A 143714-nucleotide genomic window follows, 5' to 3' on the forward strand; every position below is an offset into this window, starting at 1 on the left:
AAAGTGTCAGCTTCTTGCTTCTAACAATGTACTCCGGCTCCTACTTGATGTTTTCTTCGATAGTCTCCAGCTTGCAGCACTTCAGCTTGCAGCACTTCTCTCAAGCTTTTTCTTAAAATATTGAAATAGGTTGGCATTTGAATAGGGGGCTTATGCGGGTGATTAGCGTTTAGTGACCTGTTGTGAAGGAGGATATAGGCGATTGATGGCGGGTTTAGAGGGTGGGTGCGCGCCATTATCGGTGGCACTGAGCAGCATTAAGGGCAGAGGGAATCAGGTTTGTGGGGGATAACAGCGGCAGCATCGGGCCAATGGAGGTTACATCACGAGCGGTGCGACGTGCGGTGGGTGGCGGTGCAGAAGAGATAGCGGCGTGATGCTGAGAGGACGGCACCAGTGTGCGGGAAAAGGAGCGCGGGTGAGTGGCCACTGGCGGTGCGCGCGGCTTTTGTTTGCATGCGGCCTGCTGTGCGCTTTGGTGGTTGCATGGGTGTGGAGTAAATGTAGCTAAATCGGCCGCACCCAAGCAACCGGGAAGTGGAGGCGGCGTGGAAGAGAAACACTGGCGGGTAACGAGGTGGGGAGAGCGTCGGCCATGGTGCGCTCCCTGCGCGAGCTTGAGTGGAGGGAGGAACCAAAAGAAGAAAAAGGAGGGGTCCGGTACGGGGGTGAGGGCGAGAGTCGAGAGCCGATAGGGTGCGGGAAAAAGGAGAGAAAAAGGAACTGTCTGAACGCAGGTGGGTCCCGATATCGACAGCGTCCGTAGGTGTCGATGCGTGCGTAGCGCGGTCAAACCGGACACTGGGATTGGGACATTGCGTCAGTTTAGGCGTTTCGATCAGTCAAAACTACTCGAATAATAACTTTTCCACACTCGCCGTCCTCGTCTCCGTACCGAACCCCCCCTTCTTTCTCCATAGCCAGAGCCTCCACCTTTGGGGACATGGCCGCCCGCACACCTCCCTCGTCGAGCGAACCCTCTCTGCTCTCCTTTATTCCCCACCTCCGCTCGCTTACGCAGGGAGCGCACCATGCAAAGTTAGCACGCAGGTAGAAGCAAAGGCCTCAGCAGCATGCACGCGGTTCGTGCTCGCATGCGTGCCAACTATCACGCTACGAGCTACCGGCCATGCATGCCGAGCATCCACCCCCCCCCCCCCCACTACACGCCACGCCGCCCAGCTACAGCGTTGTCCCATCTCCCTGTGCAGCCATGGCGCCACAAGACACCATTAATGGCGAGAACTTGAGCACCGGTGGCACAGCTCCTCCCCGGCCGCAGGTAGCGAAGTATCAACTTAAAAAGAATGGAGTTGACCAAATTTGAACTAACTTTTTCAACATCTTGGAAGCGTAAACCGTGTCTGTAAGATTTTGTATGGTCCTGACAAAGTAGAAGGGAATTCCTGAGGTTCACATCACGCTATGTCTGGCCGCGTCTTTAAAACCACACCATCTATCTTATTGATTAAATTTAAAATTATCTAACATATTGAAAAGTGAGAATCATATTCATTTTAGGCTGGAGAGAGTACTTAGGTGTTAACACTCAAAATTATCCACGAATAAAGGTTTATAGTCCGTTAAAAGCACGGTAAAGACCCGGCAAAAAAACACGGTAAAGATGAAGCAATAAATGGTGATCCCCGGAGAATTTATACAAGGAGTGCAATAGGCTGAACGTGCAAAGTATATAAAACAACATGGCGAGTGCCTCCCTAAGCTATCCAGAAATTCACTCAGTAAATTTGAAAGCACCGGACATCTTCACCTACGCAGGATGGGTCGAAAGCAGGTGGACACATTTAATGCCTCTCCTCCTTACCATCAGATAAAAACAATTCCCCGACCATGCAGGAACATTTGTACTTACACATGCATCCATGCATCTAAGAGACGGCTTGGGTTGCGTGCACGTTGCTCCCGAGGTGGTCGGTGGTTGGGTTGGTCGACGTTAGTATGGCTCCCTACCCAGTGCAGGTTCAACTTGCCAGTCGTGCAACGTCTCATCATCCCTTAGCACCTCCATGTCCACCTCACCATGGCAAACATCAGGGCGATCGCTGCGGACTACGGCCGAAGATCCGCTGCCTTCCTTGCACCGCTCGTGTTCCCAACACTACCAGCAGCACCATCGGCATAAATGAGGAAATAAAGCTTCAGAACCTATTTCTAAATTAAAACTTAACAACAAATCCTTTTCCAAAAAGTTAGTACACTGCATGTGAAGTTATATAAGTAGCCCTATTACTATGGTTATGTATCCAGGATAGATGGCACTCTGCTGACTTAGGTAGGCTTAATCAAATTCTCTACAGGTATACTAACCCCGAGCATAGTCCGATAGTATCGACTAGCTACATGGAGAGATCGGTATGCCAAAAATCTAAGATCGGTTGCTCTATATGTTGGCAGCAGTAGAGGAATATATAGGACATGCATTCATGCATATACTGTTTATGCATTGTAGTGCCCGTATTGCTTGCAGATATGTCATCCATAGGTGTCACGTGTGTCGTATGGTGCACGACTGACTCATTCCTGTTCTAAAGTTAATGCTAAATTGTGGCTTTGTGCTTCGCGTCGCCTGTGGTTCACGCATGCCGTGACCCGCGTCTCCCCATACTCTTTGTTTGGGCTCTTGTTGGAACCTTGTCTTGCAGCTGTATTAGCCATTAATGGCCTCGAACATCGCTCGCCTCGAAAGCGTGAAAAACGGTCGATTCATTTATAGTGATCTCGTGCTGGAACCTTGGTGTACCATGATAGGACTATTGACCACTCTGCCTTTATAAGGAGGGTTTGGCTTAGCTGTTGGTACCATCACCCGGTGCACTTTAGCTCACCTAGCTTTTCCTTTTGAGCTAGCTTTTCGCTCAGTCCTTCCTTACAACCACCGCCAGCGATGGCAGGAGCCTGGGTTAGTAGTTACTGCCTGAACACTGAGGGTTTTCCCAAGATCCTGTATGCCACCCTGCAAAAGGTCGGAGTCAAAGATCGTCCCGAATATGAGGGTCGTGAGTATGTAAAGTATGGCACTAAGCGGTGTGAAGTTACCGTCTACATTGGGAAGAGTGAAGAGTTGCCCGACATCACTGAAGCCTAGAATATGACCGCAACCGGGTTTAGCTTCATCGACACCTACCAGGTTGTGGCTCGCAAAGCCTTGCGGTACCTTTGTCAGGTCTATGAAGAGCCTGTTGCCCATACCCCCATGAGGTTCTTTCCACCTTTAGAAAAGAATCGACGGGCATGGAGGGCTCGCATGAAGGCTTTGCAAGGGCGGGATGCGCAAGAAGATAGTCCTACCGTGGTGCACTTGACCACGTATCTGCTTGCTCTGGATGAGCAGTATGACCGGGAAGCCTTAGAACTAAGGAAGTGCCTTCGGCAAGCCAAGGAAGCCGATATCTTCTCTAGGATGCTCCAGGTGCAACTTGCCGAAGCGCATGCCAGTGCCGTAGCTGCTGAGAGTCAGGAGACTGCCATGTCGGAAGCTCTGAAGGAGGCTGAAGATCAACATGCATATCAGTTGGGAGAGGTCTACCTTGTCACCAGGGCCAGGCGGAGGACACTGGCTGTTGAACGGCAGGATCCCTTGATCGTGGAGGGGATCCCTATCCACCCACCAGAAAGAAGGAGAACCAGTGTTGCAGTACCGCCAGCACCTCCACCCTCGGAAGTGTCAGAAGTAGAACCCTTGATTCCTCTCACTCAGCCGTTGCCAAGAGAGGAGGCAGATCCATAGCCAGGGCGGTAGAAGAGTCCACCGAGCTCGGGAATGAAGATGCGTGGTCCAAAGTAGATTAGTTGTCTTAGGATGATGTACCCGTACTTAGTAGTGTCTTTCGTCGCTGTCCACCGGTATTGTAATCTTTCCATTGTATTTCGTCCGTAGTTGTTGAGGTAGTCCGATCATAGGAAAGGTGAATGATGTGTTGAGAATGGGAGAGTAAGTGCCTGTATGTTGTACCAGCATAAGGATGTTCGGAATATGCATTTTATTTATTTCGCTGTGTTATTGCGTCCATCTACCTTAAGTCTTGTTAGACGTGCTTAGGGTTTTCGAGGGTGATGTTAAGTGGGTTACAAGAGAAATTGCCATTCAGATGCGAGTAGACCAGCCGGGATTGGATAACATAGGACATTGTATCGACTAATTATGGATGTTCCAGCAGAACACTTGAATCTCTTTAAATCAAATCCGTTGTTGGATTTGAAGTCCTTGTCCCTTGTTGTGAAACCTGGTTGAAATATTTTCTTGAGTTCTAAACATAAAATATATTTTGAAAGCTAATTCAAAAGGAGTTGAAAACAAAAATTTGTTCGGTTCTGATTGAAAGGCTTCCTTTTGAAAAGTAAAACATTTCAAAATGCATAAAAAATGAACCATAGAATTCAAAGTTCTGATTCAAGCTAGGCAAGATCTTTTGGAAGCTTAACATATGGACAATAAGATTCATTAGAATAGATTAAGAGAAGCAACAAGATCTGACTTGGAATAAGATGGAACAAGAATCTAATTTAGAAGGACTTGGAATAAGATGGAACAGATTAAGAGAAGCAACAAGATCAGACTTGGATTAAGAGAAGCAACAGATTAATAGCTTATGGTGCCACGACGAAACTGAGGGCCCCTGTGGAATAGCTACCACATGGTGACGCTGCTCAGCACGCGCTGGTATCGAGATTATTGATCAAGTGCCTTTACCAAGTTACACCGCCATACCACTTTTGATACAAATATTCGGGTGCTTGAATGGGAAATCCACAACGGGTTGATGCAATAGTTTTCTCTCAAAGTAAACAAGAGGAGGTGGTTTCGGAGGAAGCATGTATGTTGCGATCTCACTTCATATAAAGTTTGACGCATATTGTGGACAAGGAAGGGAAGGAAAGAAAAACACCTAGAAAAAGTTAGCCTTGGGTAGTAGGGAGTACTTAGAAAAGCCTGAGTGGATGTCAAGTCCCAAGCACTATGCCTAGCTCGGCCACGCTACGCATGTCGAGTCATTGTCACCACGTGCCCCGCGGACGCCGTCGGTGTCGGGCCCATTAGCACCCTGTCCTCGCAAGTTCGCCACATCGTGCCGCACTCACCGTCCTTGTGCGCTGTGCGCTCCTCCTTTTCCCGGCCTCCGGTCCGCTCTTGATCCTCGCCCTCATCCCCGTACTGAACCCCCTCCCTTCTTTCTTCTTTTGGGGACATGGCCGCCCGCACGCCTCCCTCGTCGAGCGAACCCTATCTCCTCTCCTTTATTCCCCCCTCCGCTCGCTTACGCGGGGAATGCGCCATGGTCAACTTTGTCCCCACAACGTGAACCGGTAGTGTATCCCATCCATGCCGTCTCCACTTCCGGTGCGCTACGCCCCATCTCCATTCGCCACTATAAGATGCCCTTGGTCCTTGCTCTTCTTCTTCATCGTCATCTCTCTCGAATCCGAAGCAGAGCTATGGGATCTAGTCGTCATTGTGGATCTAGGTTCATCTGACAGAGGCGATGGTGTAATCTGAGAAGAAGGGATCTAGTTTTCGAAGAAGTTCAAGTCTACCGTTGGTTAGTTTGGTCCTAGGGTTCATGATGTTTGACTTCTCAGACTCCTGTTTTTGGATCTGTTGGTCATATGCCATGTTTTGGATAATCATTATCTTGTTGTTTCTCCATTGCCCTCGTCTATCCCGACTTCTGGAGTAAGCCTTGGTTGTACTAGGTTGCTCTTAACCATGTAACTTTAAATCTAGGTGTAATTTAGTGTTCGACGTCGTGTAATCTTTCGTGTAATTCCAGATTTACGAAATGTGTTGTCGTATCGCCTAAGGGGAGTGGATCCTAATTCACCCTTTTGTAAACCCTCGCGTTAGGAGACGTACTTGTGTTGTAGTTTTTGCTCTTTCCACCTATAATGTAATACTAGCCAATGTTGTGCTTTAAATCTAAGTGTGTTATTTGCTTGAGCCCAACTCCATCAAATACCTCTTTCCACTAACATGTCATTGATTTGCTTGCCTACAATAGGAACCATGTAATGACAACCAACATCTATGTTCGTTTACAACATTGTAATGAAAAAGAGCCAGGTTACCTTTCCTTCCCATATTTTCCCATTTTTCCCAAGATTTTTCCTATACCAAGCACATGACCCGCAGCGAAGCGCGGGCAGCAATGGCTATTAATGTTATGATGAACGATCCGCTTCTTAACGTGCAACAGCCGTCTTAGATAGATCATAGATGTGCTCGCCTACTCGGTGGGTGGCTCTAGCCAGGGGATAAGCTAGGGTTTGCAAGGAGAGGGTGTTGATTTGGTTACGTGGGCAATGAGTGTGATTTGTGGTGATACTGGTGCCACTTAGCTTGCTGAATAAGCACCATTTTGTTTGTACGGCTGGGCTGCGTGCCCCTGAAACCTTTGGCTACGTACCGAATCAGCACCATTTGTTTTTTGGTGATACTGGAGCCACTTAGATCTACCGAATATAGTTTATCATAGCACCAGCGGATTTGGCAGAGCCTCGCTTAGCCATTGGTACCATCACTCGACTCACTTTAGCTTACTTAGCTTTTCCTTTGAGCACCACTGGCCTTTTGTAATGGTGGAGCGGTTATTGGTCCTAGCGCAGTCCACTATTTAGTCTGGTGCGGAGACCAATAAAAGGAAAGCGGCAAGATATTTACACGCATGAAACGAGCAGTGTTCGAAGCCATTCCCTAAGGTATCCAGAAATTCACTAAGTAAGTTTGAAAGCACTGGACATCTTCACCTACGCAGGGTGGGTCGACAGCAGGTGAACACATTTGATGCCTCTTCTTCATGTTACCATCAGATAAAAACAAATCAGGCAGGTGGACACATTTAATGCCTCTCCTCCTTACCATCAGATAAAAACGATTCACTGACCATGTAGGGCCATTTGTACTTACACATGCATCCATGCATCTAAGACACGGCTTGGGTTGTGTGCACATTACTCCCGAGATGGTCGGTGGTTTGGGTTGGTTGCCATTACTACAACTACCATAATTGCATCTGCATCCATACTTGCAGAGGCACTCGTTCCTTGTGGCTTTGTGCTTTGCGTCGCCTGCGGTTACGCCTACCATGACCCAAGTCTCCCCGCACTCTTTTTTGGGCTCTTGTCGGAACCTTGGCTTGCAGCCGTATTAGTCATTAATGGCCTCGGACATCGCTCACCTCGAACACATAGGATGTGCATTAATGCATAGCCTGTTTGTGCATTATTGTGCCATATTGTTGGCAGATACGCCATCCATAGGTGTCACGCGTGTCGTAGTGTGCATGGCCTACTCGTGCTTGTTACAGAGTTAGGTCTGCACTATGGCTTTGTGCTCCGCGTTCGCCCGTGAGTCACGTCAGTAGTGACCCACGTCTTCTCATACCCCTTTTCTACGCTCTTGTCAGACCCTTGCCCTATAGTCGTACTACTCAATAGTGGCACCGCACGTCACTCATCTCGAACACGCGGAATTTGGTCGATTCATTCATAGTGATCCCGCGCAGGAACCCTGGTGAACCATGTCAGGACCACAGACTGGTCCGCCTTTATAAGCAGAGCCTGACTTAGCCATTGGTAGCTCGCTTAGGTTTTCCCTTTGAACAAGCTTTTTGCTCAGCCCTTCTTTGTAGCCACCGCTAGAAATGGCAGGAGCCTGGGTTAGCAGCTACTGCCTGAACGTTGAGGGTTTTCCTAGAATCCTGCATGCCACCCTGCAAAAGCTTGGAGTCAAAGATCGTCCCGAGTATGAGGGCCGTGAGTATGAGAAGCATGGCACCGATCGGTGTGAGGTTACTGTCTACATTGGGAAGAGTGAAGAGTTCCCCGACATCACCGAAGCCTGGAGTGTGACCGCAAACGGGTTTAGTTTCACCGACACCTACCAGGTTGTGGCCCGCAAAGCCTTGCGGTACCTTTGCCAGCTCTATGAAGAGCCCGTTGCCCGTACCCCCATGAGGTTCTTTCCACCCTTGGATAGGAATCGACGGGCATGGAGGGCTCGCATGGAGGCTTTGCAAGGGCGGGATGCGCAGGAAGACAGTCCTACCGTAGTGCACTTGACCACGTACCTGCTTGTTCTGGATGAGCAGTATGACCGGCAAGCCTTGGAGCTGAGGGCGTGCCTCCGGCGCGCTGAAGAAGCCGAGATCTTCACTCGGATGCTCCAGGTGCAGCTCGCCGAAGCGTATGCCAGTGCTGCAGCTGCTGAGAGCCGGGAGACTGCCATGTCAGAAGCTCTGAAGGAGGCCGAAGATCGGCATGTTCATCAGCTGGGTGAGGCCTATCTGTTCACTAGGGCCAAGCGGAGGACGCTGGTTGATGAAAGGCAGGATGCCCCGATCTTGGAGGGGATCCCTATCCACCCGCATGAAAGGAGAACCGGTGATGTAGAACCGTCAGCACCTCCATCTTCGGAAGTGTTAGAAGCAGAACCCTTGGTTCCTCTCACTCAGCCATTGCCACGAGAAGATGCAGATCCATAGCCAGGGCGGTAGAAGAATCCGTCGAGCACAGGAATAAAGATGTGTGGTTCCAAGGTAGATTAGTTGCCTTGGGATGCTGTACCCGTAGTAGTAGTGCTTTTCGTCACTGTCCTCCTGTAGTGTACTCTTGTCATTGTTGTCATCCGTAGTTGTTGGATGCGTGTTGTAGTTTTGCCTAAGGGGAGTGTATCCTAATTCACTTTTTTGTAAACTCTCGCGTTAGGAGAAGTATTTGTGTTGTAGTTTTTGCTATTTCCACCTATAATGTAATCCTATCCAATGTTGTACTTTAAATCTAAGTGTGTTAGTTGCTTGAGCCCAGCTCCATCAAATACTTCTTTCCACTAACATGTCATTAATTTGCTGGCCTAGAATAGGCACCATCTAATGACAACCAGCCTCTATGTTCATTTACAATACTGAGACCAACCTTCTGTACCAACACGATGAGAAAACATATTAGACATGTGAGCCATATTTCTTCAAATTTTTCCTATACCAAGCACATCACCCGCAGCGAAGCGCGGGCAGTAGTGGCTAGTATAGATGAAACCCTAGCTCGGCAGCAATAATGTAATGCACTCTGGATCCATGGCCGACCCGTAGCCGGATGGAATAGTGGCCGAACTTTAATGCGCACCCTTCTGGATATATGTAACGTGAGTAATACTCTATATATAACCGCAAGCAATGCAAGGCATGTTTGACAGCCGCCGGCCAGCACCTGCGTTGTTATTGAGATTTTACAGTACAACCCAGGCACTCACAATTCATATACATTCGTCCATATGAATACACGTATACAAATCATATCCCTATAAGCATCTAAAAAGACTAGACCAGCAAATCATCGAGATTGACAAAGTCATCACAGACGCATCGCCATCGACGGGAACATCACATACCACTGAAAGCACGGCGCTGTTAAAATATTGTGATATTCGTTCGCTCCTACAGAGAGTTGAACCCTGGACCTGAGGTATACTAAGACTCTTGTAACCACTAATCTACATGACCTCTTTTATAGAACGTGGTGGCTCTTGTTTTTAACATTGTTGTATTAGTATAATAGTTTAGAAAAATAGGAGTAGTTTGAGCTTCAAATTTAATTTCGTGGCATGTGACTAATGTGTATGAGTTTATCATAACATGCCAAAGTTTTAACAGGTTTGATGTTTAATTCTTCTATGAATTGTTTTTGTGAAGTTGTAAACACTAGTGGGTGGGTGGGTGGGGGGGGGGGGGGGGGGGGGGGGTTCTTTATAATACGTACGTCCAGTCGTCCACAGACGTTGAAGTCAGCTGGAATTTCAGCATTTCGTCGTGGATAGATAGGATGGGACGTCGAAATCTGGTGCAGATCAGTCCACGATCGACTACGTCGAAATTAAATCCGGCCTTTCATACGGTGACGGGTGTACGCACAAGTGCACAACTAGTCATCGATCGGCCTCTCGATCTCTTGTCTCTTGATACAGAGAGAAACTGACTGAGCAGCAGCAGGTGCGACGTAATTGTCCCTGCATGCACTGCTTCAATATAACTGTGTCCTGTGCCCTTGTCGAAATTGACGGTACAATCATTAATCTCTATAGCTACCTAATCGCAGAAACCTGTTCGTCCGGTACGTTCTCCGATCGATCGCTAGCTAGCCCTCCATCAAGTTCAAGTGCTCCATGCCATGCATCATCATCCAATAATGAGAGTTGTGTATATTATTTGACCGATGCCATGGATCAACAACCATATGCATGGAGAACAGCTGGGCCATGAATTGAGAGAGTAGGATACTCACTCCGTCTCTAAAAGAATGTAATTCTAGAATAGTGTCATATTTTAGTATATCAAATTTAACCAATTATAGATAAAAAATATAAATATTTATAATATAAAATAAATATCATTAGATTAATTATGAAGTGTATTTTCATAATAAATTGATTTAGAGCTACAAATGTGAATATTATTTTCTAAAAACTTGATCAAATATGAAGTACTTTAACTGACACGTCCTATTAGGGTTAGAGGTAGTACTAGCTATAGACGGCCATTCAACGAATTAATGCGAACTGTTTAACGATACCGACAAGCTAATTAATCACGAGTTTCTCTTGTGCATGCATACGGCTACTGTGTTAGCTAATAATAACCGATCGATCGACAAAAAGATTTTTTACGTACTCGATCGATCAGACATCACATATCAGAGCTAGTAGTCCCGATCGACGACGGATGGTGGATCGACCAGCTAAGTTTGGCAATATGCATGCAATAATGCAGGACGTCGCAAGCTAAGTTTGGCCGCTCATTTCGTGTACCGGAAAGCGCTAGCGCTGCTTTATTACCTCACGATCGAGAAAATTTGATGGCGGATGTGCACTTGCATTGCATGCATTTCATCATCATTATATTCATCACATCCCCAGATCTCCATCCTCTCCTGCCAATAATGCAACGTACAGATCACTGTTTGTTTGGCAACGAGAGGAGAGGGAGATGAACATGCCTACACCACGGCCGGCCGGCAGCTGGTGACTGTTGACTGGTGCTGAGGGAGGAGGTGACCATGCACAGCTAGCTTAGCTAAGGGCGCGTTTAGTTCCGAAATTTTTTGGCTTTTGGCTACTATAGCACTTTCGTTTATATTTGGTAAAAATTGTTCAATTATGGACTATTTAGGCTTAAAAGATTCGTCTCACCAATTACAGGCAAATTGTGCAATTAGTTATTCTTTTTACCTACATTTAATGCTCCATACATGTACCGCAAGATTTGATGTGACGAAAAATCTTGAAAATTTTTGGTTTTTGAATGGGATCTGGACAGGGCCTAAGAGCTAGCGAAACGGACCTGGCGGCGTGGCTCTGGCTACCGGTAGGTATGAACTAACTAACCTAAACACCTCTACCTGTCGCCCTGTCGGCATGCATGCATATTGGCAGCCGGCCGATGGAGATCAACCGGAACTTTGCTTTCTTATATATCAGTCTTGTTTAGCTTCATCTTAACTTTTAAAAAGTTGCTACAGTACCTGTCACATCGAATGTTTTCGGCCCGTGCATGGAGCATTAAATGTAGATGAAAAGAAAAACTAATTGTACAGTTTGGTGGGAAATTGCGAGACGAACATTTTGAGCCTAATTAGTCCATGTTTGAACACTGTTTACTAAATAAAAACGAACGTGCTACAGTAGCCCCAAAATCCAAATTCATGCAACTGTGCCAGACGGCCAATAGTCACCACAAGGGCTCAATCTATCTTTGCATGCCCGCTGTGCCAGGCGGCCAATAGTCACCACTATTTGATTTGACTATTTGTCAACCCATCCATCCATCGAGACGGGACCATTACATTAATTTCATTCACTGTACACGGAGTCACGGATGGACAGATATCCACGCAATGCATGGGCGGCGCCCATTGTATTTGATCCATCGTAAAGCAGGTAGCACGAAGGTTGAGAGGTGCTCTTGTAATCCTAATCCTATATGACAGAGTGATTGTTATGGACGATACTCCTTCCGTAATACAATTTTAGCACAACGTCATGTTTTATTATCTTAAATTTGATTAATTATAGATAAAAAATATCAATATTTATAATATTAAATAAATATCATTAGATTAATTACGAAATGTATTTTCATAATAAATTGATTCGAAACCATAAATATGAATACTATTTACTAGAAATTTGGTCAAACGTGAACTACTTCTACTGGCACGCAACCCATAGTTGCATTCTTTTTTAGATGGAGGGAGTAAGTCCTAAGTCCTTGCGCGCAGTTGATTTGTTCTTGTTTATGACTCACTGGATGTAAAGTAGTGACGGTGCAACATGTATCTTGACTTGTGATGTGCAAGTGTTAAGCATGTCATGGTGGTCAACTATATACGATGGCGAAGGTTGAGCGAGGGGTTCAGGTCAATGAACCATGGGCGGACATGAAAGCTTGGACCAAGGGACCGAAGCCTAGAGAAAGGACCATGGACCACAAGCATTTGGGCACTATGACAAGGAGGAGCACATGATAGAAAGAGAGATGAAGACGGTGTTCACCGCAGTCAAGGCGATAATCGAACCAAGTCAAGGCAGGCGCGTGAGTACTTGATGGTTGAACAGACCGAAGACAAGTGAGACACGTGTTGACATTGTGGAGGTCGCGCGTAGAGGCGGCTACGCGCCCAAATGCTTTGACGGTTTTGGCCTCAATACCGCGGCCACAAAGGGGTTTCTGATTTTGGCCTCAAAACCAAGGGGGGAGGAGGGGGATCAAGGGAGACATGACACAGTCACGGAGCTTATGTGAAGAGACAAACCAAAGATGTTAAGGAGTAGGGTCTGTCCAATAGATGACGAGATATCTTGACCATATTTTGCCCCTCGAGGTATGCATCGTATTAGGTGTTAGGGGTATTTTAGTCTTTCGCCATAGACCTATATGTATTGATGTGGCTTGTTGGGAGAAGCTCGATGGCCAACCCTAATCATTTTTCTCTAGGTTACCCAGGTGCTTAACACTACACCAAAATGAAAATTCCTTGGTGGTCCAGGATTTCCTTGAGAGCCAAAATTCAAGCGCCAAGGAATTTATCATTTCCTTGGGGGTTGTAGTAAACCACCAAGGAAATGTGTATCCTTGGCAGTTCCACTCGGTCTCCAAGGAAATATGCGGCTTTTCTTGAGTGTTGTTATGAACCGCCAAGGAAAACACCATTTCCTTGAGTGCTGTTGCAAACCGCCAAGGAAAATATTTAAAAAAATAAATATTTTTTTATAAATTTTTCAAATGAAATTGGATAGAGAAATGACCTAAACCAAAGTTGTAGTACTCAAAAAGATCTAAAACTATCCCGCTCAAACTTTTTTCATTTGAATTCATTTAGGGTGTCAAATATGTGTTACAAAATTCACCAGACTAAATACAAAAGCAATGCATTGACTATTAGGTCACAAATGATTTCGAGGTGCAATGGTAAGCATGTAACTATGTGAAGCTTGAGGTTGTGAGTTTGAAACTTAGTAGCCGCAGGGTTTTGAGATTTTCAAACTCTTTTTGACATATTTCCTTGGCAGTTGACATATTTTCTTGGCGGTTAGTCACCCCCAAGAAAATAAATTTTCTTGACTGATTTGAGAGTTGGTACCTCTTGCTCTAATTTCTTCACATTTTAGTGGCATGACGAGGGGATGTGGCTAGCCATAGCCTTGTAACCTGATTTGAGCTTTAATCCATGACCTCGTTGTTGTGATTTTGTGCCAAATCTATTACCGTCCCACTTGTTTTTGTGTTTTTATTTTCTAGATTTTTTTGCCTCTGTTTTCAATGATTTTTTGTTCTTCTCGTTTGGCTATGATTTGGGTAGGACTTTTGTAGGCAATACGGTGCTATGACACTACTACAGAATGGACTTGTTGTCCCGAACGGTAACGGCCTTTAGTCCCGGTTACCGCGCCGGGACAACGATCCTGGGACTAAAGGTGCCACCTTTAGTCCCGGGTCATCGAGCCGGGACTAAAGAGGGACCTTTAGTCCCGGTTGGTGTTACCAACCGGGACTAAAGGCCCTCCAGCCGAGCAAACGTGGCCGCACCCTTTAATCCCGATTGGTAACCCCAACCGAGACTAAAGGTTCTTTTTCTTTTTCTTTTTTTTTAATTTGTTTTCAGTTCAGTTACACGTATTTGTTTAATATATAATATGTTTTTATGTACGTATTCTACGCTGCTAATATAAATACACGTACGCATATAATTACATCTAATTCTCATCTCGAGCATTATTATATTCGAATAAAGTATGAACCTATATATATTATAGATATATATATATGTATATATACAACACTTTCATAATCTTGTTCTCGAAAATAACGATATCAATAAACATTTAATTTACATCATTTATTCCTTAGCATCAAAGTAGAACTCGCCGTTGGGATTTAGCACTTTTTCTAGAAGATATCCTGCTATTGACTCTTGAACTACTTTCAGATAGTCTTTTTGCATGACCCTTCGTTTCAACCATTCAGTCCTGCATTTGAAATAAAAGGAAAAGTATTAATACATATATATATATATATATATATTCATTTAAAAATAAATAAAAAATTAATATATACGTACTCTGAGGACATCTTTAGGAGTTCTTCTTATGTGCGTAATGATAAATTCACAAACGTAGTATCCACATAAGTTATTACCTGGTTCCTGCCGCAAACACCACTGTACGAGAAGAAGATTATTCTCATCAACTCACACATAAATTGAAGTACGATATAGTAATTAAACACGTGGAGAAGTATATATAGTACAACTTACTGGTATTTCAACTATATTAGGTGGTGCCTTGCAATCCTTGCGATGTTGCCGAATAAACTCTTTCCAAACCCTGTGCGACCAATAATGTACGATCGTTAATAAATTATGGCAAAGTCTATTCAATAATAGTTGTGCACGAGAGATCAAAATTACCCCTGGATAATGTCTATCATATCTTAGTATAGTGCCTGCTCTTTTCTCAACGAGTCAAAGATTACTAACCGACTTGAGTTTAACTCAATAACAATGAGTATTCAGTGAAACCTGCATTGGTTTATACACACACGTACATGCATATAAGTTGTATTGATATTACATAAAATGTGTAGACTATATTATTATTAACACTTACTCAAAGTTGTACGGGAAAAGTATTGTTGTCTTGTCGTGCTGCTTCACGAAGAACATCATGATATTCTCCTGTGCTTCAGATACCCACCGCTCCTTGACAATAATACTGGTTTTAAATACGATATAAGGATCAATGAAGCCAACACTGATGTCTTGAATTCTTTGGAGCTCTGACATCTAGAATCTGTATATAAATATAAGTTACATATGATGATAATTATATACACGTACACATGAAAGTGAGTTTATTAAATAAAAGTAAGAATCACTTACAAATAAAAGGAGCTAATGATTGATTTGTCCAGAGCGTCCAAGTGGAATAGTTGATGCAATTCTTCGAAACTAATATGTAAGATGTCATCGCCACGGAAGTAATGATGGTCTCTAAATCTGACAAAGATCCACTGCTCACCCTTGCCACACGCCTGCATGTACCACTTGTTGAGCAAGTACATTTGTGTACCCAATTCATTCAGAGCCGCAGGGTTGTACAGACTTTTGCCATATTTATAAGTCTTCTAGGTATCAACTTTCAGGTTCTGGATTGGAGCTTTGCCCGTCAATTGATCCAAGGTTAAACCAGTATCTTTAAAAAAGCATTAAGGGCTTGAACCGACACTTCTCCAGAGTTGTCTGGTCGATAGACTTCTATGTTGGAACTATATTCATTAGCAACAACAAGATTTTACATTGGTTGCTTCTGTTGTCCGAGCTATGGGACATCCTTCCCTGATGCTCTTTTCCTTTTCTTACCTGCATCATATGACTTCACGAGGGAGCGGTCATAGTCTGATAGTGGCGAAGGCTTACAAAGTTCAATCATCTTTTTCTTATGAGCATCGACCTTCTGCCTCAGCACCTCTCGTGGTAGGTAAAAGTACGGCTTCTCCTTAAGCTTCGCTTGACTCTTGTTTTTGGTATCTATAAAAAAATCTTTCACTTTTTTGTCTTCTTCAGCTGCTATTTGCTCATCAGTCTTTTTAGGAAGTATTTCTTGAGAAATAACTTTTTTTCTTGGAGTCTTCTTTGCCGCCGGGACCTTAGACATCTTTGTAGTGCGTCACTGTGGAGGGGGTGGGGGCGGTGTTGGAGACCGGCATGGAGGCGATGTGGCCGGTGTTGGTGGAGATCGGCGTGGAGGCGTTGGAGATCATTGTGGAGGCGGTGGGGCCGGTATAGGAGTTGGAGATCATTGTGGAGGCGATGGGGCCGGTGTAGGAGTTGGCGATCACCGTGGGGATGAAGTCGTCTCGCCCCCCGCGACGCTGTGATGAGATGGGGAATGAATGATTAGGCTAGGCTGGGGGGAGACCCTGCTACAAAAACAAGTTGTGTGTCAATTATTTTTGAAGCCAATAGAAAATTAATGGAAAATAATATTTCATTCACTTTCATTCATACCTAGGGTGAGGTAGGGGAAGCGGTGGCGCCCTAGGAATGATGATAAAGCGTTTGCGCCATTGAATAAATGTCTTCTCTGCTTCTCCTAGTGTCTTCTCCCCATCACCGCCTTCAATGTCAAGAGGAACATTGATGTAACCTTTGAGCACTCTATCGACCGAGACGCTAGCATATCCAGGTTGAATAACTAACCCATGGATTCTTGGTGTCTTCGTTCGGTCTATTGGAGATACAACCCCGACAGCCACCATGATTGATGCATTATTACCATCTGGAATGTGCAGCTCACATGTTGTTAGAGGCTCGGTAATGTCATCAACAGGGAAGCACAACCCAACGTCGTCTTGAATAACTAGCAGCTCTGTAGAAGCACAACTGCTTTTCATCTGACCAACGGGGCTAATGGTGACTCTCGGTGTTGATTATGATTGCATTTGACTCATTGCTAGCTGCACTTGCCTCTTGATCTCCTCCTGCATTCTTGCCTCAAGAGATTTTTCTCGTTCACATGATTCAAGCAATGCTTGTCGTGACTCATCAACAAATTGCTCCAATGCACGAATTCGTTCTGCCTCCTCATCCTTCTTTCTCTGACGGCTTCTGTAGGTATCCTTGTCTGCTGGGAATGCGTATAGCCATGGAACCGCCCCATAGCCTCTTATTCGACCACCGTGTTCGGGATTCTCTAGGGCATATGTCAATTCATCCTTCTCTCTGTTGGGCTTGAAAACACCACTATCAGCTTCTTCCCTAGCACGAGCTAGTATCTGTGTTGCTCTTTCAATTTTTTGGCTGAAAATTAGCTTGCCAGTGTCTGGGTCTAGGCTTCCCCCATGAGTGTAGAACTAATTCTCCGCGCGTTGAGGCCAGTTCTTCTCTATTGTTTCAGGTATGATTCCCTTGGCAGTAATCTCTGCTTCTAGGTTCTGCCACTTGGGAATAGCACTCCTATAACCACCTGATCCCATGCGATGATGGTATTGCTTCTGTCGGGCATTCTGTCGATTCCTCATCACACGTTCCTCACTGTCTTGAGATGTCTTGTATTCTACGAAGGCATCCCAATGGGACTTCAACTTGACAAACGCCTTAGCATTGAAATTCGGCGTTGCATTCTTCAAGATAAACTTTTTATACAATGTCTTCTTCCAACTCTAGAACAATGTTGCCATCTTCTTCATTGTCCAATCCCTCACTAGCTTCTTCAAAGCATCATCTGCTTGTAATGTGAAATGCTGAGTGATATCTCTCCAAGCTAGGTTCTTGTCACGATCAGATACAAAACTAACATTAGGAGAGGATATCTTCTGCTTCCATTCACGAGCACTAATTGGGATCATATCCCTTACAATGAACCCACATTGATTGACATATGTCTGAGCATGTGGTCCCAATGGTTTGCCGGTGTCAGTGTTGAATTCTGATATTATGAAACGGCCCTCTAATGGCTTTTTTGGCCCTCGGACTTTTCTACTTTTATCGGTGGTTGATGTAGATCCAGAGATCGGCTACATGAGTAGAAACACAACGATTAACAACAAATATACGTACGCATGCATCTATAAGAGATGATAGATAATCGAATATACCTCGCCAGTATTTTCTTGCGCGACAATTTGTTGATCTTCAACCACCGGCATATTCAGGATATCCTCATAATCAGCAAAGTACTGACTCGTGTCATCTACATCCACATTGGTGCCGGCGTTGATAATATCCGCCATTATGTCATCACTCAAGTTATCATTCGAAGCAGCCATTTGTATCTTCAAGATAACACATAGATAGAATTACTATGGTACATAACATAAGTACATGTGATAACACATATAGAATTACTAAATCCAATTAAATATAATAACACATAATATTTCATAAGGATAAACAATAATAAGGTATAGGCTTTGGAATCGAATGAAAAACACTTTCGATCCAAAAACATGGAAATAAGTACATGTATATATATACACATATAATGATACAATATATTTTCTCTCTCTCTCAACACATAGAAATAAATGCATATGTCTATATCTCTAGATATGCATGTGATACACATAGAATGTCTCTCTAGATACAATTTTCTCTCTCTCTCAACACATGAAAATAAGTACATGTATATATACATATAGAAATAATTAAGTACATATGTATACATATAGAATCTCTCTCTAGATATAATATATATAGAGAGAGATATATAGAATATATAATTACTCAATCCAATTAAATAAATCTAACATGAAATTAGATAAACTAGTAATAGATAATACATTTTAATCTAACATATATAAAAAACTATAATAAAAAACTATCTAAATAAAATACTAATTAAATTTTAATACATTTAATCTAATATATCAAAAACTACCTAAGAAATAACTAAAAAACTAACAATAATAAACTACTAATTAAAATTTAATATATTTTAATCTAACATACAGCCAAGACTTTGTAAAAAAAATCTAAAAAGTATGGCCGATCGAGAGCATGCAGCAGATCAAGCAGTACACTCGACGGAGGACGTACGGTGGGCGCGCGGGAAGCGTCGGCGACGGAGGGTGTGGTCGGGTGCGGCGGCGGAGATGGGATGCGGCGTTGCGGGCCGGGAGAATGGCGCGGCCGGGCGGGGGTAGACGACGGCGGCGCGGCAGAGACGAGCACGACGACGGCGGATGGCGCGGCCGGGTGGGGCTGAGCGACGGAGACGAGATCGAAGATGAACAGAACAGATGTTCGATATATATAGACCGGGACCCTTTAGTCCCGGCTTGTAACACCAGCCGGGACTAAAGGACATTTAGTCTCGACTGGTAAGACCAATCGGGACTAAAGGGTTGGACCTTTAGTCCCGGTTGATCTTACCAGCCGGGACTAAATGTCCTTTAGCCCCGCCTGGTGTTCCCAGCCGGGACTAAAGGTGTTTTTGGGCGGGCACCGAAATTGCAGCCAACCCTTTAGTCCCGGTTCTTGGTCTGGGCCGGGACTGAAGGCCTGAAAATTTTGGCAACCCGCCAGCTTAATTGGAAAGGCCTAGGATTTTAATTTTGTTTAATACTAGGTTAATCAATTAATTCCATAGCAACTTCAATACTTTGCAATATTTATTTTAAAATATACTATTGATTAATTAATTATTTATTGTAAATAGGAAAATTTTGTAACCTAAAGTTTTTAATTTCTTTTATGAATATAGAATATAAATGTTACTAATATTAAGTATTTTGTTAATGCAAAAATATATTTGTAACTTAACATTAATAAAACTAATATTATTCGATAGGAAATTTATTATCACATTATTGTAACGTCAATGTTTCAATTTTGTCTCGGTTTTGACCAAAATTGATAGGAAATTTTTGTTGAACCTATAAAAATAAAGAAAATATAGTATTTTTATTTTACAACTTTCTCAAATAAAAAAATGACCTATATAAGGATTGTAGATATTGATGAGCTTAACAAACTTGGTATTCAAAACTTTTCAATTTGAGACAATCTAGGGTCCCGAAAACTAGTTTGTAGGTGTTGAAATTTAAAAATCACAAATTTAAACCATCCAAACTTTCTCAAATGGAAAGTTGACCAAAACAATAATTGTAGATATTTTTGATTTTAACAAACTTGGTATTCAAAACTTTTCAATCTGAAGTCATTTAGAGTTTATAATACTAGAGTCAAAGTGTTGTTTTTTCATTTGACCAAATTTGACTTGGTCAAACTTGCTCAAATGAGACACTAAATGACCTTAGATGAAAAAACTCTGAATACCAAGTTTGATCATCTCATCAAGATCTACAATTGTTGTATAGCTCATTTTCCCATTTGAGAAATTTTTACCAAACACTAGTCACAACTTCTTGAATCTCATATAGACTTTCTAAAACTATGTCACACACTTATGAAATTTGAACTACATTTTGTTCAAGCTTTCTCAAATGAAAAAATGGCCTATATAAGGATTGTAGATATTGATGAGCTTAACAAACTTGATATTCAAAACTTTTTAATTTGAGACGATCTAGGGTCCCGAAAACTAGTTTGTAGGCGTTGAAATTTAAAAATCATAAATTTGAACCGTACAAACTTTCTCAAATGGAAAGTTGACAAAAACAACAATTATATATCTTTTTGAGTTTAACAAACTTGGTATTCAAAACTTTTCAATCTGAAGTCATTTAGAGTTCATAATACTAGAGTCAAAGTGTTGTTTTTTCATTTGACCAAATTTGACTTGGTCAAACTTGCTCAAATGAGACACTAAATGACCTCAGATGAAAAAACTCTGAATATCAAGTTTGATCATCTCAGCTTGATCTACAATTGTTACATAGCTCATTTTCCCATTTGAGAAATTTTTATCAAACACTAGTCATAACTTCTTGAATCTCATATAGACTTTCTAAAACTATGTCACACACTTGTAAAAATTGAACTACATTTTGTTCAAACTTTCTCAAATTAAAAATGGTCTATATAAGGATTGTAGATATTGATGAGCTTAACAAACTTGGTATTCAAAACTTTTCAATTTGAGATAATCTAGGGTCCCAAAAACTATTTTGTAGGCGTTGAAATTTAAATATCACAAATTTGAACCATCCAAACTTTCTCAAATGGAAAGTTGACCAAAACAACAATTGTAGATCTTTTTGAGTTTAACAAACTTGGTATTCAAAACTTTTCAATCTGAAGTCATTTAGAGTTCATAATACTAGAGTCAAAGTGTTGTTTTTTCATTTGACCAAATTTGACTTGGTCAAACTTGCTCAAATGAGACACTAAATGACCTCAGATGAGAAAACTCTGAATACCAAGTTTGATCACCTCAGCAAGATCTACAATTGTTACATAGCTCATTTTCCCATTTGAGAAATTTTTATCAAACACTAGTCACAACTTCTTGAATCTCATATAGACTTTCTAAAACTATGTCACACTTGTAAAATTTAAACTACATTTTGTTCAAGCTTTCTCAAATGAAAAATGGCCTATATAAGGATTGTAGATATTGATGAGCTTAACAAACTTGGTATTCAAAACTTTTCAATTTGAGACAATCTAGGGTCCCGAAAACTAGTTTGTAGGTGTTGAAATTTAAAAATCATAAATTTGAACCGTCCAAACTTTCTCAAATGGAAAGTTGACCAAAACAACAATTGTAGATCTTTTTTAGTTTAACAAACTTGGTCAAACTTGCTCAAATGAGACACTAAATGACCTTAGATGAAAAAACAATTGTGAAGTCATAATATATTACATAATATCCGTCTCTAAAACATAATATATTAAACATGCATCGTTGTATCATGCGGGCACAACAGTGAATTTCTTCTTGACGTATGACCCTTAGTTATGATCTTGTCGTAACCATGGAGTGTCTTCATCATTTAACATGATGCTTGGATCTTTCTTCACTATGAAGGGTGGAATTTGGACATTTCTTTCGTAATCTTCTAACATGTCTGACTTGTCTTCAATTCCCACTATATTTATTTTCCTAGAAAGAACTATGTGGCGCTTTGGCTCATTGATCATTGAGTTGATGTCTTTGTTTTTTTCTCTCTTTGATTTTGTAGACATGTCTTTCACATAGAACACCTGACTCACATCGGCAGCAAGGACGAATGGTTCGTCTTTGTACCCAATATTGTTGAGGTCCACTGTTGTCATTCCATACTCTTTGTCGACTGTTACCCCTTCTCCGGTCAGCTTCACCCATTGGCACCAGAACAAAGGGACTTTAAAATTAGGTGCGTAGTCTAGTTCCCATATATCTTCTATGCAGCCATAATATGTTTGTATATTCCCATTTGGATCTATGCCATCTATGCGAACACCACTATTTTGATTGGTGCTCCTTTTATCTTGGACAACTGTGTAAAATGTATTCCCATTTATCTCGTACCCTTAGTACATGAGGATATGCCATGATGGTTGCCCAGCCAATAAATACAGTTGCTCATCAATATTATCATCGCCTTGACATTCTTTTCGCAACCAACCACTGAAACTTTCCATGTGCTGACGCCTAATCCAAGCTTCAGTCTTCCCTAGAAACTTGGATCGTAAGAACTCCTTATGTATCTCGATGTACGGATGCACCAATGATGAGTTCTAAAGAACTGTGTAGTGTGCTTTATTGAAATAATCGTCTTCCATGCCAATATATGTTTTCTTCCCTAAAGTTCCTTTACCACTGAGTCTTCCCTCGTGTCGCGATTCGGGAACGCCAATCAGGGCAAGGTTAGGAATAAAGTCAACACAGAACTCAATGACCTCCTCTGTTCTATAGCCCTAGGCGATGCTTCCTTCAGGCTTAGAACGGACTTTCACATATTTCTTCAAGACTCCCATAAACCTCTCGAAGGGAAACATGTTATGTAAGAACACAGGTCCAAGAATACTAATCTCCTTCACCAAATGAACTAAGAGGTGTGTCATGATATTAAAGAAGGATGGAGGGAACACTAACTCAAAGCTGACAAGACATTGAACCACATCATTCTGTAGAGTAGCTAGTTCCACTGGATTGATTGCCTTTTGAGAAATTACATTGAGAAATACACATAGCTTCACGGTGGCTAGACATACATGTGGAGGTAGAATTTCTCTTAAAGCAACTGGAAGCAATTGCGTCATAAGCACATGGTAGTCGTGGGACTTTAAGTTTAGGAATTTCTTATCTGGCACATTTATTATACCCTTTATATTGGAGGAGAATCCCGATGGGACCTTGATGCTGCTTAGACATTCGAACATGCTGTCCCTCTCTTCTTTGCTAAGCGTGTAGCTAGCAGGACTTAAGTAATGACATCCATCATCTGTCTTCTCTGGATAAAGGTTGTCTCGTTCTTTCATGCCCTGCAAGTCCTGACGTGCTTCAAGTGAATCCTTTGGCTTTCCGTACACACCCATGAATCCTAATAGGTTCACACAAAGATTCTTTGTCAGATGCATCACGTCGATTGCGTTGCGGACCTCTAGGACTTGCCAATAGGGTAGCACCCAAAAGATGGACTTCTTCTTCCATATGGGTACGTGCCCCTTAGCATCTTTGGGAATAGATTCGTTGGCTTGTCCCTTTCCAAATACTACTTTCACATCCTTGACTATTGCGAGTACATCTTCCCCGGTTCGGTTATGAGGCTTCTTCTGGTGGTTTGGCTTACCTTTAAAATGCTTACCTTTCTTTCTTACTTGGTGATTCAAAGGAAGGAATCGACGATGGCCAAGGTACATGACCTTTCGATATCTTTTTAAATATATACTGTCAAGGTCATCAAAACAATGTGTGCATGCATTATATCCTTTGTTTGTCTGACCCGAAAGATTACTTAAAGCAGGCCAATCATTGATTGTTACGAACAACATTGCTCGTAGGTCAAAGTGTTCTTGTTTGTACTCATCCTAGACAGGTACACCTGATTTGTTCTATAAAACTAGAAGTTCCTCAACTAATGGCTTCAGATAGACATCAATGTCGTTGCTAGGTTGCCTCGGACCTTGGATGAGGATCGGCATCATAATGAACTTCCGCTTCATGCATAACCATGGAGGAAGGTTGTAGATACATAGAGTAACTGGCCAAGTGCTATGACTAGTGCTCTGCTCCCCAAAAGGATTCATACCATCTGTACTTAAGGCGAACCTTAAGTTTGTAGCCTCATTTGCAAACTCTGGAAATTCCCTGTCTATCGCTCTCCACTAGGACCCATCAGCTGGGTGTCTCAGCATATTGTCTACCTTATGGTCTTCTTTATGCCACCACAACAACTTTGCGTGGTCTTTATTTCTGAACAAATGTTTTAAGCGTGGTATTATAGGAGCATACCACATAACCTTGGCAGGGATTTTCTTTCTAGGACGTTGTTCACCCTCGACGTCACCAGGATCATCGCACCTGATCTTATACCGCGATGCTTTACATACCGGGCATTCATCCAAATTCTCGTATTAATTGCCATGGTAGAGGATGTAGTCATTAGGACATGCATGTATCTTCTGGATTTTTAATCCCAATGGGCAGACAACCTTTTTTGCTTCGTACGTAGTGGTGGGCAATTCATTTGGCTTCGGAAGCATCTTCTTTATGAGGTTCAATAAATTCCCAAATGCCTTGTCGGATATACCATTCTTTGCCTTCCACTGTAACAATTCCAGTGTTGTACCTAGCTTTTTTGCCCCTCTTCGGCCGTCGGGTATAGCAACTTCCTATGATCCTCAAGCATGCGCTCGAACTTAACTTTCTCTTTTTGACTTTCTAATTCTTGTTGTGCATCACGAATGGCATCGCCAAGAGCATCACCGAGATCATCTTCTACTGCTACCTCTTCTTCATCTCCCTCCATTGTAGTATCATCAAAGGCATCATACTGAGCAATAATGTCATCAATGTCTAAATCTTCTCCTTCACCTTCTTCCATCATTACCCCGCTTTCTCCATGCTTAGTCCAACATATATAGTTTGACATAAAACCTGACTTAAGCAAATGTGAATAAAGACTCATAGAGCTTGAATATTCCTTTAAATTCTTACATAGGGCACATGGACAGCACATGAAACCATCCCGCTTATTTGCCTCGGCCACACCTAAGAAATAGTGCAAGCCCTCAATAAAGTCTTGGGAGCGGCGATCGACATTGTACATCCAATGGCGTGACATAATCTGTATTACACGACAAATTATGAAAACATTGAACATAATTAAGTATTTTATTACACAACATAAATGACACACAAACGGTTGATTAATTAACTAAACCTGGCTACAACGTAAGCAATCCCAACTATCACTAAACAAACTAAAATTACAATGCACTTCAGTAACATAATTATTTCGTGATCGTACGCAACTAAAATAGACAAATCATTCTTCTGTTGAATATCAATAAGCTTCCCCTGCTGGCTCACTGACTCATCAGCAGCAGCCGCTACCTCAAGCGCACCCAAATTCTACACGTATGTAGCATAATCTTCCTCCCAGTACCAACCATCGTATCCATTGCCCTTCCACTGAAATTAAAGCCAAAAAATATTTAGTCAAAAAAATTCTAGAAAAGCAGGTCAATTAGTCATAATTATAAAATGCGTAAGAAACTCACATCACGATCCGGGCACTTGTAGAAAACACGACCCTTGTTGGGTTCCTGTCTCTTGACTCGGTACTCCACAATATTCTGCTTACACTTGCCGCGGATAATGAGAGGGAGTTCTGGCCTCAGTCATTTCGCAACCGAACGAGAGGCTGAGGATCCGGTACCAGTTGTCATCTACTTTCTATACTTATTTTTGCAAACTAGTATAAATTTTATATTTTCTAAAATGATATATTTAAATAAAACTAGTACGGATTTCACATGTTTCAATAAATAACCATTCGTACTAGTTGACCTTGCTTACGTGATCATCTCGGCTAGTATTTCTTCACCGGACGGCACCGTACTTGGCCATGGAAGAGCTCCGATTCTACGAGAAAGGGAACACGGTCTTCCACGATCGTTGCCGCTCTCCCTCGTAGAATCAAAGTTCCTCCTTGACGTCCGTTACCGCTCGGTAGAGAACATATTGGTCGAGCTGAACACGGTCCTGGATTTTCTATAATTTTCTAACTATTTACTAAGTTTTTTATTTCATGGAAAATTTAATTCTAAAAAAAGGCATGATTTCTAAGTAGTTCATTTCATGAAAAAAATAATTCTAAGTGACCTGCTCGATATCGGCGAGCTCACGGACGTTTAGGTTGCCGAGGATAGTAACATTTGTAGATGACATTTATAGGTCTGAAGTTATTAAATATCCATCAAATTATAGCTCAAAAACATGTTTCAATAAATAACCATCCGTACTAGTTGACCTTGCTTATGTGATCAACTCGGTGAGCATTTCTCCACCGGACGGTACCGTACTTGGTCAAGGAAGAGCTCCGATTCTACGAGAAAGGGAACACGGTCTTCCATGACCGTTGCCGCTCTCCCTCGTAGAATCAAAGCTCCTCCTTGACGTCCGTTACCGCTCGGCAGAGAACATGCTTGCCGAGCTGAACACGGTCCGCAAGTTCAACTAGTACGGATTTTCTACAATTTTCTAACAATTTTCTAAGTTTTTTATTTCATGGAAAAATTAATTCTAAGATCACGTAAGCCACCGGGGACGAGGATGGCGCGTGCTCCAGCGAGGACGAGCGAGGCGTGATTTTGATGAACTAATTTAACTTTTGTTTATCCAAACATATATGCAAAACATCATGTGATTTTGAGCTAAAAATGACATATAAAATCATAATAAAGTCCAACATATAAAGTTACACATGCATCTACATCGCAAAATGAGATAAGCTACTGATAAAACATAAGAGGATTAAGTTTGTTACCTCCAAAATCGAAGAGCAACACCAATGGAGGGGGAGAGAGCAAGAACAACAGCAAGCTGAAGAACAGAGGCAGTGAGTTTGAATGGAATGGCTCGGGCTCGGGGAGGAAAATGAGTTGAATTATAGGCCGAGATAATTAGTCCCGGTTAGAGGTCCAAACCGGGACTAAAGATTAATCTTTATTCCCGAGGCATGACCCAAACCGGGACTAAAAGCTTTAGTCCCGGTTGGGTAAACCTTTAGTCCCAGGGACAAAAAATGCCGAGACTAATGCTAAATTGGGACATCGTTCTAAAGTCTGTTCTCTAATAGTGTGACATCGATGAGCCATCCTAGGTTGTTCCCCCACTAAATCCTTAGTTGAGATCCACGAATTTTGAGTTGCCCCAAGTTACTCCTTTTCTTAGGTTACTAAATTCCATGAGATGGATGAAGAATGCTCAATATTTTTATCAAGATCTCTTGGGAACAACTTCTTCAGGGGTTAGGGAAGGTGTGGACAAAATTTCATGATTTTTAGAGCTTGTTTTGATTGAGTTTTGGGTTTTTTTCCTTCTTGTTTTGAAGGTTGTTTTTTGGGCATGTTGGAGAAGATTAGAGAAAACAAGCCATAGCTACACAGTGATGACCATGAGAGAGCCCAAAATCTACTCTATGCTTTAGATTGTAGGGTGTGAGAGGTCAAAGTCGTAGCTATCACCGAGTCCCCCAACTATGAGGCTGTCATTGCCGATGAGTTTTTCAGCAAGCAAAAGTCCACTAAAATTGACAACCGATCTAGAGCCAAACTTGAGGGCCCCTCTGCACATATTATTGCCCTCGTGATGAATCCAAGTGGTTCTTCAGGTAACCCTTCACCTGGATGCTTTGCTTTGTCATCTTTGGTCTCTATCACACAGGAGCATGTGGAGGCGCTTAGTGATGAGGATCTAGCCTTGATCACCAAAGAAGTTCAAGCACTTCTACAACAACAAATTGAACCAGAAATTAGGTAGGAACAACTCTAGTTGTTTTGGGTATAGGGACACGGACCACTTCATCGAGGATTGTCCCAAGAACAAGGAAAAAATCGCTTCTTCAATCACAAGGGGAAATGTGAGTACGACTACACCAAGCGTAAACCCAACCAGAGGAAGTTGAACAAGGAGGTGCTAAAGAAGAGTACTTGAAGAGTGCCAAGGCCTTCCTTGCTTCTCCCGACGACCTAGACCAAATCCTCACTTGAGCTCCACGTATTTTGAGTTTCCTCCAAATTCCTCATTTTCTTAGGTTTCCCTAAAATCCGTAAGATTGAAGAAAGCTCAATATTTTTAACAAGATCTCTTAGAAACAACTTCTTCAGAGGTTAGAAAAGGTGTTTGCAAAATTTCACGATTTTTGGAGCTCAGTTTGATCGAGTTTTGTATTGTTTTCCTTCTTGTTTCAAAGCCTGTTTTCTAGGCAGTTTGGAACTTCTTGACCTAAATTCCCGACCTGAAAAACTTCTGGACATTTTCAAAACAACCCGACCTATTTTCTAGACATTCCAAACTTCCAAACATTCGTTCTGAACTTCTGGAGTTTTGCTTGATATTATACACTGGAGTATATATAGTACTATATATAATGTCTTTGGATGGACTACGGTAGTACACAGTAACGTACGTAGATTTGACTTGATGTTTTTAATTTCCATCCTGAATGAAACCTTATTAATTGACGTTCATTGACTCTCTTGAGCGCCATGAGTTAGTAGCTGGTAGCTGCTGGTCGCCATCATTGATCGAATTGACCTGCCGAGATCACGCACGACTCTCTTATATATTATTAGTCACGACAAATTCTGCATGCATCAATCATTCCTAGCAATTCTGCATGCATCGATCATTCCTAGCCGTACCCGTCACTACATATGTACTCTCAGACTGAGTAGCCAAGAAGTATTTTAGTTAGAGCTATATACGTATATATTTATTTAATTTAGGTGCCTTGTATTGATTATATATCGATCCCTTCTAGATGTGGATGGATATACTCGGAACGATCGCCATTGGCGTGGTGGACCATTATTCTTTATTTATATACTCATCAAAAAGGTTATATACGTACGTCTTCCTCTAAAAGGACACCTTGTTTGTTAGCAATCCAGCAACATATCCATCGATGCCTCTCCTTCAAGCTTTGATTCTTATCTGTCCGAAAGAGAACTGTGTATTTGTTCTTAATTCTTATCTTGCGGAGCAGCTCAGGAGCCTTCTTCGTGAGAATCACTCATGCTTAGCTAAGGGCACGACTCCTCCCCAAATGCTCCTCCCAAGAAATCGAGTTACTTTCTGCAGTTCTGGTTTCTCTACTATTCACCAAAAAACGGTCTTCCTTCTAAAGTGTTTAGTCCGGCTTCTCTACAAAAACTGCTACCAGGGCCGGAGCCGGAGCTGGAGCCGTGCCAAACAAGCCCAAAATAACAAAAATTCCCATGGATTATGGTGGAAATCAGACAAAAATGACCTTTTTCATTTATATAGGGAGCTAGGAGTTAAAGAAAACTTCTCCTCATTCTTGCATATTCAATTCCCACCATAATCACTCTAGAATTGCTTCACTTGCTCCACAAGAATTGTAACTCATCAAAGAATCGAGGAGCTACAACAAAAAGATCAAAGAGTAAAGCTCTATTAAACATACCCTTATATAGCTATGTCGGGGTCAATTGATTTTAGAAGGTAAATCCGGTTTATCTGTCAAAATGTCAACTTAGCGTCATATACGAGAGATATAGAGATTTGTTGAAGTCGACACGCATGCTTAGTCGTCTCGATCGCCTGGGTCATTGTGAATTTACTCGTTTCATTTTCCTTTATCTCCATTGGGGTCGTTGGACCAAGCAATGCGAGTTGCTTGATTAAGCTTCGACACCACGTCGTTCTTGCTCTACTTTGACTTCTTTTCTGCGTGTGAGCGAGCGTGTGACGCGCTCCATGATAAATGCAACTAACAACGATATGATGACACAGCCGCATGTTAGGTGAAGTGAAGCTGGCCTTTTCCTGAACGGTGAATGACGACCAAAACGAGCATGCATGCTTCATAAACTCCATGAAATCATACTACTGTTGGCATCGCCTTCCATACATATATACGTAGCCTCTTTGTTGGGTGCACCGTGCACGCATGTTCTGGGAAACTCATTCGTTCGTCGCGTGAAGTCAGCCAAGGCAGCTGATGATGCCATGGTGGACTGGTGTGGCTTCTGGAGCGCACGCATTTGCCGCAGCAATGCCGTCGGGGATTCGACTCCCTCGTCCTTTTGGTGGCATGGGAGATTTGGAAAGAACGAAACAGGCGCACCTTCCAATCTGAGTCCTTGCCTCCAGCGGCGCTGCTACGGCGGATCATGGACGAAGCGAACGCCTGGATGGGTGCCGAATTTTAGGTTTGGTCAAGTTTCTGAAAATATATCGATATATCAATACTTAAGATACTAAATCAGCATTATTAGTTCTATTGTGTAATAAAGTTTTATAGTATTTCTATTCGGTGAACGTGTTATTGATAAGACTGACTTGCGTTTGGTTTGAGGATAAGGAGGGACGAGACAGACTCATTCTAGTTTTCAGAGATGGGACCATTCAACGCCGCCTCCTCATGCCCTCAGCCTTGGCCCCACCCTCCATGCACGTTGTCCCCATACCAACCATCCTTGCCCTCGGCCCTGTCCACCTTGGCCGCCCCTGCTCTCACCGGCCTGCCATGGCTCCGATCCTGCCCACGTACAGCTAGGCACTAGTAAACCCAGCCTCGGCCCCACCGTCATGCATGACCACTCCTACCCTCGCTTGCCATCACAGCGTCAGCCCGCTCGCCATGGCCGCCCCCGCCCCGCCTGTCATGGCCCGCCGTGAATCAAGGAAGAGCAGCAACAGACAAGCGACTCACGGCCTCGAAGAGGGACAAGGTAGTCCCCTCAAAATTTGGGAACAACATGGATGAGGTGAGATATCCCACCTGGTCCTTGGCCTGCCCTCGTACCAAACACACTGTCTAAAAACAAAACTAAAATCCCATGCTTCTCAGGCAATTGTATCAGAGTACTCTAGCTATGTCTATGTGGTGTGCAGCAACAACACAACTAGTCCAACAACCAGGGTTGAAATCAAGAGACCACATCCTCAAACCTGAACCTGAACATCGATCCACATAGGAAGACCTAGCTAGGTGGCACTGTAGTTCATGGACCACCCTGAAATTTGGTTTAAGGTTAAACTTGAGTAGATGAGCTCTCTAAAATCATGAAAACTACAAATGGACCACCCTATAATTTGATTTTACATATGGACCATAGTTGCTCTAGATCCTAGCTACGCCATTGTCGATCCAATTATTGCGAGTGGTATTATTTATGAAATGAATGTTTTTTTATGGATGGAGTTGATATAAATTCTACCATCAAAATTTATGAGTGTGGTTCACACACCGCCCCGAAAATTGTAATTTTCGTGATAGTGTTCGATAAAATATATACTCATTCATCCCATCCATAAAAAAAATCAGGAGCAGGTTGTACAGCTAGAGCATCGCGCCTGCTGTGCTGCTGGGACTTGGACGCTGGGTGGGCAGTGGGCACATCGACAATGCTGCACGCTGGGCAAGGGCAAGGCATGCAGCTAGCCAGCTAGAGGCGAAGGTCAAATTCAAAACAAGCTAAGCTTAATTTCTTCGATCAGATTGTTCAAACACGGGACCGATTGGACTATCTGTGTCACCCCTTATGCTTAGGGCTTCCCCAACAGGTGCCAAATCGCTAGCACGGAAAGAATTTTATTGGCTGAGTTCGTTCAAAAAAAAATTATTGGCTGAGAAGGATGAAGATGAACGCGCTAGCGAGTGCAATCTACCTAGTCTGGTTGGATCTACTCTGGGCCCAGGCCCAGCAACCATGCAATGTCTGCTGTGGTGTCTCTGGCCCAGCCCGAGCACATACATCAAGCGGCCTACTTCGCGTCCGAACGGAAGCTTGTAGACTGTAGTAAGCCATGTAGTAAGCTTGTAGCCTAGTACTACGACGTTTCCAGAACGACAAAATAACTTTCAGTATACAATGTTTCCAGATTTCAGTCTATGGTCTTTATTCTACGCGCCTAAATGTATGCAGATCATGCATGGAGCATCATGGTGATTCATTCCTTAATCGCCTCCTGTTACACCATGCATGCATCGATCCCAAAGTGAGCATTGCTTGCATGCCAGCAATGCCCCTACTCTAGATTTGGGTGGTGGGGGTCAAAAAAAAACCTAGCTCCAGTAGACCCCCTACTACACCCCCTACTTTTATTGGCCCCCTACTTTCCCCTCAAAACTGCCTACTTCTGTTGCCCCCCTACTCCACTCCCCCTACTTTCTCTCTCTCTCGTGACTGCATCGACGCTCTTCGTCCCCACGACGACCGAGCCCGACGCGGCTTCGCCCTCTATGTCATGGCCTCCGCGGCGTCCTTGCCCCAGCAGCGGTGCCCTCACCGGCGCGTCTTGCCCCGGTGGATCGGCCATCCCCGGGGTGCCCTGCCCCGGTGGATCAGCCCTCCCCAGCGCGGTCTGCCCCGGCAACGGCGCCCTCCTAGGCGTGGGCGCGGGCCGGCCACCTGGCGGCGCTCGCAGCGTGGATCCACGGTGCGGCGGCCCTTCCCCGACGCCGTTGGCTCCCGGCGCTCCCAAGGTGGCTCCCTGGCGCAGCAGTCCTACCCCCGACGACGGTGGCTCCAGCCCTGCTGAAAGGTCTTTTTTGGGTTTGGTAATTGATTGACAACATATAGGTAGACTAATATGTGGTTACGTGAGAATACACAGGAGATTAGTCTATAGGTGAATATGTAATGAAAGAGCACATTGCATATGAGACGTGACATGGAGTCATATGACTAAGGTGGAGAAGATCAAGATGAGGCTTGGCTTGATGGACCGGTTGCAAAAGTGAAGGGCAAGTCGGAGGCTTTGAAGCACTGGACCGTGTGACGGGATGCTTGAGCAAAGACTTGGTGCCATGGACCGATGCAACCGTGAAGAGCAAGTGAGGTCAAGATCGATGAACCAATAAGGTCACATGATGATATGAAGTGGATCATATCATTGTTGATCGTGTTGGTACATGTGTTGCATCGACATTGGAGGAGATGGAATGGAATGCGCAAGGAAAGGTATAACCTATAGGGCATTTTATTTCACCGGTCATAGGTGTGTAGAGAAGTTTATGACCGGGTTTAGGATAGATGGTCGTACTATCAAGAGGGGCAAACTTGTTTGCATATCGGTCATCTAGTGCCACTCGAGTGATCTAACTTTGCATCGTTGCTAGGATCGAGTGGCATGGCAAGTTGAGTGGCTAACTCCTTAAAAATGATTGTGAAAATTCTAACACACACATGCATATGGTGGTGTACACTTGGTGGTGTTGGCACATTTACAAAGAAGAAGAAGTTGGAGTTGAAATGGATCAACTCGGCGAAGAAACGGAGATGAAATAGGTCACTGTGAGTGACCGAACGTTGGCCTCGGGAGGACCTGCGCGTCCAGTCATGTGTTCCAGAGAGGGCGCGGTCTCGGTCAAGTGACTGGACGCTGGTGCGAAGTGATGACCTGACGCACAATGACCGCGTCCGGTCGTGTCTGACGTATGGTGACGTAAGCAGCTGGGAGAGCGAGGTGAAGACCTGACGCAGCGGCGCGTCCGGTCAGGGTTCACCTGACGCATTAGATCGTGGATTTGTGGCTCCGGATGCTCTCTGGATCGGACTTGACGCTGGGTACCATTATGTTCGGCCCGTCCAGTCGTTCCTTGGCGGCGCGCGCGGGGTTGAGTTGACCTGATGCGGTGCGGGTGAGTCAGGTCATCGCGGTTGTGCGTCCGGTCATTCTTTGACCGTCGGCGTGCAGAGCTGACTGTTGAGATCGAGCGGCTCCAGTTGAATGTAGAGCGACACGTGGGCGGTGGACAATGATTGGACGCTGGCTGATTGCGTCAGGTCATTATGACCGGCGCGTCCGGTCACCCCGAGTTTCACCCAGTGAAGGGGCAACAGCTCTTTTGAACCGTGGGGTTATAAATAGAAGTGTTGGTCGGCCTTTTGCTGAGGGATGAGCACCCTTGAGCCTTGGTGGCTTGTGTAGGTGTGTTTGGAGGCCCTCTAACTCACTCTTGCTTGATAGTCTTCATCCAATTGAGTGAGTGAGCGAGTCTAGTGTGATTGCATCGTGAGATTGCATCAAGTTGCACTAGATGATCGAGTTGCAAGCCGGTAGTGTTTGTTACTCTTAGAGGTTGCCACCTCCAATAAATTACAAAATATGAGTAGTATGAAAATTGATAACTAGCTAAACAGAGAAATAGAGGGTGTGTTTTAGATACCATTGCCGGAGATGCTGTAACTACACAAGTGAGCACTTGACGAGTGCACACACAGCTAGGTGCTGTAGCTAGCTCCAAGACATGGAGAAGAACGTACGACGAACCTGTTATTAGCAATGTTTTGACTCAGCTCACATGCATGCATGCTCGACACGTACGCAGACACGCCCTGCCACAACGAGTGAGCAAGCTAGTGATGAGGACGACCACATTTTCAGTCCAGCAAGCTTGATTAGCTTTCAATTAGGATAGACCTCGATAATGGATCGAACACCCAGAACCGGTATAAATACTGTAGTCCTGAAACCCAGCCTCCGAGAAGATCCTCTTGCACACTCCTGCTCGTCTCGCTCGACGCCATTGATGCACATGATCAACAGGTCAAACAAGACCTACACTACCGCATACAGGAGCTTTGCCGAGTGCCAAGGACACTCGGCAAAGCCCAAAAAACACTCGGCAAAGCATTTGCCGAGTGTTACATTCGGCAAACGACACTCGACGTAGGTTTTAACGGCAAAAACTGTTTTGCCGAGTGTCAATCGTCGGGCACTCGGCAAAGACTACGCCGAGTCCCCAAAAAACACTCGGCAAACATTTTTCGAGAAAAAAAAAACAAGTTGCCGGCAGCACCACCACGCCGTTGCCGCCACCACCGCCACCACAGCCGTCGGCCACCACCACCACCACCACCAAAGCCACCGGGGAAGAAGAAGGGGGAGGGGAGGGGCGCCCGCTGGATCCGCCGCCGCCGAGGCCTCGCGCCGCACCTGAGCCACTGGATCCGCCGCCATCGAGGTCGCGCCCGTATGGAGAGCAGAGATGGAGAGGGACCGTCGAGCCCGCCTGCTCCGCTCAGGCCCCACCACCGCCGCCAGCCTTCCCAGACACGCTGTAGCCGAATCCAGCTCCTCCGAGCGCCACCGTCATCGGGGGAGGCCTCCCTGAGCGCCGTTGTAGCCGGATCCAGCTCCTCCGCGCACCCCGCCGCTGGATCCGGCTCCTCCGCTCACCTCGCCACCGGATCCAGCTAGCGTGCCGCTGCATGAGGAAGAGAGGGGCATGCCGCTACATGAGGAAGAGGGGGGTGCCGCCACATGGGGGAGAGGGAGGGGCTGCGCTGGGGCCGCATGGGGGCGCCGGGAGAGAGGGAGGGGCGCCGGCGAGGGGAGGGGGCGCCAGGAGAGGAGGAGAGGGGGCGCCGGCCGGGATTTGAGGGGAGGGGGCGCCGGCGAGGCGAGGGGAGGGGAGGGAGGAGGTGCGCCGGCGAGGGCCGGCCACCGGCGGGGAGGGCAGGGAGAGGGAGCTGGGAGGGGAGGGAGGGAGGGGATGCGCGGTATGTGGGGGGAGGGAGGGGGCGTCGTGCAGGGGGAGGCAGTGTGGGAAAGGAGGAGGGAGGCGGGGTTTTATTTCTAGAAAAAAAAATATTTTTTTGTCGAGTGTTCTAGATCTGAGCACTCGGCAAAGTTTTTTTCGTTTTTTTTCTTCTCCTTCTTTTCCAGAAAAAAAGATTTTATTTCTTTGCCTCACGTCCGACTTCCGACGATGGCTCATCGGCTGATCCGACCACCATGTCTATGATTATTACCTTCCCTCCCGCAGCTCGTGGAGGTATGGCTTGCTTGCGGTTCTTCAATATCTTCACACACTCGTCGTCGCTCCAGTCGTGCCGAATCCACTTGAGGAACACAGCGTCCGCCGATAGAATACTCTAGAACATGTCACCGGCAACGTACTGGACCTTATTATTGGTGCCAGCAGCAGAGGCATCAGCAGCGGCCTTGGCGATGACCTACGGGAGGTCTAGGACGGTGCACTTCAGGTCCGGGAACACCGCCACGATGGTGGCGGCGGCCCCACCAAGGCCGCTGGCGATGTCGACGAGGGAGGTCAGGCCACGGAACGCCTCCTCGCCGCACTCCCTGAGGACGATCGGCATGAGGAAGGCGGTGTCTGAGGCCATGGCGTCGTCAAATGGGAACGCTTCAGCATCACGCTCGGCTCACTCCCAGATCGTCTGCCCGCCGCAGGCCATGGCAAACGGGGACAAACCGGTCGGCCGCTGCTGGTTGTCCTACGGCTGGAACCACGCGCGCATGCCCTGCTAAACACGGATCGTCGACAAGTTTCGAGGAAGAGCTGCACCTGCACGGTCAAAGAAGGCATTGTCGTGGTCGTCGTCGAGCCCTTCTTCTCTCCGACGACGAGGAGTCAGGAGGCTGGCATCAGCTTGTAGACAGGACCTTCTGCTTCTGCGCCACCGTCCGACGCTGTCGCCGATCGCTGGACGGTGAAGACTAAAGATGCCCAAGACAGTGAGCGCACGCATGACGAGGCGCAGGTCACGGAGCTTGTTGATACGTGGATCGATCTCGGCCTCCACTAGTATCTAGGGAATGGTGGCGGCGCCATCGAGGCGGTGGATGGCATCGGCGACGCGGAGGTCCATGGAGACCATGAGCGTGAGGGACTTTAAGAAGCCGAGGGACTGGTGCCATAGGTGGAGCTGACCCATGAGCTTTAGCCTATGAGGCTGTTTGGATTCGGGGGCTAAAGATTAGACATGTACCCTATCATGACCTATTTGCTCATAATTAATACCTATGCACAGTCAAGCATAGAGATGGGTGGGGTAATATGCAGTCTTTTGTCCTACAAAATCACTTTTAGCCGTCTTTAGCCCATCTTGGAGGGGCTAATAGAAAAAGAGTGGGATAAAGTTTAGCCTTTACTTTTAGCCCACCTGTTTGGATCCATAAGGGCTAATGTAACACCCTCGGTGTTACACCCTAAATCATTTACTAAGACACATCATGAATATTATATTTATGTGTTAGTGCATGTGATGGAGTGCATAGATGAAGCATTGCAATTAAAACGATCAATAAAAGTGTTAAACAAAAAGTTACTCCATAATTCATACAGTTAACAAGTAGGATTATAAACTAATTTTTATTGAACAAAAATACTATAGAACACACATGTGACACTTAAATAAAATTTGAAATATGAACTTTATAGATGATAGTGAAATACTTGCTATTGAAAAATAATATTACTAACTAATATTTCTACTAGCCTAGAAATTATAAATTGAAATCAAGTTCAGCTCAAAAACTTAGAATTTTTTTCTAAGTTTATCAACAGCTAGACATTGCTATGTTTAGCAATTTATTTTGAGAGATTGGGTTAAGGGGTGGTGTAGTGTTATAGCTCGATTTGGTAGTCTCATATACCATCTTGAGTGTAGTTAAGACCGTTTAGGTTTTGTAGCAGCGGTTTAGTCGCGGTGGGAGCTTTAAAAACCGTGCACAGCACGTCCTCGGCCTGTTTCCCTGAGTGGGCGCCGTCATCGCGCCTCAGGGGCACGACGTCATCACATCGGTGCGTCTTGAGCGCACTTGCGCGCTGTCCATGCTCAGCTAGCCTTGTCGGCCGTCCGATCCGTCGGGGGCGTTGTGGTGTGGGGCCACCACTGCTGCTCGCGTGGCCGTGCGGCGCTGCCCCTATCCCACGCGCTGCCGCGCTGCCACCCCGAAGTGCGTCGCAACGCAGCCGTTGCCGCTACCGTCGCGTCATCCTTATGCTACGCCTCTGGCCTAGTTGGATGCTGCGCGCATGTGGCCACGCTTGTCGTAGCCATGCCATTGATGGCACTGTAGCGCGCAGGCCACGCCGATCGTGAACACGCGTGCCAGTCTGTTAGCTCCTGGACGTGGGTCTCCACGGTCGCGCCAAGCACATCCAGCCATGGCGCGCACACGCCGAGCCACCGGCCATACCCCACCGCCCTCTCTCTGTTTCTCATCTCTCTATCGCCGTCGAGCCGCGCCCACGTGCGAGCCAGAGAGTGGTCACCTCTACTCAATTCCGCCCATATACACCTTCGCCCTCCCGTCTTCTCACCGCCCGACCTCGCACAGCCATGATGACGCCCCGTCCAAGCGCCAATTTTTCTCCTTTCCACCGACGTGCCGTTAAGGCCGCGCCTCGGCCATGACCGAGGCCAGACCTCCATTCCTCCACCCGAGCCCAATTACTTGTGCCACTACATTTGCCTTGCTCTTCTCATAGCCCTGCGTACCCTAGTCCAGTCGCTACCGCCTCTACTTTGCCACTGACACGACCATGCGACCGCGGTATGCCACCACACGGTTCGGCCGCACGCGGCTGGCCTCCCTCCATCGCTCTGCGCTCCAACCGCCACTATGGCTTGGCTTATGGTAGTCCCTTGATGCTCTCACGGTAGTTGGTTGGGACTGTAGCAGCTCAAGTTCGTCGGGGCGGCTGCGCCACCGTCGTGGCCGGCCACGCTCCATCGTAGCGATCTCCAGCTCGTCCCGCAGCCCCGCATCGCTGCTAGGTGTAGATAGTGGAACCCTAGATGAGTGTCGGCCCGACCAATAGGCAGGAGTGGACCTCTGGTGGCCGGCATAGCTTCTCCGCCGCCGCTCGACGCGCTGCCATGCGCGGGGTCACCGAAGGTGTGCGCGGGAAAATTTCCAGAATTCTAGGGGGTTAAGCGAGAGTAGCTGTGAGTGATAGGAATAGTGATAGGACTCCGGTGCAGTTTGGGAAGAATCCAGGGTGCTGGCCGCAAAAGTGCCTAGACCATGGGCTCTCTCTGTCGCAGGCCGGACTGCGTTGCGTGGGCCGGGTGTGCGCGCGCACTGCACCACGCGTGTGGGCCGCGTGGAGAGATTCATTTTTCGTTTTTATAAAGAATTAGAAATAGTTTTCTAATTTAATTTCTGAGTTGATCTTTGGTAATTAATCTAAAATCATGTAGGTGTCCAAAAATTGTGAAATACATTTTGTTAGGTTCCTAAAATTATGCTCTATCTGTTGGTGTATTTAGTTCATGTTTATATGTGCTCTATCTGCCTAGGACGCAAGCGGGGCATGTGTTTCGGGGTACCCGGCTAGGATACATTGGTTCGTGAATCGCCATTTCCGTGAGACGGTACGACTTGGCTATGGTCTAGCACCGTAGTAAGAACTATAAAATGAAAGATGGTGAAGTGGTTCTGATTATTTAACCCTTGCTTGAAAATAAACATATGCTTGCCTAGAATGGTTAGCTAATAAAGTAATCATGACTGCTAATAAAACTTGACTGTAAGGATGAACTATTAGTAAGGTTTTTCGTAAATAAAAAGAAAACAGCAAACTCATATTGCCTGTCATATCTTTGAGAGTCAGAAAACTATTTCCACTAGTCGGGTAAGTCTTGTGAGTATATTGTGTACTCTGGGTTTATTTTACCCATGTTGTAGGTGCAGCTTGGGGAGTAGCTCTTGTGTGGAGGATTCTTCTGGTAAGCGCGGACGGATCCTTGTATCGTTTTCGCTAGATGTTTATTTTATTCCGTTGTTTAATTATCGCACTCGGAACTCTGGTATTGCAATAAATAATTTCTAAGAACTCTTGTTGTATGAAATGGACTAAGTATTGTAAGCTCGTACTCATTATTGGACCCTGGCGGTAAAACATGGATTGTTCGAGTTCTTCCTTGGGGTGTGCTCGATAGAACTGTCCGATATAGCTCACTTTTGAGGTGTTTAGTGTCTAGTGGAAGACGAGCGTCTCCGAAAGTGTGTTATTTCGAGCGATTCTGCCACAGCTAAAAGGTGACTAAAAGAGGTGGATAAAACTTTAGCTTCATGGATCCAAACAGGACTAGTAACCATACATGCAACAGCGGCTGTGTGGCGGCTTAGCTGTTAAGTTCTGTGCACCATCACTGTACTATTTCGATCCTGAAAAAGATATAATTCTAGTTATGTTTTCTCTTTCCATAATGCTTTCTTGCGTCCAGACGTCGACACCACACTTTAAATCGCTGTTTCTGGCCGCGTTGCTCGCTCCCGCCTGGGACGCCCACCTCACCTACGACACTTGCTCCCTCCCATCGCTCATCCCGCCCGTCGCACGCCTGGCCCGTGGGGATTCGACCCACGCGTCGCGTGGCCCTCCCGCCGTAGCCACCCCTCACCGCGCCCCCATCCTGCGCGTGCTGCTCTGCTCTCCCCATCTCTCGATCTCTATCTCGCATCCGCGGACAGCAGAGCGTCGCCCTAGCCTCTTCCTAAACCCCCAATGCCATCGGGATGCCTAGTAGCAACCTCCCCTGCCAATGGCCACTGGAGGCACGTGCCAAGCCACCTCGAGTTGTCCCCAGCCAAGCCAATGGCACACACAAGCACGGCCGGATGCTAGTGGTGCTCGCGCGCCTCCCTCTCTGTCGGCTCCCACCCTGATGGTCGGTATCGACCGGTCCAGGCCTCCCCTCCCCTATGTTGTAAATATATGTTTCAAGTGTTTCAAACGTTTTATATGGATGTTGCAAAAGTAGATCAAGGATGTTGCACATGTTGCATATATTGCAAGTGTTTGAGAGGCATGTTCCAATCGTTTGCTCAAAATATTTCGTCTGTTCCAGACGTATGTTGCAAGTTTTTTGATCTAGATGTTGTATATGTTTCACACATATGTTTCAACAGTACATTCCAAGTGTTTCATCTATTTCAATCTTATGTTGTAGCAAGTGTTTTTATGTTGCAAGTTGCAAGTGGTTTATCTAGATATTGCATATGTTTCACACATATGTTGCAAGTGTATGTTTCAGATATTTCATCTATTTCAAACGTACGTTACATTCAAGTGTTTAATGTTACACATGTTTTATGTTGTTCGGAGAGTCAAGGGCGCGGACGGCCAGACGGATGGGGGCGGGTCAAATCAAGGCGGATGGGGAGGGCTGCGCGTGCGGGGCGGGGCGAATTAGCAGATGCGGCAAGCTGCACAGGCGTCCAGACGCTAGCCATGCCATTTTTCCTCAACCAAACTAATCTAAATCTGACAAAAAAAAAGTATCTATAATTATATCACCAAATAAATATACTAGTAAAATAGAGTCCATAAAGAATCTCTAAAATATTTTTCTAAGAATAATTTAGGAATTCTCCTTTTTCTGTTACATAGTTTTTTAATAATAATATAAATTTCAATAACTTTCTTTTTCTGGGTTACATAGTGGACACGAGAAACAGAAATACTAAGACAAAAACATCGTCTACCACAGCAAGACAACATCGTTATTTAGAACAAAACTAGAAAATACAAGCACCCACATCAGCATCAAGTAAAGGACTTGTGTCATGTTTGCTTGGTTTATAAGTCGTACTTTTTCAGCTGAACAGTATTTTTCTGTCACAACAAATTAGCCAACAGTACTTTCAGTCATGACTTATCAGCCAAGCAAACAGGGCATTGAACTCTGATGTGCATGTTCCAGGGCATTTCTAGTGCTGGTTTGACCCGAACGATACCTGTGGGTCCTTTTCCTACAGTGTCAAAAATCGATTTAGACGAGAATCCCTTGGCTGCAGAGAGTTCGGTTTGTATGTCCCATTGGGTCTTTTCAGCTGGCTTCTTACCAGCGCTGCAGCTGCTGCTACAGTAGCTTTGTATCTCATCCTGGAAGTAGCAGCAGCCTAATTGGCTGGCTTTTTTTCATGGACTTTTGCTGCATTGCTCTGCATGCATGCTGCCCACGTGATTATTTTATTCGTTTCAATTGCTCAGGAATCGAACCATGTCTGAGATGTGAACCGATTTTCTGTCGGTTGGAAGCCTGCAGCGTGTAAATTGAACTTTACTCTTTTTCTCTCGGTTCGATTTGCTGTTACACTGGAGTTGCTCTAAAGAATCCAATTAGCTAAGCTACGTTTAGTTCACTATTAATAACTCTATAGTTTCTGTTCGCTGATGCTGAAATTTGGCTTATGCTAAAATATTGTGAGAGAAAAACATTGTTTCATGTCTGAAAAGTAGTTCTAAATAAACTCAAACGAACAGGGCCCGCCCACGGTATATGTCAACTCAAACAAACGTAGCCGGTGCCCAATAATGTTAACTTTTTATTGTATATGAAGTGGAATGGATTGTATAACGTCAAATATAAATTGATGATAACCATATGTAGTCAGAATGGAACTCTGTGACCCCTAAGCTTAGTCATCAGAACGAGAGAGACAGAGAGATGGGCTGCGCCGCGGTCTAAATCAAACTTGTTCTTGACCGTGTGATGGCTCAAGTCCTGCATGTCTGCGCCTCCAGTTGTTCTAGCTAGGAGACATAACTTGGATGAGCGGTTGGCTCCCAGCTGTGGGGGCTAGGCGGTGGAACATCGTTCAAACTTCAAACGCTTGCACGATTCATTTGGCCCTGTTCCACTTATCTCATATTCGGCTTGTTCAGCTTCTTTTTTCAGCCGGAACAGTATTTTTCTCTCACAACAATTCAGCCGGAACAATGTTTTCAGTCAGTTTCAGCCAAGTTTCAGACCAGCGAACAGGGCCATTATTTCCATCTCTATATCGCTGCATGCAGTAGCAATCCAGGAGCTTCTTGTTCAGCCACTGAAAAAATAACATCGTTAAATTCTTAAATAAATCCAAAAAATTACAAACATTTAACTTAAGTTGAGTACTTACTCGAGTGAACATATTTCACTACAAGAAATCTAACCAGCTAGCTAATTTTTAACTTTGGCTAACGATTATCCCTAGTCGATCCTTACTCTAAATTAGTTGATAAAATACTACTTTTTAAACAACGTTAAATGATTTTTTCTAGAACTTTTAACATCTACTTAAAAAAGTTTGAAGATTTTTTGAGATCCATAGAACATTATTCTAGATCAGTAAGAGAAAAATAAAATGTACTGATTTACCATTCAATTTTCAATGCATCATCCTTGATTAAAAATAATATATATATACATCATATTAGAATAGCATATCCATGGAATAAGCCTCTTGGGATTTGGATCAGTGGCACTAGGATAAACAAGTCTGCATGCAAATTGATTTGAATGAGCTGTGAAAAGGACAAGTCAGTTTGGAAGATGTCCAGGGGCAGTGGCGGATTCAGGATGGGATCAAGGAGGGGGCTAAGTAATGGACATTTTGATTGATAATGAAGATTTAATGATGATTTATGCTTGATGCTACATTAATTTAACGAGGAATTAAGGCTCACGAGGGGGGCTGCAGCCACCCCAGCCCCCCTGGATCCGCCAATGTCCAGGGGTGAAACCGTGTCGGTGCACCATGAGCCAATAGGCCAATCGGCCTGCCAGATGTGTGAGGTAGGCCACGTATCCCATATCGGATACGTATCCGATACGGATACGCTTGGGATACGTGACACAGATACGTAAGGCAGGCCACGTATCCCATATCGGATATGTATCCGATACGGATACGCTTGGGATACGTGACGGATACGTATCCGTGAAATATCGGAAAAAAATAATTGCAGAAAAAATCTGATACTTCCTCTGATACGTATCCACACGATTTGATGAATGACGATACGTATCCGCCTTCCACCACGGACGTCCGGCTGCACGAGCGCTGCCGCCTGATGTGCCTCTGCCCACTTGCATGCGCGAGGGCTGAGTGGCTGACCGCACCTTCCGCCCGGAAGTGCTACCGCCCGCTCGGATGCACAGCGGCACGAGTGCCACCGCCCGACGCGCGGCTTCCTGCTAGTACGCTCGAGCGCCAATGGCGCAGCCCGCCCGACGCCTCCCTCCTGGCCACCTGCCTGCGTCGGCGGCCGCAACGACCTCTAGCACTTCCTGGTGGCGATTCAGCGGAGACTTCCGGTGATCTTCCCTTCTTAATTTCTTTCTTCCCCTCTTGATCTAGTCACACGTTGCTTCATTTCTTCTTCAATGGCAACCTCTGTTCTGTTCATGTTGCCTGGTTTCTGTCTTCCCCTGTGGAAAGGGGTGAGAACTGGGGAAGCAAAGGATACAGACTGAGCGGTGGTGAGCTGTGCTGATTTTTACTGGTGTCGGTGGAACGAGCGGTGGAGATGGAAAGGTGCGTCAGTGCTTATGTTGTACGAAGCCACTAGTCTAGAAGCAGTTAAATAATTGTAGATGTGGCTTCAGAGAGCGTTCGATTGGCTTCTACTAATTTTAACATGTCTTATTTTTTTTAAACATAAAACGTATCCACGTATCAGTTGTTTAGAAAAATAACGTATCCGCGTATCCGTATCCGTCTGATACCGATACACTTATCCGTATCCTTGCTGCATAGAGTATAACCACTTTGAGCCCTTATGATTTTCTATTTTTCCCTGTTGTACATGTTAGTGTTATACCATAAACACTGCTGCACCCCTAAACAGTGTTCAGACATTATATTTTCGATTAGATAGCAAAGAAAAGGTGAAAAGAAGCTTGAGTGTGCAGCGATTTGATAGGTTAAGAGCCTCATCACGTTTTATTTGTTCTCCATGAGCAGGACAATTTAGGTCTCAAGTTTTCAACAAATATATTGGCGATAGCGATCTCTTTACAGGGAATTATAATAGTTCAGTCTCGGTGTCCATGTATATGTTGTGACGTCAGATCTATCTATTTTTTTCCACACCTACTGCTTTTTGTGCTGCTGCTCTCCTAGACCGAGTAGTCTCTTTTACACCGGCAGAAGAAAATAGTACTATTGTTCGAATCTGCAGCCCCTCTCATCAAGCGCTAGGTTTGTTCAAATTTTCTACTTCACAGATAACTGTGTCCCATCTCGAACCCCCAGCACCCTTTAGGCTTCATTTGCACATATTTTGTTACTTTTTTCTTGGAAGCAAAAGCGTCATTCTCTAATATCTGTATCTGTAGACATTATCACTCTATCACTGTTTCTCAGCTACCTGATGCCCTGCTATAGTGCCTATTCTTTTCAGGTTGTATTCTTATAGAGATGTTGTGCATGTGCACTTCAGCTATAGGTATTCATTGCCAAACTGTCCACATGTTGCTTGTTAGATATTCATTGCAGTACTATATTGCACTGTTCCCTTCTTGTTGGTTGCTTTCTTCAGAAACAAATTAGTACTGGATGGTTTACACTATTCTTTGTACTTACCTAAATCTATTACATGAATATTTTAGGGATGCTTCTACTTAAATTTGGCACACATGTTCATACAAAACTGTGGTAAAAAAAAGGCTTCCAGGTATGTACCATTGATCATGTTTCAGTTTAGAGAAAAAAAAAGTGTTCTACTTGCTATTAGATATTAACCTACATTGCTACCTGCGTCATTTAGCCAATTCAGGTCATCTTCGATGGCGTCAATTCGATATTCCATTGCAATGTGACATAATGAGGTCTGAGTTTCAGCCATGCTCATTTTTTTTTACCTATGGTAACACGTCACATATCCTCCTTCCCTTTAATTTAAATTACTGCTATTGGTTCACAGACCATTAGCTACATGGTATATAGGTGCCCCAAGACCAAAAAAAAAGGTATTTGGTCCTTACTGTTGGTTTTATTTCCATACCTCTGTAGAAAAATGTCTGGTACAATATATTTTTAAATCTTCGTTTATCAAGTTTTTGCTTGGTGTAGACCACAATATATGATTCAGTTTGTCTTCAAAAATGCTGCACACTTTACTTGGCGACTATATCGTTCATGTGCATGTGCGAGCCGAATTGTAGAATGAAAAACTATTTCAGGTATATACTAATTTATATTTTTCTGTAATTCTTAGGCCATTAAAAAATAATCATAATTTGGATATATTTGGATCACAATTTGTGGCCCAGCTAGCTGTTGGGACCAACACCGGTGTGCCATGGGTAATGTGCAAGCACGATGGAGCCCCAGATCCTGTAATATGATCGGTTGTGCGCTACTCCTGCACCTTCAACGGTGGTCTCACTGCCTGGTGTCAAATACCTGAATTTGTTATGTGCGGCTTAATTGTTTTTAGTTCTTACTTTCTGTGAACTGATCATTGCAGATCGACACCTGCAACACCTTCTACTGCGACTACTTCACACCAAACTAGAGGCACAGGTTGACGCGCCGCAATCACAGAAAACCATCAACACACACCGTCACCTGCTTGGCCTCCACGAGCCACAGCCCAGAAAAGGTCAGCTTCACAAATTCTAATGGACCTGATCACCTGTTCCTATAAAGCTACGAAGGATTCCAGTCCGCCCCAACGAAAGGTCCTGTGAAAAAACAGTTGTTCCTAAGCCCGTAGTTTCTATATTAGGCAGCCTATCATAGCTTCAGTTACAATTACTTAACTACGGGTGTGTAATTCAGAAAGAAAAAAAAAAACTTGCCAGTTCGTTTGTGTCGTGTCTGAAAACTGCAAACGAGTTACTGATGTACTATGCAGGAAACTGAATGTGCATCGGTTGGCTTTTCTACCTTATTACACCACGTATTGGCCCCGCTTCGCTGAAAAAAAGATAAAACACTGTTCCGACTGATTTGTTGAGAGAAAAACACTGTTCCGGCTAAAAAAACAAACTAAAAAGTACGGATTATAAGAGAAACGAACGGTGCCAATGGCAATTGCGCACGCCCTCCACTAGTCTATATCTAAAAGCAGTGGGCTCAGATGTTGTGCATTGATCTCACACATATAATACTCTATATCAGTGGGCGGATAAATACAAGCAGCAAGAAAAACAATTATGTATCCATGGAAACAAAGCATTTTTTTTAAAAAAAAAGAAAGAAAGAAAATCCTGTTCATTGTGCATTGCAAACATGCAACCAGAATACGACTGCACGAGAATGCTCACACCATCACCTTGCAATTGGGCCTGTACACAGTACACCTGTATGACATGTCAGCACAATTACACCAGTATGACATGTCAGCACAATTATCCTCTTTTCTGAAAAGACACATCCTTCCTAAGAGACACCATCATTCTTTCTCCATTCGTCGTGAATCAAAATTTGCAATTAGGAGGCACGCATTACAACAGTCCGATTACACCAGTGCATCATTCAAGCCGATCAAACACACTGCAGCAACTAGCAACAAGACGCGACTTCCCAACCAACCGCCAGATGCCAATCGCAGCGAGTTCCAATTAAAAACAGCGAATGTTAAAAGGTTACATATGATAACGGCGTAAACAAAAATAAAACAGGTGGCCACCTTTTCAGCCAATGTTCTATTCTTCTTTCTTGTTTCTGAGCTACACAAACAGCCTATCAGGATAAATACAACCCATCAACAAACTCACTGCTCTTGGACAGCTGAACCGCGACAGGCAACCAGCTAATTACTACTCTTCCTTATTGGCCTGAGTATGAGTACACAGCACAATCGCCCACGACACCCAAGCTCACCCCCATTTTATGCCTCAGCCGGAGAAATATCACTTGCCCGGGAAAAAAAGCTACCTAGATGCATCATAATTGTTGTTATTGTTATTTCCACACCTTGACAGAATTGTCATGGCTCGCAGAAGCTACCATCCCTGTGACTGGTGACTGCGCCAGCGCCGCGATTAGACCTTCATGAGCTTGTACTGTTAGGCTCTGGTTCTTCACCATGTTCCAAACCTCGAGAGACTGCATCATCAGCATTTTAATGAGAAACTTCCACAAAAATTACAGATCCAGTCCCTTGAGAAGGTAAAGTACTATTGCTAACAGAACTTGACACCAAGGGCACACTAATAAGCTCCTAATTGCATCTCTTTCTTTAATAGTTCCCTCTGAATATCTCGTTTCAACTCCATTATTTAGTAAGTGTATCAGGTTCTAAGTTTTCTAGGCAATTTAACCTCATCCGTTCAAGTTTTAGTGTTTTACCCTTCATCAATTCTATCATTAACTAACTTCCTTTAGCATCTCTCATTTCCCAACTGCACTTTATATACAGGATTAAATTAACTTTCTGCAGGATGGACCTTTCACCTATCACCTTAATTCCTGTGCCCCATTCTAAAACACCACACACATTTGTGGTGAGGGAGTAGGAATAAGCTGCTTTCCAATATCAAGTGTATTGGATTATGTATATTCTTGTCAATAAAGTTGAGGCAAAAATGACCAAGACATCTTAGGATAGACAAGTTTTGGTACCAAAATACAGCATCATACACTTCCTCGTAAAAGTTGTTTGATGGAAATACATTCAATAGACAAGCCATAGTTACCTGGTAGCCTCCAATAACCAAGAGATCGGAATAGCTCGGGTGGAACACGCAAGAATGGAACTTGTTTCCATTGGAGCTAAGCTCATGAATGCACTCCCCTGATGATATTGACCAAACCTTAACTAGGTCCTGACTTACAGATGCAATATATTCCCCATTGTTGTCCCAGCACACTGACTGCACATCAGTGTTATGGCCCTGAGATTACAAATCAAGTACTTCAGGTTCACGTCTATTAAAAACACTACTAGTATGTCCAGAAAAAAAGAGCTTCACTACTCCAACACGCCGAAGAAGAAAAAAGTGCATGTCGCGCAGTTATAACTTATAACTGCAGTATGCCGAGGAATTTGAGATGTGCGCATGTGCAGGGTGCAAGTGAAGGAAATGTAGCAAGGGGACTTTTCAAACAAAAATAGAGGATATGCTGGTATTCAAGGACAGAACCTGTAGCGTGTATTTTTTCCCATGCGTCTCAATATCAAATATGGAAACCACGTTTTCAGCAGCTGCGGCTAAAAACTGTCCAACATGAGGTTGAAACCGAACTTGGGCGCTACCACCCTGTACAAAGAAGGCAGAATTGGACAAAAGTACGAGTTACTAAGTCCGTAGACTCTTTTTGCACACACATTCATGAAACTTCAAAGAGTAGAAGGAATATAAGCAACCTTTATGGCACGCAAACATGTAGGTTGGCTCACATTCCAGTACCGGATTTCACCGCTGGTGTCACAAGAGCACAGAAGGTCTGTTTTCTTTGGATGAAAATCTAATGATGTGACCTGGCCGTTGTGCCCAGTGAACGTATGCAGACAGAATCCAGGCTGCAAAACATGTAAGCATAAGAAATGATGTAATACAAGTGCATAGAAAGAAGCTGAGGTTAAGGTTCAAGTTTAGTAACACAGATGGCACAGTTCACCCAATACATTGATGCGTTTAACTAGGATTTTCATAGTATAACACAATTTGCAGATCAAGACACAAAAAGGAAAAAATATACTATTTACATGCCAATTCAATCATGTCATAGTTGGGCCTTGCTACATTTTGAGACATGGTGACAATATGGACAAGTATAACTAGATTTGCAGCCATGAATACTAAAAGGAAACACTCGATATCTTAATAGCGTGCAGGTGCAGTAGTGAAGTTGCAATAGGATAATGGTGACATTACTATAGGAGGGATAATAGCATATATCTACAATCCCTATAATGGACAAGCAAACATAACTTACATCGGCAGCATTCCATAGTTTAATAGTTCTATCAAAGGAAGATGTTGCCAGCTGACTAGAGTTAGGCCTGAAACGAACATCAGTGATAATAAGGCCATGCTCTTCTGGCGTATACTGTGTCTGGAAATTTTCCATGTTCCAAAGTACAGCCTACAACAAATGAACAAAAATATAGTACGTCAGTCTCAGAAATATCAGAGGCTCCATAAAAACGTGCCACTTGGAACAAAAATCATAATGTAAGACAGTTTTTTCATACCTTCTTTTCATGTCCTGCACTAGCCAAAATCTTGCCGTCTGAAGAGAAGTGGCAGCAAACAATTTTGTTGTTGCTTGTGCGCCAACAGTTCACTTCACTGAAAGTAAAACCTAGAAACAAATGGACACGTCATTTGATGTTTGAATTTTGTTAGGAAAGAAACATAAAAAATATTACCTTTCGAAGTGGCTGGGTTAGGCTCTGCAGGACTTCTTTTGAGTGCCGCAAAAATATCCCGGGGATCTCCATCATCATTGGATAAGAAGGATTCAACATTATCATCCAAAGAGCCCACATCACCAAATTGCTCAAGGTCATCCTGTCACATACAACAATTGTATTACCCATCTATGTAGCATATAATAATCACTATATACTTTAAATGGAGAGTAAAAGCTGTAACCATTTGATTTGAAGAGGAGGCAAGTCCAGTTCCATCCGCACCATAGATCATTAAGTTCTTTGGAACGTGGCACATATTACCACCCATTCCAAGTCCATCCCCAGGCGTATGTGTGGATGGTGTAGATGGTGGGGAGTTGGCAGGACCCACAGTGTTTCCTGTACCAGTACTATTTGCTGGTCCTGAAGAAGTAGGCTGCTTTCTTTTTCTATTGTTCTGGAAATAACAAATAATTACAGAACAAGGAGGTATAAGGTCAATGGCAAGCATATCGGTTCTTAAGAACAAATTTGTAGTAACTCATGCAGTGAAATAAAGAAAAGGGTAAATAGCCGACTATTCAGCTTTAGTTGCCAGGGATCATATAGTATGCACCAACCAAACAACAACAACAACAACAACAAAGCCTTTTAGTCCCAAGCAAGTTGGGGTAGGCTAGAGTTGAAACCCAACATGAGCCCCTAGTCACGGTTCAGGCAATGCACCAACCAAAGAAAACAAATTCTTTCTTACAGGTTTACAGTATGCAAATTTACATATCATAATTTCAAATTTGGTCTCCAATGTACGAAAAAGACAAGTTATGTCAACTTATTTGGACAAAAAGACCTCAAATATATGCAAAGGCAGAAAATATTGCAAATAACATGTGGCATATGATGTTCTAACAGTAAGCTAATTTTAACTTTCAAAGCCATGGAGTTCATCGCAGAAGCAGAAACAGGGGGCAGGGCATTCCAAACAACACCCCAGCTGATCGCACCAACTTTTATCATATTGTACTATATTAGAATACGATGAATATATGCATGATAATGTAATCACGGAATTTTTTTATCATTAATTCGCCGAGAGCTTTAACCCCATTGTCACTGATTTATAGTTTCATCACTGGCAGGATTTGCGTAATTGCAATAATTTAGCATCCAAACTTCATATTCCATTGAATCTGATGCCACCAGCACTGTTCTTTACACATCACTGTGTGACATTCCCTTTTGGCATCATTTTTTCAAGAAAACTATTGCTTCCTCCATGAAAGATCTCATGTCATTTCAGCATCTTAATAAGAACCCTTCCTAAGATGTGCACATCACCATCCATCATCTAGTTTTCTTCTAAGGCTTCCTCAGATAAACATATCAGTCCCACTGTGCACTCTATAATTTATATTTAAGTACCTTTAATTTGTTGATAGAAGAGCAACAATAGATGCATAACGACACACTATTGTTGGGCAAATTTAAAGATTCAGATCAACAGGGGAAAGCCCATAGTTCAAGAATAGAACAGGAAGCCATAGGTTTGGCATACTTTCAGGGTGTGTTTGGTTGAGCTGTGGCTGTGGGAAAAAGCTGCTGTGAGCTGTGAGCTGTGGGAAAGCTGTTGTGGGCTGTGAGCTGTAGAAAAGCTGAAAGCTGTTTGGTTAAACAAGTATAAAATATACCTTCTATCTCTATCTCTCTTGAAACAACTATGGAAGAGCTTTTTATTCCACCAATTTCGAAAAGCAAAAAGCCAAAAGCCAAAAGCAGGGTCAAAACAGCTTTCAAAAATGTACTACGGAAAAGTAGCTGCTTCTGAAAAAGCAACCCCTTTGGTTGGGCTTTTGGCTTTTCGGGCCAAAAGCCAAAGCCAAAAGCCCAACCAAACGGACCCTCAGTACCTGCTGCATTTGTTGTTGCTGGCTCTGTTGCTGCTGCTGGTTCTGCTGCTGCTGTTGAAGCTGTTCCTGGGGTTGCTGTGAAGATGTCTGCTGCATCTGAATAGTTTTCAGATATAGTAAGATACTAACAAACTAGAGCCAGAGAATGTACAAACTTAAGAGAAAACTCTAAGCAACGGAAGGACACATCTACAGCAATCCAACCTTCATGAGATACTCTTGATCTGGTCTGACTTTGGGTGAACTGGATTGAATAGGGGAACTAATACACCCATCAGTTCCTGCAGGTTGACCATCTTTACCATTCAACCCACCCCTGGTCAACGCTGTAAGTCTGCGGGGATCAATATCCCCATAATTAGTTGAGTTGCCAAGGTTCCCTTGTGCTTGGGCCTGTGCTAAGTATTGTTGCTGCTGCTGTGGGGACATAAGTTGGAACTGTGACTGTGTTGAAAGAAACGGCTTCTGCATTTGAGCACCCAAATTCGGCCTTAATTGATCAATTCCCTGTAAGATGGTAGCATGGATATTCATAGGTGGTCAGGTTCCAAAACAAAATATGAGCTCACAAGGTAACATTTTTTTCGCAGCTTACAGTTAATGGCCAGCCCTTCAATGGTAAACCGCTCACACCTTGGTTCAGTCCTGTTCAAAATATGAGGTATTAAAAAGAAGGAAACAGAAAGAATGTGATGTTCTTGAAATGAATCAGTCACATCATAAACTGATTAACCAAAAGAAGAACCACTGTAGCGAGCTATCCATTACTTGCCCATATATCCATCTGTTACAACATAGCACTGGTATGGCACAATCTATGCCATCAAAAGTTAATACAACAACAACAACAAAGACTTACTCCCAACTCCCCATTAAGTTGGGGCTAGGGATGAAACCTAACAAAAGACAGAAAAGAGGATAACAACAACAACAACAACAACAACAACAACAACAACAACATAGCCTTTCGGTCCCAAGCAAGTTGGGGTAGCCTAGAGTTGAAACCCACCAAGAGCCCCAAGTCACGGTTCAGGCACTTCAATAGCTGCTTTCCAAGTACTCCTATTCAAACAAAGATCTCTAGGTATATCCCAAGCTTTCAAATCTCTTTTTATTGCCTCCCCCCCATGTCAATTTCGGTCTTCCTCTACCTCTCCTCATATTATTAGCTTGGCTTAGGACTCCACAATACACTGGTGCCTCTGGAGGTCTCCTTTGGACATGGCCAAACCACCTCAACCGATGTTGGACAAGCTTTTCTTCAATTGATGCTACCTCTAGGCGATCACGTATATCATCGTTCCGAACTCGGTCCATTCTTGTGTGACCGCAAATCCATCGCAACATACGCATTTCTGCAACACTCAGTTGTTGAACATGTCGAATCTTTGTAGGCCAACATTCTACTCCATACAACATAGCCGGTCTAATCGCCGTTCTATAGAACTTGCCTTTTAGCTTTTGTGGTACCCTTTTGTCACAGAGAATGCCAGAAGCTTGTCGCCACTTGATCCACCCTGCTTTGATTCTATGGCTAACGTCCGCATCAATATCTCTATCCCTCTGTAGCATCGATCCCAGATACCAAAAGGTATCCTTCGTAGGCACTACTTGACCTTCCAAACTCACATCTCCCTCCTCCTGTACAACTCCGCCAAAGTTGCATCTCATGTATTCGGTTTTAGTTCTGCTCAATCTAAAACCTTTAGACTCAAGGGTCTGCCGCCATAACTCTAGTTTCCTATTTACTCCCGCCTGGCTTTCGTCCACTAACACTACATCATCAGCGATCAACCCAGAAAAGAGGATAAAACGCTAAAAAAACAATGTATCAACAACAGCAAGGATAAGTGTATTCTGCAAAGCCAAGCCACAGAGATATCAGATTATTGTCCTCTGTTGCTGGGGCTTAGAGAAGTGATACAAGGCAAGAGAAAGTTTCACTTCGACAGTTTTTGGTCTAAACTTGATGGGTTTCATGAAACTGTGCAGAACTAACTCGTGGTCAGCACGGGTGCAAGCCACCTGTCCGCTCAAGCGCATATTGGTCAAGCTCAAAAGGCTAGCACGGGCGCTCCAATCTTGGAGCCACAAGCAGGTCGGCCATATCAACTCTCAGCTTGGATTCGCCCGGGAAATTGTACACCTGTTAGAGATCGCACAAGATCATCGCTCCCTTAATCAGGAGGAAGATTGGTTGAGGCGCAAAGCCAAGCGGCATTGCCTAGTCCTTGCTTCGCTTGAGCGAACGGTTGCACGTCTCTGCTCGCGAATCAGGTTCCTTAAAGATGGTGACGCTCACACGGCATATTCCATAAACATGCTGGGTTTCGGAAACACAAGAATTTTATACCAAAACTCATGGATGGTGATCAGGTTGTGACCAGTCAAGAAGGAAAGGAAGAATTACTATTTAATTATTTTGATGGCCTCCTCGGTACAGCCCTGCCGCGTACCACCACTCTTGATCTCTCTTTCTTCCATAGAGAAGGCACTGATCTCTCAGCCTTAGATGTCACTTTCACGGAAGAAGTTTGGGACACCATCAAAGCTTTGCCGGCAGATCATGCACCTGGTCCAGACAGGTTTACAAGAAGATTCTACAAAGCATGCTGGCAGATCATCAAATCAGACTTCATGGCCGCCATCATCACGTTACAGCATGGAGATGACAGAAAATTATGGCTACTGAACTCAGCTTATCTCACCTTAATTGCAAAGGAGGAGGAGGCCCTCACAGCCAAGGACTTCCGACCAATCAGTTTAGTCCATAGCTTTGCTAAGCTAGTGACCAAGATAATGGCTACCGGTTGGCCCCTTTCTTGGTTTCTTTGGTGTCTTCCAATCAGAGCGCGTTTGTCCGTGGTCGCTGCATTCATGACAACTACATTCTAGTACAGCAAAACATCAAGCTGCTCCATAAACAAAAGGTACCAAGTCTATTCTTAAAGCTCGACATATCGAAAGCATTCGACTCGGTATCTTGGGCATTTCTGATGGAGGTTCTTGCACACTTGGGTTTTGGTCCAATATATGGCAAAATCTCATCTCTAATCTGCTGCGCATTGCATACACGTAGATTTTAGTAAATGGCCAACCTGGGGAGGAATTAAGGCACCAACGTGGGCTAAGATAAGGGGATCCCCTTTCTCCCATGCTTTTTATCTTGGTTATGGATGTCTTGAATAGCTTGTTTACCAAGGCAGGAGAAATTGGATTGCTGCAGCCACTTGCTCGACACAACGCGAGCCAAACCATCTCATTGTATGCTGACGATGTGGCGCTTTTTATCAAACCAGCAGAGGTTGAAATGAGTTTGACTATGGAGATACTTAGCAAATTTGGGGAAGCTTCGGGTCTCCAAACTAATCTTCAGAAAAGTTGTGCTATTCCCATTAGATGCGAGCAGCCGGTGGTGGACAACATCAGTACGTATATGCCTTGTACACCAGCTCAGTTCCCTTGTACATACTTGGGTCTGCCAATTTCGGATAGGAAGTTGAGAAAGACCGACTTGCTTCCTTGGATAGAGAAGATTGGGGATAGGTTGCCAGGATGGCAAGCAACACTCATGAACACAGCTGGCAGGATTACTTGGGTTCGTTTTGTGTTGTCTGCAATTCCTATCTATGTGCTCATTGCCATCGAAGTGCCCAAATGGTTTATCAAGGCAGTGGACAAGCTTCGAAGAGCATACTTATGGAAAGGTCGCAAGCAGATCAATGGCGGAAGTTGTCTGGTAGCTTGGGAAAAGGTTCAGCGGCCACTTGACCTTGGGTGTCCTTAATCTTCGAGTACATGAGCTGGGCACTACAAATGTGCTGGCTGTGGTTCACAAAGACAGATCCTGGGCAGGACTTGAAATCCTGGTTCATCCCAATGCGGTGGCACTCTTTTCTATTGCCCTGATCTCTCATGTGGGCAATAGAAACAGTACCTTTTTCTAGACAGACAGGTGGCTTTTTGGATGCTGCATCAGGGACATTGCACCTAGTGTGTTCTCTGCAGTGCCTCGGAAATTTTTGAAACGGTCGGTGACTGAAGCTTTTCAAGAACAACGTTGGACAAGGGATGTAGAAGGAGGTCTGTCGGTGATTGGACTGTTTGAGTATTTTCAGTTGTGGAACATCATACAAGATTTCTTGCTGACCACAACTGAAGACACACACAGTTGGAGATTTGAGAGCTCGGGATTTTTCTCATCCAGATCAGCATATCGGGCTTTCTTTAATGGGTCGATCGCCTTTGAGCCATGGCGACGCATCTGGAAATCTTGAGTCCTGGCCAAGTGTAAAGTTTTTATCTGGTTGGCAGTTCGAAACAGATGTTGGACAGCTGATCGATTGGCCAAACGAAATCTGCCGCATCCGAGTCTTTGCCCATTGTGTGATCAAGCCGAAGAAACCATTCAGCACCTATTAACATCCTGTGTCTTCGCACGCGAGTTCTGGTTCAGAATTCTGTCACCAGTAGGTTTCCATAGGTACGTGCCAGACAACAGGGACCAAGAGTTCACAGGCACGTCGAGAAAAGCAGCTAAGCGAGTATCCAAAGAAAAGAAGAAAGGTTTCAACACTTTGATCATCCTGGGGGCGTAGCTGCTCTGGAAACACAGGAATGCTTGTGTATTCGAAGGAGCCAGCCCGAGCATGAATGGTTTGCTTCGCTCCTTTGATGATGAGCACCATCTATGGCATCTCGCAGGGGCACGGAAACTTGGTGCTTTAGGTCAGGAAGTGGCGACAAGCTAGCTGCTGTCGATAGTTTGTGTGTTGTGGGTCAGGTCCTACCGTGTGTTTGTGTTTTAGTGACCTAGGCCTTGTTGTAACTCAGCACGCCCACAGCTCGGGCCAGAGTGGGGGGAGGCTTTTTGTATGTGTCCGTTTTTTCCTCTCTTAATGCAATGATACGCAGCTCTCCTGCGTATTTGAGAAGGAAAAAAAGCTAGAGGGGCATAGTCCAGGAATGTGGATTGCTGAGTTACAAACACTTGTCAGGATCCTATTACAGTGTAAGAATGACAGGACAACAGGACTGTAGTTCAATGAGAAATGCAACCAACTTTGCAATATAAATTTGCAAAAGAAAAAGAAAAAAAGAAAACTGATATTATTTTAGAACTGTAAAAAAGTTGTGTTTCTTGCATCCAAAGCAATTAAACTTTTACCATCGATACAAAATTTATATATTGAGACTGAACATTTCAAAATGATGAGTGAGATTTATCTCCAACAGCAACTACATAATATTACAGTTTTGTTGTACTTTCTAATTATATTAGGATAGAAACTATCGCTCAAAGCTACACTTGGGGGACCAAGACAATGTTCATAACCAACTTGTTTCATCATTTGCAACTAGAGGGAGTATGTATCCGCAGGCAGCAGCAGTAAAGGACAGGTGTTCTAAAGAAGTGCCTTTATAGTGAGTGCTAGTTTGGCAACACAGGAGGAACTCACAAGAAACAAGGGAAAGGGCGCACCTGCACCACTCAATCCAGGTTTAGGCTGAATTATTCCCTGTCCATACAACGATGATGGATCCATGGGTAAAGATCTCTGGGGTACTCCCATGTTACCTTCACTCTTAATATCCTGTTAGAAGTTAGAACATTCAGGTTATCAGTGCATACATTTAGTGAACTAGTGTAAGAAATTGCAGAGTGGATAGACACATGGTGGAACCAATAACCTACAATCGTTTGCTGATTCCGAGCCTGGATTTGCTGCAGAGTTGTAGACACATTTCCAGGAGTCCCTGGAACTAATTGCCTAATTCCACAAAAACAATAAGTTCAGTGAGTACCGCAAATGTTTCAGTTCTAACCATCTTTCTTTTTCCTTTTATAGAAGTGTTTAAGAGAAAAATGGGGGTTGGTGGAGCACCCTGCATGGTTTGTTGCTGACTTGAGAAGAGCCATTCTACTAGCTTCAATGAGTTGTGATCCCTCTGACTCCATTGAATGTGGGTGCTTCAAGCGCTCTTCATACATCTTGGCAGCTAAGACACTAGCTGTTGGCCCCAAAATGCCATCAGAGTTTAAAGCATTTATTGGACCATTAAGTGAAGGATGATTCGCATTAGTTCGCTGAAGTTGAGCATGTCTTTGCTGCATGAGTTGCAATTGTTGCATCTTCATCTGCTGCTGGTGCTCTCTTGCTTTTATTTGCTGTGCCTATCTCCAACAGAACAGAGATTCACACTCGGTGAGATTAAGAAAAACAAGAGGTGCATTATAAATTAAGAAATCCCAAGCTACCTCTAGGTATGCCACTGCAACTTCAGAATGCTTTTCATTTGTCCTTGCGATGAATATATCCCAAAAGACAGACCACCACTCAAAGAGAAACCCTCCAGGAGCATCAATTGCTGCATCACAATTCACAAGTCAAGCTCATACTTATGATGGATCCCCTGGGCAAACAAACTAATGGAGGGAAATAGTTAAAAAAAATATCACACGGATGCATGTGATCTTGGAATGGGTAGGCATCTGTCACATATATCATCGTTTCATACTCAGTCTTTCACTCCTTACCATAGTTTGAGATCTTTACAAGATAGCATCTTTTAGATACTAGGAATGAAGATTCTAAACTCCTAATGTAACAGCAGTTGTACCAATTACCCTTTTCTAATATCCTGTCTTTCGTAAGCTAGAAGTCTATCTGGGACTTAAGTGGCTATGGTACATTGGTACCTTTTTCTCGAACAGGCAGGAGAGCTATGTATTATTATATTAAGAAAAATGGTACATTGGTACTATTTCGATAAATATTTCATAAGGATATTTACAACAATTTCGAAACTGGACCTACCCTATTTGCTGACATTTTAGTCCTACCACGCATCTGAACAATATGCAAATTATATTGGTACTACTTGTTTGCTCAATGCATGTGGGCCCCTGAACATGAGGTCCGCACTTCCGATGATAACCACACTGAATCAATTATTACTTATCAAATCATAATCCATTACACAGAACAGTGGTTTCTACTGCATACTTGCATAGAAGTTACGGGGATCCAATTTTGCTACACAGCTGCAGTTTTGTTTATCAGCGATGAGTTTCGCAGTTGCGCTACAAGTGTGTCACCCAGTTACATAAAAAGATAAAAAAAATCAAAATCTATGCTTTTATAGATAAATTAGCATGTGGAAGCCTAATATTAATTTCTAATTTTGGCATGTGTGATTGTGTTGTAAAGTAAAATCCCTATATATACGGATGAAAACGGGACGGATATTTCCTGATATCCATCCATCCACAAAAAGGGCGTACTCAGTGCAGAGAGCTCCCGCTCTGTGCGGGGTCTGGGGAAGGGTGTTAGTGGCAAGCCTTACCCTCGCCTGTGCAATGCGAGGAGACCGCGACTCGAACCCAGGACCTTCCGGTCACAGGCAGTTTGACTCTACCGCTTGCACCATGCCCGCCCTTCTGATATCCATCCATCCACAACGGGTTCAAATACTAAATGGATAATCCGTATATGAATCCGGCCATTTAATATCTGTACCGTATCTGAATCTGATACTCAAAGTAAGATTTTGGATGTGGGATGGGTGTCAATATTCGACCAATGTTTTCAAGGCAGTAAGGTGAGGCGTGGCGACCGACTACCGCCTTACGCTTAAGCGACTAAGGCGTGAGGCGAGGTGACACCTTAACATCTTAAGGGAATCTTTAAAAAGCAGCTTAGAGTGGTAGATAATGAAGAAAAACGAAAAGGAAAAAGGAAAAGAAAGGAGAAGGAGCAAGAAGTAGTCAGGCCCAGCCCACCAAGCGGCCCATATACCCCTCACCTTTGACCTTCCTGCTTCATCTCTCGAACTCCCAATCCTCTCTCCAGCGCCGCCGCATCTCCCTCTCTCGTTCTCCACTACCGCTCCGCCTCCGCCCCTCTGTCTTTTGCTTCCCTCTCTCCTCCAGATGTTGCAGGTCAGCGCCGATCAGGGGAACATGGCCGCATCCCACACAGGCGGCCGCACGACTCGGCGGTGGGCGGGCAACAACTTCTCCAGTCAGCACGGGAGAACGCGTCCGCACGGGCGAGCTGCGACTTCTAGTTCCCCTCCCGCTCTCCTGCTAGTGAATCTCCCGCGCACCAACTCTCTCTCTCTCTCCCTCTGGCGCGCTCTGTTTCTCCCGCGCACCCCTTCTCTCTCAGTTTTCCCCGCGTTTCCAATCCTTCTCACGTGTTTTCCCGCCGCCCAGAACAGAGGCCTCCCCGTAAGGCGAGTCGTCTGCTGTGGCGTCCCGCGTGGAGTGCCTTGGCGATTAAGCGACGACAAAGCGACGCCTTGAAAACATTGTATTCGACGCTATCCGTATCCAACTCCAAATCCCAAAAAGAAACTATCTGTATTTGTATCCATATACGTAATAACCATTCGTATCCGGTCCAGTTTCCGCGTGGAGTGCCTTGGCGATTAAGCGACGACAAAGCGACGCCTTGAAAACATTGTATTCGACGCTATCCGTATCCAACTCCAAATCCCAAAAAGAAACTATCTGTATTTGTATCCATATACGTAATAACCATTCGTATCCGGTCCAGTTTCATCCCTAGTACGAAGGCTCCCAGTAGCTTTCCCAAAACCATATCAAGAACAAGCAATGATAGTAGTAATCCAGCTAGTTTCAACATCAGGCAAAGCTTTGACACTTGAGAAAAGCATAACATGTTGAGATAATTCAATTGAATAGCATTAGCAAATAGCAGCAGCATTTAGCTAAATCGCCACTAATAGCTTAGTCGTGAGTAGGGGCCATACAGATGCATCATGTTTGTTATATGAATGCTACTCATGCAGCTTCTGCTATGCACACATCTACAATCCATCAATACGATAACACCACCCACTTCACAAGTACTAACGCGAGCTATTATCTAAATAAATATACCTTAAACAAGCAAGCTAGACAAAGAATAGTAGCATATATAAAGTGCACTATTGCATTTGGAGTTCTAAATTTATTACATTCTCACTGAAGCACCTGTCGACAACACGACAAAAATTTTGTAAGATCACGGGTAGCATCAATTCCCGCTTCCACCAAATTCATGTGCATTAGCATGCATAAACGTAATGGCACACCGTCAATCCTCTAAACAATGGCAGCTAACGACAACCATTATCTGCCTATATAGGGAAGCAAAATCCCGCAGTTTCCCGTGAAAAGTTATGAACCCATCTCAAACTGGCTCCTCTTCAATCCTCACACCCACCATATAACTTCAGAACTTCTCTGTCTAAATTGTCACAAAGCTCTCCATACCCCTTTGAATTGACATTACCTACACACCCGTTTGGCTGAAAACCAAACTGTAGATCAGTTCAGATTCCAATCCTCTGCCCTACTTCAGCCACACATAAAAAAATCAATGGAGTATTCCATACTGAAAATTCATATCAGAGCTGAAAAACACTGCCCACTCTATCTAGTTGAAAATTCGAATTCACACCCGCAACCAATAGCTAAACTCTTGTGCACTGTCACGAACAAAACCTAACCCAGCAACAAATGCAAAAGGGCGAAGCAACAGAAGAGGAGGCAACAATTACCGACTGGATCAGCAGCAACCTTTCCCTCAGCCATGAAAGCCTTGGCCGTCGTCTGCAGGTTCCTCTTCAGCAGGTAGTCATAGATATACACGTCGAGCCTGCGCCACAAGCAACGGAATCAAACCAGAGCGAGCGAAGGAGCCAAAAATTCACACGGGGACAACACATCAAAATCGCTCACATCTTATCCGCTTCCCAGTTGCTCTGCGCCATTCTGCGACCGGCGGCGAAGCGGGACGGGACAAAGAGGCAAAACCAGCAGAAATTAGCGGCGGGGCCAGGCGATTCGGTACCAAACTCGAGCGAAAACAAGGGATCAGAGCCCACATTACCGGCTGGGCGTGATCTCGCGGCCGAGGAAGCGGGGTCACAGACGGCCTCGAGAAAATTTCCCGCGACGAGCCGCCGTGCGGGCGGCGAGCGGCGACGGGGTTCCAATGCCCGATCGGGGGTGGCCGCGTCGGCGTTCGCGGCGAGCTCGGCGGCGGAATTTGGCGGTGGGTGGAGCGCGCGCGCGCGCTACGGTGGTGTGAGCTCGCTTCCGCCCGCGCCGCTTCGGAAGAAGCGAAGAGGAGTTACTACTAGTAGAAGAAGAAGATGAGAGAGAAAGAGAGGGAGGAGAGAGAGAGAGAAAGGAATAGGCATAGACAGAGCGAAGGAGAAGAGGCATGGGTGGGGTGCGGGTGTGAGTGTGTGAGGCTGGCTCGGTAGGGTGAGCCAGGACTCCCGTTCAGGAAGGTTCGGATGACAGGCAGGCGCCAGACAGTTTTGCAGGAGGATCCTCAGTTAAACTACTAATTACTTATTACTGGTACAGTATCTCAAGGGATCTCCTCAACCAATTTTAAATTTGAATCGATTATAGGATGACTCAACGGAGCTCCTTCAATTAATAGTAAACACCTCTCTTCGTCTCAAAATTAATATAAGTCTCAGATTTTAAGAAGTCAACTAATTTTAAATTTAATTAAATATATTAATAATATTTATGATATTAAATAAATATCATTGCTTAAATTTTGAGAAGACAATTTTACAGCAGGATCCTCGGTTAAAGTGTTAAACTATTAATTACTTTGCAGGTGGATTACTCGTGCAGTATCTCAAGGGATCTCCTCCAATTAGTACTCGTATTTTGAGAAGTCAACTAATTTTAAATTTGTAGAGATGTACATAATTTTTATATATTATTTTGAGAAGTCAAACAATTTTAAATTTGATTAAATATATAAAAATAGTTTTTTTTCAAATACGCGTTGTTATATATAATTAAGGCCGTACATGCAATAGAGTTGAGTAGCGACAAACAATTAATCTTACTATCTGTGTTTTAGTGATGAATCTACAACGAATAGTATGTAGCCATGTTCATTACTTATTGTAATTTATAAGAGCCTTTGATCACAAGAGATGAAGTTAATATAAGACATATGTGTGTTTTCTAGTCTAGGTAGAAGTGAAAATCTACATTTAGAAGGTAGTAGAAAAAAAATAACATTATCTAATAAATGTCATTATGTTAACATTATCTTGACTAGAAAAACAGTTAGAATATATACTTTTAAAAAGAGGTCCTTACATGGACAAATTCTTTAGTTCTGGTTACGGCATAATAAAATGTATATATTGAAGATAATGTGCCTTTATCTAATTATATATAATATAATAATTATATTTTTCAGGGAAAGAAGTACTATTTGAAAATAAGGCTTGTTCGCTTGAACTCATCAGTCAGCTTATTAACTAGAATCTACAGTATTTTTCTCTCACAACAAAACAGCTTCAGCCGACTTATCCACCGACTTTAATAGCGATGCTTGTGCTAGCTCGTCGTCATATTTGAAAGGCCGAAGGGGCAAGCTGCGATTTGTCACAGAGAGGTTCGGAGCCAGAGGAGTAGGCTCGGAGGCGTGGGGATTGGAGTGCTTGATTAGGCCCGGAGTACCACGACCCAGCTGGTGCGCAGGGCCAAACACCACGCACGGGGCCTGGCCAACCGCGCGAAGGGAGGCGATGGCGTGGCCGCCAGCGGCTGGAGCCCCTGGGACGCCCGCTGTTCGCCACGGGATTCGTGAAAACACGGAGGTGAGCTGGTGACCTTTCGCAGTGACGATGTCTCGCACGTTTTGTGTTCCTCTGAGGCCACCTCGTCTGTTGCCTTCCCTGCGTGCTGCTTTTCTTTTCTGTTGTTTTTTTTTCTTTCTTTCTATTCTGGTACATCGTCCTTCATGTTATACGCTGATGTAAGCACTTTTAGACTGCTGAGGACAGTAGCTTTGCTTTGCTAAGAAAAGATTGTTTGCGGTAGTTACAGCAAGCACTCAGGAAACGTCTAGAATTGGTAAGCACTACTTCATGCAGTAGCTGCTACAGCCACACCGTCCAAAAAAATCACAGCAAGCGTAACCGAAATCAAACACGTCTAGTATGGTGTAAACTGCTCGTAACAATTGAGGGCCTGATTGGTTCACCGACTATAAGTTAAAAAGTAAAATAAATAACTGATTTTATCAAACATTATCAACTTATAAGTTACTCCTGCTTATAAAAAATAAGCTGGTTCATCCTTGCTTAAAACTTATAAGCCACCTTTTCCACGTGGGGCCCACACCTTTCACTTAGGGCCTGTTTGGTTCCAAATAAGTCACCTACTTATAAGTTAAAAAGTGAAAAAAAAATGACTTATTTTGTCAAACATCACCAACTTATAAGTTATCCCTGCTTATAAGTTTTAAGTTGGTTCATCCCTGCTTAAAACTTATAAGTCACCTTTTTTCGCGTGAGGCCCACACTTTTAATGAGCTTATAAGTCATCTACAACCAAACATGCATGATTTATAAGTCATTGGTTTTCAGTCACCTGACTTAATAAATCACCTGACTTATGGAAATCAAACAGGGCCTTAACAAGTATGAGTTTATAAATCATCTACAACCAAGCAAATATGACTTATAAGTTATTGATTTTCGATCACCTGATTTAATAAGTCACCTGACATGTGGTCTGAACGATCAAATGCATTAATAAGTAGCATATGTTAGATTTTACGCCGACATCAAAACAAAGACAGTAAATGGACATCGAAGAAAGGTTCGTAGACCCGCGTCTATTTATAATAATAAAAGTTCATAAAAGATGTCCTCGCAAACACTCCACTAAAGCCTAGTACTCCGTGTAGCAGGCAGGCAGGATGCCTTGGCCACACAACAGAGACCACAGGCAGCAGCGGGCGCAGAACGGGGGGCAGGATGCGGTGGCCGGACCGGGCGGTGAGGCCACCCAGGCTGCTATGGGGGTCCTGCGTGTTTACACGGTACGGGCAGGCAAGCAGCGAGCGATCCCGCCCGGCCAGGCCAGTGCCCCCGCGGGTCCCGGTAGCCGTCGCCACTCGCCACCTCCGCCGACCGCGCGTGAGGCGCACGAGCGCGGGGTGGGTTGGCTTGGGTGGAAACGGAAGACGGCAACGCGGGGCCCGCTCGCCGTCGCTTTTCAGAGACGGGAAGAGCACGTTCTGACGACGGGACGAGACCGGTGACGCTGTACGTATATTTTTGTGATGATGGCTTTGGCTTCTGTGGGTCTCCTCTCGTGCCGTCGTTCGCTGGCAAAATTTTCGGTGAAATATTACTGTAGCATTTTCGTTGTTATTTAATAATTAGTGTCTAATTATAGTCTAATTAGGCTTAAAAGATTCATCTCATGAATTTCGTTTAAACTATGTAATTAGTTTTATTTTTTATTTATATTTAATGCTTCATGCATGTGTTCAAAAATTCGATGTGACGAAAAATCTTGAAAAATTTGGTATTTTGAAGTGGAACTAAACAAAGCCTTGGTCAAGCGGCTACTTTTTACGGTCTTCTTTGGCACGTCTAGCCTCGCCTCTGTCGCGGTTCATTTGGGCCGGTGGTGTCGGTAGTTTCTATGGTACTACTACTAGTGATTCGTGATGGTAACGGTTTAGCTTTGGTTTGCTTAAATTAGCAGTATATATATATCCGGTCGCTCTCCGTGAATTAATTAAATAAAGGACTCTCCTGTCACTCTTTACAAAGAGGCTTCTTTGGAACGTAGTGGGGGCAGTGAGAAGATATGATATGAGAGTTCATTTGTCACTTTTGCAATCTTATGGGTTGAAAATGTGACGAGTTTTCAAAGAGCCATTCGGATGCACCGTAGGTAAAAGAGAAGTGCATAGTTTTTTTAGAGGTATATTAGTCTATTTGAAGGAACTTTCTGTGAGGGTCGATCTCATGTATTCCACCAAATTTCTTCCTCGTTGGGACTAACATAGGAATGTTCATCGGTTTCGGCACGCTCAACGCTTATGTTTCAACACCTAAAGCAAAAATAATCATTTTAGCTAAAGTAAATATTCATCCAGTCCGATCCTCATGTTGAAAATTACTTCTTTTAGTGCATTTTAGCGCATAGATGTGATTGGCTAAAGAAGACTAAAGTCTTACCGCCAAAATACGACAAACTCTAAAGAATACTAAAGTGCATTATACCGGTTTTGCGGTAGTGGATCTAGATTGGAGTTTCAATAATAGGATTTTGAAAGATTAAGTACTCTAAGGCCCTGTTCGGTTATGCTGGAATGGGGCAGGAACTATTCCGGGTTGATCAAGATTATGTAAATTAATGAACCATTCCAGGTGGGAATGGTTCCAGGGATCCGTTCCCTGACAATCGAACGGAGCCTAAAGAAGAATCGAATATGATAGATTCCTTAAATGTCATTACGACAAACTCTGGTACCTAATCTTCTATTGCTAAAATAAATATTAATTTGATCCCTTAATTTAAAAGTAATCCTCATGTAAAATAATATTCATTCAACCTCCGGAGTTAAAACTAAGACCATGTTTGCAAGGCAAGAGCTGCATGAGAAGTTCGTGAAAATCAGTTTTTTAATGAAAAAATACACTAAACAATTAAACATGGAGAAAGTCCACATTCCAAAGAGGCCCAATCCTTAAAGCGCATCTTTTGTAGCATATATGTGATTTTTTTTGGATTGAATTCTATTATATTCCCTTATATGCAACCGCAATGGAGCCAAAGAGGGTTGAACTCTTAGCTCTATGGCATTGATGAGATATCGGTTTTAAGGGTGGTAGGTCTCACTTGGAGAGGATTTTTAAAAAATTGCCCTAGGTATACATGTCGTCCCTTATAACACATGACATCTATGTTAAACAACTACTTGCATTGATAAGAACCAATCTAGGTTGTGCATTTGGTTGGTGCGATGAATGAGAATGGCATGGAGCTCCTCTGTCTTTAATGCTATTTGATTCAAGGGTGCTTTTTGTTTCAAAAGCAGAAGGATGGAGCGATTCCCTAAGGGCTACTTTGGCAGTATGGGGAAATAAACCCAGGGACTGTAGCCCCTGCGGATAAATTTTTTGGCCCATCCATTCCCCCCCTTACCGCTGGGAAGATATCCACGTACGGGGAAGGTGCCCTGCCGTTGTTTGGCAGACTTTTTCCAGCCATTTTGGACAGCTCCAATAGCAGACATGCATTTGGAGTAGGAAAAGATGCAAACCAAGGAGCAACTGATGTACCAGAAGCTGACAAGCACAGAGTTGGAGGATGCAATACAGATAATTGAGAAACCATGTCTTAAAAAATCAGGAAATATCAGGAAAAAAAAAGAAAAAACAAAAGGAGGTGAAAAATATAAAAAAGTCACTACATATCAATGTCAGAGCACTGCACAATCATACTATGAATAAGGCTACATACAGCAACCCTGATGGCCAACAAGTTAAAAAAAACTGAATCACTATTATGAAAGACTGAATGGAAACTTAAAAAGAAAAAAAAACTGGAATGCCATAGCAGACATGCATTTCGAGTAGGAAAAGATGCAAACCAAGGAGCAACTGATGTACCAGAAGCTGACAAGCACAGAGTTGGAGGATGCAACCAAAGTACCAAACGGAATAACTATCATCTGAAATCTAGTGAAAGCCAAGTCGAATAAGTCTCTATACAAATACATAAATATTTCAAATCTGACATCATGTCTAACTATCATCTAAAATCTAGTGAAAGCCAAGTCACTGCTCTGCTCTACTGCAGCTGCACTGAACCTCGGTACGTCTTAGAAAATTGAAAACAATGTCCCCTGCAGCTGCATTTGCTTCCACACCAAAAACCCTGCAGGTAAACAAGGAAAAACATTAGTAGCTTAGAGACATACCTAAAGTAAACTAATCTAGTGCTACTAGGATACATCAACTTGAACCAAGGGTAAACATGTGGCATGCCATAGCAAATATTGTCATTACTACGCACAATAGTATTCATAGGTAAAATAGCTTGCAGCTACAAGCCTACAGGACTAATTCATAGGTAAGGGCTCACAGTACTAGAGTATCCACCTATCTACGCCATCACAGTACTAGAGTATCCACCTTTCGTCTTCGTCTCTTCCAGTTTAGTAGGCGTCTTCTTCAATGGCAGAATGTTTTGGGGAAGAGATATACAGCAAACATGCTAAAATAATGGCGTGCCAGGTGCCAGCCATGCATGAATGGTTCTGCTAGCCTAAAATAATTCTTTGATCAGACAAACTGTGCACAACTGCACACGAACGTGTAATCTGAACTGCAAGCACCAGCCCTCTGATCGGATTCATGGCACATCCTATGATCCTAATAACTTCTCACAGTGACAAACCATGCATGACAGATCAGGGAAAAGTTCTAAGACTTGCAAAAGAATCTATAAATACTCCTACAACGGAATAGTAAAATCCATCAGTCTGTCTGCAAAGTTTCTTTTAAGACCGGCGCCCGGCAGGGGCCTGGCCGGCTCCGGCTGGCCCAACTCCCCTGCATGAAAGGGACTGAAGCATGGAGTAAAGAGGCAGAAGAAGTTAATCTTCCACGCATATTGTAATGGCATATGCAATCTCCTGGTACTTGGCTACTTGCCTTTTGGTTTGGAGCTCAATGTGGTGCGTGCTAAGATTACCAGCTTTGCCCAAGGTGGTTCTGCTGGCTCTAGCAAAAGACCAAAAGTGCTTGCATGGGTTGTAGTTGCTGGCAACTTGTCATCATTCCCTTAATCAAAGTTGGGTGCGGGTAACAGGAAGGGGAACAGGACGCAGGAAGATGATCCCCAAGCATCCAATCTGTGATCCTCTGCGGCCAATTTGTTTGGCAACATAGTTGTAAGGGCCTGTTTGACATAGACTAAAAAGGTTATGCAAGTGCTAGCTAGATAGGTGTTCAAGCCTGTGAAACTAGTGTTTTAGGGCTTCAAGTTGTCTCATACTATAGTAGCCACAGTAAAAAAAACATGGTGAAGCGGAAGCTGAGTCAAGGTCTATCAAGGAAGTCCTAAGATTGTACCATAAGAAATTTCAATGTAATCCCCTGCATGAATCTGGATTGCACTGGACTAAGTATTGGCTACTTGCTGAACTTTCAAATCTTGATACGGTTTTGTGGCACTTAGTATGGATACAGTGGAAGGAATGCATCTATCCAAGATTATGTGCTCCAATGAAGTACTATCACAGTTAGCAGTACTATCACTCCACACATATAGAAGCACATATAACTAGTTCTATCTACACATATAACTAGTCAGGAACATATAACTAGTTCATTATCCACACATATAACTGGACTAAGTAAAAGCAGTCCTCTATCTCTATCTACACATATAACTAGTTCATTATCCACACATATAGAAGCAGCAGTAGCATACTACGCAGAACAGGTAATTCCTAGGCTAATAAAAAATAAGATCAATCGGCAGTCATAGCTGTTGGCAAGTGCAAGCTGCTGTTCAAATAATATAGAGAGAATTATCTATTTGGCACCGAAACAAATCAGTCTTCCGTATTTGACACTAAAAAATTCGAACTTTCTTATCTGGCACTAAGTTGAAATTTCCTTCCCTCGATGGCACTACCGTCCATTTAGACCAGTAACGGTGTTAAGTGCCTCATAAAATGACATGAATGCCCTTGTTCATGGTAGAAGCAATGATGCCAAATAGGAAAAGAATAAATGGACAAGTTGTCAAATAAGAAAATTATAAATATCACAAATATACTTGGAACTAAAACATATGATTTTGATAATCGAAAACTGCAAATAAATAATCAATAAATTTCAAATATTATGTTATTCACTAATCCACATGTAAATAACCATTTTAGAAAGAGGACCTTATTATTTAAAAAGGTTCTGCATATAAAAAAATTAAGTAAAATACATGTTTCATAGCTACAAAGCGTGGACATGGACATGTCACAATTGATACAATAATTATCTTTACGGAAGAAAAACAAAAATCATAGCTACAATAATTTTGATACAATAGAAACCACCACTGGTCGGTCCTGAATCGAAAAAGAAAATTGATTGTATATTCATTGATTTCGGAAACATTCTAGTCTGAGAATGCAATGTTCATATAAATTAGCATATAAGCTTCCCACAAACATTCGACTGTCCTAACACATACAAGGGCAAACAATAAATAAAAGCAATAGAATTGCTTCCTGTAACCTGAAAAAACAAAATAAAAGGCACTTACATGGGATTCTAATGTAGTCATGGCATCTCAACAGGACACAAAAATGACTTACTGGGCACCTTTTCAGCGAGTTTGTAAGTATAGCTGTTAGAAGCTGGATTGTGTAGTATCTCACATAAAAGTCTTCCTCTGTCTGCAAACCAAACAGGAGCGATAAGCCAGGACTCAGGACACATGAAGCAGGTGATGCAAGTTACATGCTGTTAAGGCAAAAGATGAGTAGTACTCACCAATAAGCTCAAAAGAAGAGAAATATTCTCCGTTTCTCGAGACAGCAGATCTGAGTTCACCGACGCCGGTTGAACCTCAGTCTTTGGCCCTTGTGACGTCTCAATAGGAGTCAAAATATTGAGGAGGATAGGAAAACCTATTTTTGCAAATTAGAAAGGAAACAAATGAGTTCACCGACAGCAGATCCTCGCGGTCTTCTTTCAAAATATTGAGGAGGATAGGAAAACCTATTTTTGCAAATTAGAAAGGAAACAAATGTAAATATGCACCAGTCTCGCCAGAGCAGCTAGAGAACAAATATCAGGACACAGGGAGAAAGGAGATACCCATTGCTCCAAACGACATCTGTGCCGAGCGGCTTTCTGCCACAAGAGACTGCAGCTCGGTCATGGCAGACCTCCGGTCATCAGGTATCGTGCCATTGCTTATCCGGTCAAGATATCTCTCGACGTAGCTGCATCCAAGGGGCACAATGATAGGATTAACTGATATAGGTGATGCACATAAATCAATTGCTACTTTTGCTTGATAAGAGCAGACAGCATTGCAGCGAGCTTGAATTCCACTACGACATAATACCCAGAACTCAAAATTGGTGATGCCCATCATGGTAGCAACTCGCCCCCGCGGCCGCAGCAGCAGGGGGGCGGTCGTCCCTTGGGCGGGGTTCGGATAAGGAGCGCGAGGGAATCGGTAAATACATATGTCACATGCAAATATTAACATCTGCTCTTATGAAATATTAACTGAATTTCTAAATTTGAGTGCACTTGTTCACACCAATTTCAATCAAAATTGACTTTTTCTAAATAATACAATTCCATTTTCATATGACTGGAAGGTGCTACATCTGAACTATAATAATATTTAGAACATCTTGTAATTAGTAGAAAGAAGGCAAACTAACTAATGCAAGCTTTACTAACTATAGATACTATAAAGGTTTATATGCCGGCAAAATTTTTAGTATCATTTACATATGATGCTATGAGACCCTCCATTTTTATTAAGAGAAGCTAATCCTTGGCATGCCAGGATGGCAGGACCCATGGGCCATGTGATCCTCACTATGATCCTGAGTTCCCAACAGCCTTTTTACCTACTACATGCTTCAGTAAGCCAAAAACCTACTAAAAAATATTGCCAAAGCAATTACTTATGTTGTAACACACTGTTACCACATGAATGAACCCAAAATTACAGGCGTCCGTTCAATGGCAGAGAAGTTTAAAATCCCTTTGATCAAATGCAGCAACGGAAAACAGGGCTTAAGCGCCATGATGACACTCGTTTAACTGTGAGGTCTATACATGGAGTCATGGATCCATGTGAAATTTTAGTGAGCACCCCTAGGAAATATTTCCCAGAGAAGCAAAAGGCAAAGAGTAGCAGCACATGTCAGCACACACTTTAGATGATGAATCATTATCAGGCATGGAAGCAATCAAGCAACAAATTACTAATTTACTATAGGTGGCTGATTGGTGACTTCTTCATAGACTCAGTGGCAATTATAAGCAAGGAGGCAACAATTGCAATGGCAAATAGCCAATTATATCGCACTGAACCTAGCCCCAGAACCGTCTAAATTTGTCGAGGAAAATACCCAAAAATATCTCAATTAGCACGCTAGGCACAGCAACTGAAAGCCGCAGCAGTAGCACTGATGAATTCAGGGCTCGACGGGATCGGAGGACGGAAGGAAGGGGAGTGGGCAAGCTCACATGAGGTGCTGCGTCTGCCTGATGGAGGCGACGTCATCGGGGTCGACGAGCGACCTGAACCGCTGCGCCACCTCCTACGTGGCTGCTGAGGGGGCGGGCTCCGATAGCGGCTTCTCCATGGCTTCACCGCCTCAGCCGTCCCTGTTGCTCCCACCGCAGCTGTGGCTTCCCCTCCGTTCCGGGGTCCGGGTCAAAGCGCTGCGACCTGCGAGCAATTGGTCCAAAACAGATCGAAAATTTTCCGGGCGGGGGCGAGGCCGCCCCCCCCCCCCCCGCGTACCACGCGCCGCGAGATGGGGCCAGCGCCAGCTGGCGAGCCCGCCCCGCCGCCGCGTTCCCCGCCGGACCCGCGCCTCGATCTGCGACCATGGGACGAGCTTGGTTGACTGTGGGGCGCCTCGAGCTGGGGGACCCGCCCCGTGAGTTCCTGGGCACCGGTGGCCGGCGCCTCCTTTTCCCCATCCTCATCTCCTCCGGCCTCCATTCTCTCTAGGTTTCGGTTTGAGAGGTTTCGTGTCTCTTGTTTCTCTTTCAGAACAGAGGAGCGACAGGAGAGAGGAGCTCGGGGGAGAAGGGGAGACGGACGGACGCACGAGACCGAGGGCATTTTGGTACTTCTGATGAAAAGCTGACATGGTCTTCCTGGCCAACTAACGGAAGGATGTCTGAAATGGACGGAAGTGCCATATACGGAAGAAATTTTCAAGTTGATGCTAGATAAGGAAGTTCAAAATTTCTAGTGCCAAATACAAAAGAGTGATTTGTTTCAGTGTCAAATAAAGAATTCTCTCAATAATATACCTGCATACAATGACTGCAACTGCATTTTTCTTCTCAATTCAAACATTGCCTCCACCAACATTGCCTCTATAGATAGCACTGCAAGTAAGCACAAGGAAAAGCATTAGCAGCTAAGACATACCAAAGTAAACTAATCCAGTGGCAGCTAAGCATTATTACCTAATCTGCTGTTTGAGCCAAATCAAGCGAACATTTTTGTTTTTCATTTTCATGAATACCTCCCTATCTATCTCAGATTTGAAGATATTCATAGCATACGCCTTCTCCACATCAGTAAGTTCCATTGTATCAACTTCATCGAGACACTTGTCGACTGAAAATGTTTCGTCTTGTTTCTTCTTTTCATTGAGTGCTTTCATTGTTTTACTTGTTTGCATCTTCTTAAACTGCACAAAACCATCAATAGCAGCACCAATGTGACTTTGCTTACGCTTTCTCCCACCACTCGTTCCTTGCACAGAATCTTGATTGGAAGGTGCAGACTGAGCTTCATTGCGTGCACTTGAGACGTCTAGCCCATCAAAAGTAGCACATGGACTTGTGCTATCAGACACTGCAACAGGAGCAACTGGAGCAGCTGGAGCAGCCAGAGCAGCCGGAGCAGCTGGAGCAGCAATAGGAACAAGAGGAGCAGGCTGCAAGTGCTCAGTTGATGTGAAGTTTAGATCTCCTGTAGCAACACTTCCTATGCAAAAAAAATAGAAAGAGTTACTACTTTTACTAGAAACTGATGGGTGGGCAAAAAATAGGAACACTTCCTATGGTTTAAATCAGGACTGATTAAATCACAACTTTGTTTCAGCATGCTTTTTATCTTTTCTTCTCTTCAGTAGGTTAGACCAGAGGGCATAGAAGCGTCATAACTGATACTGCAGGGTTGCTACATCAGTGCAAATTTAATATGCAGGGTTTGCTGGCATTAGCCATGTAATGTCAACAATATTTCTCAGTAATCGTCATGTTTCATGCAATCATGTATTCTTGGTACCAAACGTAATGGAATACACTAGTTGTCTTTATGTGTACTACTGTCTGCTGAAAGTGAAGCGTATTGGTTGATGAACAGGCTTGTGATGAAGACATGCCAACAACAGAAGCTATGTGGCATCCAATGAACAAGTTTTGGTAAACCTTCTATTCTTTTGCAGTTTTTCTATTCTTCAAGGTTTGTCATTCTCACAGAGAAAGACAAAGAACAAGAACAATTGCAGCTCTCCAAGTTGTGCTCACGAAAACAGGGAATAAGAAAAAAATACTTAGATAAAAGTATTGTGCGTCATTGATGTTCTGGGGTTCAGGCATCACATTTAGCCAAATTATAGTTAACCCAACGAGTTGTAATGTTTTAAAATATCATCACAAAACTGAACTGTAGCAGCTATACTGAACTTCGGGTTATGCAAATGATGGTGAGGGAACTATAGAGCGGCCAACCAAGAGACGCTATAGATATACTGGTTATGCAAATGCTGATCTAACACTATAGTGCTCAGTTGATATGAACTATAGATCTCCTTATTTCTTTCTTCCTTTTTTTAACGGTGTGCCTTTGCAGCATATAGGAAAGCAAAGCAAAGGCGAGAAAAAAAAGCTACATAACCTTAGAGAGAAGTTTCAAATAACATACCAGCATACAATGACGTACAGTCTTCATATAAAGGAAACGGCTTCTTCTGGAACCTAGCCATTTTTCCATTATCCTATTTAATACCAAGGCAACAGCATAGTTAGTACTTGCAACCAGAATATGACAACAATTTTTTGGTTTAGTGAAAAAATCTTATATTGATCAGTTTCTTCCATTTTTCTGGTTCCGCAATGACCATGGCCAATGAGTCATTCCAACCAACACCACTATCCTTTAACGCTACATGTATCGCCTTCCAGCTGCCCTTTAGCTCCTTTTCCTTCTCTTGTAGCTGTTGCTTTGTGAAGCATGCTAAAGGATACATTTGGGTAAACTTCTCTGAGATACTTCTCCAACCCTCTCCACTCCATCCATTCTGACCCCTGAACAAGGGGATGTTCACATGGTCCCTCATAATGTCAACAAGCCCTTTCTCATATCTAGAGTTCCATGTAGCCCTTGATTTCGACATTGCTGCAAGAAATAATTACAGAAATACATAGCTCATAAAATATTATAGAATGTATTGGAGAATTTATTACAGAATGTTGGATCACACAGAAAATGCATAACTCATAACATATTATAGAATGTATTGGAGAATTTATTACAGAATGTTGGATCACATAATGTATTACAGAAATACATAACTCATAACTCATAAATTACATTCCAAACACTACTATCCTACACATTGTAGGCAGCCCACATCTGATGGGCTATCTGGTCTCGTAGGGTATTTCCATGGTTTGATTCCATCTCACTTGGGTAGTTAGTGTCTCCCTCTGGCATGTCGACATAATTTGATGGGTTGATATTATCAGGTAGGATGTCTAGCCACTCTTCACTCCCATTCAACCCTTTAATGATGTTGTGAAACACAGCAGCAGCTGCTGGAATCATAACTTGAGATTCAATTGGGTAATGTGTCCCCACTTTCAGAATTGGAAACCGCTTTTTGAGAACCCCAAAGGCCCTCTCAATGTGATTTCGAAGAATCGCATGCCGATGATTAAACAATTCCTTGTAGTTGGCATATGCATTTCCCCTCTGGCCATGTCTCCTGAACTCACTGAGATGATACTTAACTCCTCGGTAGGGAGCAAGGAATGATGGTGTGTTTGCATATCCACCGTCTACAAGATAGAATTTGCCCGCTGGCACAGTAAATCCCTTGCCAAGAGCAGACCGCAACACTCCTGCATCAGATGCAGATCCTTCCCAACCAGATGAGATGAAAGTGAACTTCAAGTCAAAGTCACAGGCAAACATAACATTCTGCGATAGTGTCCCCTTCCTATTTCTATAGGGACTGGCCTTGTCTTGTCCAATTGTGATTGGGACATGCGTACCATCGATAGCGCCGATGCAGTTCTGCAGGTAAGAAAATTTGCTAAAGATTTGGATTGTATTTAGGAATGGTATTAAGGAAAGTGTACTGTATGTATTAACCGACCTGAAAGAATGGCATAAATCTAGGGTCACATGTAATCTTCATGTGTGTGTGGCTTGGATTCGGAAGTCTGATGAATTTTTGGGTTAATGTTGGAATGATATTGAAGACATCATATATTTTCCTATGCACTGTCTCACCACTATGTTGAAACTCCTTCTTTAGCCTCTCTGTGCTTGCATTATGAGAGAGCATGAACATAAAAATACCAAGTTGCTCCTCAATCTTCATACCACGTGTGTCACGCAGCAAGTTCTTGGCCCTGAGAAAGTTTGCTATAGTTCTAAATATTTCAGCCTCCATCCTAAATTCTTCCTTGCACCAATTCTCGTGTCCTTCGAGGATCTCTTTAACCTTTTTAGCACCAGAAAGAGAAGAGGTATGCTCAGGTGTTTTCTCTTCGTCGAGAAAGGGCATTACAGCAGGGAGAAGAACAAAGAATAGCTCCTCATCTTCTTCTTCCTCTTCCAACAAAAAATTCCTAGCAAGCTCTTCCCAAGAAGCCATCTAGTGTTACATATATGAAATTATATTATTACATATATATTACCAATTCAAATCAACTAGAGAAAAGGAGAGCACTCAAAGTAGAGAAAACAAGTATTAGAAGGGCAGATTCAAAGTATTAAAAGTCTAAAAAAGTTAAGAAAACAAGTATTATAAGTAGAGAAAACAAGTATTAAAAGTCTAAAAAAGTCAGAAGTACCTAATCATTTTCTATAACATTCTATACTTGGAGAGGTTTGGTTAGCATTACAGCTGTCTGTGGCTCCGACAGTAGGCTGCAGATAGAATGAAATGAAGTTACCTGCAGAGGCATCTTCAAGAGGGTATTTCTTGAGATATCAGAACGAGCTCACTCCAGAAAAACGACTGAACATGCTCGTGCCAACTGCCAAACGGACGACGCTCATGCCATCTTCCTCCGGGGCACACGGCTTGGGGCGAGCAGGCATGGAGGACGATAAAAGGTGCTTGTTTAGTTTTGGTAATTGAGTGATAAAATAGGTGGATTAATATATGTTTAAGTGAAATACATAGATGATTAGTCCATATAAACACTTGTGTAAGCAAGACATGCCATGGAGGTGAAAATTACTTGAATATGTTGCAAGGCTCGCACATGTGATGAAGGAGCTCATTACATATGAGACATGGCATTGAGTCATATGACTAAGGTGGAGAAGATTAAGATAAGACTTGGTTTGATGGATCAATTGCAAACGTGAAGGGCAAGTTGGAGGCTTTGGAGCAATGGACCGTGTCATGAGTAGAACAAAGGGCCCGTAGCGAGCTGTTTTGACAGAACTCTTCGATCGGACGCTATTGCAACATTCCTTGGATGCTATTGCAACATTGACTGGACGCGTCCGGTGCTACTGGCAGCGAGTCCGGTCAGCGTGCAGTCAGCCTAATGAAAGGGTATAACGGCTCTATTTTATTGGGGGCTATAACACCAAGCATTGCCCGGCCTTGGGTTTTGTGCTAAGCATCCTCACGCCTATGTGGCTGATGTAGGAGTGCTTTGGAGCCCTCTAACTCACTTGTGCTTGCAATAGTGCGATCCGATTGCGAGTGAGTGATTCTAGTGCGATTGCATCATGAGATTGGATCAAGTAGCACTAGGTGTTCGTGTTGCAAACTGGTGGTACTTGTTACTTCTGGAGGTTGCCACCTCCTAGAAGAGATTGTGAGGTCTCCGTCGAAGCACGCAAAGAAGATTGTGAAGTGCTCCGGAGAAGAGATTGTGAGAGGTATTGTGCTCACCCCGCGGAAGCCACGAAAACAACTCTAGTTGAACGTGTCATTGAGCTACCCTCACTTGGTTCATGGGGTTCTTACGGTGCCCAACGTGTGGGCTTGGTGTGGTGCCAATTAGCCACCGAACCACCAAGTGAACAGTCACAATAGGGACTAGCGTGTGGCAAGCACGTGAACCTCGAGATAAAAATCACCGTGTCATTCTTGTCTTCCCGTTGGTTTGCATTCTCCTTTGCACAAGCTTGTATTTACATTTTATACATTGTGCTTGTGTAGTTGCTCTTGTAATTAGTTAGCTTGTGTAACTTGCTAGTCACCTTCTTGCTTGTGTAGCATAAAAGTAGCTCTCTTGCGCAATTAATTTGGCTTGAGTAGCCTTGTTAGTTGTATTGCTTAGTTTGTGTAGCTAAGTAATTTGCGCTCTCTAATTTGGCTTGCGTAGCCTTGTTATTGGGCATTGCTAGTGAGCTTAGGAGCTTTGAGCTTTTCTTATTAGATTGTGTAGGAGCTCATCTGGTTGCTTAAGTATTAGTTGCATATGTTTGTGTGGCCCTGCTACCAGAATTGTTTAGGTGAGCTTGAGCTATCCCGGCACCTTTGTTACCTATTAGGATCTTTATAAGGCGCTTCAGACCATAGATAGAGAAATGTAGTCTTAGCTAGATCGATAGTTTTAATTCCGTATTTGTTTTGGTTAGTTGGAGCCTTTAATTCTAGAAAGGACTGTTTATCCATTCTGGTCCGTCGTCTCGACCCTGAGCGGATCCGGCGACGATGGCGTGTGGCCTGGGATCAGCGAGCACGTAGCCCGAGTGAGCGAATCCGACGGCGAGGGTGCGTGTGGCCTGGGGTCAGCGAGCCTACAACCCATGTGAGCGAATCCGTCGACGGTGGCGCGTGGCCTAAGGGCATGTACAACCGACAGACAACTTGCCGTCTGTATGGTGATGTCACACCACATAAAGACGGCTAAATAGACAACGTGTACAACTCATTGTCTATTTGGTTGTCTATTAATTCTTTAATGCCTGCATGTAGCCAAGATCAATCGTAAATAAGATTCGTGTATACCATTGTGTTGCTTGTTGAAAAAAGAAAGGTCAAGCATAAATAAGATGATCATGGTTACACTATTTTTTGGAAACATAAATATAAATGATATATGAATATATTTATATTAATGTAATAGAACAAAATTTTCATAAATCAAATAAAACATAATATGACTACACAAGGAAGCTTCGCTGTTGTTCACACCCACAAGGAAACAAAAAGATTCACACATGCTTATACTAGAGGCAGTAGGTTGACAGAGTCCATGTGGAAACTTTACAGTAGAATTAGGATCTTACTTTTGGGCAAGAAGGAAACCAAATCAGTTTTCGCATCCAAAACATTAAACAACTTGTATGTTCTGAGGTAGTTGCTGCTCCTGCCGCCGTGCTGCACGCTGTTGTTCTCAGCAAGCCAATGGATCTCCATGGCCACCTTTCGTCGAGCACCTTGTTTACATGAGAAGCGCCGACTAAGCCAGAGGGTAGGAGGCTCTGTCGCCGCGGTCCTCGCGACGGGTCAGGGTCACCGGGAGGAGGTTTCCACGGCGGCGTTTCTTGCACTTGCAGGTCGGGGGCGCCGGCGTGTGAGCGGGGGCTCCGCGACGTCGATTTTTCTCTTGGCGATGACATCATGCGAGGGAGACGGCGACATCATCAACCGCGTCATGGAGGAGGCCGCCGTTGCCGTGACCGACTTCTAGCGGTGATGGGTGATGCCATCGCACCCATGCCGTGAACAATGGGGCGGGCCGCCATTGCTGCTCCAGTTGCCGAGCTGCTTCCGCGACGGGAAGCCATCGCCGCCTCCGTGGGTGGAGAGATGGGATGGATTTTTGGCGCGCAGCAGCCAATCTGGATCCTCGAGCGCGCCCGCAGCAGGATCCGCGTCGTCGACTCGAGAGGACGACCCTGTACAGCGGCCCTCTAGCTGGCGATTTGGTCTTAGAGCATGAGCCCTTGCCGTCGCCTCACGAGACGACGAGGGCACCTGAAAGTGCATCTAGCCCTTTAGTGAGTTTTGGATGATTGAATGACAACACGATTAAAGGTCTAACATGTTTGCTAAGTGTTAGACAGGAAATTGATTATCTCACAGATACTTAATGAAATTGTATAAAGCCAAAAATGATGTATTATTGTATAAACAATCTAGTTCAAGTATAAGACAACAATGCAAATAGAATTCATGCAAAGGCTTATTTATTGTGGGATTTCAATGATCTATGTGAAAGCAAGCACGATAAAAGTTAATTAATGAGACATGAGGGATTGCATATGGAATGGTCTCATATTTGAAGCTTGCTAAATTGAAAAGAAAAAGACAACAATACAAATGAATGGATGATTCAACACAAGATGTGACTTGATGGCTTGAGATGGTGAAGATAGCAAGGAAAGGCTTTGAGGTACTAAGCAAGGGTGAAGGGCAAGCGACGGCTTGGCGGCCGAAGAACCTAGCTAGGGTGAAGAAGGAAGTACTTGCATTTAGTTGAGGTACTAATCAAGCTGCGATAGTCATATTGATGTGGAGGATCAAACCTATATTAGACAAAGCGTTGGAAGTGACTTGATGCATTTGGAGTTATTCATATTTGATGAATGGAATCAAGTCACGTGCTCAAGATGGCTATGCTCAAGTGAAAAGATCAATATCAACATGATTGGCACCCTCACTTGATGAAGATTGGAAAACACGGCTTCGGTTCAAAGAGATCAACTCAAAAGGTTTAATTTCCTTATACTTTTAAATTTGAGTTAATAGGAATGCCGTACTATTAAGAGGGATGCAAGTTTAGGTGGTCTAAGGAAGATAGAGTGCTCAAGCATAATAACTAAATCAATAATGAGACACTCTAGCACTTCACGAGCACATAGAATAATTTTCTGTGACTGTCGGTGTCGGAAGTCCCAACGTAAGCCGGAACTCCCGACAGTCGGAAGTCATGACTCTTGCCGGAAGTGCTGACTCTCAGTCACAGCCTGCGCGGTGACTGTGGACGTCGGAAGTCCCAACGTGTGTCGGAACTCCCGACAGTCGGAAGTCCCGACGTGTGTCGGAAGTCCCGACAGTCAGAAGTCCCGGCCTCAGCGGTGTTGGCTGTTTGATTAACTGTGCCCGTCGGAAGTCCCGACGTACGTCGGAAGTGATGACCGTCGGAAGTCCCGACGTTTGTCAGAAGTTCCGACACTGACTTGCACACACGGACTTCTGACCTGTTGTGAACAGTGTTTTCTTCATACGTCGGAAGTCCTAGGATCTGCGTCGGAACTTCCGACGTAGATCTGAACGGTTCGATTTTCACTTGGGGTATAAATACCCCTCTCCTCACTTCTAACCGTTGCCCACTCATTTCATTGCAATGAACACTCGGCCAAAACAGCCCCCAAGCATTCTAGGCTCGCCACTCTTCTCTCCTTTGCCTCCAACTTCAATTCCTAAAGGGTTTGAGTGATTGGAGAGTGGATTGAGTAAGAAAAACACTTTGAGCAAGCTTGAGCACTTGATTTCTTCGTCAAGCCGGTTTGATTTGCATTTGTTACTTTTGGGGATTTTCCCCTAGCCGGCTAGGCGTCGCCCAAGAGCTTCCATCTTGTGGAAGAGCCTTGGGAAGTTTGTATTACCCTTGTTTTCTAGTGAAGAAACTCAAGTGACCTTTGTGGTATCCTTGAGTGAGGCAAGGAGGTGGAAGAGACTCCGACCAAAGTGGTCACCTCAACAACGAGGACGTAGGAGCTCCTTTGTGGGGCTGCCGAACCTCGGGATAAATTCTTGTCTCCCGCGTGCTTGTTGTTGTTGTGATTTGCTCGAAATTACTTGTATTTGGTTGTCTCCCTCTCTCTAGCTATTTCTTAGGGTTTGGGACTCGATCTACGAAGTGGTGGCTTATCAACGTCAAGAGAGTGACCCAACACCTTACCTTACCACTAGGAAGTGGGTTTGTAAGTTATCGGCATCACAAAGTTCTTTTTAGCACTTGTAGTTCATTTCCCGTAGGGGTCGGAAGTGCTGACAGTTTGCGTTGGAAGTTCTGACCCAAACTGTTGGGACTTCTGACACGTCGGAAGTTCTGACCCAAACGTCGGGACTTCTGACACGTCGAAAGTTCTGACCCAAACTGTCGGGACTTCCGACATTAACTGACTAGTGCATTTTGATTCAACTCTTTGGTTGCTGCTGTTTGGCTCCCTAGGTTTATCTAGTATCTTTTATATACTTTGTGGCTAACTTGTGAGGGGTTGTATTACTCTAATTTGGAGTTTCCATTTTGGAAACTCCTATTACTAATCGTTTCCGCTTTTAAAGGTGTTGATTTTTCAGAAACGCCTATTCACCCCCCTCTAGGTGACATCCTAGGTCCTTTCAATTGGTATCAGAGCGAGGTTCTCACCTAAAGCTTCACCGCCGTGAGAAAAGGATGTCGACGCCTATCGAGTTGGAGCCGATGCTTCTCCAAAATGATGGTTCAAACTTTCTACCTTGGTCAATTCATGTACTCAATGCTTTTAGAGATATTAGTCCTCTTGTTGAGCATATTGTGTTTGCAAGCATACCTCTTCCTATAGTTGATTGGAGCAACTATAAGAATTTATCAAAAGAGGAAGAGATATGCGTGCAACTCAATGCTCATGCTATTAATATCATTTTGAGTACATTGAGTACAGAGGTTCAAGATGAGGCAATATTCAATGGACAACGACCTCCGGAGAGTGCTCATCTCATTTGGACCAAACTCGTTGAGTTATATGGAAAATCCAAATGCGATGATGCACTTGAGGTCGAGTCAATGGAAAATATGTCCATTATGTCTTCATGCAGCGAAGAAGCCTCACAAGACCTCAAGAGCGCCGAGCCGGAGCAAGAGGTGCAAGCCGAGGCAACCGGACAGCAGACAGTCCGTGATGATGAGGCTCAAGCCCGGTGGCGGCCAAGTGATGAGTCAACCTCAGTATCTCATGATACTCATCACTTGTGTCTCATGGCCAAGAAAAGCAGGAAGAAGGCTAGCAAGAAAGATCAAGCCAAGGAGATAGCACGAGTAGATGGTCAAGAAGAGAGTGATGTTGAAATTGAAGATAGCTACACTCTTGATCATCTAAGCAACAAAGACAAGCTCATTCTCATGGAGCTAGTTGAGAAGAATGATGAGCTAGATGAAGAGAATGAGAAACAAGAGCAATCACTTCAAAATCAAGAAAAGTTTCTCATCTCCAAATTGCAAGAGCTAAAGGCCATAAATGAGAGGTATGAAAAATTATCAATTGAGCATGCTTTAGTTACTAACTCCTCTTCTAGTGTTTCACAACTAGAGAAGGAAAACTTTGAGCTCAAGGCAAAATTAGATGAACTCTCAAGCAAATATAATGTGCTACAAGCAAACTATGTTCATCTCAAGTGCTCTCATGAAGAATTAGTAGAATCAAGCATCATGCTTGAGGTGGCTCATGAGGTTGTGATTACAACGGTAAAATCATCTCAACCTCCCACTCACACACTCACTTGTACACAATCTCAATTGAATATTTCTTGTGCTAATGAGTGTGCTTCTCAAGCAAGCCAATCTTCGATTGAGCAAAAATTTATAGAAAACATAGAGCTCAAAGAAGAGGTGAAAAGATTAAAGAAAGATGTGATTTGATTGAAGGGTAAGGAGAAAGCACAACCTTCTCAAGATAACCGTGATAACATGGTGAAGAAGCTTGAGAAGGGTTCAAACCTTGCTTCCTCCAAAACCCAACAAAAGAATCACATTTCAAGCAAGGCCAACACAACCAAGAGCAAGAAATATGAAAAAAGGATGTGCTATGGTTGTGGATTGTATGGACATGAGTGGGCTACGTGTCCACATAAGAATTGGGCCGACAAGGTTGAAGCCGCCACTCAAAAGGCTTCAATCAAGGAGGCCAAGCAAGTGAAGAGTGATGGACAAAGCGCTTGTCTCATGAGCAAGAAATTGGGGCATCCTACCAAGAAATGCCCAATATATCAAGAGTCAAGAAAGGTAGCCCAAGTTGCAACAAGAAGATGCTATGGATGCAATGAGATGGGCCACAAGGTTGATAGATGTCCATACAAGCAAAACAAGCATAAAGCAAACAAAGGTCGCATATGCTATGCTTGTAAAAGAAAGGGGCATCTAAGCTATGATTGCCCAAATGGTAACATCCCTAAGCCGAACACATTTGTTTATGATAATATGCTTAGGAAGACCACAAAAGGAGTTAGCACTAGCAAGGTGATGTGTTCACCACAAACTAGTACTAAGGCCATTTGGGTGCCTAAGCACTTGTTGACTAACCCAAAAGGACCCAACAAGAGTTGGGTACCAAAATGTGCTTAGGTTGATAATGTAGGTACTTGGTGGTGAGATGAAAGCTTCGGGGTGGTTGAGCAAGCAAATTGAAAATATTCACTCAATCTATCAATCAATTCTTATCATAATCTCATATATGGTTGACCCAAAGATAAATCAATGACCATATCGTTTACTTCATCTCTACCATTGGTAACAAGTACCTAAAGACCTTATAGGATAGCCACTTTGTGTTTAGTGCTCAATGGCTCACAAATAAGCATATTTGTGAAATAATTGGAAGTGACTAATTAGTTTTATTTAACCATTATCATATTTGCCATGTGATGCTTTTAATGGCTCTCTAGTAGAGCAATGCATTTGTTCAGATGCATGCATACAAGAAGTACTAGAGCTAAAACGAAGAATCACAAGCAGCGCTTCAATTGTTTTTGTCCTGCGCCTACCAGACATGTCTGGTATGGCCAGGGTAGAAAGGAAAAATGTTTATGTTCTTCACATGCCGGACGTGTCCGGTATGTCTACCGGACGTGTCTGGTATGGTAGGAACCAGAGCACTAATTGGGATGCAATTGAGGTTTGATCCATATGATTTCATATATCCTTAATTTGCTCAGAAGCTTGTGATCTATCAAACCTAAGTGGGTTGTGAGTATGTCTCAACGAAATTTAAATATGGCAAATTACTTTGTGTTGGTCAAAATAGAAAATTGACTCCCAAATTCTTAAAAGAATAAAGTGCCTGTTGAAAATCATTCAAATTACTTGTGGTACTTATTTAGGGGGAGCTCAGTTTCTATTTTGCACCATTGTGGACTAACAAATTTATCTAGTATTATTTGTAGTCCTTTGGATGAAAATTGATTTCATATATGGTATGATTATTTGACAAGTGAGGTCAACATGATGTTGTCATGCCATGTATTATCTCAGTGGTGATATTGTGGGCTCAAGACAAAGGTATGTATTTACATACATGCATTGTAAGTGCATCTAAGGCCCTTTATATGCTAGTGTGTGCATTTGTGTGATATAGGATAGATGTTTTTCAAAAATCCCTAACTAGCATGTGTAGGTGGTGTGGTTTTTGAAAAACATGTGGTTTTTGGGTCTTTGTGACCTAGTCATGTCATATTGTGATTATTGCTACCCTTGGTTGATTATTTGCCTAATCACATGTGACATGGTTCTCTCAAGTCCATAAAAATCCCTATGTCCGTCTAAAATCTCTCTCAAGTTTTTGAAAATCATAATTTTGCCAAATATTCGAAAAAGAGAAAATCAATTCTTGGCTAATTCATGTCCCCTAAGTGAGAATCCTAAGCCTATTTCAATTGATGCAAATATTATGCCTAGGAAGGTTTGTTATTGTACCTTATTGGTTAGTATTGCAAAAATTCCGCTATTCATACTAAGGCTGTGCCTAAGTATGTTGCGTCTAACATGAGAGGACCTAAACTAGTTTGGGTACCATCGAAAAGTGGATGATCATTTGTAGGTACCATGGCATTGGAGACTTGATTCAATGAAATTATTATTGTTCATCTTATGTTGAGTCAAGTATTAAAACCTAGTGCAATTCTATCCTAATGCCAAGTCAAAATTGAGTGAAGTCCATATGCTATCAACATACAAGTGTCATATTCAAGTTGTGGGAATTTATTGATATATTTGAATGCCTGCAAATAAGTGGAGTTGAAGCTTGCAAAGATGATCATAAGCTATCAAGGTATATCTCTTGTTGATCAAAGTTTATTTGGGTGCATATGAGTTAATTGAATTGGATATATATGCATATGTTGCTTGCTATGAGATGTTTGAATGGATTAAATGCTTAAGTAATCAAGTTTGAAGTTGGTTTGATTGGATATGTTCATAAGATTTCTTCTAGTAAGTGGTTTGAATGGACATGTGTCTTGTGAGAGTATTCAAACAAGTTGATTTCAAGTTTGGTTCAATTTGGAGAAAAATAGCTCAATTATTGAAATCTGTCCAATATTGAAAATCTGAGCTAGCAATGGTCATTGACATGTTTGAGCAACCAAATCTATTTGTATTGGCTTGAAATTTGGTCTGCATGCTCTACACTTATGGTATTAGTTGCTGTGCAAATTTTATGAGATTTGGATAAGTGATACTTTGGATTTGGAGTAGATCTTGTCAGCTATAGTGCAGCAGTTTTCAGCATGTAGCAGTGTGGAAAGATATGAAATCTGGTAGCAATATAGAAGTCAAAAGAAGCTAAAATTTTTACAGCTACTAGAAGGCTTAGTGTGTCACATCTTCACCAAATTTTGTGGTTTTTGGATATGTACTTTGGGAGATATGATTTATTCTTTGAAGAGTACAGAATCTGCCAGGAAAGTGACAATTATTGGATTGATCAAAAGTCACTTAGATTCAAAGGTCCTCAAATTAGAATCATATCTATAAGTGATTGAAGTACCTATGTTTTGGTTTTGGTTTGAGATAGAAGCATGACAAATGATGAGTACAAGACAATTTGTTTGAAGAGTGTATCTAGTACACATTTGGTACTCAAGCTAGAGATCAAGACCAAGATCAAGATGAAGATGGAGTTTAAATTCTAGTGATAATTGGAGATCTTTTGATAGAAAGAAAATGACTTAAACAAGTAGAAAGAAAAGGACTTAAAGAATGATTCAAAGTTATTCATCAAATTAAGTCCAAAAATATGGATCAATCAAACAAAATCTTTCAAGTGGATCAAGTGATTTTCTTTCAAGTTATTTCAAGTGAGTATCAAGGATGGTTCTTTGGAGAGAGGTCACTTTGCTCTAGGCTTAGATGGCTAAAATCGAAGTGGTAATCTAAAGGGACATTTGAGGTACTTGGTTCAAGAAAATCAGGAGATTGGTCTAGAAAGCAAGCAACACCCAAAAGAGAACAAGTCATGAATTTTCGAGTGGTATCATAAAATTTCAAGTGGTATTACAAGTGGTGCATCTTTTAGTTCTCTCAAGCAAGCAATGATCAAAGAAGAAGCAAGCCAACCACAACAAGAAGAGTGCACTTGATCATTAGTGATTCTCAATTCATATGGGTGAAGAATAGGAATTCAAAGAATTGGTATCTATTGGTCTTCACCAAGCTTATAATTGGACTTCATGGTGCTATTGGAGAAATGAATTGAAATCTATATGACTATCTTCCTCTCCAATATAGCAAAGGTATCATTGTATTGTGCATGATCATTTTTCATCCCTTACTAATATACGGTTAGTGCATATAGTACATGCTTATAGGATCATGCATTACAAATGAAAATTTTTAGACTCATAGAATACCACTATTGCTTGAATGATTATATAATCTAGTGGTTAGTGTATGAGTTTGTTCATGAGCTAGTAAACCAATGTACTTGATCTATTTTGAATTGCAAACAAGTGACAAGTGACAAGTACAACCTCTTTAAGATGACAAAGGGGGAGTGACAAGTAATATGACCCACGCCATGACAAAGGGGGAGAGTTTAATACAAAGGGGGAGAGATTAGTACTAAGTTTGAACCTTAAGCACCCTTTGTGCTTTGTGTGACCCTTTTTGGCGATAGATGACAAAGGGGGAGAAATATGATTAAAGCTTAAGGAGGAGAGAGATGAAAGCTTAAGGGGGAGAGATATGTTTAGAGCTTCAGGAGTGCAACCTTGTGTCTAGCTATGAAAGGAGGAGAGTAGCTATGACAAGGGAAGAGATATAACTTGAGAAATCTTTGTGATGAGTGCTATGTGTGTGATATATATGATGTATTTACTTTCATAAGGACCATGCATGTTTTAGAGTGACTTTGTATGGTGTGATGCTTTCTGTTTAATCCTGTGTGATATATCATGTCATATGCATCACGGTTTTTCTTTTTATTTTGACACACACTTGCACCCCATGGACGCAATGAGTTAAGGGGGTCTCCTATGTGTTTTAGTATGTGCAAATTGACATTTGAGGTCATTTATGAATTCAATTCATATTGCACACATTAAGGGGGAGCCTCTCATATATCATTGAATCCAAAAGCCTAATTGTTTATATCTTTTTGTAAGCTTTAATCGGGTTGTCATCAATCACCAAAAAGGGGGAGATTGAAAGTGCATCTAGCCCTTTAGTGAGTTTTGGATGATTGAATGACAACACGATTAAAGGTCTAACATGTTTGCTAAGTGTTAGACAGGAAATTGATTATCTCACAGATACTTGATGAAATTGTATAAAGCCAAAAATGATGTATTGTTGTATAAACAATCTAGTTCAAGCATAAGACAACAATGCAAATAGAATTCATGCAAAGGCTTATTTATTGTGGGATTTCAATGATCTATGTGAAAGCAAGCACGATAAAAGTTAATTAATGAGACATGAGGGATTGCATATGGAATGGTCTCATATTTGAAGCTTGCTAAATTGAAAAGAAAAAGACAACAATACAAATGAATGGATGATTCAACACAAGATGTGACTTGATGGCTTGAGATGGTGAAGATAGCAAGGAAAGGCTTTGAGGTACTAAGCAAGGGTGAAGGGCAAGCGACGGCTTGGCGGCCGAAGAACCTAGCTAGGGTGAAGAAGGAAGTACTTGCATTTAGTTGAGGTACTAATCAAGCTGCGATAGTCATATTGATGTGGAGGATCAAACCTATATTAGACAAAGCGTTGGAAGTGACTTGATGCATTTGGAGTTATTCATATTTGATGAATGGAATCAAGTCACGTGCTCAAGATGGCTATGCTCAAGTGAAAAGATCAATATCAACATGATTGGCACCCTCACTTGATGAAGATTGGAAAACACGGCTTCGGTTCAAAGAGATCAACTCAAAAGGTTTAATTTCCTTATACTTTTAAATTTGAGTTAATAGGAATGCCGTACTATTAAGAGGGATGCAAGTTTAGGTGGTCTAAGGAAGATAGAGTGCTCAAGCATAATAACTAAATCAATAATGAGACACTCTAGCACTTCACGAGCACATAGAATAATTTTCTGTGACTGTCGGTGTCGGAAGTCCCAACGTAAGCCGGAACTCCCGACAGTCGGAAGTCATGACTCTTGCCGGAAGTGCTGACTCTCAGTCACAGCCTGCGCGGTGACTGTGGACGTCGGAAGTCCCAACGTGTGTCGGAACTCCCGACAGTCGGAAGTCCCGACGTGTGTCGGAAGTCCCGACAGTCAGAAGTCCCGGCCTCAGCGGTGTTGGCTGTTTGATTAACTGTGCCCGTCGGAAGTCCCGACGTACGTCGGAAGTCCCGATGTTTGTCAGAAGTTCCGACACTGACTTGCACACACGGACTTCTGACCTGTTGTGAACAGTGTTTTCTTCATACGTCGGAAGTCCCGGGATCTGCGTCGGAACTTCCGACGTAGATCTGAACGGTTCGATTTTCACTTGGGGTATAAATACCCCTCTCCTCACTTCTAACCGTTGCCCACTCATTTCATTGCAACGAACACTCGGCCAAAACAGCCCCCAAGCATTCTAGGCTCGCCACTCTTCTCTCCTTTGCCTCCAACTTCAATTCCTAAAGGGTTTGAGTGATTGGAGAGTGGATTGAGTAAGAAAAACACTTTGAGCAAGCTTGAGCACTTGATTTCTTCGTCAAGCCGGTTTGATTTGCATTTGTTACTCTTGGGGATTTTCCCCTAGCCGGCTAGGCATCGCCCAAGAGCTTCCATCTTGTGGAAAAGCCTTGGGAAGTTTGTATTACCCTTGTTTTCTAGTGAAGAAACTCAAGTGACCTTTGTGGTATCCTTGAGTGAGGCAAGGAGGTGGAAGAGACTCCGACCAAAGTGGTCACCTCAACAACGAGGACGTAGGAGCTCCTTTGTGGGGCCGCCGAACCTCGGGATAAATTCTTGTCTCCCGCGTGCTTGTTGTTGTTGTGATTTGCTCGAAATTACTTGTATTTGGTTGTCTCCCTCTCTCTAGCTATTTCTTAGGGTTTGGGACTCGATCTACGAAGTGGTGGCTTATCAACGTCAAGAGAGTGACCCAACACCTTACCTTACCACTAGGAAGTGGGTTTGTAAGTTATCGGCATCACAAAGTTCTTTTTAGCACTTGTAGTTCATTTCCCGTAGGGGTCGGAAGTGCTGACAGTTTGCGTTGGAAGTTCTGACCCAAACTGTTGGGACTTCTGACACGTCGGAAGTTCTGACCCAAACGTCGGGACTTCTGACACGTCGGAAGTTCTGACCCAAACTGTCGGGACTTCCGACATTAACTGACTAGTGCATTTTGATTCAACTCTTTGGTTGCTGCTGTTTGGCTCCCTAGGTTTATCTAGTATCTTTTATATACTTTGTGGCTAACTTGTGAGGGGTTGTATTACTCTAATTTGGAGTTTCCATTTTGAAAACTCCTATTACTAATCGTTTCCGCTTTTAAAGGTGTTGATTTTTCAGAAACGCCTATTCACCCCCCTCTAGGCGACATCCTAGGTCCTTTCAGCACCGTCTCCTCGCCATATGAGGGTGTTTTGTGCAAAAACTACAGGACACAGACAGCACTCGACGACGCGTTATACGTGCCCTAAGGGCTAAGGGCTAAGGCTGAGCCAAGATGGAGACGCCGACATGGCGACGACAGTGGCATGGGGGCGAGCAGAAGAAAGAAGCACATGTTGGTATGGCATGTGGGCTCCACGGTTACCGAGGTTAGCTAATCTGGCACCTTATCCATTCCATTCCTCCAACCAAGTGCAAGAACTTCTAACCACTAGAATAGACTATCATGTCCCTAGATCAGGACTGAAATCATTCCATGCTTACCATGCTCTTCAACCAAACATACCAGTACCCTAAGTTAAACTTTCTTAGTTTGGAGTAGCGCTCATCCCCACCGTCAGTTGCAATATGCGTGCGAGCTTGCAAGAGTAACCGTCATCGTGACACTTCAGAGTGGGCATAATTAACCGAAATCAAGAAACTAAACCGAAAAAACCAAAACAAAAACCAAAAGAACCGAAACCGAAAAAATTGATTCCTTATACGGTTCTAAATTTTGAGGAACCAAAATAACCAAGAAAATTTCGGTTTCTACTCTCGAGTAACCGAATTAACCGAAGAACCGAAATTCATGAATTGTAATTCACTTACTTGTATTTTGTAAGACCATGTTTGATTTTTTGTGTGATGTCTTATACTGAATTGCTATGTATTTGTGTTACTCCCTCCGTCCAAAAAAAGAACGCAATCATGGAAAACGTGCCGATCAAATTAGCTCAAGTTTAACCAAGCTTATAGAAAATAATATGAGCATCTATATCTTCAAATAAATTTATTATAAAAATATATTCTATAACTAATCTAATAATACTTATTTTGTTTCACAAGTGTTATTACTTTTTTTATATAATTTTAGTCAAAGTTTGATTTGTTTGACTCCTCGTGATGAGAGAATTGTATTCTAGGGAATACTATATTGCTACTGTTCCTTTATCAATTATTATTATCTAAATTAGAGGTAGTGTTACCTAAAATTACTTTAAAAGCTACATATTTTTTTGTTGTTGTATTAACCTTTGCTGAAAAACTTCGGTTAGCTCAACTTCGGTTAGCTCGGTTAGAACCAAAACCGAACCAAAATAACCGAGATCCCAAATGTTCAGTTCTTTTTTTTTAACCGATCAATTCCCATTTTATAGAAACCTAATTTCATCGCTAACCGAGGGAATCGATCAGTTCTTATTTTTAAGAACCGAATTTCATCGATAACCGAGGAGGAACGGATCCGAGAACCGACCAAAATTGCGAGCTTGCAGGAGTAACACTCATCGTAACACTAATTTAACAGCATCTGGAACAAGCACCAGAAATTACAGGTATCATGAGTTCTCAAGCGATTGGAAGCGGGATCTTAGCGAACGTAAATTAGCATATATCCTAAATTAATCACCCATACAATACGATGGGCAATAAGTTCGGTCGCAATTAACAACCCAAACAATCGCACGAACATAGCAGTAACTCGTCCAATTTCCATACGGCGATAGCAGAAGCATGCAGATGACAAATTCCCATGGAGCAGGGACCAACGCGCTCACAATGTTCAGTCAGCAGGCGCGGCGCAGTCTGTCGACGACGCGCCGTCTAGCCTTGCTGCATGGTGGCGCCGTCGCCGTGGCGCTGCATGACCCGGCGCATGGCCAGCGCCGCCGCCTCGCTGGCCCGCAGCGTGCCGCTGGCCATGATGGCCGCGAACTCCCGCATCACCTCCTCCTGCACCTTTCCCCTGGCGCTCCCGAGTGGGTCAGCAGCAGGCGCAGGCGCGGGAACGGGCGCGGACGCGGGAGCAGGAGCTTCTTTCGAAGCCTTCTCCGCCGGCGCTTCTCGCTTGGCGGCGGCAGCCACGGTCGGCTTGGAGGCGGGAGCCTCGGTCGGCGCGGAGGCGGAGACGGAGGTGGGCGTGGGCACGAACTGCGTAGCCTGCGGCGCGCTGTTGCTCCGGAGCGTGGACTCGAGGTTCTGGATCATGGGCATGATGAGCGGGCCCATGGGGCTGGACATGACCTCGGCGGGGAGGTTGAGGATGTAGTCGGGCACGCCGGCGCCGGTGCCGACGAGGAATTGCGCCACCTCGTGGCTGAAGTTGTTGCAGTTGTGGGTGAGCAGGCGGTAGGTCTCGGCCGTGTACCGGGGCGCGATGTCGCGGAGGTAGTCCTCGAACACCTCGCGCGGGATGTGCGTGACGCCCAGCTCCACCGTCCGCAGCGGCCGTCCGTACGGCGTCGTCCCCGCCGGCGACGACTGGATCCCGCCGCCGAAGTAGTACTCGTTCCCGTACACCACCACGCCCGTGTGCCTGCCAGGTCCGATTTGGTTTGGTTCGGTTAGGCGCGAGGTGGTTCAGATCCGGGGGAGGGGAAGGGAGGGGAGGGGAGGGGCTCAGGCTCACCAGATGGCCTCGATGGGCTTGCCGAGGAAGGAGGTGGACAGCTGCCGCGCGAGGCCGTTGCTGAGGTCGTACACGTTCAGCGTCACCTTGTACCCCTCCTGCCGTGCGGCATCGCCATTAACGAACGCAGCGTCAGATCTCTCTACTCTTCCTCTTCAATAAATCCATGCACGGTCGAGCAATTGAAAGCGTGGGGGGGCCTTACCTCCGCCATTAGCCGATTCTCCGTGCAGATGGATTGGACGGAGGTCGCGAATTCGCAGGGCGGACGAGGAAGGACAAAAAATTGCCTTGGAGAGTGAGTGGTCAATACACGCAGCTACTCCTCCAAAACGCGCGGATCTGGACGGAGACGAGCGGGGGCTGGGGTTGGCTCGATAAATAAAGCGACGCGGTTAGGTTAGTTTAATGGCGGAAGCTTCTGGAGCCGTCTGGTCCAAATTAGAACGCGCGGGGCCTCCGGGTAGGGGAGAGGAAGGAAAGGGAAGGGGATTCGTTTCGCTTTCGCCGCTTGGGTTTCCGCTTTCCAGGAAGCTCGCGAGGCCGAGGCCGATGCGAGGGAGTTTGGGAGGCCTGCGGACTGCGGGGTTCTGGCGGCCGTCTGATAGGGATCGGGTGGCCGGTTGGGGACGGGCAGGGGCAGCGGGGGAAGGCTGGCGGGTAGCTTTCGCGTTGGATTCCAAGCGTGCGACGACTGAGGGATGAAAACGGATGGAATACTGAGGATGGCTTGCTCGTCAGGTGTGGGTTCGAAACTGGATTCGACACTCGCGTGCCTCACGAGCTTTTTCCCCTGTGTTGTAGCCTCAGGAGGGGGGGGGGGGGGGGGGGGGGGGGGGGGGGGGGGGGGGGGGGGGTACTATGCCACAATAGTTAGGGTGACTTCGGATATCTTTCAGCCACGTGTAGTCTCTTCGTGTAGGTGTAGGTCTAGCGTGCACACTAGGGTGTGTGTGAGTTTGTGTGCGTATGGTGGTGTGAGCTGATGTGTGCGTTCAGATACTACAACTTGTACGTGAAGAGTTGAGGCAAAAAAAAAAACGGATGGAATATTCACCACTACTTTTTTTTTTGCTATGGAATAATATTTTTCTCTCACAATATTTCAGTATAAATATCAGTATAAGCTAAATTTCAGTATAAGCGAACACGTCGATTATATTTGTTTTTATATTTCTGTCTGAATTCGGATTCGAATATGGATAGTGTCAACCATACCGGATAGGATACGATTGGATATCGACATCATAAATATGCGATTTGAATATTCGGATACGGTATCAGATGTTTTCAGCATAAACGAACACGTCGATTATATTTGTTTTTATATTTCTGTCTAGATTCGGATTCAAATACGAATAGTGTCGATCATACCGGATATGATACGATTGAATATCGACATCATAAATATGCAATTTGAATATTCGGATACGGATACGATATCAAATGTTGAATATCCGGACTCGGATATGGACATATCTAAACCCCTCTAAACATATTCGGTCTTGGATACGGTCGGAAAATATCCGTACCATTTTCATTCATAGCAACGAGAGAGCGGGCATCTTCTAGAATGGAGGCCTCCAATCCGACTCTGAAGCATGCTGCTAGATTTTTGCTCGTGTTTCCTCCTTCCCTTGCTCTGTTCGCTTGAACTTGTCAGCATGTCTTATCACTTGTAGAATAGTGTTTTTCTTTCATAATAAATCAGCTTCAGCCGGTTTATTAGCCACAGAAACCATCAGCTGAACAGCTCCATTCACTTTACGAGCGCCATGACGTGACTCAATAGTCTCCTTTAAATGGGATGTTTGATACCAATTAGGAGTATTAAACATTAATTAATTATAAAACTAATTGCATAAATAAAGACTAATTTACGATATAAATTTATTAAGTCTAATTAATCCATGATTTGACAATGTGGTGCTACAGTGAAATTTATTAATGATAGATTAATTAGACTTAATAGATTAATCTCGCAAATTAGTCTAGAGTTTTTGTAATTAGTTTATAATTAACTCATGTCTAGTCCTTTTTATTAGCATCCAAACATTCGATGTAACGAGAGTTAAACTTTGGCTCAAGGATCAAACACCCCCTAAACTAGAATTGTGGTGCACTCGTTAGGTCATAAGAAGAATGGAAATCCTGTTTTCTTATAAGAGTTAAACAATTTTAAATTGAATAAAAATACTAATATGATGCGTAAGAAGTAATCACTAGATTAATTTTCATAATTAAACATATCTGAATCCTCGGGAAATGATATTTCTATTTGTTTTGGACTGATGGATCTCACGTTGCGTCTGTAGATTTTATCCAAACAAATTTGCAATTTGCGGCCTTGTTATTTTTCAGTGAACGAACAATGTTTTTCTCTCACAACGAATCAACATAAGCCAAATTACAACGTAGTTCATGCCATGCGTTCACATAACCATGAGTCCATAGCTTTGCGTTGCACTTGCAAATCAGCAGACCAAAGGTGCCATTTTTTACAAAACCCACAGCAACGTGGAACAAACTTACTACGATCAATTTAAGGACTCCTTTGGAAGGCAAGGCAAGAATGATACATGGATTTTACAAGAACCAGCACAATTTCATATGAAAACTAGGCGATTCATGAAAAAACCCACGTTGCAAAGGGCCCTGAGCCCAGCATTTGAGAGACTCGTACATCTACAAAACTTCGTTACGTACAGTATTCATGCCACCACCTATCCACAAGCAAAGGCAATGCGCTCATTCATTGCGCCAATGAATTGCAACGAATATTGAGCAGAGGGCATTAATTTTTCTTAAGGACAAGTTACGATCAAGGTGGTTAATTGGGAGTCCTAAAGAATTTTAACACTGCCAATCTATAGAGTAGCTTTCTAGTTTCTAGTAAGATAAGTCAATTTGTGACAGCTTGATTTACAAACCCATGCCTATAGTATACATCAGTGTGATCTCATGGCACCTTCAGGACGCCGAAGGTACCAGTGCTACAAATGGCTCCTACATGGCTGAAAACGTGAGCAAAACTATACACTCCTGGGAACTTTGACCTCCATCTTCAACCAAAATTAGTCATGGGAAAGTGTTGTTTCGGCTTTGCATGTCTACTTCAAAGATTTAAGTGTACCAAAATGGTGGCAAGAGTAAGAGTTGACCTGTTTTCACTGGCCTCCAATTGATCCTGTATCTACCTTGCTGACTAATTTCATCAGAAACTCAAAATGGGAAATCAAATGTCATTCCCATACGAGCAACCACAATATTATTCAGCTCACGGCATCTGCAGGATGACAATAGCATGTCAGGTGCAGTTTTCATCAATGAGGGAAAATGGAATAACAGTAATGCAACATACTTCAGAGATCTTCAGAGATACTGTTGAAGAAGGTTGGTGGATGTATTTTTCAGTCTGCAGCTCATTCCAAGATGGACATCGCCAAATATATACCTGGATTTACAATCACTAAATAGGGGCCTTTGTTGCTGAAACTGAAAAAGGAAAGACTGCAACTGGGTGCAGACCTGTATTCACAGTGTTCTGGAAAGCCACATCGAGCCTTTCCATAGTCCCAGTGGCAGTCTTCGTTTCTTAGCGGACCTCGGAAAGCTGTTTATACACTTCTGTTAGTAACTTGAAAAGCCACGAGTCAAACCAGGGAACGACATTGCTCTTTGGGCTGTTCAAATTGAAGCACACTTGAAAAGCCATGAGTCAAACCAGGGAATGGCGTTGCTCTTTGGGCTGTTCAAATTGAAGCACACCTTTCGTCACGAATTTTGATTTTGAATCGGGATGCATGTCGTGCCACATTTCAAGCCATAACTCACGCATTAGTACTGGCGTCCTAACAATATTCCTGTGATTTGCTGTTAAAATAACTTATATATTAGTGCTGTTCAATAGATGTCAAAAGAAAGTTATGCGCCGAATAAAGGTAACACCACACACAAGAACAAGATATGCCTGAGTGCATGTAAAACAGAGATATGCATTATGCGCTAAAAGGCAAAAGCATAAACTGAGGGGCTCCCTTGCAGCCTTGCAATGCAGAATGACAGGTATAAGTAAAAGTGCTACAGCTATATAAAATGATATAAAAGAAAAATCTAGATTCACACCTTTATCAAGCTCCCAAACTGCTGTTCTCCATCCCGGAAGACTTTCAGCATCCTCATAGTAGGTTATGTACTTCACATGCGGAGCCCTTGTCATGTTTGGTAGTATGTCCTGGCCATGATGGTGATCGATATTCATGGCTGTTTGCAGATCAGATCCATCATGTTCTGCCTTCAAGAGTAGAAGAGGATAATTAGGGAGGGTGGCTTAGTGTTGCGATATACAGCAAGAAACAGTCAATAATATTTCAATTAACCAAAACAAATATACTAATATAGCCAGGCCACAAGTTCACCATGGTGAGCCACACCAATGAGCATAAAACAGAATACCTGTGGAGCCCTCGTTATGTTAACTTTTGCTCCAAGCCAGTTCTTGCACCATGAGAGGGAGTTGTAGGATACCTGCCATGAAATAGCTATTCATTTGCTTAAATAAACTGGTTTAGCTTGATACAAACTAGAATTTTATTTGGTTGTAATACATACTGTTCCATCACCACTGGAATTGTTAGGCTTTCCCGAAACAGAATTACCTGATCTGGTAAGAACAAATAATGTTACAAAGGTGCCCTGAGGTAAATAACTAAATATTTATGCAGATCAATATCAATGCCTTGAAGTTGTATAGTACAAAAATAAGAACTGTGGATGCTATCTAGAAAATAAAAGTTCTTGAAAAACGGTATGAAAACTACAACATCCTTCTGTTTCGAAAACAAAGGAACAGAAAACAATAACAACATTCTCACTTTATAATGAGTCAGCCGTTGCCTCTTTCACCCCTGCAACAACAACAACAACAACAACAACAACAACAAAGCCTTTAAGTCCCAAGCAAGTTGGGGTAGGCTAGAGTTGAAACCCAGCAGAAGGCTCTTTCACCCCTGCCTTTGGATAAAATTAAAATGTGGAAATTTCATGGTACCAACTAGTGAGCGAACAAAAACCCATTTTTCAAAGTAGCAATAGTCTGACAAAATGTTCAATTTGCTCTTCAGAACTAGTAAAGGTAAATGTATAGAAGAACTGAGGGAACTAGTAAAGATAAATGTATAGAAGAACTGAGGAACCATTAGGACACTCTACACGAACAGGTTGCACTTACATAATTACTCTCCTCAGCAAATTTGTCACGTTGTGTCAACCATTAACAGAAACAGAATGGGTACGTGACTAAAATGAGGACTAAAGACTTCTCAAATCAAGTTATACGATACCTGCCTTGAAAGTAGGGAACCTTCAAACTCATAAATAATATCAGTTATTATCCAGTTGTCTGGATATGGTTTGCCACTTGGTGCAAAGTAATATCCTACCTGCATGATGAAGAAAGAATCTAATTTGAAACAACATAAAGTGGGACAGTTCACTATGAAATAAACATCACCAACCATACCTCAGTCTTTGAATCAATCCCGTAAATGCAAAATATGTTCTTTATTGGGGGTCTCTCCCAGGGTGTTAGAGGGTTCAGAACTGGATCACCCTGATAATACCTGAGATCAACTCAGATCAAAATACAAGGTCTTAGACTCAGTCACTCTTACTTACCACCTAATGATTAAATTACATGGTCTAGTTAATACATGTCAAATATCATATCATAAGCATACTAAAGCCTTAAACTCTGTATTTTGTTTGAAAGAACAGATGCAGGGAATACGTTGTAGGAGCAAATTGGACGCATGCGCTTTTGATCCCTTGCCTGTAGCAATTTTGTATATATGGTGTTTAGGACTGTTTTCCTTAACCGCCTAGCTATATATGGTTACCTAGGATTTTTTATCAAACACGCAAGAGAGCTGCGGAAGAAAAAGGGTAAGAGCCCATATAACACACCCACACACAAGCCTTTGGATTACATACTCACCTTTAATTTCAACAAGCACAGACCTCGATCCAAAGACCTAAGAAACTCCTGATGTAGTGGCCACGAAGTAAGAAATACCATGGACACTGGCTATACCCCAAAGGTGAATTTCCTCCCTAGTGAGCAGGAGTCCTTCAGCAAGGTTGGGAAGCATTCCATAAAAAACGCAGCAGTTCCTATGTTTCCAAATGGACCAAGCCCCCAAGATGACAAGGGAATTCAGCCCTTTTCTAAACTCTCCATCCACTTTATTGCCTATCCTTGTCCACCAATCATCGAATATGGTTACTCAGGATTACTTCCTAGGTGGCCAAATTCCCTGTGATCTGTTGTGATCATTTGTAATCACTGACTAATCCCTTATGAATTATATAAATAATTAAATATACCATTCTGTGGCCTGTTCAGCCACGTGTGGTATCGCTGCTCCTCCCTGTCAACTCTTGGTGTTGCCTAACCTTGACTAGCAAGACAGGGGGAGGATACATGCTCGGTTCTCTTGCTAAAATTCTCGCTGGACAAGCTGGCCTTGCTTTTGAGGTACAACCAAGTTGGCTCCCCTCCTCAAGCAAAAGACTTTCTTGCAAATTAACAAGGGTAGTAAAAGGAAACAAGCAAGTACAAAAATGTAGACTTACTTCTCAAGCTGATAAACAAGTGCCTTGCTCTGAGGGTCATAATCCTCTATTGTTCTGAACAAAGTACCATCTGACACTTCTCTGGCAGAAAATGACAGGACAGTTGGCTTTCCACACTCCATACTGGATGTTATGTTCTCGGTTATATCCGTGATGGATGGGTATGCCCCCATATCTGTGATGAAAAAGAGGAAATGGAAAAACATTTCTTCTGCTTAGTGGAACAGAAATTCTTAAACGTCACATCAAGAAAGAAAGCGATTTTTGCAAAGAACCTCGAACTGAAGGAACCTCGATATTAACAAGGTCTGTGGGCCATCCGGCATAGTCTGAAATATATTCGGCTTCATCACATTGTTGTCTGTGAGGACAACCTCCCTTTCCCTCAAAAAAATGCTTCCAGTAGATATTATCAGCTTTGCAGTGTTTTGAGAATGGCATAAGCCATAGAGAAGAACCAAATGCATTAAACATCAATCGTGCTGTGCCCTGAAAACATAATTAAAATGTGACCAATAAGATGCATAAATGCAACAAGACTTACGGCAAGCTATTTGGACAGTTGTGACAGTTCAAAGTTTGGACACAATTGGACTTTTCAATGGTAGTAATAAAACATAAAATGACATACTATATTCAGCGAAACATTAAATGGAAGGATGAAACACAATAAATACTACCATAATTCACATGAACATCTAGGAGCATACTTCAAGACTACGAGCCACAGATGCAGTGCAGAAGAACAAGAATAAAATATTACCATGATATTTAGTGCATGGACCAGTAAAAAGAACTATTTAAAGTTGAAAGTTTCATAATTACACAGTTGTGTATACAAAAAGTCAAGAATAAACCTATGGGGCATTAGGCATCAGAATTGTCAAGTGTAAACTATAAAGTCAATACTAACTATGTTGCAGAAAAAAAAACTCTGATAGCAGAACAGGGCATTCAAATATTCAATGATGACGGATTAATAAATTATTACAATAAGATGAAACTAGAATTTATAGAGGATGACTGACCTCACTGACTGGAAGACCAAAAGTTGTTCCAGAAAGAGCACCTCTAACTGCTTCAGTAGATCCAAGAAGAGGAGCGCCTAAAGCGCAGAAAACTCACAAATTTGAGGATAAGTAGATAAAATAAATATGGTAATAATAAAGTAGTATTCATTCTAGTTGATATACCAACTGCAAAGTATGCATGTATATGTTCATCAAGCCACTGGATATAGTGCTTGGGAGCAATTTCCAGTTTCAACCATTCCAAAAAGTAGCGAAACACATTATTTCCCATCGAATGAGCAAATACCAAAGATGGCCCTCTTCGGAGTTTCAAAGCAATTTCAAAAGTTAACCTGCATCAACAAGGATGTATGAGCATCACATACTACATTCTCTCCTCATGCAACAATGAATTGCCCTTACACCATACATCTATGCTCAACATCTCAGCATGATTTGTTTGCCATTGTTTTGGAAAATCATATTTGCTTGAATAAAACTAACCACAAGATACGACAAAATTAAAATTCACAGGCCAAAGCATATCGCTTAGCAATTGGTCATCTACAGGTTGCAAACGCATGAAATGCAACACACCATGTTTTACTTGTACCACTAACAATTATGCCAGAGATTGGATTGCCGACTTTTAAATTGACGAGGCCAGCAACGACAGTATCATATCACATATTCAGTTCAGAAGTTATGCCAATGCTGATATAATAAATGCAAGGTAACTAAAACAATATAAATGACTGTAATCTAGGTATCTACTTTGGAAACACCAAGAGATCTAGACCCTATCAGATGTGTGGAATTTGGCTGCTTCATAACAAGTTGAGGTAAGCGTTACAAACTTTAATTTGTGAAAATACAGATCTCGCTCCTCAAGCATTGATGGGGGCAGTCTCCAATCATACGGAACAGCGATAATTGCATTAGCTTCAATGCCAAACTCTACACACCATTTGACCCATTCCTTCCATACTGAAGAGAGAGGACCTGAAACCTTGCCCAATAAAATGATATCAGTGTAAGGTGTTTTTCCCTTCCCTTTCTCTTCATGAATGAATGAGATGGGTAGCTTTAAAATGCACTAACAAACATGAGTATTGAATGCACCCTGTCTAACAGGACTATTCCTGAAGTGTAAAACACAATGCCAATGTCAAAGCAAATATGGGGAGTTGCCATTTGCAAATTGATGAACATATATTATTTTGAAAGAAAGAAACATGTGAATGAGCTACAGATAACCGTACTTGCACAAATTCCACATTCTTCAGCTCGCACATGAACAAAGAACAAACATGATTCTTTCCTGATAATACTTTGGTGTACCACCTATGGCATTAGTCTGATGATCTCGTGTAAAAAACACATTTTTTGTTATCATTTCAGCCACTTCAGGTCAAAACTTGCAAAAATGTTGTCTAGAATGAACTTCTTTTCACTCAACATTGAGTAACCTGACTTATGATATAAGCTACAAATTATCATGTAACAGATATGTAACTCATGGCTAGAACTTGCGAGGTCAGTGCTAAGAAAAAGAGAGTAAGCCATAAGTTTACCTGTTATATAACCAGGGTCCAACTCTGTAATTGCAGAAAGACCACTATCAGGCCTTGACTTGCATTCCGGATGGTCTGTCTGATTATAGGGTTCAAGCAGCATGCATTTAAGCCAGCAATTTACCGCGGAGAAAAGCTGCAAGAAACTGGACGTATCAAAACCAGTAGATCTGGATACTTAACCATAGAAATGGAGCAAATTTAGCCTCTATAAGCCGCACATGTTTTCCAGTTTGGGACGAACAAGGTAGTGTCATGTGATGGCAAACATATGGCTATTCATGGTGGAATACTGGCATTACAGACAGTCAAGCAGTGAATTGTTCCTAGCAAAAACTGACCAAAGCTGCTCAACTAGTTGGTGGCTTTGCACCTACTGGAGTACCCGACAAACCAAAGGTGTTCCAAAGTCAGTTGTCTGTGTTGGGTATCCCTTTCAGTTTCATGGCACTCACATCCAGAGATAAGATGATCCGGTCCAGTACAAGTTTATCCCAACAAAAACTGCTCCAGCCCCCCAAATCTATTAATAGATGATTTTAACTAAAAAAGGAAAAAGAAGTATGGAGACTAACAATTGTGTAGGCCGCTCACAGCGGATCCCTAAAGCATAGGAGAGCACATATCATCTATCCGAAGCGAACAAACAGATAAACCAAACCGATTAAGAGAGCCAAATGGCACGCTACTAATCCTGGAACGACAGCAGTAACGAGCAGCACTGGCAGAGCAGTAATCAGAAATATCATATCACTAGATGGGCAGGCGAGGTGATGCAGCACAGTCAGTGGTTTGGAACCTTGGCGGTGTCGAGCCAGACGGAGTCGAGGGGGTTGAAGTCGAAGGGCGAGTAGGGGCAATCGAGGACCGACCACGCGCGCAGCTGCGTGGACGCGAACCCCGGGATGATTATCCCCGAGAGCTTCCGGTAATCGAACTCCGCGCCGCCGTCGGCCCCGGCCGCTCCGACGGCCGCCAGCGCCACCGTCGCCAGCAGCGCAGCCGCGACGGCGAGGTCGCCGCGTCGGCGCCGCCGCGACGGCATCACGAGCCGGTCGATTCGTTCGCTGCTCCGGTCCCTCGGGATGGCTCGCGTCCGCGCACGGGGATGTGGAGTGGAAAGGCGAGGCGGGGCGCGCTGGCGGCGATCTGGGCCGTTCGTTTTGTCGGAGACAGACAGTTGGGGATCTCGCATAGTCGCATTCGGCTTCGCTCACGCCGTGGGGCACACTGACCAGCCTGGGATAGGTGGGACGGGGGCTGGGGCCCAACTCTGCGGAGCGTCTCGAATTTGGTCGGAGACGTGCTGGTCATCTGTGCCGTCCGCTCTCGAACGGATGGCCGTGATCGACTACGTCGTCGTCCTCCGAGGAGGGAAGGGACGACGGAGGATGGTCAAAGATACCGGCTCTGAGCGAGACTGGCAGTTCGGGGCCAGTCGGGCGAACCACGTGCGCGGTGTCCGACCTGTCCGTGCGCTCGGACTCGGAGCGAGCGAATCTGGGAGCGCTCCGTTTGGAACCAACGGTTTGATTTCGGGGGTGTTTGCAGGGGCTAAAGTTAATCCGTCTTACCAATTTAGGAAGCCTAATTAAATCGTCATTAGCATATATTACTATAGCACCACATTATCAAATCAAGGACTAATTAGACTTAAAAAAATTCATCTTGCAAATTTGCAAATTAGTCTCTATTTATGTATTTAGTTTTATAATTAGTCTAGAGTTCCGTGCCAAATATCCAATGTAATACTCCCTCCATCCCAAATTGTAAGTCATTCCAAGAATCTTGGAGAGTCAAACTTTTTCAAGTTTGACTAAAATTATAGAGAGAAACACAAAGATTGATGACATCAAATAGGTATAATATGAAAATATAACTAATGAAGAATCTAATGATACTTACTTGGTATGATAAATATTATTATTTTGTTATATAAATTTGGTCAAACTTGAAAAACTTTGACTCTCCAAGATTCTTGGAATGACTTACAATTTGAGATGGAGGGAGTACGAACTAAAGTTTAGGAGCGAAACCCAACACTCCAACGGCAGGTAAGGGTTCAGTGACAAACAGGCCAGTCATTGCCGGGCCTGGCCCAACTAGTTAATTGGGGTACGTAATCACACCCAGGCCTTGTTTAGATTGAGAAAAATTTCAACCCGATGAATAGTAGCACTTTCGTCTTATTTGGTAAATATTGTCCAATCGTGGACCAACTAAGTTCAAAAGATTCATCTCGTGATTTCCAACTAAACTGTGCAATTAGTTTTTTTTTACCTACATTTAATGCTCCATGCAAATGGCTAAAAATTGATGTGATGGAGAGAGAGTGAAAAAACTTGGAATTTTGGGGTAATCTAAACAAGGCCCCATTGTACTGCGGGCCGGCCGTGAACCGAAATTCACCCTAAGCTAGTGACGGTGAAAGAGCCTGGTATGGGCCGTGGCGTCAAAGATGAAATCTTCATTTCAATCGTTTTTTTTTCCTTCTTTCTTGAACGAAAGGAATTTTCAATCGTCTGCCAGGAATATTTTTCATAGGAATAGGAATGTTACGCATTCCAAAAGAAGAAAGCAACACAGAACAAGCATGCAAACATAATATTAGTAGGTTCGCGATGATATATATGTGCATGTGTATATCACTAACGAACACTAAAACATGCAAACATGATATATGGATCGATACAGTAAGAACGCAAAGTACGCTAATCACAGAGATAAGATTGTATCCAGCGGAGGGTCCCACGCCGAGGCCATCGGAGGCTCTATTCGCACTAGTCGACATAGTGCGTTGCTTGAAGTCGTGGACCACAGTCGATGCAGAACGATGTTCGCAGTGCAGTTCCACGAACGGATCACCAGGAAGAAGACGGGTTCCGCGAGGAAGAAGATGTCGAACGAGCAGTCACGGAATTGCTCCCCAAAAACCTAATCGCCGCACACCCCGTGCAAGGTTCGCAGGCGAACGAGGGTTCCAGAGACACCTGCTCTCCCGCTGCTCCATACGCGCAGAGGTACGGAACGGGAAAAACCCAAGGGCGGCTGAGATGTGGTCTCTCGGAAGCGAAGCGGAAGAGGCGAAGACTGACGGAAGATTTCGGATTTATGGCTAGGACGGGGAAGGAGAAAGGCAGCAGAGGATCCCAGAAGACGGAGACTGCGGAGAGACAGTAACTGGCGCAGTCAGTTCACCTCCACCATAAAGGAGAGAAACTCTCGTGATTATGTGGATTAAGTGGCAAAACCTGGCCACGCCCGCCTACTCGCTCGCCGCCCGCCTACCTCGCCACGGCCACGGCCTCGGCCCGACCGGTGGCGGCGCGCGCGCACGTGTGGCACTCCTTTGTCCTTTTCTCAGCTTCTCAATTAAGATGGACAATTTCTAACCAAATAAGATGAGTAAACGTTCAGTCAAAATCTCATACGGTATTAAACCATACAACACTTAATGTTACGTACCATAGAGTTTTATTTGATTTATTAAATATTATATGGGCCAAGCCCATAATATATCCATCAATCTCCACCAAACTTTAGGATTTGTAACAAAGTAGTCTCAGAACCACATTTCTTTTATATACCAGTGTTTCGATGGAGACTGTTAAGTTAAATACCCATCTAGATCAATAGTTTCACTCAGTCACAACTGAACAATGGACTAAGCCTTGAATTGACAGTTTTGTATGAGATGAATGTCACTAACGTCCTTAGCTGATACTTGGCTGCAAAAGACATCCCCTCTATTTGAAGCATATAAGTCATACTCTAGTGCCTTTCATAAGTATTTAGAGATCACCCAAATCTTATAAACTGTGACCAGCAGTCTGACTCATATAGGTGTGTTTCTCAAAAGATGTTCTGTAGGACAACATCTTTGCTTTAGCAAGCCACTTGGAACACATTAAGGTAAAAACCAACCTACCTTACAGAAAATGAAAGATATGCATCAGAAATGAGTCTTACTAAGGATCTTTTCTCACAATTTACTACTAGCTTGTTTCACCATCCTACTTCACAGGATCTCCGATCACATACAACAGGCTACCACTATAGTAAATTTCATGTGGGTCTCAAACACATCTCTCTCGATGCACTTTCTATCACATTGCGTGACAGACCCTTAGTGAACTGATCTGCTAGATTACTAGACGTGTGAACATAGTCCAACGCTATTACTCCGGAGTTTCTCAATTTTTTGATAGATTTTAGTCGTCTCTTAACATGCCTTGTGGACTTCATGTTGTCTTTAAAACTGTTAACCTTCGTAATCACAGTCTGGTTATCGCAGTTCATAGAAATAGCCGGTATGGATTTTTCAACAACCGATAAATCCATAAGAAGATCACGAAGCCACTCGGCCTCAGAGCCAGCGGTGTCTAATGCTGTGAGTTCTGCTTCTATTATAGATTTCATTAAGATAGTCTGCTTGCAAGACTTTCAGGAAACAGCACCACCTCCGAGTGAAAGTATATATCCACTTGCAGCATAAAGCCCATCCGCATCAGAGATCCAGTTGGCATCGCAATAGCCTTTCAGCACCTTTGGGTGTCCGGTATAACGAATATCATAGCTTATAGTGCCTTTTAGATAGCGCATCACTCTCTCAAGAGCACACCAATGATCATCTCCCGGGTTTGACACAAACCGGCTCAGCTTGCACACAGCAAATGAGATGTCATGCCTTATTGTACTAGCAAGATACATGAGCGAACCAATGATCTGGGAATATCTTAACTGGTCCCTTGCTATTCTTTGATTTTTCCTCAATAGCACACTCGGGTCATAAGGTATAAGAGCAGGTGCACAGTCACTAAACCCAAAGCGACTCAGCACCTTTTTCACATAGTGGGATTGTACCAGAGTTATCCCACCATCACCTCCTCTTAGAAGCTTCATATTAAGAATAACATCAGCCTCTCCTAAATCTTTCATCTCAAAATTATTAGATAAAAATTTCTTCACCTCCTCAATCACTTTGAGGCTGGATCCAAAGATTAGTATGTCATTAACATATAGGCACAAAATAACTTCTTCACCTCCACCATACCGATAGTACATATATTTGTCAGCTTCATTCACAACAAAGCCAGCAGATATTAGAGCTTTGTCGAACTTCTCATGCCAATGCTTAGGAGCTCGTTTTAGGTCATATAATGATTTTAATAATTTACACACCTTGCGTTCTTGACTATTTGCTATAAACTCATCTGGCTGATCCATATAGATCTCCTCCTCTAACTCTCCGTTTAGGAAAGCTGTTTTAACGTTCATTTGATGAACGATAAGATCATAGGAGGCTGCCAGGGAAAGCAAAACTCGAATTGTAGTCAATCGGACAACCGGTGAATAAGTATCAAAGAAATCCTCACCTTTCTTTTGAGTATAATCATTGGCCACAAGTCTTGCCTTGTACCTCTTGATAGTACCATCAGGCCTAAGCTTTTTTTCTGAATACCCATTTACACCCTATAGGCTTACACCCATTGGGACGATCAACTATTTTCTAAGTTTCATTAGACATAATAGAATCCATCTCACTTCATACTGCTTTCTTCCATAAGTCAGCATCAGGAGAGGAATATGCATCTTCAATGGTCGTTGATGTGTCATCCACAAGCTAAATAATATAGTCATCACCAAAAGACTTTGCAGTCCTCTGTCTCTTACTTTTTCTAGTGACTATAGTGTCATCATCCTTAGAATTTTGCATATAGGGTTCCTCAATTCTTTTTATTGGAGTAAAATTTTTATGCTCATGGGGAATTATAAAATCATGACCAGTCGTGCTACGTGCATTTTTTATGGAAAATTCATTCTAAAAAAATATAGCATCTCTAGATTCCATGATTGTATCACCAGCCATCTCAGGAACACTAGAATTTATAATTAAAAATCTATAACCCACGCTATGAATAGCATAACCAAGAAAAACACAATCAATAGTTTTGGTCCAAGCTTTTACTTTTTGTTTATTGGCACATTCATCTTTGCCAAATAACCTCATGTTCGTAGGTAAGAGATATTTAATCTCTTCTTCTTCAATTCCTCGAATGGTGTAATTTCTTTGTTCTTTGTGGGCACTCTATTCAGGACATGACACGCTGTCAATATAGCCTTACCCTATCATTCCTTAGATAGTCCCGTAGTCTCAAACATGGTATTAACCAAATCAGTTAGAGTGCGGTTCTTTCTCTCTGAATCCCATTGAACTGTGGTGAGTATAGTGGCGTCCTCTCATGAATAATTCCATGCACCGCGCAAAACTCAGAAAATTCATTTGAAAAATATTCTCCCCCGTGATCGGACCGCAAACGCTTGATTTTCTTTTCAAGTTGATTTTCTACCTCAGCTTTATAGACTTTAAAATAATGCAACGCTTCATCTTAAGTTTTCAATAAATACACGTAGCAAAATCTAGTACAATCATCTATAAATGTCATGAAGTATCGTTTACCGCCTTTAATCAATTCGTCATTCATTTCGCATAAATCAGAATAAACAAATTCTAATGGTGTCAAGTTCCTCGCGCTCAGCAGCCTTGTGAAGCTTGCACGGTTGCTTCTATTGCACACACACCTAGCACCTAGAATCTTTGACTAAGTTAAATTTCAGGGTAGATTCAGATTTGCAAACCACGTGAGACAGCCAAAATTAATGTGACAAAGTCGTGAATGTCATATATTTGACACATCCAAAACATTAACATTGCTCACTACTTTATTACACACACCATCAAACAAAGATAAACGAAAAAGCCTCCGTAATCATAACCTTTTCTAACAAATGTTTCATGTCTCGACACAACATATTTATTGGACTCAAACACAATTTTAAAGCCATCGTGACACATTTGAGAACCACTAACAAGATTCTTCTTAATGAAGGGGACATGCTGCACGTTCTTTAATAGCACCGTCGTTCCCGAAGTAAACTTCCGAATAACCATACCAACACCAAAAATACGCGCATGCGAACCGTTTCTCATCAGCAAGGCTCCAGTCCTGCCGGCCTGATAGGAAGTAAATAAAGAAACATCAGCACACACATGAATATTAGCACCGTTGTCCATCCACCACTCAGGTGAAAGACAAACTGAAAGAACAAATGGTAAATAATTATCATACCCAGATGTTCCTCCTCCAATCTCGCTAATCACCACGTTTGCTGATTTCTTTTCTTGCTTATATTTGCGGTCTGGGCACGCACTTGCCCAATGCTCATCACTCCCGCAAACAAAGCAACATCCACCTTTCTTGTTGTTTTTTTCTTAAACTGTGCAGTTTGCTTAGGCTTTGTATTGTTGTTCTCTTGTATGTTCTTCTTTTTTTTATTACGGGATGCAAATGAGTTTTTCTTCTGCACTATATTGACAGCAGAAGACTCAACTCTTTTTTTCCACGGTTGTCTTTTGCTCTCGCCCTCTCCTCAACATCAAGAGATCCAATAAGTTCAGCCATGCTAAACTCTTGTCTCTTGTATTTTAGAGAAGTAGTAAAATCCCTCCAAGAAGGTGGTAGCCTAGCGATTATACCGCCGGCCATAAATTTATCGGGCAACAGGCATGAAAAATATTCTAGTTCCTTTGCTAGTGCCTGTATCTCATGAGCCTGTTCTACTACAGAACGGTTTTCAACCATTTTGTAGTCATACAGCTGCTCCATGAGGTACAACTCACTACCAGCATCAGAAACTCTAAACTTTACCTCAAGAGCATCCCATAACTCTTTGCCTGATGTGCAAGATATGTAGTTTTTCTCATACTTAGGATGAAGTGCACTAATAATATCGTCTCGAAACAGGTTATCGGCAGCCAAGAACTTTTGCTCCTCCTCAGGAGTAAATTGTTCAGGCTTCTCCTGTGCGGCGTGATAACAGTTCATCGTAGTCAACCACAATACCATCTTGGCACGTCATATCATAAAATTATTGCCATCAAAATTATTTGGCTTCAAATCAGCAGCAAAACCACTGACAGAAAATTGCCTAACATTACGTTTTTGGATTGCTAGATAATTAGACATTTTCATGGTCAATTTAATCCAGAAATATAACATTAGCAGGTTCCTGATGACATATTTGTGCATGTATATATCACTAACGAACGCTACAACATGCAGACATTGCATACGGATCGATATAGTAAGAACGTAAAGTGCGGTAATCACATAGATAAGATTGTATCCAGCGGAGGGTCCCATGTCGAGGGCATCAGAGGCTCCATTTGCACTAGTCGACATAGTGCGTTGCTCAAAGTCGTGGACCACAGTCGATGCAGGACGATGTTCACAGTGCAGTCCCATGAACGGATCACCAGAAAGAAGACAGGTTCCGCGAGCGATCACCAGGAAAAAGACAGGTTCCGCGAGGAAGAAGATGTCGAACTAGCAGTCGCGGAATCGCTCCCGAAAAACCTAATCGCCGCCCCGTGCAAGGTTCGCATGCGGACGAGGGTTCCAGAGGCACCTTCTCATCCGCTGCTCCGTGCTCGCAGAGGTACGGGACGGGGAAAGCCCAAAGACGGCTGAGATGTGGTCTCTCAGAAGCAAAGCGGAAGAGACGAAGACTGACGTAGGATTTATAGCTAGGACGGGAAAGAAAAAAGGCAGCGAAGGATCCCAGAAGACAGACAGAGGAGAGACGGTAACTGGCGCAGTCAGTTCGCTTCCACCATAAAGAAGAGAAACTCCCGTGATTATGTGGATTCAGTGGCAAAACCTAGCCACGCCCACGGCCACAGCCCGACCGGACCGACGACGGCAGCGCGTGACACTCATTTGTCCTTTTCTCAGCTTCTCAATTAAGATGGATAATTTTTCAACCAAATAAGCTAAGTAAAGTATTAAACTATACAACGCTTAATATTTCGTAACATAAAATTTTATTTGATTTATTAAATATTAAAGGCCAAGCCCATACTATATCCACACATCGTGCCACCACTAGATCATCGTCACAGACAAGCCAAGCCATGCACACGATTCGTAGTCCGTCTGTCCAATCTTTTGTCACTTGGCGTCATGGCGGTCGTAGGGGCGGAAGCCGTGTGCGAGCGCGGCGCGCCATGCTTTGTCGACGCCGGTGACCCTGGCGCCGCACTCGTGGTCGTCCCAGCCCTGGAGCGCGTGCACGATGCCCGCCGCGCGCCACGCGCTCATCACCCTCCGCGGCAGCCAGTTCTGCGTACCCATGCGGCCACCAACACATCAGCTGATCAGCATATATACCAACACATCAGACAACTAATACAGAAGAGACCCTTGTGGTTAGCTCACGTACCTCGCAGGCATGGAGGTTCTCGAAGGCGTCCGGAACCACCAGCGCCGGGGTGCTGTGGTAGACGCAGTCGCCGCGGACGCCGTCGGGAGGGAACTGCGAGTATGGCACGAAGTGGACGCCGGCCTGGGCTCTCCTCTGCTCCTCGCCCGTCAGCTTGTCGCCGACGAGCCACACCTTGCTGCTGCAGTGACTCCAGCCTGAAAGGAGAAGATGCTCGTGCGTCTCTGGGCGCAGCTCCTGCTTCAGAGACTCGTACAGGTCCTTGTCGACCGTCTGAACCTGCACTCGTCATTTACACCAATTTAGAGGGTTCTCGTTCATAAACAAATCCGACAACAGGATAATCCAACATCGTAAGTGTAGTGATGCCAACAACAGCAGGTACGTACCTGAATCTCGCGTTCGCTGAGCGCCGAAGCCAGCACGGCCGCCATCTTGCCGCCGGCGTCTCCGAGGAGGAGCACGTCGGCGGTGCCCCGAGGGATCATGTGGAGCACGGCGGCGGCGGCCAGGCTGGTCCCGTCGACGATCTTGGTCCTCAGGTCAGGTTTCCTGATGACGTAGAGCTCGCCGTTCTTGTTCAGCTCGTTTGCCTGCACAAGCCCACAGCGGGGCAAGCTGGCGCTGTCAGAGCCATTATTCACTAATCGTCTTTCTTTTTACGCTAGTTGTCTTTATTTACAGCGCGGTGAAAACTGAACTCAAGCTACGCCAGCAGTGAAAACTTTGAATTCGAATTCAGAAGAGTGGTTGGCGTGGGATCAATGCAGCCTGCCTGCCTGCCTGCCGCTGGGATTAATACACACACGGCCTGTGAGCCTGCTGCGACGTGCAGGCATTACTACTACTGGCAGCACGCACGGTGAATCATGCGTCCAAAAGTCTCCGGTGCACATGCTGACATGCACGGCACGGGAGTGGAGTTGGTCGACTACCAAGAAACAAAAATTGAAGCGGCTGCAGCCTGCAGGACGACAGAACAGTGAAGATAGCGTGGGTGGACCTGGTTCAGTAGACCCAGCGTGAGCACTCTGGCGCCACTTGCCTCGGCGTCTGCCACCGCCTTCTCCACCAGGCGCCCCACTGCGTACAGACCTTGCTTGGACTGATACTGCATGCAGATAAAATGTTGCCTTTTCGAATATTTTAAGAAAAATGAAATCGTTTTTTAATAAAACACACACGCACTACGTGTTACGTGTTACTGTACCACTACTACCTGAGAGGTGTATGTTGGAACGACCCACGTCTCGAGGTTGAGCTTGTGGAGCCTGTTGGCCTCGGACCTGAAGGCGGTGGTCCGGCCGAGGAGCGCGGTCAGCGGGCGCGCCGGCGCCGACAGGAGGCTGGTGCAGCGGGACGCGAGCGGCGCCGGCGCGGCGGCGAGGGACGCGAAGCCGAGGCGGAGGCGGAGGAGGGACGCCGGCGTGGTGAGGTGCGTGAGGTGGACGACGTCGGGCGCCTCCTCCCGGCATTGCAGCGCGCGCTCGTACAGGTCGTCGCTGGACTTGTCGGCCGTGCCGTAGAGGTGGTCGTAGAGCGGCATGAAGAGCGAGTAGTTGGTGCGGAACTGCGTGTGGTGCAGCGAGTGGAACGACGGCGTGTACACCAGGTATTTGAGGGGAGGGAAGCCGTCGAAGAGGAGCTTGGGCACGAGCTCGAAGTTGCAGTGGCCGAGGTAGTTCATGAAGTCGATGTAGATGAGGTAGCCGTTGGCCACGGCCACGGAGGCGGTGCCCGTGCCCACCATGGTGAGCAGCGGGATGGCGAACAGGGTGAAGTACACCACCTCCTCCGCGAACGGATGGATCACCGCTGCGTGCATGCATGCAGAAGCCATGGTTCATGCACGCATGGATATGATGCAGATCGATTATGCAGTGCACCAAGATACTAGAAGATTAAGGTCCTTCTTTGGATGCATATGTATCCAACTCAATCCACATGTGTGGTAGGAGATTGGAATGAAACTTAGTTTAATTCCAGTTGAGATGAATACATGTGTATCCAAACAAGACCTAATAAGCATAGATATGCATACATACATGTGATGGGCTCGGTGACGATGGAGGCGTGGTGGTGCGAGTGGTACCGGGCGTAGAGGAAGTGGTGGTGCAGGGCGCGGTGGAGCCAGTAGTACAAGAACTCCACGGGGCCGGCGTGGAGGAGGGCAGCCATTACCAGCCCCTTGTAGTTCCACCACGACACAGACTGCGCCGCCGGCACCGCCGCGTTCACCACGTAGAAGAGCAGCGCCGTCAGCAGGATCTGGTCGTCCCTGCATTTTAATTTGTTGTTGCACACGCATGGCCAATTAGTTGATTTCACACATGAAATTAATTAAAGCAGGGCGGGCGGATTTCTGTTGGATTTCGTCATAAACGCACGCATCAGACAGCAGTACTGCTGCCTCCGATCCTAGTACGTACCAGTTCCTCTCCCTGTCGACCTGGTCGAAGTCGAGGCTCTTGTCGACGATTCGGTGCCTGCTCCGGGCCGTCTGGTGGCGGGACACGGTGATCCAGAGCTGGCTGTGGAGGAGGCGGAGGAGGAGCACCGGCAGCACGGCGAAGGCGAGCAGGTCACGCTCCCCGCTCCCGCTCGTCACGAACCTGTACGTGCTGCGAACCGCCCATGGAGCCACCAGCGCGTACTGCTCTCAGTTCGTCGTCGTCAGGCAGGGCAGGCAACAAATAAGCAGTGTCGTCAGTCGTTCGCTGCTACAAACATGCAACAAGTTTCCTTGCACATATGATGCATGCATGCATATGTGATGACACGGTTTGGCGGCTGTGCAAAATGCAAACGAGCAGAATGCATGCAACAACAGTCAACAATATTGGCGTGCGTGTGTACCTTGTAGTTTCCAAGATCTTGCCATGGCCAGCGACTGAGAGGTCCAGGCTTTGAGGCCATGCTTGTGCTGGTTTCTCCTCTTGCCTAGCTAGCTACAAGGAGTTGCCCGCCTTGCTTTCACAAAGCTGGCTGTGAGATGTGTAGGATGTGTGTGCGTGTTTAGCTCTTGCAGCTGCAGGGGCATGTCCATTGCCATCTTTATATATAGATAGGACTAGAGGGAAAAGGGAGAGGTGCCAAAGGAATCGATCAGCGTAGCAATGGCGATCAAGGACTTGTTCCACTTCATTTTACCAAATTTTTCAAGATTTCCCGTCACATCGAATCTTTGGGCACATGTATGAAGCATTAAATATAAATAAAAAATAAAACTAATTACACAGTTTAGACGAAATCCACGAGACGAATCTTTTAAGCCTAATTAGACTATGATTGGACACTAATTGTCAATTAACAACGAAAAACGCTACAGTTATATTTTGTAAAAAATTCGGAACTAAACTGGGCCCAAGCGCTTTTATTTTTACTGCTCTAGTCCCAATGCTCGTCGTCGTCCCTAGCTAGCAGTAGTGACTCAATAAATTCACTGCAAACTTTCGATCCACACTAGAGAGTACTTCTCGACGGGAGAAAAGGGTTAGGGCTGGTTTAGTTTCTAAAATTTTTTACCCCAAACTATCATGTTGAATCTTGCGGCAGAGTATTAAATATAGACGAAAAAAATTAATTGTACAGTTCGGTTAGAAATCGCGAGACGAATGTTTTAAGACTAATTAGTCCATGATTAGCCATAAGTGCCACAGTAGCTAACATGCGCTAATGATGGATTAATTAGGCTTAATAAATTCGTCTCGCATTTTTCAGGCGAGCTATGTAATTAGTTTTTTTTATTAATATCCGAAAACCTCTTCCGATATCTCCGAAACATCCGATGTGACATCCAAAAATTTTCATTTCGCGAACTAAACACCCCTTAATAGCAAGATATTCATACTCCTGCTTCCCTCCGCTTCTTGCCACCAGTGATTCTCACCGTACCAACTTTGGCCATATGTTTTTGTCTTCAACAGACTTTTAACTCACCCTTTATTTTTAGAATGGAGGGAGTAGAAAGTTTTCAATCTCGTCGAGACGTACAATTCCACATGATTTTGTCATTATGACTTTATATATAAATTTATTAATTATATGCGTAACCTCTATTACTTTTAAACATGCCTGTCTCTATAAGTGCTCATATTTCTATAGACGAGATTGAGACTAAAAAATTGATTTTGAGAGACATTTCGTGTCCATGTGGCCCCTACCCTAGCATACATAGAGACAAAGTTCCTTACGAACTGTCTAAAGAAACATCCTTTCCAGGACGTCTCCTAAAAATGTTTTAAAGTAGGAATGCAAAATAGTTTTCCTGGTGAAATCAAGAAAGAACCCATTTGATATTATTCCCTTGTTTTCAAGAGATCAGGAAAGAGGCGTCCCCTTCTTTTCAAGACGTAACACACAGTTTAACCCACAACAGTTTTTTTTAGTCCCTCCGTTCCAATTTATAGATCATATTAGCATTTCTAGATGTACAACTATTATTTTATATCTAAACATAGGTGGTATTAGTGAATCCATGACCATAAAAAAATGAAAGCAGCATATATGAATCTAATATATGGATCTTTTTTTTATGACATACAGGTCTCTCTATGTGTGTGCGCCCCGTCATATGTCTATAATATAACACCGCTGGAAGCAGTTGTTAATGTCAAAATCATTCCAATATTGAAACATTAATTAGTAGACGAGGACGTTGTATCGTGCTCCTCCAACGTCCCAAAAACATGTGTTTCGTTCTCGCCAATATTTTTCTCATGATCCGAGTTTGTCTTGTCCTTTGATTTTTTTTGACGAAACTGTTCTTTGATTTAGATCATCTACTACCCCAGCTATAAAATTAAATTCTGTTTTTGCTTTCTCGGCCAGTCGTGTCATGCACTGCTGCCTCGTGTCACTACTAGATTCAGGTTCTTTGTCGAGTGCCTAAGGCACTCGGCAAAGGCTATATTGCACTCGGCAAAGCCTTTGCCGAGTGCGGCACTCGGCAAAGCACACACGGCAAAAAATTGATCGGCAAAGCACTCTTTGCCGAGTGTATTTTATCGGGCACTCGGCAAAGGCTTCGCCGAGTGCTCCGGAAACACTCGGCAAAAAAAAGCGACCGTCACGGCGTCGGTTCCGTTGACGGTCACTTTGCCGAGTGTCAACCCTGCCGGCACTCGGCAAAGAATTTTTTAAATTTTTTTTAAAACTTTCTTTGTCGAGTGCCAACACGTGAGGCACTCGGCAAAGAGTTTTTATTTTTTTTTGAGAATTTTCTTTGCCGAGTGCCAACCCTCCATGTACTCGGCAAAACTTTTTTTTTAAAAAAATTCTTTGCCGAGCGCCAACCCGGAAGGCACTCGGCAAAGAGCTTTTATTTTTTTTTTGAAAATTTTTTTTGCCGAGTGCCAAACCTCCAGGCACTCGGCAAAGATTTTTTATTTTTTTTAAAAAAATTATTTGCCGAGCGTCAACCCGGAAGGCACTCGGCAAAGAGCTTTTATTTTTTTTGAAAATTTTCTTTGCCGAGTGCCACCACTCCAGGCACTCGGCAAAGATTTTTTTTAAACTCTTTGCCGAGTGCCAACGCAGAAGGCACTCGGCAAAGTTTAATTTTTTTTAAAATTTCTTTGCCGAGTGTTATAGTCACAGCACTCGACAAAGCTGGAAAATCTGTTTTCTGGTCGCCCATTTTGCCAGCTTTGCCGAGTGTTGTGACCATTGCGCTCGGCAAAGGGGTCCTTTGCCGAGTGCAACACTCGGCAAAGTGACCCAAAACGGCAAATATTTTTTTTTGCGTTCCATCATGACAAATACATTCATACAAACATATATCACATATATATCTCATCCATCACATATATATCTCATCCATCGCATATATATCTCATCCATCACATATATATCTCATCCATCCACACATCCATCCGCCCATAACACATCCATCACAATATGTAATAATAAGTGCTCAAGTCCATCCAAATAAGTTTACAAGTCCATCAAAGTCCACAAGTGCTTCACAAGTCCATCACCAAGTGAACAACAAATGTAAAAAATACAACATGCACTCATCTCGGCCACTGCGACTGTGGTGAAGGCCTAGGTGCATCATTCGTAGGTGCATGAGGTGGATTATTCGAACCACCGTCAGATGGAGACTGCACAAAGGAGAAAAGATTGCATGTGAGACAAAATTATTTTGATAGCTAATATAGGACGATAGAGGCCATACAAGCAAAGCACAAGTGAAAGTAAAAAACTTTGATACTCACAGGAGTAGCTGCAGCTGCAGGACGCGGAGGCGGAGGTGGAACCAATAGCCTAGGTGGCAGAGACAAGCCCATACGTTGCCCCAAGCCCTTGTAGGAAATCCGTAATGTCCATCAGCCTCTACGCCTAGGCCTGCCGCTCGGCCCGCTCGGCCTCCAACTGGGCCCCCGGCTCCTGACGTTCCTTCATTTCTTGTTCCAGCCGGGCCTGCAATATTTCACTCCAATGTTTGAGTAATGCAAAGCTAATTAAGGTGTGTAAAGATCAATGTATGACGAGTAAAACAGGAATAACCTCGAGTGCGTCGACCCGGTGCTGTGCAGCGGTCGGCCGTGTGCGAATGGCCGGGCTCTCGCTCGTGCTCCGTGCTCGGATCTAGGAGAGAGAGGGAGTAGAGGCCGTGTCGATGACGCCGTCGCCAAGCCAGAACCGTCCATGCTTCTTGCCTTGCCCCGCCCTCATGACGGCCTCTCCATCGAAGTCCTGGGTGCTCGGATCGTGGTCTGCCCCATGGAGCGACCTCGCCACCTCAGTGTACTCACTGATGCGGGAGTGGACGCTCGGGTTCGTGTATGCCTCGGGCGAGTCCTCCAGGTTGAAGGAGACGTCAGACGTCGCCTTACCCTTGTGGGCCATACACCATGCCTGGAAGTCTGAGCAAGCCTGGCCACTATGTGACACCGACTACGAGAAAGACAGCACGATGATTAGAAATCAGACAAAACTGAGTATGACAATAGATAAATCAATTCGCGTACCCATGCTTGTTTGTATCCGGCGAGGTTGCGGCTGCCTTGATGGTGTGCTGGACCTTACATCAGTAAACGACGGTCCCGAGCATCCCTATGCATCTTGAGGTACTCCTCCGTGAACCACCTGTCCACCATCATTGCCCAGCACTCGGGATACGCTTGGCACCACCAGGGAATCACCTACACGTTATCAAGTATTGGACATATAAGAAGATCAAATTAAACCAACTTAATCTCAAATCGAATCAATGTTGATGTTCTTCATTTACCTCAAGGTACTGCTCCCGGGTCAGCTGCATCTCTCTTGCATCTTTCTTGGTTTTCCTCTCTCCAAGCTTCGACCCGTAGTAGGTTACGATGGCCTGGATGCGCGCCTCATGATGCATGTCGGTGACGAGTTTTTTACAGGCTTTGGTAGTCGCCTGCTCCGCCCTGGCCTCAAATCCCTCCTCGCATCTGTAATAAGTCTGCATACAAAAGCGATGTATCGATTCATTATTTCAAGAAAAGTCTAATGAATGCGACGTATTGAGCAATGTTGTGCAAGGGAGACTTACCCAAAACTCTGCCTTCACCCGCGCCGCCTTGTTGGGGTACTCCGCATCGGAGGCGACGATGTAGTGGTCAAACGAGTAGGCCGGCTCCGTCTTCGATGCGTACGTGACAATGCCGGGGAAGTGCTGCCTGCACAGAAGACCCAGGATGCCGTTGACTAGCCGTGCGCTACCACCCGACACAACCACCCAGTTCCTGCACAAGTAATTAAGAAAAATTATTAGTTTTTTTTATCATATCATATGAAGTAGTGCTGATAACATATACAGTTACTTACTTTTGTCCTTCGGGGCGAATCAGTGGGCATTGGTGACGAAGCGGAACCTGTGGGAGGCTCGCGGGACCTCGCAAGTAGACACTCGAAGAGGAGTTGGAGGAAGTGAAACCCGTGCCTGCCGCCTCCCCCCCTCCTCCTCCTCCACCACCTCCTCCTCCTCCTCCTCCTCCTCCTCCTCCTCCGTCTGCCGAATCAACTCCTCGTCTGACTCGTCCACGGGCGCCACCTCCTCCTGCGGCTGGCGGTCCTCCTCACGTGACGTGGGAGGAGATGGCCTCCTCCTGCGGCTAGCGGTCCTCCTCCTCCTGTTCGATCCCTCTGCCGCCCCCTCCGCCCCTCCTACGACCGGCGTTGTCTTTGGTAAATCGAGTTCACAGACCTATGACGGTCGCCCGCCATCTTTGTTCAATCACCTGTAATAAAAAAAGAAAAACAAGACGTAATTAGAAATAGGTGCAAAAATAAACAAAACATAATTACAAAAAATATAGTATTACATGTATTAGAAATATATGCAAAAATGAACAAAACATAATTACAAAAAACATAGTATTACATGTATTAGAAATAATCTTCATGATTGAAATTAGCTGGATCATAGGTCTCGTCATCACTATCAACATTGTCCAACTCATCAACACTATCTGAAGGAGGAATGTTGTCTTCATTGTCATTGCCGAAATGTAATCGCTCAAGCATTTGTATGTCCTTCAGATTTCGCACCTCGTCTCCAGCGTCCTCGTCATCATCCCTTTCATTATCTACTTCCATTCCTATCTCTTCGGTTAAGTCTATGTCAAACCTCCCTTGTAGCCCCTCTTCTTGATAGAACTCTCCATCATATGTGTTTGGGTTGAAGTTATAATCTTCATCGTTTGGGACAGGTAGTTTACCGTGTGGCGATACATTGTGCACAATAGACCAACCCTTAAGATGCTCTGCGTCTTTGCACGCGTATGACGTATAATAAACCTGGACGGCCTGTTGAGCCACAATGTAGACATCTTTTCCTAGATAGATGGAATCCTGTCGAATCTCGACTAGCCCAAGCTTAGGGGTCCGTCTCGTTACACCAGGATGAAACCAGTGGCATTTGAATATGACAGGAGTAAGAGGTTTGGAACCATAAAATGATAGTTCGTAGATTTCTTCAATTCTTCCATAATAGTCGAGTCCATCAGTGCCGGGCGTAACAACTCCGCTGTTTGTGGTTTGTCGATTGGGCCGACTCTGCTCGTAGCTTGCTGTGTGAAAACGATATCCATTCACGTCATAACCGGTAAATGACTTGACCCTAACGACACAGCCATTTGCAGCCTGTCTTAACTCATCACTTATAGGCGCATCAGTTTGGGCTTTCTGTTTGAACCAACAAATGAAATCGGGGCTCCCTAGTCCCGCACCCCGTGAAAGAAGGGTATCATTTTCTTGCGGTGTAGGTTGCCTTGATCCATGCCAGGATTGACGAAGAAATTCCCTGTACCAACAAGAAACAAGGGGGTTGGACGACGAAACAAGGACATACGGCGAAATGAAACAAGTTCGTTTAGAACTTACCGAATGAATGGTTGCACCTCGACAAGGTTGGTCAACACATACAGCATGATACTGCGCCACTCTTCATTTTTCAATTGCTTAATGGTCGATGCACTTGCGCTTCCAAGTTGCCCTTGGAAAAGGCTGAGGTTCGATTCATTTTCGCCAGCATTGTAACGAGGGGGTGGATTATGAATGTTAGGAAGTTTCTCAGTGTAGTATTTCTCTGTGAAGTTCGACACCTCCTCTAGAATATATGCCTCTGCAATGGAAGCCTCAATTCTGGCTGTATTTCTACATTTTTTGCGAAGAGTGTTCAGACATCTCTCGATTGGATAGCACCAACGGTTCTGCACGGGCCCCCCCATCCGTGCCTCATACGGGAGGTGCACAATCAAATGCTGCATCGACAAGAAGCAGGCGGGTGGAAAGATCTTCTCTAACTTACAGAGCAACACGGGTGCCGCTTTTTCCAAGTCATCAATGACGGTCCGAGAGAGCTCCTTGGCACAAAGCTGGCGGAATAAGTAGCTCAACTCTGCCAGCACTTGCCAGACATGCTCCGGGACATAGCCTCGAACCATCGCCGGAAGAAGCCGCTCAATCCATATGTGGTAGTCATGACTCTTCATCCCATTGACTCGCAGAGTGCCTAAGTTAACTCCCCTCTTTAGATTCGCTGCATACCCATCAGGGAACATTAGCTTCTTGATCCATTCAAGTACTTCCCTCCTTTGGTCCTTTTTCAAGACGAAATCAGCCTTAGGCCTTCTCCAGGTCTTGCCACGACTAGGAGGTTGCATCTCTTGATTTGGTCTATCGCACAACATTGCCAGGTCTACTCTAGCCTTTGGGTTGTCCTTAGACTTTTCAGTGTCCATGAGTGTTGCCCAAAGTGCCTCGGCGACATTCTTTTCAGTGTGCATTACATCAATGTTATGTGGTAGAAGAAGGTCATCGAAATAGGGGAGCCTCGTCATGCCCGAGATATGAGTCCACATATGCTGCTCACCATATCCCACAAAACCACCTTCTTCATTAGGCACGAGAGCACCTATCTGAGCATGAACCTCGGCACCATTCATCATCCGCGGTGCAGGGTTTGTCACTTTGACACCTTTCGTAAAGTTCTTGATATCTTGTCTGAATGGATGGTCAAGAGGTAGGAATTGACGATGTCTATCAAACGACGAATACTTGCCACCCTTCTACAACCAAATAAACCTCACACCTTCCTTGCATATTGGGCATGGGAACTTCCCGTGAACACACCAGGCGTAGAATATCCCATACGCCAGGAAGTCATGTAGGGAGTAGTGGTACCAAACGTGCATTTTGAAGGTTGTCTTTGTAGCTCGATCGTATGTCCATACCCCTTCGTCCCAAGCACGGACCAATTCATCAAATACGGGCTCCATGAACACACCCATATTACTCCCTGGGTGTCCAGGAATTATCAACGACAAGAATACGTTATGTCGTTGAAAGGAGACACCGGGGGGGGGGAGATTAAGGGGGATAACAAAGACGGGCCAACATGTGTATGGGGCAGCCATCATTCCATAAGGATTGAACCCATCTGTTGCCAACGCGACATGTACATTACGAGCCTCATCTGCTTTGTCACGATGTTTGTCATTAAAGCGAATCCAAGCTTCACCATCGGATGGATGTACCATCTTGTCAGGATTGTACCGTTTGCCATTTTTGTGCCATGTCATCTGTTTCGTGGATTCCTCGGTCATGTATAGCCGTTGGATCCTCGGTAGAAACGGAAGGTACCGTAGGATTTTCATGGGGATCGTAAGTTGCCTCTTCTGGCCATCATCAGAGTCTACCTCCAGGTACCTGGAGGATTTACACTTTGGACAGAACTTTGCATGCTCGTGTTCTTTCCTAAATAGGAGACACCCTTTCGGACAAGCATGTATCTGCTCATACGGCATCTTAAGTGCTCGAAGGAGTTTCTATGACTCGTACATGCTCTTCGGCAGAATGTGGCCCTCCGGAAGCAAGGTGCCAATCACGGCCAACATCTTATCGAAGCTAGGTCGACTTAAGTTTAACTCGGACTTCAACCCCATTAAGCATCCAATGTGAAAGGTCCTTGTTGGTTTTGGTAATTGAGTGACAACCTAGGTGGACTAATTGTGTTTATGTGAGATACATAGGTGATTAGTCCATAGGTACATGTGTGTGAGCAACATATGCCATGGAGGTGAAAATGGCTTGGAGATGTTGCAAAGCTCACACATGTGATGATGAAGGAGCTTATTGCACATGAGACATGACATTGAGTCATGTGATCAAGGTGGAGAAGATTAAGACAAGACTTGGCTTGATGGACCGGTTGCAAGCGTGAAGGGCAAGTCGAAGGCTTTGGAGTGATGGACCACGTGGCGGTGAAGCTTGAGCAAGACTTGGCGCCGATGGACGATGGCAACGGTGAAGAGCAAGTGAAGTCAAGATCGATGAACCAATATGATCACGTGATGATATGAAGTGGATCATATCATTGTTGATCGTGTTGGTGCATGTGTTGCATCGACATTGAAGGAGATGGAATGGAATGCGCAAGGCAAAGGTATAACCTAGGGCATTTCATTTCACCAGTCATAGGTGTGTAGAGAAGTTTATGACCGGGTTTAGGATAGATGGCCGTACTATCAAGAGGGGCAAACTTGTTTGCACATCGGTCATCTAGTGCCACTCGAGTGATCTAACTTTGCATTGTCGCTAGGATCGAGTGGCGTGGCAAGTTGAGTGGCTAACATCCTTTGGGAAATGATTGTGAAAATGCTAACACACATACACATGATGGTGTACACTTGGTGGTGTTGGCACATTTACAAAGGAGGTGGTGTTTGCAGGGGTGAGATGGGTTTTGGGTACCTCTCTCCCTCCCGCCTCGCAAGCTCGGCGGGATTTGGCGCTTTCGAGAAAATGGAATGCCTATTTTCTATTATGCCGGATGCAAACTCTTGGTGGTTAGCACATTGGACCAAGGGTGAAGAAGATAGAGAAGAAAGGAATTCGGTCTCACTGTTTAACAGTGACCGGACGCTGAGTCCGAAACGACCGGACGCTGAGGTGGTGCGTCCGGTCAGGCTGTCGGTCGGCACAGTGCTTAGGGTTAAGCACCGGATGCTGGGCTGTGTCCGGTCGAGTTGACCGGACGCGTCCGGTCATGCTCGGGAGCTTACTGGAAACGACCGGACGCTGAGGGTCCAGCGTCCGGTCAGTTGAAGTGCTGCGTCCGGTCGGCAGATGACCGTTGGGATCGGAAGATAACCGTTGAACGCAGGGGACACGTGGTGAGTATCGCGTGACCGGACGCTGAGGTCCAGCGTCCGGTCGATCGGACCGGAGCGTCCGGTCGGCCCGAGTTTTGCCCAGTGAAGGGGTAACGACTCTATTTGCCCATGGGGTTATAAATAGAGGCCATGGCCGGCCTTGGGTCGGCAGCTGAGCACACCAGAGCCTTGGTGGCTTGTGTAGTAGTGCTTGGGAGCCCTCCATCTCACACATACATGATAGTGTTCATCCGATAGTGTGAGAGAGCGATTCTAGTGCGATTGCATCGTGAGGTTGCATCGAGTGGCACTAGGTGATCGTGTTGCAAGCCGGTGGTGCTTGTTACTCTTGGAGGTTGCCACCTCCTAGACGGCTTGGTGGTAGTCTCCGTCGAAGCCCGCAAGAAGATTGTGCGGAGCTCCGGAGAAGAGCTTGTGAGGGGTACTTGTGCTCGCCCCGCGGGAGCCGCGAAGAGCAACTCTAGTAAAGCGAGACGCGAAGGGCGACAAGTGGTCCGGCCGGGTCAAGTGCTAGAGCTTGTGGTAAGCACTCCACGTGGGAGAGTGTGACTTGCGAGTCACCACTAGCAAGAGGACCGGCGGCAACCTTGAAGCTTGTCTCAACGGGGACTAGCGTGTTGGCAAACACGTGAACCTCGGGAGAAAAATCATCGTGTCAACTTTGTTCTTCTCGTTGGTTTGCAACCCCCTTACACAAGCTTGTAATTACTTTCACATACATTGTGCTTGTGTAGTTGCTCTTGTAATTAGTTAGCTTGTGTAGCTCACTAGTTACCTTCTAGCTTGTGTAGCATAGAAGTAGCTCCCTTGAGTGGCTAATTTGGTTTTAGTAACCTTGTTAGTCACATTGCTTAGTTTGTGTAGCTAAGTATTTGCGCTCTCTAATTAGGCATTGGTTGCCTTGTTATTGAGCTTTGCTAGTGAGCTTAGTTGGCTTTGTGCTTTTGCTTACTAGCATGTGTAGGAGCTCCCTTGTTGCTTAAAGTACTAGTGGCATAGGTTTGTGTGACCTTGCTCCTAGAATTGTTTAGGAGAGCTCTAGCTAGCCCGGCACCTTAGTTGCATAATTAGTATCTTTGCAAGGTGCTAGTGAACATACATTGAGGGGTATAGTCTTGGCTAGACCGATAGTTTTAATTCTGCAATTATATCGGTTAGCCGACGCGATTAATTTTAGAAAAGACTATTCACCCCTCCTCTAGTCCGCTATCTCGACCCTTCAATTGGTATCGGAGCCCGGTCTCTCATTTGTGGTCTTCACCGACCCAAGAGGATGGCGAACTTTGGGCTAGAGGTTGTTTGTGACACACACATTTTTGATGGCACAAACTATGCACGGTGGAAACGTCATATGCTTGATCATTTCCGTGAATTGGGTCCCAAGGCATGGTGGATCATTGTTGTTGGTTTTTCTCGTGATGCTTTGGATAAGGACAACCTAACCCAAGCACAAGAGGATTGCTTACAACTTGATCATCGTGCTCTTTATTATCTAATATGTGCTTTACATGATGAAGTTTTTAAACGTGTGTGGGATTTGGAGAATGCTCATGATATGTGGATGGCACTCCAAGCCTTCTATGGTGATCTCTCCACAAGTGATGATGGAAAATTCAAGAAGGAGGATGATCCCAAGAAGAAGGCACATGAGTGTGTTGAGCATGACCGCAATTCCGTGATTGTGGAAGATTGCTCCACCTCATGGTCAAGTGATGATGATGATCGATCAACTACAAGTTCACTTGACAAGGTTGATAATGATGCCACAAGTGTTGCACATGAAGATCCTACCCCAAGCACACTTGATGGTGATCGTGATGATAATGGCTCATGCTCAAGCCATGATGATGATGCTACTACAAGCCCATCCACTACACCACTTTGCTTCATGTCACAAGGTGACACCAAGGTTGAGACACCGTTGACCGATCGTGAAGGGGTTTCTGTGCCGAGTCCATCATATCGTAGAACGCCTGTGCGGCTGCTTCCATCTCCTCCTTCTCACGTCCCTCATCGAACTGTCCTTGGTGAAAGTCATCTAACATGTCTGCTACCCCGGCATCAGCATCAAAAGCCTCCACCCATGGTCTCACCACCTCCTCTCTCATACGATGGGCTTCACCATGGTGGACCCACCGGGTGTAGTCCGGCGTAAATCCATTCTTCACAAGATGTTTACCCATTTCTACCTTGTTTACCCTTCTCCTGTTTCCACATTTGCTGCAGGGACACAAAACTAGGCAATGTCCTTTAGCAGCGTTGCCAAATGCACTGTTCAAGAAAGCATCGGTCTTGTTCATCCATTCCGTGGTGTAATCACTCTGACTTCTCCAGCCCGTGTACATCCACTGACGGTCATCCATCCTCTAACATATGTATCGGCGAGTAATGTAACCATTAATTGCATGTACATGGTGTTCCTACTGTATAATAGGTGAGGATAGGTCCTAATCCCACCCGCAGATGTGTAGATGAGGTTAGTTTCCATGCTCTACTCCTATCCGAGACAGAATTTTGGCAGCACCTCCCCGCTGTTCTCCAGATACACGTCCTGCCAAAGAAGAGTGTGTATCCGGAGAACAACAGGGAGGTGATGCCGAAACTCTGTCTCGGACTAGAGCAGAACATGGAAACTAACCCATCTACGCATCCGCGGGCTGTCCAAAAAGCGTGGACAATCCGAAATAGATACAGTCATAGATATGCAAAGATCTGCATACCTCCAACCGTATCTCTTTCGAACGGGAGATGCCTAACTGGGTTACGCGATCTACGACAATGATATGAAAAGAGGGGTTATACCTAGGGTGGCGACGGAGTCAGGCTAGCGGGGCCGTGGCGGGTCGGTGCAGTGGCGAGACGACGCGGTGCAGGCAGACCGACACAGTGGCGAGAACTCCGACTCAACTCTGATGGGCTCTTCTCTACAAAAATGGAACAAAATACTGTTATTTATAAAAAAATTTGGCAGAACCTCCCCTGCACGGTGAGGTTTCCAAAACCTGCAAAAAACAACGGCACGATGGCCGACAAGCACATATGGCTCAACAGAAGCCATGTAGTTTGGATATCAATCCATGCAGAAGAATATATCCAAGTAGTACCACTACTTGTACTACTACTTTCACTATTGCTACTACTACTACCATTGGTTCTTCTACTACTACCACTATTGCTACAACTAATATCATTAGTTGTACTACTACTACCACTACTTCTACTACTACTACCACTAATTCTACTACTAATACTACCACTAGTTGTAGTAATACTACCACTAGTACAACTAATACTACTACAACTACCACTACCTCGACAATAATAAGTGAGAAGGCATACCTGACGGGCGACGGGGTAGGGGTGGGCGGCGTTGGGATCGGGCGGAGTCGGGGACAGGGGTCGAGCACGGAAGGCGTCGGGGCGGGTGGTCACGGACGCTGCCGGGGGCATGGCTAGGCCAGGTAAAAAGGCGCGGCCAGGGGGGGCTCAGGGCCTCCGGTGTCAGGGCGGCGGCGGCGGGAAGCCACCGGGGCACGGCGCGGCCTGGGCGGCGGGCAGAAGGGTGGCGCGGCTGGGGGAAGGGCGGGGGGGGGGCACGGCGCGGCGGGCGGAGGGCGCGAAGGCAGCGGCGGCGCTGGCGCGGGGGCAGGGGCAGGCCGGCACGGGACGCGCGCGGCCGGGCGCGTGGCAGCGAGGGCAAGGCGGCGTGGGGCGAGCGCGCGGCAGTCGGGCGAGAGAGGGCAGGCAGCGCGGGGTCGCGGGCGGGCGGGTGCGGCCGGGCGGCGGTGCGGCCAGGCGGCGGAGGAGAGGACGGTTCTGGCGCAGGGGCGCCTGCGCGGGGCGGGGCAGGCGGACTGCGGGGCTTTCGCAGAAGGTTCCGCGGGGCAACACGGCGAGCGGGCGGCGCGGGCCCGCGAGCGGCCGGTGGCGGCGCGGGCGAACGGGGCGGGCAGGCGTGGGCGGGCAGTGGGCGCGGGATGGCTGGCAGTGACTGCCCGGCCGGTCAAAAACCGCTCCGCGGCTTTGCCGAGTGCCGGATCAGGGAGGCACTAGGCAAAGATTTGTTTTTTTTGTTTTTAAATTCTTTGTCGAGTGCCTCAGATCTGGCACTCGGCAAAGATTTATTTATTTTTTTTAAATTCTTTGCCGCGCGTCTCAGATCTGGCGCTCGGCAAAGAAAATTTTTTTATTTTTAAAATACTTTGCCGAGTGCCCCCGTACGGCACTCGGCAAAGATTTAATTTTTTTTATTATTTCTTTGTCGAGTGCTCCTGTGTATGCACTCGGCAAAGAGGAAATTTAAAAAAAAAATTAAAACATTCTTTGCCGAGTGCCTGATGGCTGGCACTCGGCAAAGACACCCTTTGCCGAGTGCCATGCCCCGGCACTCGGCAAAGTTTTTTTGTTTTTTTTGTTTTTGGCCTCCAATTTTTTTGTGCAGCCTTTTTAAAGCACCAGGAACTCCTAGTTACAATTTGGGGATTTTTTGTGGCTTTTTGTTATATTTAGTTACTTTATTTCGTTTACTTGAATTTTTCCGGAAATTAGAAATTTGAACTGCACGTGGTACGAATAATAGAGTTTAATGATTCGAAAATTGATAGTCATGTTAGTGAGTGTTATGAGAGGCCGTATCCAGGAACGGACCCGAAATTTCGGACATCTCGTTCACGAAACATGTCCACGAAATTGCGTGTGAAGTGTTTATAAATTCTATAAAAAGCAAACGAAGTCCGAAAATCATGAAACTTGTTGAGATGTCGTGATATCATATGTGGAGGCTATGATAAAAATTTCGGAAGATTTCGTACACGTTGTCACGTACGATGCTTACAAACCAGGACATCTCCACATGTGATATCTGATATCACATGTGGAGATGTCCTGGTTTGTATCACATGTGGAGATGTCCTGGTTTGTAAGAATCGTACGTGACAACATGCACGAAATCTTCCGAAATTTTTATCATAGCCTCCACATATGATATCACGACATCTCAACACGTTTCATGATTTTAGGACTTCGTTTGCTTTTTATAGAATTTATAAACACTTCACACGTAATTTCGCGGACATGTTTCGTGAACGAGATGTCCGAAATTTCGGGTCCATTCCTGGATACGGCCTCTCATAACACTCACTAACAAGACTATCAATTTTTGAATCATTAAACTCCATTATTCGTACCACGTGCAGTTCAAATTTCTAATTTCCGAAAAAATTCAAGTAAACGAAATAAAGTAACTAAATATAACAAAAAGCCACAAAAAATCCTCAAATTGTAACTAGAAGTTCCTGGTGCTTTAAAAAGGCTGCACAAAAAAATTGGAGGCCAAAAACAAAAAAAAACTTTGCCGAGTGCCGGGGCATGGCACTCGGCAAAGGGTGTCTTTGCCGAGTGCGGGCCATCAGGCACTCGGCAAAGAATGTTTTAATTTTTTTTTAAAATTTCCTCTTTGCCGAGTGCATACACAGGAGCACTCGGTAAAGAAATAATAAAAAAAAATTAAATCTTTGCCGAGTGCCGTACGGGGGGCACTCGGCAAAGTATTTTAAAAATAAAAAAATTTTCTTTGCCGAGCGCCAGATCTGAGACGCTCGGCAAAGAATTTAAAAAAAAATAAATAAATCTTTGCCGAGTGCCAGATCTGAGGCACTCGGCAAAGAATTTAAAAACAAAAAAAAACAAATATTTGCCGAGTGCCTAACTGCAGGCGCTCGGCAAAGAAGGCCGTGGCAGGGCGCCGTTTCACGGGCAGCCTATGCCGAGTGTAGAGATTTTGCCGAGAGTCTGGCACTCAGCAAAGAAGTCCTTTGCCGAGTGTCTGTGTTTGCCGAGTGCCCGGTACTCGGCAAAGAAATCTTTGCCGAGTGCAATTCTTTGCCGAGTGCAGCACTCGGCAAAGAAGATCTTTGCCGAGTGTCCAATTTTTAACACCCGGCAAAGAAATTTACACTTGGCAAAGTCTCGGTTTCCAGTAGTGTGTGGTTCTGCACGCCAATGGCATTTATCGTGTCACGTTCTTGCTGGTTCACACACAAATCGCATCATTTTCATGCTACCGCTGGTTCGCACCTAATTAACCTATGAACCGAAAGCTCAGGTCGCATGGTTCACACACAATCGCATCCTTTTCATGCTGCCGCTTTACATGCTACTGCACGCACGTTTATTCTTCTTTTTTTATCCAGAACAATGTTTTTCTCTCACAAATTGCTCTAGAATTCCTTTAAATCACCTAAATTCCTCCGCAACCTGTTCGGCTGGTATGGTTGTGGAGGAATTTAGATGGTTTGGAGAAATTTTAGAGGAATTTGTGAGAGAAAAACACTGTTCTGGATGAAAAAAGAAGCGGATTAAGCCGGATTTAAGGGCACGCAAACAGGACAAGAGGAAGAAAATTGGAGGAATTGTTTATTCTATTGTTCAACGACAACAATGATGCATGACGAAATACATACCACTCTAACAAGAATATTATTCTCTCTTTATAAGACTCAATCCATCTCAACTTGGACCAAATTATATAAAAAGTATTAATAGATATGATGTGTAATAAGTATCGTTAGATAGCTGATGAAATATAATTTCATAATAGATCTTTTTGAGATATAAATATTGGTACTATTTTTTATAAACACGATCAAGAGAGGATAAAAGGGCAAGTAGACTGGTGGTACATAGTGCGTGGTTCTTTCATCCGTGCAACATCCATACATGTCCTCTCACATATCTATATTTATGACATGCAAAACCATTCTAATATTTAAGATTAAAGATAAATATAAATTTAAACATTATTTACTCCGTAGTGAGGAGGAACGAAGTTGTATCGTGCACCTCGCTCAACATCCCACAAACAGGTGTTTCTCAATGTGAACAAACCTCATCTGAGCTTGCCTTGTTGTTTGATTACAATCAGCGACCTCTAGCTATAAAACATACCTCTAGTCCATAGTTATTGGGACCGGACCGAAGATCGAACCGGCGAGGCCGTCGATTCATTGGTTTACTGGTCCAACCGTTTCGAACCGATTGAACCGCTGGTTCAATTGTTTTGGACCGGACAAATCGAACCGGTCAAAAATAGTTTGAACCGGTATATATATATAATTATATATGCTATAATTAATAATTGACGGATGCTAAACAACATAAATTTAATTGCACAACTATAAGGTTCATACATATGTATATATAGAATGACATGTTCTCAGTCTTTCATCCAGTGTTCTCTATATAATAGGCTAAAAATTTAGCCAGTCAATTTTTTTTCAAAAAAAAGCCAGTCAGAATGCAGCTTGGCTTCGCTTTTCCATGAAAGAAATGCAGGTTCTATCTTTATGAACTTCCTAACTAGATTGTGGGTCTTTATCCCTGTAAAAAATAGATAATGGATCATCAAGTTAGTACCATTTCATACAGCAGTTCAGACTGCAAGACTGATAGCAATGCACACCAAGCTCAGACTGATAGCAATGTACACCAAGTTCAGAATGATAGCATACCCTGATCAAGGATCCAGTAAACTTCTGCATTACGGACCAGTAAATACTGAAAAAAGACTAAACAACTGCAGTACTGATCAAGGATCCAGTAACTGAAACTCAAATAGCTAACAACATTTTTAGACAAATGATGCATCCAGTAACTAAAACTGAAAACTGAAGAAGGCAAAGGATGACAATGTTCAGAGCTACATGAATCTGAGAAAAAAAAGATCTAGCAGTAGTTCACACTTTCAGAACTACAACAGTTACTGGATGACAGAAAGTGGAGATGACAGGAACTAGAGATTGCATAGTTTCAGCACTACAGGAACAGGAGATTACCAAGTCCCCAGCAACATTGGCACATTTACCAAATCTATAGCAACATGACCTACTTGTCCACTATATAACTGGATGACAGCATGATTAATAGCATGACTGGTAGATGGTACTCAATCAAAATTCAGGGAATCACATTCATCTTCAGGTGCATCATCACTTGGTCCACCAACATCAAGTGCAATACCATCGTAATCAAATAGATCTTCCTCTCTTTCCAGGTTCCGAATGTCCTGAATCTCGTCACTTTCTTCCATGGCATCAGCCTCAACAACATCCAAGTCTATCACCGATTCTGATTTTTTTTATCAATATAGATATGATGTTAAATGAGAAAAAAATATATGTATGTTGAACTGATTTCACAATTGACAAGAGACATTACCATCACTGTATTGTATACTTAGTGCGGACATTTCACTACGAAAGGCGTTCAGCTCTTCCGAGTTAAGGCGAGGTGGATTGTCCTCTAAGATCCAAGCTTCATTTCCCTTTCCAATTTGTTCCAAACTTATTGGGTCATAATTTCTTATACTGAATTTGGACCTAATGTTCAAATAGTTCAAACAAGAAATCAATGAGGACTATTATCCAATTGACATTAATATTTGACAGTAACCAACAATCCTAAAGTGAGGTTGCTACCTACAGCTAATATTATTTTCAAGTTACAGAATAGACTAGCAGCTAGCTGTGCAAGTTTCAGCCCAATAGACAATATCATTTTCAGGTTAAAGAATAGGCTAGCAGATAGCTGTGAATGAATGTAAGGAACTAGAGAAGGGGTACCTTTGACGCAATCTCAGGTTACAATGAACATACACAATATCATTTAGCCTTTGATGCTCTAATCTGTTTCTTTTTTGGAGTGCACATGCTCAAAGTAGCTCCAGCTCCTCTCACATCCAGAAGCACTACAAGTTTGGCTCAACACACGCAGGACAAGCTTCTGTAAATTTGGTGCGCTGCAACCATAAGTTTGCCACCACTCATCTGTGTGACAAAACAGAAGTTAGTGATGCTGAAATAAACTGGAAAAGTAAAAAACAACAATCTAGAAGTAGTAGTGAAGTTACCAGCAAGCATGACCGAGCGATCATTTATAGCAGTTGAACGCCCAAAATCACCTTCTCCATTCCTAAAAATCTTCATTTCTTTTGTCAAAGCACTTCTAAGGGCAACATCTTTGCCGGCATATCTCTCTATGACATCAAGAACTCCAGAAGTAGTAAACTTGTACTTCTCTCTTAGTTCAATATTGTACTGGTTATTAGGATTGAACCAAAAGCCAGCAGCATGGAGATTCTTATCAAAGTGCTTATCCCACCGTGCATCTATGTATTCCAAGAAAGGCTTTGCTAACTCTTTCTTTCGCTGAAATCTCTTCACAATTTCATCTCTTACAGCATGGAATGCTGCAAATAGATAGCCCATTGCAGGTCTCTCATCGCTGTCCGCTATTCTTAGCACCTAAACTAGTGGTTCTGATAATTGGCAAACAATAGCACAATTTTTCCAGAACTTTTGGTCTAGCACAACTTTGGTGAACTTTTTGGCTTTTGGTTCCTTATAATATGCACAGGTTGTCCACTCATTGGAGATAACCATTGCATGCAGTTCAGCTTTGTGCTTATATATGCTTTGCAAAGCAATAAAATTAGTAGCAAAACGAGTTTGGGCTGGGCGGAGAATCTCATGACCTTTATTGAACTTCCTCATTAGATACAATGGGAAGGGGCTGTAGGTGCATTAGCAACAGAGATTTCAACAACGTCATCTTGTTCTCTAGGTTCTGGCCCATATGCATTCCATTCCTCATAGTCCTGTTGTGCCTTCTTTTTCTTTTCTTTCCAATCTTCAATGTTTTGAAACATTGCATGCTCAACCTTAGGATCCACCTTTTTACATGGCGCCACATTACCTGGGTATTTGGCTAAATGCTCCTTGAAACGATGGATCCCTCCTCCTACAAATACATCATTACAGAACATGCATTTGATCTTCTTTTTTCCTCCTTCAGTGAACTGTGTACAATATCCCCATGCTGGATCAGATTTTCTTCTTGTCTTTACTTCTACGGATGCCTCTTGAGTAGAAGGTGTTGAATTCCAGTTACTGTTAACCGGAGTTGGAGTGTCCGAAGAATCCACTGTGTGCAAAAGAAAATACATATCAGTGCATGTATAACCTTACGTTTCTATGAAATTAATCAATAATCAGAGCCATGTTTCTATTCTATCAGTCAATTAACAAAGCAATGTAGGCCATATATCTTACTGAATATATCTAAAAAATCTTACTGAATATATCTAACAAATCTTATTGAAAACGTATAAAAAATCTCACTAGACAAATACCAAATAAATGCAGGCCATATAGTGTCGTGGAGTGGAGGTGCTGTCATCTAATAAATGTAGACAAATACTAGACAAGCTCACCATTAGTAGCCATGTCGTGGAGTGGACGTGCCCGCCGAATCCGCCCACTGCACAGCTGCCCATCGCCTGCTCTGCACCGCGCCTCGACTACCTAACCCTAGATGATCTTTTCGATCTCAACACCTACAACAACACTGCAGAGGAAACGGACTCAGATTAGATGTTGTATGTATATACGACATCTGAGATTGGTAAACAGAACAAGGTACCCTAAGTTACTGATAAATTAAATGACCAGACAACATGAGCAATAATGTACCAAATTTCCAACCAAATTAAAGAGGACATGACCATCGGTAGCTGTAGTTAACAGGAAACTTGGGTTGAAAAGGAATGCCTGATTCAGTAGTAGGTTCTAGTATTGATGATAAATATATCTGAAACAAAGTAGGGAGTTTGCAGGGAAAGTAAACATGACATGAGGCAGCATGGGTCAATTTGCAATTGGTTTGAGGCTGATGAACAGCATGCATACAGTGCAATCAACAATGTACATGCAGCATAACTAATTGATGAATCGAAATAAATATGCCAACAGCGATGTACAAACTAACTGCACTTTTAGAATGAAATGTTGCTGGTTGAATTGATGGTGGCCTAGGTGGGAGGGCGACTAAGGATGGGAGACCGCGCTAGCAAAGTCATTACCAGCCACCGGAATACTGAACAGTCAAATAGTGCGGTGACAGCGGCTGGCTGCCAGAAGCGCACGACGCAGGGCATGGATCCGCATCCTCGGGGAAATTTACAAACAAATGACTAGCATGTAGACGCTGCGCGAGCAACTCTCTTAACAGCAGCAGGGAAGAGCAGCGCAAAGGAGAGAAGGATTCCTCCTCTCTCTTTCTCGGAAGAGAAGCGTACCTGTGCGTCGGTCATCGAAGCAACAGAGATAGGAGGCGACGATGGGGATCTGCTCTGTTGTGTTGCTGTTGGGTGACGAAGAAAACGACGATGGGCGAAAGGGCGCTCTGGCGGCGCAGGTGGGAGCGGAGCTGGCCTGAGTCACGGTGGGCGCTGTGGGTAGGGGAGAGAGGAGAGACCCCGAGTGGTCGAGTGACGGAGCCCCCAGCTACGCGCGTGCTGCTTCTAGGAGGAGCAGAGCCACTGCCACCGCCGCCCAAAATGACTGCGAAAAGGATAAGAGTTATTTTTTCCCTCCCTCATTTTTACCGATGTGCATCAATGCCCCCCTAAGAGATAAGGTTGTCCTGAGTGCACAGAGGGGTTTGGAAAAAATAAAAACCCACCGGTTCGTATGGAACCGCCCGGTTCACCGGTTTGATGAAAAACCGGCCGGTTCAACCGGTTTATAGCGGTCCAATTGCACAGACAGTCTTTGAACTGAACCAGACCGGTGTAGGCTCTGGTTCGGTCTTTTACCGGTCCGACCGCCGGTCCGGTCCGGTCCAAATAACTAGGCTCTAGGCTAGTTATAAAATTAAACTCTATTTTCCCTTTCTCAGTCATTTGTGTTGTTTTATCTAACCTACGAATCAACTACCTTTTCCCTTTCTTGGCGTTTCATGTTGTTTTCCTCTAACCTAACCTATGACTATGAATCAACTACCTGTCGCTGGTTCTAGTTGAGCAGAAACATTTGCCGCTGCAGGTCTCTTCTGTGACGGATACTTTGTCGCCGTTGTTTAGCTTTTGTAGCGAATACTTTGACGTTATGGTTGTGCGTCTCGTCTTCGGTAGATACTGAGCCGTAATTCTTTTCTAGCGGATGCTTTGTCGCTGTTGTTGTGCCGGTTTTCTTGGCGGATGCTTTGCTGCCGAGATCACTTTGGTCTTTTCTATGCTGCTACTGTTGCTGGAAGCTCATCTCGTCTTCTTTGGATGGATGCTTCGCTACCGCAGTTTGACTCTCCATAGGCTACCACCCCATTGATGTGTCTTTTGTCACAGGTTTAGTCTGTTGGGGTGTTGAGGCCGAGGGTCCTTGCCCTATGCTTTCCTCTTGTTGGTTAATGTATTTTTGGGCTATTGTGGTAATCCTACAATTACTCACGAGTCCTTTTATCTTTTCAAACTCTACTTTCTCTTAATGAAAAATGTGCCTCATTGTGTCGTCGCGAAAAAATTAAATCCTAGCTATAATACATACCCTCTAGCTATAAAATTGAATTCTGTTTTCCTTTTTCTCGGATATTCATGTCGTTTTCCCTAACCTATGACCTGAAGGCTCAGTTTGTTAGATTGATCCCACCAGTTTGGCCCAATGGCCAATTGGGCCTTGATCCGCGCCCTAATTGATTGGTGAGCCGCGTCGCACAGCGCTATAAAAATGGAGGTGGGGGCGGGGCACAAGGCACGAGGTTCACCTGAGCTGCCAGACACCCCACCTACAATCCAAACCTTAACTGATCTAGAGAGGGGCGCTGCTAGCGACGGGAAGCAATGCCACCGGCTTCACCCCGCCTCTGCACCGCCGTGACTTTCTTATTTTTAACACTTTTTTGTAAATTAATTTTGAATCTAACACTATTTTCCCCAAAACTAACACTTTTGCCCACGCCTATTTCCCTAGCGCAGCGAAACGCCTGTGCCGTGCCATGCATGGTGGCGCGGCGAGAGGGATGACGTGGCGACGACCGGGGCATTGATCGGTGATGTGGTAGGGTCTGCCGTGCCTGGCCGCCTGCCTATCGTGCCTGCCGTGCCTACCCGCCTACCCATCGCGCCTGCCGCCGGCCGTGGTTGCACGCCGCCACCGGCCGCGCCACGCTCGCCGGCACGCCACTCTCGCCGTGCCCGCACGTCGGCACGCCACCCCCTCCGGCTGCCCACCGTGCCCTCCGGCCACGCACGACGTCTGCCCGCCACGCCACGGACACCCGCCGCGCCCACCAAAGCCCTCACTGCAGCGTCCACAACTGCCGCCACTGCCCTCACTGCTGCGCTGGACACCTAAAAGCTCTAGTTTGGTTTTGGTAAATTGATAAAACCCTAAGTGCTAACCTAGTTTATCAAAAGTGATTATGAGATAGGTAGCACTAGTCAAAGTGGTAGAGCAAATGAAGATCATGACATGATGATGGTGATGCCATGGTAATGATCAAGTGCTTAGACTTGAAAAGAAGAAAGAGAAAAACAAAAGGCTCAAGGCAAAGGTATAAATGGTAGGAGCCATTTTGTTTCGGTGATCAAGACACTTAGTGAGTGCGATCACATTTAGGTTTGATAGCCGTACTATTAAGAGGGGTGAAACTCGTATCGAAATGCGGTTATCAAAGTGCCACTAGATGCTCTATGTAATGTCCCGCCTCTCCGAGGCCAGGCCCGCTTACATCTGGCAGCTTCTCTAGGATATAGACTGCCCTCACAGATCAACATAGGTCTTTTCTGCACACTTTGTCCTCACTCGTGCGCACCCGGGAAGAACTTCCCGGTCGGTCACCCATCGCTCCAGGCAAGCACGCTTAACCTCAGAGTTATTTGCAGATGGGCTTCCGGAAAAGAAGTTATAACTTATTGGTATGAGTATCCTATTAATCCTGTTAAGCTCTGGGCCGAGATGTTACATCCCCACCCCCTTAAGAGATCGACGTCCTCGTCGATCAATCCCAAGCCAGGAGCGTCCTCTCTTGGCCACGTCCGTGTGTCCAGAGCCAGCGCATGTGCCATGCTGTGTGACCACGCCAGATCCACACCAGCCATGCGCACCATGCCTGCGCAACTACGACACACACGCCCATGAAACCGTGAGAGTCGGCTCTGATACCATTCTATAACGTCCCGCCTCTCCGAGGCCAGGCCCGCTTACATCTGGCAGCTTCTCTAGGATATAGACTGCCCTCACAGACCAACACAGGTCTTTTCTGCGCACTTTGTCCTTACTCGTGCGCACCCGGGAAGAACTTCCCGGTCGGTCACCCATCGCTCCAGGCCAAGCACGCTTAACCTCAGAGTTATTTACAGATGGGCTTCCAGAAAAGAAGTTGCAACTTATTGGTATGAGTATCCTATTAATCCTGTTAAGCCCTGGGCCGAGATGTTACACTCTAATTCATTGCATATGCATTTAGGATCTAGTGGAGCGCTAACACCCTTGAAAATGTTTGGGAAAATATGCTAACACATGTGCACAAGGTGATACACTTGGTGATTGACACATTTGAGCAAGGGTTAGGAACTTCACCGGCGCCCTATATAGAGAAGACACGATTTCATAGAGTGACCGGATGCTAGTCACACAGTGACCGGACGCTGGGTTCAGCGTCCAGTCAGTGACAACAGTGAGCACGCGGTCTCGATCTTGTGACCGGACGCTGGCGCGAAAACTGACCGGATGCTCAGGGTCTGAGTCCGATCAGTGCTAACGTACGCTGACATAGGGCATGCAGAGGAGACATTGAGTGACCGAACTCTGGGTGTGTCCAGTCATGAAATTTCACATTTGGAACCTTACTGGAAACGACCGGGCGCTGGGGTCCTGCGTCCAGTCACTTTCTAGCGGCGTGTCAGGTCATCACTTGACCGTTGAGATTGGGCGATCGACATTTGAAGAGAAGAGACACGTGGCGTGCATCGCACGACCGGACGCTGAGGTCCAGCGTCCGGTCAATATGACCAGAGCGTCCGGTCACCCCATGTTGTGCCCAGTGAAGGGGTACAATGGCTCTTTTTCATGGGGGCTTCTATTTAAGCCCCATGACTGGCTCAAGCTCATTCTCTTGGCCATTTTCATTGACATAGCAACCTTGTGAGCTTAGCCAAAGCCCTCCCACTCATCTCCATCTTTGATTCATCATCTTTGTGAGATTGGGAGAGAATCCAAGTGCATTGCTTGAGTGATTGCATCTAGAGGCACTTGGTATTCGTGTTTCGCTGCGGGGTTTACTTGCTGCTCTTGGTGGTTGCCACCACCTAGACGACTTGATGCAGCAGAGGAGGATTGGCACGAGTTGGTGATTGTTCGTGGCCATCTCCGGTGATTGTGAGGGGATTTATACCTTCCTCGGTGGAGCACCGAAAGGTAACTCTAGTGGATTGCTCGTGTCATTGAGTTACCTCACTTGTGGGTAGGTTCTTGTGGTGTCCAATTATGTGGACGAGGTTCGTGCAACACCTCTTAGCCGCCAAACCACCAAATGTTGGTCGACACAACGGGGACGTAGCGTGTTGGCAAGCACGTGAACCTCGGGAGAAAATCGGTTGTCTCTTGCCCTTTGGTATTCTCTCGATGATTGATTAAGTATTCATCTTATGATTGGTTCACTCCTCTATGCGGTGGTATAATCACCCTACTCACTCATTTATATTCTTGCAAACTAGTTGTAGCAAGCTCTTTAGTGTAATTAGAATTGAGAGCTTGCTTTGTTGTTTTAAGATCATCTAGTGGAGCTCTTTAGTGTAGCAAGTGTGAGAGCTCTTAGTGAGTAGTAACATAGCAAATTATGTGTCTAGTGATCATAGCAACTAGAATTATTGGATAGGTGGCTTGCAACCCTTGTAGAGCTAGAGCAAGTTTGTATTTCGCTATTTGTTATACTAATCAAATTGCTCTAGTCGGTTTGTAGATTTTTTAAATAGGCTATTCACCCCTCTCTAGCCATATTAGGACCTTTCAAGTGGTATCAGAGCCATAGTCACCGTTTAATTGAAAGCTTAACAACCTCGGTGTCAAATTATGGCTCAAGTTGTGTTTAACCATGTGGGGGGCAAACCACCGTTCTTTGACGGCACATGCTATGATTATTGGAAGAGAAAGATGAGGATGTATCTTGGTTCAATCAATGATCAAGTATAGGATGTGACCAAAAATGACTATGCTATCATTGATCCCGACAATCCCACCAACCTAGACAAGACCAACAAGCAATGCAATACAATGGCTCTTAACACCATATACAATGCCATTGATTCCAAGGTGTTTGAGCAAATCAAGGATTGTGAAAGAGCTAATGAGGTATGGAGGAGATTGGAGAAAACATATGAGGGCACACCGGTGATGAAGAGTGCCAAGTTGTACATCCTTAAGGATAAGTTGACAAGCTTCAAGATGAAGGATGATGAGAGCATTCCGGAGATGTTCCATCGATTGTAAGTGATTGTCGATGATTTGAAGGCATTGGGGGAGAAGATCAAGGATGATGATGTATCTTATCTATTCTTAATGTGCCTACCTCCAAGATTTGAGATGTTGAGATTGCTTATCATAAGAGGAGGATTGAAGGAAATTACCCCTAACCAAGTACTAGGTGATGTCATGACATAAGAGACATACCGTGTGGAAAGGGAGGGGGTTGACAAGGATGACAAGAAGGAAGATGAAGATAGGAAGAAGAAGAGTGTAGCATTCAAGGCTAGCTCATCATCCAAGAACAAGGGCAAGTCCAAGAAAGAATCAAGTGATGATGAGGATCTTAGTGACATTAATGATGAAGCCATGGCTCTATTTGTGCGCAAGATGGGTAAATTCATAAAGAAGAAGGGTTATAGTGCAAGAAAGAGAAGAGATCACACTAAAAGCAAAGAATATGTGAGAAGATGCTACAATTACAAGAGCTCCGATCACATTGTAGCAGATTATCCCTACAATAGTGACAATGATGATGATGAGAAGAAGAAGCACAAGAAGGACAAGAAAGAAAAGAAGAAGAAGATGACCTTCCAAAAGAAGAAGGGTGGAGGCTATGTGGTCACTTGGGATAGTGATGTCTCTTCGGATAGTGATGATGACAAGAAATCTATCATGAGAGCACTAGCAAGCATCGCCATCAACAATAAGCCCTCCATCTTCGACACTCTATCGACATGCCTCATGGCAAAGCCTACCAAGGTAAAATATGATGTGAGTGATGATGATCAATGTAAAAGTGATGCTTGTAGGAGTGATGATGATGAGGAGGAGTACTCCAAGGAGGAGCTTATGTACATGTGTGAGCAAGTGCATACTTGCTTTGTGATGAAGAAAAAGGAGTGTAAGGAATTGAACAAGAAAGTCAAATTTCTTGAGTAATCCCTTGATGAGCTCAATGCTACTCATGAGAGGCTAGTAGAAGCCCATGAGAAGCTTGGCAAAGCTCACTCTAAGCTTAAAAAGGCTCACTCCTCCCTTATCGAGCAAGTCAAAATGGAGGAAGCCAAGAAGGAGTAAGTGATTGTATCATGTGATGTGGGACTAACATGTGATCTTATTGATGAATCTTTTTATAAGCCTATTGTAGTTGCTCCCACTAACACTTCTTGTAGCACTACTACTTCTACTTCACCTTTAAGTGATGGTCTCACTAATGGTGGAATATAAGACCCTCAAGAAGGAGGAGAATGAGCTCACTCGTGCCTTAGGCAATGCCTATGGTGGAGATGCCCGCTTGCTAAAGTGCTTAGATAGCTAAAGGTTTTCTCTCAACAAAGAGGGATTAGGCTATACCCCCAAGAAAGGCAAGGCGGCCTTTGTCACTCCTAAAGTTAGCTTTGTGAAGGGCATTGGTTGATTTTTGCAATAGATGCAAGCAAGTTGGGTATGTAGAGCAATATTGCAAGATTAACAAGAACAAGCTACCTAATGTATCCTCAATTAAATTTGATTCGTGTTATATGCTTTTTAAGGGTGCCAATGGTGTGAAGGCTAAGTTCATTGATACACCAATTGTGGGCCCAAAGAAGAAGACTATTTGGGTACCAAAGACCTTGGTAACTAACCTACAAGGACCCAAAAAGTTTGGGTACCTAAAAGAAATTGATCTTCTTTTATAGGTTAATTATAAAGCAGAAGGAAGGCATTGGGTGCTTGATAGTGGGTGCACACAACACATGATCGGTGATCCAAGAATGTTCAATTCAATCAATGAAAACAAGAGCAATAGGATTAATAGTATCACATTTGGTGACAATGGCAAAGGCAAGGTCAAAGGGCTTAGTAAGATTGCAATATCCAATGACTTGAGCATTTCAAATGTGCTACTAGTAGAGAGCTTGAACTTCAACCTATTGTTGGTAGCTTAATTGTGTGATCTTGGTTTCAAGTGTATATTTGGTGTGGATGATGTAGAGATCATAAGTGTAGATGGCTCTAACTTGATATTCAAAGGATTTAGATATGAGAATCTATACTTGGTTAATTTCAATGCTAGAGAAGCTCAATTGTCAATATATTTGATCACTAAGTCTAGCATGGGTTGGTTATGGCATAGAAGACTTAGTCATGTTGGAATAAAACAATTGAATAAGTTGATCAAGCATGATTTAGTTAGAGGCTTGAAAGATGTCATATTTGAAAAGGATAAGCTATGTAGTGCATGTCAAGCCGGAAAGCAAATTGGTAACACACATCCTAAGAAGAGCATGATGAGCATATCTAAGGCATTTGAGTTGATGCACATGGACTTGTTTGGACCAACCACATACACTAGCATTGGTGGAAACAAATATGGATTTGTGATTGTGGATGATTTCACTAGATATACTTGGGTGTTCTTTCTTGTTGACAAGAGTGATGTGTTTGCAACATTCAAATTATTTGTCAAGGACATTCACAATGAGTTTGAAACAACTATCAAGAAAGTGAGAAGTGACAATGGAAGTGAGTTCAAGAACACAAGAATTGATGAGTTATGTGATGAATTTGGAATTAGACATCAATTCTCGGCCAAGTACACTCCACAATCAAATGGCCTAGTTGAAAGAAAGAATAGAACTTTGATTGACATGGCAAGATCAATGTTGAGTGAGTACAATGTGAGTCATTCATTGTTTGGGAGATTCATCATCTTTGTGAGATTGGGAGAGAATCCAAGTGCATTGCTCGAGTGATTGCATCTAGAGGCACTTGGTATTCGTGTTTCGCTGTGGGATGCACTTGCTGCTCTTGGTGGTTGCCACCACCTAGATGACTTGGTGCAGCGGAGGAGGATTGACATGAGTTGGTGATTGTTCGTGGCCATCTTCGGTGATTGTGAGGGGATTTGTACCTTCCTTGGCGGAGCGCCATAAGGTAACTCTAGTGGATTGCTCGTGTCATTGAGTTACCTCACTTGTGGGTAGGTTCTTGTAGTGTCCAATTGTGTGGACGAGGTTCGTGCAACACCTCTTAGCCGCTGAACCACCAAGTGTTGGTCGACACAACGGGGACATAGCGTGTTGGCAAGCACGTGAACCTCGGGAGAAAATCGGTTGTCTCTTGCCCTTTGGTATTCTCTCGATGATTGATTAAGTATTCATCTTATGATTGGTTCACTCCTCTACACGGCGGTATAATCACCCTACTCACTCATTTATATTCTTGCAAACTAGTTGTAGCAAGCTCTTTAGTGTAATTAGAATTGAGAGCTTGCTTTGTTGTTTTAAGTTCATCTAGTGGAGCTCTTTAGTGTAGCAAGTGTGAGAGTTCTTAGTGAGTAGTAACATAGCAAATTGTGTGTCTAGTGATCATAGCAAC

General features: G+C 44.1%; 7 protein-coding genes, 1 long non-coding RNA gene and 3 pseudogenes across 16 annotated transcripts; 2 read left to right on the forward strand and 9 right to left on the reverse strand.

The window, feature by feature from the left end:
* Positions 1-34561: 34561 nt before the first annotated feature.
* LOC136466301 (5-pentadecatrienyl resorcinol O-methyltransferase-like) lies at positions 34562-36837 on the reverse strand (annotated as a pseudogene).
* Positions 36838-45331: 8494 nt separating this feature from the next.
* LOC136464836 (uncharacterized) lies at positions 45332-46519 on the forward strand. Of its 2 annotated transcripts, XR_010761283.1 has the most exons (4): positions 45343-45359; positions 45453-45513; positions 45609-46063; positions 46155-46519. It is a non-coding gene; the product is annotated as an uncharacterized lncRNA (long non-coding RNA). The 2 variants fall into 2 exon arrangements; XR_010761282.1 differs by having other exon boundaries at positions 45332-45359; positions 45453-46063.
* A 710-nt stretch (positions 46520-47229) lies between these two features.
* Positions 47230-62137, reverse strand: LOC136468014 (transcriptional corepressor LEUNIG_HOMOLOG-like). The gene is made up of 18 exons (XM_066466866.1): positions 61804-62137; positions 61653-61685; positions 61472-61569; positions 58161-58270; positions 57787-58076; positions 57597-57672; positions 57384-57495; positions 52497-52546; positions 52106-52408; positions 51902-51997; positions 50236-50451; positions 50010-50151; positions 49833-49942; positions 49574-49723; positions 49002-49157; positions 48778-48894; positions 48331-48528; positions 47230-47740 (listed from the first exon to the last, which is right to left on the reverse strand). Exons 2-18 carry the CDS (start codon positions 61682-61684, stop codon positions 47597-47599), a joined length of 2400 nt encoding a protein of 799 aa, XP_066322963.1. The 5' UTR covers position 61685; positions 61804-62137; the 3' UTR covers positions 47230-47596.
* Positions 62138-69837: 7700 nt separating this feature from the next.
* Positions 69838-72457, reverse strand: LOC136466302 (golgin candidate 6-like). The gene is made up of 7 exons (XM_066464686.1): positions 72276-72457; positions 72123-72200; positions 70598-70725; positions 70429-70498; positions 70271-70388; positions 70100-70173; positions 69838-70012 (listed from the first exon to the last, which is right to left on the reverse strand). The coding sequence occupies exons 1-7, from the start codon at positions 72455-72457 to the stop codon at positions 69958-69960; spliced, it is 705 nt and encodes a 234-aa protein (XP_066320783.1). The 3' UTR covers positions 69838-69957.
* Positions 72458-72834: 377 nt separating this feature from the next.
* LOC136468017 (uncharacterized) lies at positions 72835-75085 on the reverse strand (annotated as a pseudogene).
* A 25-nt stretch (positions 75086-75110) lies between these two features.
* Positions 75111-76512, reverse strand: LOC136468016 (protein ANTAGONIST OF LIKE HETEROCHROMATIN PROTEIN 1-like). Its single transcript, XM_066466872.1, has 2 exons — positions 75880-76512; positions 75111-75797 (listed from the first exon to the last, which is right to left on the reverse strand). Exons 1-2 carry the CDS (start codon positions 76381-76383, stop codon positions 75111-75113), a joined length of 1191 nt encoding a protein of 396 aa, XP_066322969.1. The 5' UTR covers positions 76384-76512.
* Positions 76513-91755: 15243 nt separating this feature from the next.
* LOC136468018 (uncharacterized) lies at positions 91756-93346 on the reverse strand. Its single transcript, XM_066466873.1, has 3 exons — positions 93116-93346; positions 92911-93008; positions 91756-92817 (listed from the first exon to the last, which is right to left on the reverse strand). Exons 1-3 carry the CDS (start codon positions 93122-93124, stop codon positions 92106-92108), a joined length of 819 nt encoding a protein of 272 aa, XP_066322970.1. The 5' UTR covers positions 93125-93346; the 3' UTR covers positions 91756-92105.
* A 957-nt stretch (positions 93347-94303) lies between these two features.
* On the reverse strand, positions 94304-103269 carry LOC136468015 (phospholipid--sterol O-acyltransferase-like). 8 transcript variants are annotated; one of them, XR_010761666.1, is made up of 17 exons: positions 102927-103269; positions 102128-102263; positions 101411-101555; positions 100737-100906; positions 100572-100648; positions 99819-100032; positions 99544-99718; positions 98432-98531; positions 98257-98351; positions 97522-97573; positions 97366-97437; positions 97036-97204; positions 96679-96783; positions 96439-96523; positions 96272-96364; positions 96072-96196; positions 94304-94706 (listed from the first exon to the last, which is right to left on the reverse strand). XR_010761666.1 is itself a non-coding variant. In XM_066466867.1 (16 exons), exons 1-15 carry the CDS (start codon positions 103170-103172, stop codon positions 96283-96285), a joined length of 1923 nt encoding a protein of 640 aa, XP_066322964.1. In that variant the 5' UTR covers positions 103173-103269; the 3' UTR covers positions 95777-96196; positions 96272-96282. The 8 variants fall into 8 exon arrangements, 4 of the variants coding, with proteins under 4 accessions (XP_066322964.1, XP_066322966.1, XP_066322967.1 ...); XR_010761667.1 differs by lacking the exon at positions 94304-94706 and adding an exon at positions 94785-95633; XM_066466867.1 differs by lacking the exon at positions 94304-94706 and having other exon boundaries at positions 95777-96196.
* Positions 103270-111004: 7735 nt separating this feature from the next.
* On the reverse strand, positions 111005-114328 carry LOC136464837 (very-long-chain aldehyde decarbonylase GL1-6-like). The gene is made up of 8 exons (XM_066463780.1): positions 114266-114328; positions 113839-114062; positions 113455-113687; positions 112629-113224; positions 112413-112520; positions 111799-112002; positions 111410-111688; positions 111005-111309 (listed from the first exon to the last, which is right to left on the reverse strand). The coding sequence occupies exons 1-8, from the start codon at positions 114323-114325 to the stop codon at positions 111139-111141; spliced, it is 1875 nt and encodes a 624-aa protein (XP_066319877.1). The 5' UTR covers positions 114326-114328; the 3' UTR covers positions 111005-111138.
* A 13179-nt stretch (positions 114329-127507) lies between these two features.
* Positions 127508-128050, forward strand: LOC136466303 (uncharacterized). Its single transcript, XM_066464687.1, has one exon. The coding sequence runs from the start codon at positions 127508-127510 to the stop codon at positions 128048-128050; it is 543 nt and encodes a 180-aa protein (XP_066320784.1).
* Positions 128051-132001: 3951 nt separating this feature from the next.
* LOC136466304 (uncharacterized) lies at positions 132002-133607 on the reverse strand (annotated as a pseudogene).
* Positions 133608-143714: the final 10107 nt, after the last annotated feature.

Source organism: Miscanthus floridulus, chromosome 7, assembly GCF_019320115.1.
Source record: "Miscanthus floridulus cultivar M001 chromosome 7, ASM1932011v1, whole genome shotgun sequence".
NCBI lineage: Eukaryota > Viridiplantae > Streptophyta > Magnoliopsida > Poales > Poaceae > Miscanthus > Miscanthus floridulus.

What these genes read in the sequence shown, in the direction of transcription:
- LOC136468014 (XM_066466866.1), bottom strand. Translation starts at nt 61,684, where the DNA reads ATGGCGCAGAGCAACTGGGAAGCGGATAAGAT. An exon ending in GGTTGCTGCTGATCCAGTCG is followed by an intron (nt 58,271 to 61,471) that starts GTAATTGTTGCC and finishes ATTGTGATGCAG; the next exon opens with CAATTGATGCTCCTGGAGGG. An exon ending in ATCAAGAGTATCTCATGAAG is followed by an intron (nt 51,998 to 52,105) that starts GTTGGATTGCTG and finishes AAAACTATTCAG; the next exon opens with ATGCAGCAGACATCTTCACA.
- LOC136464837 (XM_066463780.1), bottom strand. Translation starts at nt 114,325, where the DNA reads ATGGCCTCAAAGCCTGGACCTCTCAGTCGCTGGCCATGGCAAGATCTT. An exon ending in CGTCACCGAGCCCATCACAT is followed by an intron (nt 113,225 to 113,454) that starts GTATGTATGCAT and finishes GCATGCACGCAG; the next exon opens with CGGTGATCCATCCGTTCGCG. An exon ending in TCAGCGAACGCGAGATTCAG is followed by an intron (nt 111,689 to 111,798) that starts GTACGTACCTGC and finishes TGACGAGTGCAG; the next exon opens with GTTCAGACGGTCGACAAGGA.
- LOC136466303 (XM_066464687.1), top strand. Translation starts at nt 127,508, where the DNA reads ATGGCTAGGCCAGGTAAAAAGGCGCGGCCAGGGGGGGCTCAGGGCCTC.
- LOC136468018 (XM_066466873.1), bottom strand. An exon ending in AAGCCCATCGAGGCCATCTG is followed by an intron (nt 92,818 to 92,910) that starts GTGAGCCTGAGC and finishes CGGACCTGGCAG; the next exon opens with GCACACGGGCGTGGTGGTGT.
- LOC136468016 (XM_066466872.1), bottom strand. Translation starts at nt 76,383, where the DNA reads ATGGCTTCTTGGGAAGAGCTTGCTAGGAATTTTTTGTTGGAAGAGGAA. An exon ending in GATTTATGCCATTCTTTCAG is followed by an intron (nt 75,798 to 75,879) that starts GTCGGTTAATAC and finishes TCTTACCTGCAG; the next exon opens with AACTGCATCGGCGCTATCGA.
- LOC136468015 (XM_066466867.1), bottom strand. Translation starts at nt 103,172, where the DNA reads ATGCCGTCGCGGCGGCGCCGACGCGGCGACCTCGCCGTCGCGGCTGCG. An exon ending in ATCAAAATTCGTGACGAAAG is followed by an intron (nt 96,524 to 96,678) that starts GTGTGCTTCAAT and finishes GTGTATAAACAG; the next exon opens with CTTTCCGAGGTCCGCTAAGA. An exon ending in CCAGAACACTGTGAATACAG is followed by an intron (nt 96,365 to 96,438) that starts GTCTGCACCCAG and finishes TTGTAAATCCAG; the next exon opens with GTATATATTTGGCGATGTCC.
- LOC136466302 (XM_066464686.1), bottom strand. Translation starts at nt 72,457, where the DNA reads ATGGGGAAAAGGAGGCGCCGGCCACCGGTGCCCAGGAACTCACGGGGC. An exon ending in GCCCCATCTCGCGGCGCGTG is followed by an intron (nt 72,201 to 72,275) that starts GTACGCGGGGGG and finishes AATTGCTCGCAG; the next exon opens with GTCGCAGCGCTTTGACCCGG. An exon ending in CTCTTCTTTTGAGCTTATTG is followed by an intron (nt 70,174 to 70,270) that starts GTGAGTACTACT and finishes TTTGGTTTGCAG; the next exon opens with ACAGAGGAAGACTTTTATGT.